At 34.8% G+C, this 120,257-nt stretch overlaps 3 protein-coding genes across 3 annotated transcripts; 2 read left to right on the forward strand and 1 right to left on the reverse strand.

Annotated features, from left to right (window-relative positions):
• Positions 1-6,137: 6,137 nt before the first annotated feature.
• LOC132554071 (UPF0669 protein C6orf120 homolog) lies at positions 6,138-11,578 on the forward strand. Its single transcript, XM_060218368.1, has 2 exons — positions 6,138-6,177; positions 7,034-11,578. The coding sequence occupies exon 2, from the start codon at positions 7,066-7,068 to the stop codon at positions 7,654-7,656; it is 591 nt and encodes a 196-aa protein (XP_060074351.1). The 5' UTR covers positions 6,138-6,177; positions 7,034-7,065; the 3' UTR covers positions 7,657-11,578.
• A 1,005-nt stretch (positions 11,579-12,583) lies between these two features.
• LOC132554064 (uncharacterized) lies at positions 12,584-18,117 on the reverse strand. Its single transcript, XM_060218361.1, has 7 exons — positions 17,820-18,117; positions 17,201-17,394; positions 16,673-16,852; positions 15,896-15,959; positions 15,486-15,589; positions 15,012-15,106; positions 12,584-14,626 (listed from the first exon to the last, which is right to left on the reverse strand). Exons 1-7 carry the CDS (start codon positions 17,874-17,876, stop codon positions 14,550-14,552), a joined length of 771 nt encoding a protein of 256 aa, XP_060074344.1. The 5' UTR covers positions 17,877-18,117; the 3' UTR covers positions 12,584-14,549.
• Positions 18,118-21,146: 3,029 nt separating this feature from the next.
• Positions 21,147-110,897, forward strand: LOC132554072 (gephyrin-like). The gene is made up of 18 exons (XM_060218370.1): positions 21,147-21,192; positions 22,183-22,261; positions 22,491-22,548; positions 23,254-23,346; positions 23,595-23,689; positions 24,104-24,170; positions 24,406-24,528; positions 30,284-30,497; positions 40,387-40,515; positions 59,107-59,199; positions 61,113-61,168; positions 72,283-72,461; positions 75,594-75,747; positions 76,107-76,228; positions 82,133-82,220; positions 82,938-83,011; positions 106,456-106,624; positions 110,269-110,897. Exons 1-18 carry the CDS (start codon positions 21,147-21,149, stop codon positions 110,497-110,499), a joined length of 2,070 nt encoding a protein of 689 aa, XP_060074353.1. The 3' UTR covers positions 110,500-110,897.
• The last annotated feature ends 9,360 nt before the right edge of the window (positions 110,898-120,257 follow it).

The raw sequence follows: 120,257 nt of genomic DNA on the forward strand, positions 1-120,257 counted from the left end.
TGTCAGTATGATACAATGTTACAGGGATGTCAGTATGATACAATGTTACAGGAATGTCAGTATGATAGTGTTACAGGAATGTCAGTATGCTACAATGTAACAGGGATGTCAGTATGATACAATGTTACAGGGATGTCAGTATGATACAATGTTACAGGAATGTCAGCATGATAGTGTTACAGGAATGTCAGTATGATACAATGTAACAGGGATGTCAGTATGATAGTGTTACAGGAATGTCAATATGATAGTGTTACAGGAATGTCAGTATGATACAATGTTACAGGAATGTCAGTATGATACAATGTAACAGGGATGTCAGTATGATAGTGTTACAGGAATGTCAATATGATACAATGTTACAGGGATGTCAGTATGATAGTGTTACAGGGATGTCAGTATGATACAATGTTACAGGAATGTCAGTATGATAGTGTTACAGGAATGTAATATGATACAATGTTACAGGGATGTCAGTATGATAGTGTTACAGGGATGTCAGTATGATACAAAGTTACAGGAATGTCAGTATGATAGTGTTACAGGAATGTCAATATGATACAATGTTACAGGGGTGTATATGTGATATAATGTTACACTAGCTGTCGATTTTTGTAACTAGTAAATCACCTGATACAATTTTGAGGTCCAGAAAGTCGTTTATTTTTGATAGAGTTATAAATGAATTAGTTACAATAATCTGAAAGTATGCTTCAAACGAAAAACAAATCCTGTGTCAAATTCAGATCAGTGTGCGAAACCAATAACATATCAATACATTTACTACTATGTCGGTCACGTGACTTTTTCACATGGCACGTGCCTTCTGGACAAGATAAACTGTCTGGACCCCAAAGAATGATGTCCTGACTGTAGGAAGAATTCATTGTTCACAGTGTTTCTATCATGTTGAATTACCATCGACCTGTTTTCTCTACTTAAACTCCACACGACAATTTACATCGGTAGCATACGCACGTGTTCCCGTTTATCTTTCCGATCGAAAAATACAGTCCTTCGCCGAAGAGCCTACTAGACACCGTACCGCGTAAGGCCGTCGATAGGCCATGCACGTGCGGTGTGTATATCTGTAGGTCAACCGATGCCAACAACGTTTGTTTTATTCAGGTATGCGGGTCATCCAAAGCCAGCAGAGTTTGTAATACTACAAAGATTGGTTAACGTTGTCTTTAGGAGCTGCATACAGAGATCCATGGGAATTCCACGTAAATCATCTTAAAGACGTGCGCGTGCATGGAAAGCAAAACATTTGCTCGTATATACAGACGTCTCTGAAGTTACACCCGTCTAAAAGTTCAATCGTGTATATTATATACCTGTCTTTAATGGCCACTGGTTCCGCGAAATATAAAAGGTCGATTGTCTATGATCCTTCGAGTGGCCTTTAAAGACAGGTTTGATTGTTGAGGTTTTGTTAAAACTTTTTTCAGTTCACCTAGTTACATCTTTAATATTTCCGGTGTAGTTGTATCCATGTATTTACTTAATTATAGTGATGTGCTGGATTTAACGTTGATTTAAAATGATTTTTACTTGACAGAGAAAAGTTTTAAATACAGTTTGATATGCTGTCTTTTGAAATTGTATATAAACATAATTTTGAAATATTGAAAAATATCGATATTTGTATGATCCCAGCAATGTTGTTGGGTGTACGAAAACTAACATCCAGTGCTGTGACAGATCTAGGGTTTCATGGTGACCTGTATAATTTACAGAAGTAGAAATCCGATCTCATTTATATCATTTCTTGCCTAATTGTTTGTAATTATGGAACATAACTCATTATTCTAATTGATACAAATACCGAATTGATATTCTTCCACGCTGCCTTTACTTACATATCACAAAAAGTATCCGCCAGGGGCCGAGATCGTCAACTTTTGACGGGTTGAAATTAATCCTTCCCAATGGTGTAATTAGTGATATCTATCATGTAATGACCTACTAACTCTATTTCCAAATCCGTTTGAATCAGTTGTAGCAATGAAACAAGATTATTTGATTACCTGGCTTAAATATTCATCTATTCCTTATATCGAGAACAATATACAGTGTACGAAAGATGAAAATAGTTCGGATTGCCTTTGTCTATTTGACACTCACGGCTATGTACTCAAGGCAGTACAGTCGTGTGTAAGAAATATGTATCATTTGAAAAAGTCATTTTAGTCTAAGAAAGGAAACAGCTTTGCTTTCAAATAAGTATACATGATAATGTACATGACAATGGTCAATGGCTGCCGTTGTCGTAAAGACTGTTGCTGCTACCATGTCTAGAAACGACAATACCCACCCCTCATCCCCCCCCACTAAAAAAATAATAAAAAAAGGACTGTCCTATCTCCGGCGTCATTCTATGTAAAGCTGTGGCAAAAAGCGTTTTTATTGCTAAAGAATATAGAATAAAGATGAATAATAATGCAAATGTCAGGAATTTATTTTTTCCCATTTTCACCGCCTGAACATTGGGTTATTTGTTCGTGAAATTTGTCCAGAAACGCAATCGTAATTTGTTAAAAATTCCGAAACAGGAATATAATTTATTATTATATTTTATAAGTGGTCACTATTCCTGTTGTTTTCTTGTCTGCTTTATTTCTACTTTTCTTGGCACCATGTATCAATCTCATACATAATTGTACGCGTAATGTTATTCCTGGTATACCTGACGGAAGCCAATCCCCTATTGATCTGGAAGTACCTGTATATAATGTTGAAATCGGACTGAAAGTTAACGAAAGATAGACAGTTTTTTTCATCCTCATCCTTGGACACCATCTATTTATGACTTTGTCTGTTGTGAGGATTCAAAACAACAACTAATAAAAGATTTGCATAATCAACAAACCAGACACAGAAGGAGTACCTTGCCACCTTTAAATACTTAGATGTACTCAGTATTCTAATGAATGGCAAACGTGACCCATGTTTGATAAGGTTCAAAGCTTTTGAAGATGGAAAGAGGTTTTAATAGCATCGTCTTGATAACAGGCGCCTCTCAAATTTCCCACAACTTTCACAACATGCTACGAAACTTTACCATTAAACATGTATAGTCACTTTCAATATGCAATATCGTCATGTTTGCTCTACCCAACGTACAAGCAAAAGGTACAATGGTACTCCTAGTGATAATCAAACACAGCGTTATTCCAGTACACACTCGGCACATCGTTCGTATCAAAACAAAAAAAAACATGTGGCTTGTTTTAGACTATTCAGGTTCAAAGCTATTCCTTATGGCATGGACATCTTAACGATGGGGAATCGATTAATCCCGCATTTGACGTCGCCGAATACAACCGTCTCCTCAGGGAATTGTGAATCTTGGTCTGTCAGACCTGGGGCGTTTGGTCGCTGTCAACGTGTAGCTGAAACGGCAATTTAGCTGTTGGAGTGCTGTTCAGTTTGACCTTTTGACGGAAATCTTTAAATCAACATTCTAGCAACGAAATTCATAATAGTTTGGAAAATTCATTTAAAAATGAACTCACTGTGGAGAATTCTGAGTGGGAAAGTAATTATTGAATGTGTCAACCGTATACTAAGACATTCCTGTGTAATTAAAATGATGACAACGCATAATGTAGTAATTTGAATATGGACATTACTCCGGAAAAAGATATGAATGGGCACCATCGGCAATCTATTTCAAGGAGACACTAATTAATCAAGGTTCGGACATAGAATGAACAACCAGCTGAGATGATAAGTAATGTTACATGTAAAATAAGAAGTATGGTGCCGATGTTTACTGTTGAAAGGAATGTTAGTTTGATGACTTAAACAAATTAAGCGGATTAAGCAGTAACATTTGGCTGCTATATTTGGAACTTCTCCGTCTAAACCATATTTTAGTGCGTACGGACAATGTTCTCAATCAAAGACAAAATGATCGGGTTTGTGGATCATACTATACTCAATAGCATTGACTACCTCTGAAGATAGAAGTTTTAATAAGAAAAAAGACACCGTTTTTGTATCTGGACTTCAAAATAGCCGCTAGCCGTAATCGTGAACATTAATAGAAGGGTATCGCTTCTCAGACGTCATCAGATCATTTTTGTGGCAAAACAGACAGTTCTGAAAAAGTGGAGCATTGTGCTACGTACATTTTCTGACCTGTTTCAGCATGGCACATTGGACTGATTTACTTAAATTACACTAACGAATAAAAAATGTGCTTATTTGTAAACTCAATATTAAGACAGATGTGATGCGGAATGAGATTATACATTACAAATAACCTATTTTTTCTGGGAGGTTAATGTGTAGGGGATGGAGGGGTTGGGGGGTTGGGATGGGTGTCAAACAAATGATTTGGTCAAGTTAGATCACTTAAACAATTTACATTTTTTTCTCACAACTTTTACATTTCTGTATATTGTGCACCTATAATTTGTGAATTACGATATTGGAATATGACAACCAAGGTCAACATTACGTCGGGATAACATTATACAAAAGGAAGGGAATATACATTGTGTAATACTCTCTAGCATATCCAATCCGTCTGGTCGTTTCTTGTAAGTCAGGTTAAGGAAAGACAACTGTGGACCGGTTGCCTCGGATCGTCAAAGCACGTGTCGCATTCCTAGAGGGCACATGTATACGAGTCGGGTAGAACTTCGTGATTTACGTCTATCACAGCGAGAGTAATCACCGACATGTTCATAACTGACTATCAAACAGGACCATAGTCCTATAGTCGATTGACTTTCTACAAAATAGACCTTACTGCAGTCTGACTTTCCTGAAAACGACAACATTCCCGGTTCTCGACTTTCCGGAATGTTTCGCCATAGGCCCCCTACATCATCCGCCAGTTGGATGTAATACATGTAAATCTTTCTGCTGTACGACAACTGCAAGTAAATGCACAGCTTCCGTGAAAAGTTGTCATATGCAAAATTTAAATATCTTTCCTGTTTGTTTAATTTGAAGCAGTTACCTAAGAAAAAACAACATCATTTGATGGTGTAAACAATTGTTTTTATAATTTTGACGAAATAGTGAACCTTGTTGTAAACACAGGATTCACAGCACTACATGTGTCATATCACAGGCCTTTAGGAACCTTTTGGAATTTGTTTAACGCAGTTTGCTGGGATGCCTCTCAGATTGCTATAAATAACACCCAGATAAGTTTTATCATCATCATCATCATCATCATCATCATCATCATCGTCGTTTTAATTGGTTCGTGGTTAAAATTCTATTGTTGCAGAATTGTCCTTTAGAATATCGTTTGTAAATTAGATACTGGGTAGAATACCATGAGAAAACAACACAATATTTCCGACGGTAGGGCTTACTAGGGTAAGAATACTGTCGTGTATAGTCGTCAACATCTCGGAATGTTCGCTCCGAATCACATTTACAAGTCATAACTTTAGGGATGTTTACAAAAGGTTTGGATAAAAAGTATAGATTTTCCAGTCCATATGTTTATCATCAGTTAAGGGAAAGAGAATGCTTGAAGTGCTTAACGAAAAGAATAATTTGTGATGCAAACATAATCCAGCTGGTCAGCATAATTTTGATTACTGTCCAAACAATGTTTTTGTTCATAAAATTGACTTTCCCTCACTTTATCATTTTCTTTTCAATTATGCTTGAAAGTAATAAAATCAGTTTACTACATTGTATTGTGTGTAGGATGTTTCAATGTATTTAGTCATCATTGGCAGTAAAAACCTTACAAATATATGTTCTAATAAATAAACATTCATAAGAATGTTTATGCAGGTTTTCGTGCTAAACTATCGGGCACGCGTTATGAAGATTTCATTCACAGTGACGATGAACGAGAATAGATTATTTTATAGCTTTGAAGAATTAAAAGTAATAAATGTTATGTGTGGGGCAAACGCTTTTGTATTTGAAACTATACTCTGTTTACATCAAGTCAAATATTGTTCCACCTCAGTAAACTAAAAATTTCTTAATTTTGGTTTCCAAACAAATCGACACGTTCAGAAGAAATATTATGAATTGTGATTTAGTCCGGATTCTGCCTGGTTTCTAATTTACACAATTTTCACGTGGTCAACTAAACGCTTGTCATTATGCACTGAATGCATGAAAGCGGTTTAAGCTCTCGTCAGCGTCAGTAACAAGGAAATTTCGTAAGTCTGGTCCGATAAAAAGGAGGTACGTAGTAAACAAAAATATGCATATAAATATTATTGTTTATGTCAGGACGAGCTATTAAGGAAATACACTACTTATGAAACAAACGCCTTGTTTATTACAGCACGCCATTGAAACATGCTGTCAATGCTAACTGCAAAGTAAAATGACAAGGAACAAATTGACATCATATTGTCAAATGATGATATTATCTTATCAAGTGTACAAAATGTAAGGTGCATGAGGATAGTTCAACATTGAAGTCTACCTGACGAATGTCGCTACGATACTGGTAGCAATAAAACACACCTCTTTGAGGAGTGAATTGGAAATTGAACGCAATGAAGGAATATGGGTGCTGAATGGGTTTAGTATGTAAAATGTACATGTACTTGTTATTTGCCCCCTCGTGACATTGATAAAATGGTTAATTATCAACTAATGATTATAATGTTGCTATCAGCAGTGTCACTAGTACTGTATAGACCTGATATTTTGCCGTATCATGCCCTACTTTATCTGTAAATTGTAAACACCGCATGTTTTTTCATCACTTTTGCTCATGAATTAAAAAATAATGTTTGGATTTACATTGTCAAAATAATGGTCAAACATGACATATAGCATAATATCAATACATTGTGGATAATAAGAAACCTTCTGGCTGATATTTTATATGTTTTTACATGTTCATTGTTCATAAACTGTACTAGTTAGAACCTAAAGGTCAACTGGATAAGAGCATATAGCCTGTGTTGAACCTTCAGCCCCAACAGCAGATATTTTGACTGATTCAATACATGTGTGTTCTAGGACCAACACTATCAGTCTTAATATACATTTGTACTGAATAATTTCTTTTCTGTTATACTTTTAGGTTGTGTGACGTGTGCAACCAGTCCTCTCATCATGAAACCTCATGATAGAAAATATTCTGCACAAATTTTTCTATTTCTAGTATTTTTACTGTGTCTCCTTGATAGTATTGCCTCTGAAAACCTTATACAGACAATCAATGATACCATTGGTGCTGAAAACTACACATATTACAGAGTAACAGGAGTTGGAAGGCTAAGACTGGAACTCGTTTCAATGCAAGGTGATGCTGATTTATATGCATCTCACATAACGCTAACACCGACATATAATGATTATGAACTTAAAAGCACAACATGTGGTATAGACATAGTGGATATCCCTGCATATTTACAGAGACCTATTGGAGTGGCAGTGTATGGCTATCCGGTAAAGAGCAATGAATCAATATACAGTCTTTCAGTTTATTTTGTAGACCAATATGATGATGAAGATTATTCATTTCTGGATTCAAAATATCATCTGACGGATACAGATGGTGCAAGTCGTGTTGGAGCAGGACAACGAGATCAAAAAAGTCAGCAGACCCATCAACATACAGAAGAGGAAGAAAAAACAATTTCAGACTTTGTTTGGACAATTCTCCTTACTATTCTTAAAGTTGTTTTTGAAGTTTTACTGTGAAAATACATCAAGATACTATGATCAACACCCTCCTACTATTCAAATTGTATGATACCTCAGGTTACAAAATTACTAATAGAAAATTTCAACTGTTAAGTGTTATCCAGGCCAAAATCTGTTGTTCTCTTATGGTGATATTTTAATGTTCCACTTTTTTGGTAAGGTGTAGAGATTATTTTGGTTTAAGCATTAATGACTAATCCTTCAGGTATCTTTTGTGATTTTTTTGTCTGAAGTTATGAATTTTTCATTCGTCAAATTTGCAATCACGTATTTGACATTCTGATGGGTTAAAACAATAAACATACTGGACCTAAGTTTGTGTAATAACATAAGTTGTATAATGTGTAAACATGTCTTGTAACTTAGAAAGTAAAACTCAGGAAAGATTGATTATGAAGAATTGAAAATAAAAGAAATGGAATACATGTAGAATAGATTGATTTATGAAAATAGTCCAGACACTCATACTGTCTGACCTCTTGTCAATATTAGAATATATAGAATAAATCTGCCCTAAAAAAATCCAAACAAACAAATCAAAAGAATACAAATGAAAAGAAATCCTTAATTTGTATCTAAAATGGAAGATCTGTAGATTAATGATGTAAAGACAAAAGCTATGGTCAACAAAATAACAAAACACTAAAAGTTTCAACAACCTCATCACAGACCCAATGTGATCTCAGCTTTTATTAAGGTAGATGGTTACCTAGCTAATTCAGGTGATATTTAAATATACTTACATTTTACAGACTTTAGAATTTTTAATACGATCTCTAATGTATGTGATCTTTTGATTTCAAGTGCTTCTGAACATCGATGGTGTATCTATTTGACTCAAGTGATCTCTAGCTGTGTTGAGATTGTCTGGAGATGTTTTTCGACACAGGTGATCTTTTGTTCTGTGGTGACATAGGTGATATCTTTATAGTCTAGATGATATCTGTTGAAACCGGTGATCTCATTATAGAGGATGTGTGTTGACAAAGTTAATCTCTGAGGATGATTAGACTTGATTAAAACACAAATACACATCTAGAATCTTGAGGCCTTCAAAAACAACAGAAAGATACACACAACATACCAAATTTATGATCTCTCAAATTGAATGTTGATTAATATTTAAATAAAAGCAAATCAAAACAAATCTTTAGCAGTTTGCTGTATTTCATTTGACCATGTGCCTTATATCAGTATTTCCCATTCAGTTAATACATATAGTGTTGCTCATTATTAATAGAACAGCTTATGTTTTCTCCCTGACAAGTGTATTGCAATATGAATGTTAATAATATATACATGTGTACCACAACATCTTCATTTAATGTAAACACAATAAACGAAATGAAATGATACTATAATTTTGCCTACCAAACTTGTATGCCCTGGAATTTTAGAATAAACTTTGTATCTCCAGGAATTGGTCCACATGTGCTCAGCTGTATTGCTTACTTACATCAAATACATTGTATAAATGTTTTTTTGTTAAATTTGTTTTCATTTTCAGGTATGAAAAGTATGAAATCTTCCTGTTTCACACTATATATATATTACAGCAAAGTGATCAGCTCTGTATTAAAGTCTGAAATAGATACTAGGTCTGTATTTGTTTCAGTCATGATCTACTGAGATCTACATGTGTGAGGGGAACAGAAGTGTGAACTACTGTTCAATTATATATTTTTGTGAGGTTCAGTTTTGGAGGTGTTAAAAAAAATACTCTTTTGTTGACACTAGATTTTAGATTAGTAGAAATCTCAAGTTTTTAGCAGTTAACCTGTAGACTAAGTCCCTTCACAATTAACTTTTATCAGATGTTTTTGCTTTGTTATACTAGTAAGACATGTCACAATATGCTTGACATGAAATCTTCATGTACATTTAACTGGACTAAAAAATGGTAGAGGGAAAAGATGTCATGTTTTAAGCTTAAAATATATCTTTATTTTATTCCACTTTTTTTGGACCTTATGTTGGATTTCAATAAATGGATATTGCCAATGTTATTATTAACAGAATGATCTTGAAATTGATGGAAATGTTTTTAAGTGATATTTCAATAATAATAGACCTTGTAGTGTTGTAAAAATGTTGCTTTATGCTATTTCAATAATATTTCTGCAGTTTGCAAGTACTTATATACTGGTTGAGTAGAGCAGACTCTGGTGTCTATATTTTTATATGATATCAGCACTACTAATTAACTATTGTATAACTATGTCTGTGTCTTTACCTTTATTATATTATAGTTTATATTCATTGTTATAATCCACGGATAAATTTCAAGGGAGCATATACACTGGTAATAGTTGCCTTTTGGTCATGAAACTTAGTGTATACATTGGTCATACTTTGACAATATGTAGTGTACTAAATGTAGGGGCCACAACCCCTTAATTATAGAGATACATAAATTACCCTTTGTTAAAATTTCATGTTTGGCGCATTACTTTAAATTGCTTCCATTTAAAGGAAAAAAATGAAACATGTATATATTGGTCATGCTTAGAAAATATGCAGTGTATTAAAATCAGGGTCTGTAACCCATTAATAAGAGAGTGATTGCCCTTTGCTAAAATTTGTGTCCAGAGCAGAGCTTTGCTTGCATAATGAGACTTGGTGTTTTCCTTGGTCATATTATGAAAATGTGCAGTGTACAAAAGCTAGGGCCAGCACCTTCGTAATGATAGAAGTGTTGTTCTTTGTCAAAATTTTGTTTCCAGTTTTGTTTTTGGGATATTCATCAGTTTCACTTATACCCTTGGTTGATGTGATCCTCACTCATCCTCATCTGTGACTCAATATTCTGATAGCATTGCAAAAATATTCTCTATACATGTAAATCATGCAGTGTGATTTATATCCACAATTGTTGTAGGTATTGTACCTGGATTATATTGTATTTCTTTATTGACTGAAATATGCTTCATATCTATAAATTATTAGATAGAAGTCTAAATATCGAAGTCATCCAACTTGATATTATTTGCATGTACAATAATAAATTTCCTATGCACCTGAGTTGAAGACTTGAGGTGTATCGGTTATAATTATCAGTGTTGATTTAAAAAATCATATATATATATACTCGGTAAATCATCAAAATACCCTGCTAATATTTGTACATGTAGATGTACTGCAATGAGATTGCTGTCAGCGTGAACTTACATAAACATATTGTACCAAACAATCTAGATTTTTTGAAAATTATGTTCCCTAGGTTGGTAATGTCAATAGAAGTTCTTGTTATACAACCAATCAAAAATTGGATTGTTGTTTTGATGACTACACGGTCTCCCTCATCAGACAATTGACCAGTGTGGAGCGTACAAGCACTGACGTACATGTATGTAGTGTACTTTTTTGGTTTTACTTTAATCCTATGTACACTAAGGTGGTAAATAGTGTGATGAGATAATAAACAGATTACAGAATTTTAAAAAAAGTCACAAGATGGTAACAATGTACTGAAGTCAATTCTGCTTCGCTTTTGAATTTTCTTTGTTTACTCGCAGTGCCCGTCCTAAACAATTTCGTATACAGGTCTGTTTTACGTATAAAATAAATAAATATTTATGTGTTTTACTCCATAGAGGTAGATAACACATTGGAAGGCATTAGTGATGCAACAAAAGCTTTATTTGATGAAGAATGTCTTAGACTGTGTCTGGAATTGATTGAAAGGGAGATAAAAAGTTTCCATTCCTGGTGGAGATATTGCCTTTTCTATTATGTGCTTTGTTAACAATTTTTTCGAATGTACATCTAATTTGTGTTAGTGAAGAGATTTGTCTCTTTTCCATAATACATATATGTACATACTGTATATGATTATATATGCAGTTATTAAAGGTGCATTTGATAAGTGATGGAATTACAAAATAATTTATAAGAATAAATTGTATAGTTTTGTAAACTGCTTCCGAGTTCAACTTGTCTTTTAGCAAAAGGATCATCATTTTGATCTTTGGTGTTATGAAGATGTTAAATTCTCTGCAAGTAAATACTCACTGCAGTCATCAAATCTCACAATGTGTGGGGCACAAAAATTACAGTGTATATTGGTATTGAGATCCCAGGGTTATCATAAGCTCACCTTTGTTTGGTCCTCATTTCTTCTTCTTACATGTGAGTTTTCCCTTTTTTTTCTCTTTATTACATGAAATTCAAGAATTCCTTTAAAGAAATCAATGTAATAATCTTTAACTGTGCAATTAGATATGGTTGCTCATCAGACATCTTGATTTTTTTTCCTGAACAGCCCAGAAAGGCACAACTAGAAATTTGGGAACAAACATATTAGATTTGAGATATATCCCTCCTATGTATCTCAAGAAATAGTACATAACAAACTTCAACTATCAAATTCCAAGATAGCTATATGTCTGCCATTTTGTTTCACTGGCCAGTCTCAAAATGGAATAGATGCTAAAAAGGACAGAGGGAAACCTATTAATGCATATGAGAAATATACCTCTAATACTCTCAAGAAATAATGACAACTTCAACTGCCGAACTCAACGATGGCTGCCAGTTGGCTGTCACTTTGGTTCACTGATTGAACAACTAGAGACGGAGGAGTACCAGCATCTAGAAATAACAATATGTTTGTTTATATTGCACAGACCACAGACAAAGGGCAATTTGAACTGGCTACAATCTGACGATAGTGTGAATAAAAATTGTTGGTAGTACTGCAAGTTCAGTTACCTAGGTCTGTAGCTCTAAATTAAAATAAACACTCCATTCTTCTTTTGTGGTACTGGCAGGCCAATATTGCAGATAATACCCTTGTCAAATTATTTTAAAATGGGCATTCTTACAAGAAATTATGTATCACTGGATGATTGTACATACTGATAGTGCAATACCAAGTTTAAAAAAAAGTTAGATTATTTACCTTTTATATAAAAAGTAACAAATATTTAGTATTTTAACATTATTTATTCAATATCTGATACACATGATCCTCTCAGCACTCTGTTTATCCAACAATACACACATTTCTTTTCAAAGAGTACTAAATTAATTGATTCCTTAAAATGGATTCAAGGAAAGTTTTGTGTTTTCACATAAAATATACAATATCTACACACAGCACAAAGCCCAATATTGAGATAAGGAAATGGTTTGTAGATCAGTAATTACTGAAGGTAAAAAAACTGTTTTCTGTCTCCTAGAATTCCAACCTAATCATATTAAAATTCTGGTGAGGACAATAGTTTAAGAGATGACAGAGTGACCAATATTCATTCTAAATAACTTTTTAAAAGAAAGTTATGCATATCAGTATCAATTACATACCATTCAATGCTAGTTATCCTGAATGGAAAAAAATATAACAATTACACAATATCATTTCTGAAAAAGTGCTGTACATTACACAGCAAGTTGAAAAAAATGCAACTGAAAACAATAAGAAGAAAATAGTAAGTGGGTGTCTTCTAATTGAGCTCATATTTCTACATCGTACGTACATAATGGTCACCCGTTTGGTTTGATTTCTTTCTGGACAATAGAATACACATAATTTTATACCATACCCATTGCAGTAATTATCAAAATCATTTGTGTGTTTTTGTAACTTTACCTGTATACTGTATACATGTATCTGACAAAAACCTTATACATAATTGTAAGCACAGGAACTTAACATTAATTCACAACCCACTGTGCTTGTGTACATATATATATATATACAATATACTGACTGTTTGGTTGGAAATTCATGCCAAGTCCAACTGCTTAAACACTTTTATGGTATTTTATACATGAGAACATTAAGAGAAAGTCATCTGTTAAAGAAAACTTTATTGAAAAATAAATAACTACAATTAACGATGGGGAATCCCCTTTACCAACATCATCAAATAATTTAAATCACTTGATACCCTCCATAAGTTCTTCTGTACTGTACTTTCTAAATTTTATCATCAGTTTGTGTGTCTTAATAATAAATTGTTGTCATCAATCTAGTCTGGGTCTTTGTCAGTGACTTTTAGTCAATTTGGTGTCTTTATAAGAAACATCAGAGTTATCAGTTCAAAACAACCATAAATATGAATTTGGCAGGTTTCTTTGGAAATAAGATACACAATGTAATTGTTTTAGCCTTAGGTTAACAGGAATCACTTGGGGAACATTTAAGAATTTGTAAACATGCATACCAACCAACACACTCTTCAGAAACACAACATATTTTGGTCAAATAAAACGTTCTTAGGCTGACACACCTACCAATCTTTGGTAATAACATACAGAACTTCTCATCACACCATTCTGTTCTGAAATTTTGCACATCAATTCTTCATCCGAATAAAATACCTCTCACATTCCAATGTTTGTAACCAAATATTTCAAATTTAACATACGTATCATATCTCACACTCACCTGCATAATTACTTGCAAAAGGCACCATGATCATCATATTCTGTCACTCATCAAATACTGATACATTATCTTTCTAAAGTGTGTTTGCAAATAATCATGAATAAAATCTCAATTCAATAATATAAAGTCCATGAAATATCTCATACCCAAGTTTAATGTGCTGACAACTGTAAACCCCTACAGCACTACCAGCCATTAACACAGTAGCCTGAACAATTTTGATTGATATATAAAAAAAACCAAAAGAGAATGACTGAACAATTCAGACTATGTTGACCATATAATTTCATCATCAATGACATCAATCCCATCTTTTTAGTAAATGTCTTTTTCTTCCAGATCTAAATCCTGATGTCTTTATCATAAAATTTCAGCTAACATAATAAATGGCAAAACAGTTTATCAAGTCATGGCATCTTGTCCGTACAAACTAGTACACTTATGATGAAATGATAATGATCCTTGATATGTACATAATAACAGGGACTGGTATGCACTACTATTGCTTCTTAAAACCCTTTAATATAGGGTAGATGTTGTCAAATGCTTCATAGATCTCCTCTCTCACTTTGGCACCTGAAAAAACGAATTCAAAACAATTAAACTCTGTTAACATGATTTTCAAATACAAAATTTACTATTTTTTTTCTCATGAATACACACATATAATTTACTATTCAACAATTCGGAGTTATATGTTGCTTTTATAGTCCTGTGTAAAGTATATCTAAAACTTATATATGTACTTAAAACTTTGTCAAAGCATGACTTCTGATCGAGTATCCAATGAAGACATTTTGACCAAGTTTTACTTTCACTGGAGTTTTTTTTACAATTTTTGTTTTGTTTTGACTTTTATTTTGAGTTTATTACAAGTGTTTTATGGCCTATCTATAGATAGATCAAGGAACCTATTGATGAGATCTTGCAAGTTTTTAGACTAATTGATTTAATGACTTACCTGTCAACACAACTTTTCCCGAGACAAATATCAACAATACAATTCTAGGCTTCACCATTCTGTAAATAAGACCTGGGAATAACTCAGGTTCATAGCTGAAAATAAAAGAAAAGTACAAATTTCAACATATATCAAGCATTTTTTTCATGCCATCAACACTACTTACATCAGTTGTGTTGGTATGACACTTTGAATGGTTGACAAAGTAAGCAATTAAAATACCCCGAAAAAGAAAAACAAATTCAGTTTTCAATCTCAGACTCTGGCAAATCATAAAAGCACAACTGAACAAAGGGCAATAACACTGTGTCCGGTATCTTAATAAACATAAACACACAACTGATAGTAAAAATGCCATTGTAAGATGTACTTGCATAAACTAATATTGGTAGTCATTTTGTCTTTTTCTCCATTATTTATTTAAAACATAACCTACAACTGACTTGTAAGACAACTAATTTCCTCTAAACTTACGTAGAGAACTGGCCGTGACTGAGCACTAAACCCTCTAACCGGATTGGAAATTTCACATCACAGCTTCCGACCATATTTTGGATTTTGAAATCCAGAAATTTTGCCTGAAAGGAGACAAAAGAAAGAAAATGTGAACAGCAATAACGTTCTGGAACATTTCTTGAAGGCTAAATTTTTAAAAAATGAGACAGGTTCAAAGACACCTATACTGAATTTTGAACTTTTAATTAACAGCTTAATTTCAAAACATTATGAGACAGGTTCAACGACACCTATACTGAATTTTGACCTTTTAATTAACAATTTATTGCCTTTACCACCAACACTGTATTATATATTGCTCACACATTAAGTATTGCATCCCCACTGAGGGAGCAGATACCGTTTTATGAAAGTGAGTAGACACTTACTGGAAAACCAAGCTTTTGTACAATTCTTGCATATTTCCTTGCTGCCAGCTTAGCTTGTTCCTCACTGTTATTACGAAAAAAACCCACATGATACAGAATTCAGAAGTTAACAGCAAACATTTGAACTTCAATATTTCAAAATTCAATTATTATACAAGAACTTTATGCAGCTTGCAGAGCCATGACCTCAAAAAATATGTCAATTTCTATTTATAGTAACATTGACCTAGTTTTTCACTGCAGAAGGTTGAAATGCAAACTTGCACAAGACGTGATGCCTTGGAAAATGTAAGTGAAGTATATATTGAGACAGTCTGGTAAGAAATGCAAACTGTAGATTGGTGACATCATTTTCAATTCATGGTAGCTAGTTTTTGACTGCAGATGGTTGAAAAGTGAACTCACACAAAAGCTGATGCTTTTAAACAAATATGTGAAGTATCATGACAACTGGATAACAAATGCAGCCTGTAGAGCAACAATGTTTTTTTCTATTCATAGAAACATAAACATTGCTTTTGATTGCAGAAGGTCTAAACACCAACTTGCACAAGATGCTGGTGAACACCTGTGAAGTATCTTGACAGTTGAATATGAACTGCAAACTGTAGTGCGGTGATGTCAATGGGGACACATATGGACGTATGTACACATGGAAGGATCCCTATATACCCACGACAATTCTGTTGAGATCAAGATATAACAATGACCATAATTGTCATGAGTGTCAATGATTTAAGTTTTAATAATTTAACACCAAACATTCAGCATTGATACCTTTTTGCCCCAGTGCACACCATTTTTCCAGAACTGAAAATAAGAGCTGTCGTGCGAGGATCTCGGATTCTCATAATAACAGCAGCGAAACGTTTTGGATTGTACTCAGCATTTCTTGCATGAAGTGCAATTTTCTTCAGATCTAACTTGCATCCCAAATTTACAGTACACACAATATTTCTGCAATGGAATTTATCACAAATATTACTGGTTTGCTAATTTTCATCATATCCATAAATAAATTTATGATATACAACAAAAAAAGTATAAGTTTTTAGCATATAACTCAGTCATAAGTTCAATTACATGTATTTAAGTTGGGCTTTACAGAGATTGCTGAAACCCTTAAATAATAAAAAGAAACTTGTATATGATACATCTACAGATTGTGTATATTCTCCTGCTTTAACCTTGCATTAATTCTTAAGGATTCAAATAAAGTTAATTGAGAAATTGGAAATCAAATACATTGTGTAGATAGAGTGTCTTTATATAAATGTGTAAGTTCCATTTTGAAAATAAACCTACTGTAATTGTGGTCTTAGAGGCATGAGGCTTGCTGCTTCTGATGCTGGTGTAGCAGGTGATATGGGTGTCATCGGGGGTGTCATCGGCCCACCTGGTGTAGGGGTTGGTGGATACAGACTTGGAGCATTGGAAGGAGGCATAACTGGTTTTGGGGTAAGTCCAAAACCCCCTAGAGCTGGTGACATCATTGGACTCTATGCGAGAAAAAAATAATACATGATGTATAGATTATAACTCATAACACAAATCAAACCAAAACAAAAAAGGACAAAAATGCACACAACTAGATTTATTTCAACTGGAAAACCAGACAGAAATATAGATCACAATCTATAATCTTGTCAGTACTTTAATGCTAGGTAGCAAAAGACCAAAACATGGCCAATCTACACTGTTTAACAAGAAAGTTAAAATTTTATTTAAAAGTCGCGGCACCTATTTTGTTATGTTGAGAACTACATGTGTAGAATGAAATAATTAACAGATAAGTTGATATCGCATCTCTAGAACGTGTCGTCGACCCAACCAGAGAGCGAGTATTTCCAACAATATTGCCGACATTGCATCATTAACATTGAATTAAAATACGGGAATATTTTGACAACGAAAGCATTCTTACCTGCTGGTGCTGTGGTGTCAGGCCAGTGCCGTATGACTGGTACATGTTGCCGTCCATTTTTACTGATTTTTAATCGGAATTGAAGTCAACACCGACAAAAACAGCGCCAATCAAGACGGAGTTTAAAGCATGCGTTTCCCTCAAAGCATTTGCATATAGGCAAATATTCGTGAGCAGTATACTTAAAAGCAACTTAATAATGGTAAAATTAAGGCATGGCTGTAGTAAATTTGTAAATATGATCAGAAACGACTCCTAGTCAAATGGTCAATATGAGATCGACCAGACAAACGGCTCCGTTCTGTACCGGAAGTGGTTAAATATATGTCGCTTAAGTCATTAGCAGATTCCTTACCACATTGAAAATAACAAGCCGTTCTTACTTCTTTTCTCTTCTTTCTTTCTTTTGGTTTGAATAACACTGCCTTCGTTTATAGTAATAATTCATAATATTGCTTAGCTGATAAAAGAAATACAATACACGTCAACGTTCTTCATATTTCACATTACACATTATACAGTCAAAAAGGCTAAAAGCGAGCGCAATTTAACGGTCAGTTACAGAGGTTCACCCAAGTTGTTTATAATCACTTCAAATGAAATCTCACAAACATTCTAGTGGAATCAAATTCAACCGAAAATTCCAAACTCTGAAAGACAAATATTTTTGTTTTTGTAGAACATTGGTTAATGCCGGAACAAATAGGATTTTTATTTATTTATTCATTTATTTTTAGATACAACGAAAAGATTCTTTAGAACCTGAAACTAGAAACTGTAAGGGTTTTGGAGCAGTTACAATTCTGTGGGTACAAATTTCCCCGTTACTGTATGATGGCAATGGTAGAATTATCGGTGTTCATATCCATACTTACGTTTTTATGCCCTCTCCAAGCCTGCCGACAACAGAATATCGTGAATTTATGGAAATGTTATCCAACAAGTAAGACTGTTACTCGGAGAAGGAACTGTTATTGTTATTGGGATCTTTAACGCTCAAACATCACAAGAGTGTAAGGAATCATCCTCAAGCCAACATTGAAGTAAAATACATGTATTCTAAAAGTAAAGGATAGAGAAACGTCTTACTTCCATTAACTCACCAGCATGGTCCTCTGGTGGGAATTATACTTACCATTCTGGTGATGGTATTAACGCTGCATGATAGATTACATTCTTCTCTCCGAAACAAAACTGAATTTAGATGTCTTGTACAATTCGTGATGATAACTTTCTAAACGTTTCTGATCATCTACCCATTACAATGAGTATTAATACAGGATGCTTAAGAAGTGATCTTCACGAGCCAAAGTGAGCGGTTAATTGGAAGGCAGTACATAGCGAACAGTTAAGAAATTACCAAGATGTTGCAGAATCACTATTAGGAAGCATAGGAGTCAGCAACGCCACGGATACTTAAAACTATGTTTAAGCTATAGTGTCATCGATACAGACAGCAGCGGAGTTCACACTTCAACGCAAAGTCTATGGGGATTTTGTCAAACCGTATTGGAATTCGGGTAATGCAAAGGCGTTCCATGCTGAAATGATATATTTGCGGTCCGAATGGATAGAAACGGGACAACTACGTGGTAATGCGTTCCCGTCACACAAGCAATATAAGGCCACGAAAAGTAACTTCCGGAACGAAGTATACCGAGCAAGGAAGGAATATGAAAAAGAACAGTTCAGTAAATTGGAAATATGCGCTGAAGTAAACACTTGGAAGTTCTATAGAGCTGTTCGTGTGAGGAGAAAAAAAGACTCGAACACCGCCAAAGAGCTACGTATAGGTATAATATTTGAGCGATAATGACAGGATTAGAAATGCTTGGATATATCATTTTAGCAAACTTTCTCAACCATCATGTCCGCCGCATTTCGATGAAAAACATCGACGACATATCAATCATTATTTAGGGAATTATTTGATAAAGGTTACCAGAATATCGATGGTATATGCGAAAATATAATCTTGAAAGAGAAAGTGAAGCACGCGTTCTCTGACATAAAAAATGGCAAAGCGGGAGGTCATGGCGGGATCGTTGTTGTGGATATCAAATCACTTTGAGACTTGATGTTAACAACTATAGGGACACAACGTTAACATCTGTTCCCCAGAAGCTGATTGAGAAAGTGTTATATCTTCGGATATGTTCCATGATGCCTAGTAGGTCTTTTCCACATTCTCTGCAGAAAAGGATATCGTCCAAAGTGGAGAAATATCAACGCCGCGTCCACTGTACAAGAATCAATAGCTCACTACATTGAACGAGGAACTGAAGATTTTGCCGCATTTTTGGACAATCAGAAAGTATTCAACAGTGTTTGGATCGAAGGGCTTATGTATAAGTTGTACAATTTGGGAATTAATGGCAAATTTTGGCGGTTAATTGTTATTTGACTTCTGTAAGGATGTGTTATTTTGTGTGTTAATCGATGGAAAAAAGAGCGAGCCGTACGCGATATTGCAAGACGTCGGTCGAGGCAGAACATTATCTGCATTGTGTTTACTGGTTATCATTAATGGCCTTATCGTTAATCTTGATGAGCTTAACCAAGGACTAGAAGTTGGCAGTCTTATAATCACATAAAAAGCTTTATGATTAATTTTTTAACCAGCCAAAGCAAATCAAATGCTCGTCAGTGTTTAATGCATTGCAAGCCTAGGAACAACTGGGTTATTCCGCTAAAGTCAACAACTTTACATGTATTTATTTTAATATTTTTGAGTCCTAGACAAAAAATTATCTCAAACCGAGAGTTATGGAATAAGGGGAAAATGTTGAAATGAAATAAATATGCTTGTCAACTGCATTTATACCTCATATAATCACATATGATGTTTCTTAATTGTCCGTATTCAAATGGCGTGATGTTTAATTGTTAAAACATTCTATTCAAATCTACTTCAAGAAATATATATGTGGTTCATATCAAGTCAAGTCTGACAGTAAATCTACTAACAGAATGATCCTCAGAAACATATGAAGGCAGACTGATGTGTAAATATTAACCATGTGATGTTGGATTCACTACCTTCAAATTAGCATCTGATAAAGTATACAAAATGGTGAAGTATGATGAAAACTACATTGACAAAAAAAACATCTACACATCGTTTACACAATTCACACAAACTATTACACGGGTCATGGTAGTTAGAAAAATAATGTCGAAGCATATCAACATACTTTGATGAAATGATAGATAAACTTCGATCTATATCTAAGTTCATGATAAAGATAACGAAATAATATTTAACACTCGAAAAACTTTCAAAAGTTTTTGTGTATCGAACGCACCCTGAAGTTGAAGGTGTCCAAGATGGCGGATAAATCAGACAGACGAATCAAAGTTGGAGTTCTTACAGGTGTTTACATGTTGATTATAAGTTTAGTTTGTTTGTCATTTGTTAATGTGGTTGTCTGAGTAAACAAAGTAAGTTTATTTTAACAGAAAGGACGTTTCTGTTGCGGCACAGCCCTTTTCGAATTCTTAAGTTCTTATCTGTTGGCCAATTCTGGCTACTGGATACCTGCGGCCGATTCAGACCAATATAGATAGTTTCTGATATGCAATGCGGAATGATTAAAGATGAGGTATTTTATTGAAATTATGTTCAGGTATTTCATTTTTATCGTAGCCTCTTTTTATTCACGTTTTCACATAAATCGAAGTGAAAGTGTGAAGGGAGATAATTCTTACTATGTTCCAATCTGAACTTCGTGATTTAACTGTGTGTTCAGATCACCTTAAAGCTAGCCTCGGCTTGTGGGTGTCCGGCTAGAGACCGAATGATCGCTAGTCCGATATCTAATGTTAGAAGGGTATTTTCTATTGCCCAGGTGTCATAGGTTTTTGACCCTGGCAAAGCAAAATAAATTTTTACATAAAATTTCGAACATTTTATTCAAAGTCTTATTGGTAAAATTAAATACATTATTGTTACGTTTTTGTAAAATATGTGACTACAAGCCATCAGAATTTTATGGACATGACAATTTTCTTCGGTACGCATTTGAGTAAAACAATAAAGGACATGTAGGAGAGATGTCTCAAGGAGAGAGAGAGAGAGAGAGAAAGGTTATTTTTTTGAGAAAATTACTTCCTGCACCTGATTATTCTGATATTTGTATAAAGCTCTAAGTGAAACTAGCAGTGACATTTATCATATTGTCCCTGCAATATACTGTTGTCTAGAGAACTTCTCTTTCAAGCTGATTGGTTGAGCTTGAGACTAGCACAAGTAAGTCAGAGGTCCTGGGTTCAAATCTATGTGTAGGCATTGAAATAAATAATAACCACTGTTTCAATAATTATTAATTGAACGATTGTGAAAATATTTGTGTTATATTTTCAGTAAGTGATTCTTGCTTCAATGGAAAAGCAGATGACCGAAGTGGATCAAACTTGTGTCATCTTATAGATGAAGATCACTTGTAAGTATGATACTTATTTTGATATTTATTTGATATTATCCCGATGTTTAAATCATACATACTCTTTGCTGATAGCTAACACATAAACTGTTAGTTTCTCCTTAAATCAACTTTCTATAACTAAGTAGCAAACTTATAGAAATCAATATCAAAGGCAATATCTTTCTAAATAATAGCAGAACATAAAAACATTTCCTATTCTGATTTAAATGTTCCTGTGTTCTTTCAGAATCAATGGAAACATTTGTGTTAAAGATATTGTACCGGATGACATTGAAAAAATCAAGGTTTGTAGTATACTGAATGCAATAAAGATTATGTGCATGTTTTATACAAAATCATGATATCAATATACCAGATATATCTTATATAAACTGCCCTTTTATCACATCAGAAGTAAAACATGCACATCATGTGATGCTTTTTTTCTCCCAAGTTGCTCTTATTCTACTTTTTTCCAGTACTCTGTTTTTTCCCTGTTGGACACAATAGGGTTTGCCTTGTTTTACACCCAAAATATGGAAACAGATGTATTTAAATTTGTTATGAATTGTAAGTGTTTTTAAGTAAACACTTACATGTTTTAGGTTTACTACCAGTTGATGATAAAAAGAATTAAGGAAACATGATTGAATGACCATAGCTAGATTGAAGCTCTAGCTGTCATAATAAGTTATATAGCTCTATACCGAGATGTTTATAAGTTTCAAATGCTTAATACAACATGAAAGGTAATTTCTTCACTATGCTATTGTTGATTTTATACAAACATTGTAAATATGATTTTCATTGATATATATTTCAATCATTTGAAATCTATATATACACATAATTGAATATTTCATACATTATGACACACTGGATACTAGTTGCTGTGGAAAATATGTAAAAAAAATGTATCTTTATCATCAGGAGAGACACTGAACAAGTTAAAGTCTTTTGGTGTCAGTACATTGTATTTATTCCCTGACAATTTGCTTTATTGACATTAGAAAACATTGAAGGAGTGGTGTGATGTGAAAAAGCTGGACCTTGTTCTAACCACTGGTGGCACTGGGTTTGCTCCAAGGGATGTAACTCCAGAGGTAATTGTTTATTAATTTATTAGCATGTTTCAGAAAGCAGGTCACTACAATTTATATATATCATCCAGATTAAATATTTCATTGAAATACTTTCAAGACAAAATGGAAACATTTGCTGAGTTTTCAAGTTCTGCAAGGAATTGTAGTAATCTCCTTCAGAAGTCATGTCCCTGCAATGATAAAGTTTCATTTGTGTAATTTTGTTCAGACTCTTTACATTAGCAAAAAATCACGTTTGTGATTTACAGGCGACAAAATCTGTATTGGAGAAAGAGGCTCCTGGGATGACTATAGCCATGTTGAAGAAATCTTTAGAGGTCACTGACCTTGCCATGTTATCAAGGTCAGTAAGGAGAATACATGTACATACATAACATATTTCAATCTTACAGAGTATTTGTAGACCCTACTTAAATAATCAGGAGATGAAAGGCTATTCCAGTAATATTTTCTCATGATCAACTGACTTCAAAATAAAGCACTATTACTGAAAATCATCATTGGGTTGACCGCCAAATATGTCTATGCCAATTTTTACTTAAATTCTATGAAAACAGAGGTGGTGGGATGTTTTTGCTTATCTATGCTGATGATCGATGAAACAAGTTAAGACTAAACTGACATTTGTAGTGGTACATGCACGTCATATTAGCTGAGAATAAAAAGTCACTTTGATGTATTAATAAGAGGAAAATTGACTTGTAATACATAAACTATAACAATTTATAAATTTATGTCAATTTAAACATTGCTTTAGGTTGACTTGTGGCACAAGGGGGCACACATTAGTTATCAACCTTCCTGGAAGCACAAAGGGCTCAGAGGTAAAATTATAGCTATGTACTATTATTAGCATAAGTCAACTTGATAGTATGTTACTTTGCTTTCTTTCAAACATTTCCTATTATATAACACATCCTCATGAACGAATTCAAAACATGTGTCATCATTATCTTAAGTTGGCATGAATGACATTGATTGAAGTAAAATGACTTTTAAATTCTGTGAAGGTAATAAACTTCCATGACTTGCAAATCAACAATTGTTTTAAACTTTAAGGAATGCTTCCGGTTTGCTTTGCCTGGGATTCCACATGCTGTTGACCTCCTCAGGGGAAGTGACCAGTCTGTGAAAGACACTCATTCCAAGCTTCAGGCAGAGGGGGTTGTTGAGCCATCTAAGGTTAGTAACAGATAAGGAGAACATTCTGTTAGCATGGATTTTGTTGTTCAATATAAACTCTGTGCATCCCTTTATATGATAGACTATCCCCATCATTCACCTGCAGAAAGGTTGACCTTAGTATATGGTATTACATGCACAGTATGACTGACTTCATGATGTCATTAGTCAGAGGAAGCTATGATGTAAAACGAAATTCGTTAGAGTGTTACAAAAGAAGCAACAAATTTCTTTGAAAATGAAGCATGTTTTTTCTGAGGAAACATTGAAGAGAGGACATATTAAATACCTTTGTAATACAGCCTTGGTATCAGAATAAAGGCTTAAATACTTATCAGGTTTACACCAAAGTCGCCCAACTAAGATGATTAAATGACACATCTTTTATCATAAATACAAGAATGCTCTTCATTTGTATATATAACTTTCAGTATGTACTGGTAGTGTTTACTTGAGTGGATTAAGTACTGGTGTAACGTATCATTTTGAAGTATTGTAGTTTTTTGCGTGTATTTTTTGATGATTGAGAATACTAAGGAAGGCATTGTTTGTGGTATTGTATTTACATGCTCTGGCTTAAGAACACTCTTTCCTTTTTTTGCTCTAACTTAAAGAGCATCTCAATCTGAAAGCTGATGAACATGATGTTTAAATTGTCTACAAAGAGTTAGCTTCTATTGTCACAGTTCTCTTGATACATGTACAGCTAATCATGGTGGTTCCCTGCAATTAATAATTTTTGTGTGTTTCAAAATCTGTATCTCTTTCTTCAGGACATGTTCATGGAAATAATGTAAATGGCTTAGAAACTGAAAATAATAAAAGCATTTCCCTTTAAGAAAATGTTTGTTTTTATTTTGTCCAACTCTTGACTACCATAGATAAATATTGATATCAGATATACTTTTCATGTATGTCCAGTGTTAACAGTGTCCTTGATATATTGTAGGTAAAATGCAGGAGAAGAAAGACTATTGCTGTAAACTTTCTATATTGTGTAATCAAAATTTTAAAGAAAGAAAAACAAAAAAGATAAAGAAAATGTAGAATTGCATTTGTACATCTATACTGTTGGAAGTATGTATGTCAGTTATATAATTAAAAGATAAATGTATGGGCATTGCATTCATAAATAAATATGTTTTTAATAAGCTCTTATATTTGTATTAAACCATTCAAGATTTTTTAACATTTTGAATTAAAATCATGTGAAAGCTGCACTGATAATCTTTTATATTAAAAGGGCAAATGGTTTTGAATAGATTTTACCCAGCAGTAGATATATATGATGTGTTTCAGGTGTATTCATGCCCTTGTCATAAAGGGCAAACATACTAAAAAGGTACTAAGTAACAACGACTGTTTCTGATTTGACTAGGCGCTCAAGGAGAAGATGATACAGAGCTGTGTATCTGAAGTCCTTGTCAGCAAGACCAAGAGTAGACAACTCAGGAAATACATTACCAAGCCAAAGCGTCTGACAGGTGTCCGGAGAGTTGCTAGAATAGGGACCACAGTGAGAGATAACTTGTCCAGCAAGTCAAAAAGCACTGCTGTAAAAGACTTGAGTAAGTCTAAATTTTCAGCATGTGATATCAGGATTGAGTCTCAGCTACAGGCCTCAGAAGAGTCATTTAATAGGCTACAAGAAGGAGGTGTCGGGCTAGAGATTGCGGAAGGAAATATACAAAGTAAAAAAGTGACCATTCCATCAAATGCCAACAGACCAAATAAAAATTCTGTTCCTTCAGACAAAGCTTTTCCTGTAATAGAAAAGACTTGCCACTCTAATGATAGTGACTGTGAGACTGATCAGGATGTGGTGCAGTTGCAAGAGTCTGACACTTTAGGCGAGGACAGTGTGAGTCCTACCTGTGGTGATTTACCTGATACTACCAAGTATTGTCATCTGTCTGTTGGGGAAGACTCCCAATGTTATGAGGAAACTGCGGCAAAGATTGAAGTAATGCAGCAAGTAACTACACAGAGTCTTAGAGCACAGATGGAACGGTTAAATAAAGGACAAAATGATAATACAGGGAGTACAGGAAGATTGACAGAACAGCTGACCTCTAATGGTGCTGAGGTCACCAGACATGTGCTGAGAGTGTTAGAGGACAGACAGACGCTGTTCACTCCGACATCTGATGGAGGGGGTGGTTCTTATGATAACTTTGATTGTAGTTCTGAAATTGATCATTCACAGAGTTCCATGGATGCATCTTTAGCGAACTCTCTATTAGATAAAACAAGCACAGAGACTTATGATAATCCATCTTATGTTGCAAAGACTACTTCAAATAGTGTTAATATTTTTGACTTTACCACTGAACATCTTTCAGATGTATTACAACCAAAGAGAAAAAGGTTGTCCAGTAAGAAGGATAAAGATCCCCGTCCATTCATTCCTGCTAAAATACACAAAAAGTCAAGCAAAGGTGACATTTGCTGTGTTGAAGTAGGTGAAAAATTGAGAGAATTTTTAGACAATCACCAAATGATTAAAGGCATTTATCTAAACAAAGGGAAACGACACATCAAAAAAAGCCTTGTGCAACTGCGACGACAAGACAATGCTGTAGACAAAAGGAGTTGGCAAAGAGGAAACAACATCCATGAAAGGAATCGTTTGGATGATTACTTTGAATTAACTGAAGCTGGGAGGAAGAAAAAGGATCTTGTGGACAAGAAGAAAGCTAGAGACGAGTTTGCTGTCAACTGGTACATGTGGTGTCCGGGAAGGGGGAACTGTCAGCGGAAGTGTGGGGGAATTGGTGGATGTGCAGAAGGTAAGTATAACTCAAAATGGCTTGATGTCATATTTAGCTAAGTAATGAAATCAAAACAATCATTTTCATGTCAGTCTGCAGAATGAAATCAACAGTTTTGTTTTTCATTACTTAATATCACATAGTCTTGCCATCGTAGAGCTGTGTGGTGATTACTCTTACACAACCAGAAGAATTCTAAATGCTGTTTCTGATATAACCAATGTACCGATGTTTCCATAATCTTTCTGGCAAAATACAAAAATGTTCAGTATCATTTTATCAGTCCAATTCAAGGATTTCTTTAATATGAAATTTCAACAGAGTTGACTAAAAAGATTTTTTTTTTTCAGATATGGTTTTCTATCAGTAACATTATTCATGACTTGAATATTCTGAGATATCTTAATTGCCAAAAATGGCTTTGATCATAAGAAAGAAAGGAAAACCATTAGGCTTTTATAAATAATAGTAAAAGTTTTAATATACTTGCAGGTTGTGAAGGAATGACTCACAAGCAGGACAGACACAACTGCTCATTGATGGTGAACATGAAGCTTTTTCTAAGTGACCTTACAAAATGGCGAGTGAACATTACCGGGAGTCACGTTCCCTCAGACTCTTTAATCACGTGGCAGCCTCCACCCCGGGAAGGCGAAAGGCTTGGGGAGGTCATCAGGGATGAGATCATATTGAAATCTAATAAACCGATTAGCACATCTTCCTCAGACATTCAGGATGTTCTTGTTGAGAAAAAACTGCTTCCAAGGTCATCTAAGGTCAAAAGAAGGATCAACCGATTTGTTTCAGGGATGAAGAAACGCCATGCATGTCAAGAACAAGATATTTCTAGTCTAAATGTGCCAGCTCAGATGGACTTAGTGAAGGAAATGAGTGTCCACTCCAGAACAGCAATTCAAAAACGGCAGGACAGTTGTCATCAGAACTTGAATGGTCAGAATGTTGTGACTGTGTACCAGGTCATTAACAAAGTAACCAGTCATCCAATTGGACCGTCCAAGGCAGTGATGCACAGGACCAAATTACCGGCATCATTTGGTCAGCAGAATTTACCTCCAATAACAATAGGTTCAAATTCCAGTCAAACTGGACAGTACAGCTACCAGACAGGTTTAGCGTCTACTGTAGCCATGGGTGTTGGTATGGCTAACCAGTCACCTGTCTTTGTTACGCAACCATCACAACCTGTTTGTGATTCAGTGCCTTTGTTTATCACCCCTATGCAATAAACATGAAGAATGTGATATATACTCTGGAGCAATACTCAGTCATGCATACTTTTGGTCACACTGCAGGAATCTTTTCAAATCTACTCCACAGCACTTTAGTGTCTACTATAGTCATAGGTGTTACTTTGGGCAACGTAGGAAATACGAAGAGTTCTTAAACATGGAACAAGTGATAAATATTAATTGATGTGTGGTTTATTGTTTATTAACTGATGGGAAGTCAAAAACATTATCAAAGGTGAAAAGTTATCGAAGATAACAGAAAAGTTCATCAAAACCATGATACAGTTACAGTTTTGGAATTTTGATTGAACATTAAACAAAATGATACGTGAACATGTATGTCTACATGCTAAGCTTAACCCAAGAAAAAAAGATAATTGTTATGGTCGTTTATTGAACATATCAAATTTACATTTCTGTAATTTCTGCTGATAATTTTCCATGTCAACTGGTGCTGATGTGTATTCAATGCCATTGAAAGGCCACTGTAAGGCCATATTATGCTCAGGTATGTTGACAAATACACATTTTGTTTTGTGTGATACCGTTGTTAACCAAGTCTTTTAGGTTTGTTTCTCAATATTCTATACTTAAATTTTATATGGTGAGAAAAATTGGTTGTTCACATTATAACCTTGTATCACAATATGTTAAATTTTACATTAAAAAAAGAATTTCAAGTTGTTGCATCATAAATGTTTTTTGTAAAGAGTTTGGGAGTGATAAGATTTAGCACTTCAACTACGTAGTTATTAATTGTTTCCGTCATAAGTGTACAGTTGATTTCGTGCAAAATATAATTTTGAAAAGGTACATTAAGGAATATAAAGTATTGCAATTTTGACATGAAAAAAGTTTTGATTGTCTAGAATCTCAAAATAAAATCATTTCTGTACAGCACTTATATACAAAATGTAGTTACAAAGATATATTGATGGTAATATCTTGGTTGGATTTTGAAAAATAAGCCTGTCTGTCAATCTTAATGTTAAAGAGTTACCTCTCTTGGTTCACATTGTGTTAGTACTAACCTATAGTGTAATAGTTTTCAACACAGAGACTTGGTAACAATTGACAAACTAAAGAACTTGTAAATACAGTGTATGTATGATAAGTATGGAAGTTTTGACCATGTCCTTGTGCATGTAAAGAAAACTGAAGTGTTTTGAAGTATACAATGTGAATTTTTTGTTTCTAGTTTTCAAACAGAATTCTACACTGTAAAAGTAAATGCTCTGTTTTTGTATCACTGAGAACTGTGACACTATGTTCTGACCTTTTATTGATTTTTGTTGAAATAAAACTGTTACTAAGACCATGTTGTTATCTCACGAAAATAGTTTTGTGTGAACTCATGATATTATAAACTTGAAAAAATGAAAATTTTAAAATCTAAAGATGATGATAGATGATGATGAATTAGTCATTGCTCAGTTTAATTTTGCCATCCATACTGTTTCTATACACTTTATATACAAATGGCAATCATGTGGACAGATCTTTGGCTGTCACATGGTATTTGTATATGCATTTAGCTGTATGTTATTGTTCAGCATTTTGTACTGATGACCATTTCATTCATCTTGATGAAACCTCGCTGTATTGTCTTATTCGCCCCCTTCAGCACTCCCATATGTAGAATTACCAGTAAGAATCTGAAATGATGTGAGCTGATGGGGTTAAGATAGATGGTTTATTCACCTCGTAAATTTAATTGCGTTTATGTTGGTTAAGGATCACCATCATGGAAATCATCAATCTGTCCAGGAACATGTCCACCCGAAAGGTCACCACCACCACCACCATGGAGAACGTGGACATCATCATGCCAGTCATCACCATGGAGGAGGAGGTCATAACCATGGCCAAAAGTCAGAGCATGGACATCACCACCATAGTCACACTCATAGTCATCACCATGGTCACAATCATGGACATCATGACAGCAGTAAGTTTATGCCTTCATTAATGTTGATCTAGAGCTGTGGTTTATACTATCTGTGCATAAACAAAATTTATGTGCATAATATTGTCTGTTAAGTACAAAACAGTACCGACTAACGACGGGATGATATTCTGACATATTACAGTTAAGTTGATCTATGCGGTTGGTACAGACTAAAATGCATTTTTTTCTGGTAGAAGTGCAGCCAATCCGATAAATCTTGAGTCAAACTTTTACTGACAATTCAATGGAATGGAACATATTGTAAGATTTGTCCCTCAGAAAGGTGACATTATAAAGTAATCAGATTCAGACTTAAGTAACTGGAATTATAATACCTAGAATTGAATGCGAGGTCTTTGGCGGAAAAGCTTACCCATTGACCTAAAATCCGAGGTCCTTGGTGGAAAAGCTTACCAATTGACGTAAAAGAAGCCGAGGTCTTTGGTGGAAAAGCCTACTTATTGACGTAAAAGATTTTGAGGTCTTCGGTGGAAAAGCTTACCCATTGATGTAAAAGAATCCAAGGTCTTTGGTGGAAAAGCTTACCAACTGAAGTAAGATAACCGAGGTCTTCGATAGAAAAGCTTACTCATTCACGAAAAAGAAGCCGAGGTCTTTGGTGGAATAGCTTACCCATTGATGTAAAAGAATCTGAGGTCTTTGGTGGAAAGGCTTAACCATTGATATAGAAGAATCTGGGGTCATTGGTTCAAAAGGTTACCAACTGGCGTAAACTTTTCTGAGGTCTTTGGTGGAAAAGCTTACCCATTGACGTAAAAGAATTCGAGGTCCTTGGTGGAAAAGCTTACCCATTGATGTAAAAGAAGCTGAGGTTTTTGGTGGAAAAGCTTATTCATTGACATAAAAGAATTCAAGGTCTTTGGTGGAAAGGCATACCCATTCCATTCACGTAAAAGAATCCGATGTCTTTGGTGGAAAAGCATACACATTCACAATAAAGTTTACCCATTGAAGTAAGATAACCGAGGTCTTTGGTGGAAAAGCTTACTCATTGACGTAAATGAATTCGAGGTCTTTGGTGGAAAAGCTTACTCATTGACATAGAAGAATCCGGGGTCATTGGTTCAAAAGCTTACCAACTGACGTAAACTTATTCGAGGTTTTCGTTGGAAAAGCTTACCCATTGGCGTAAAATAATTTGAGGTCTTTGGTGGATAGACTTACCACTGGCGCAAAAAGATCCAAAGGGTTTTGGTGGTAGGCTTACCATTTGACGTTAAAGTTTCTTTTACATCTGTGTTTATATCACATTCGGCTATAAATCAAATACAAATATCCATATATATAATGACGTCTGCGTTTGGTTGTTCTTTTGTCAACAACCTCTGTATTACTTATTATCGTAAATACCCAAAATAAAACAACATTTGTTTCAGTTCACCTGAATAAGCCGAGGAAGACAGAAAGCCATATCGGCCAGTCTTGTGTTTAAATTTCTTATTAGACATAATTGTTTTTTACTTATCATGGAATATATGTATACATGCTTATATCTTTTCTTGTCTGCTTTGTATGGAATTCGTGTTATGTGTCTCCCCTGAAATCAAACTGAAATATAATTATTTTTCTGTAGAATTTAGAAAGAATACAAAACTACTGATCGTTGATTTGTTAAGTGGAACGAATGTTACAGCTTTGATAATATTGAAGTTATTCAAATCATTGACATTGAATATGCCTTCATGAAAACAGAAAGTAAATACCGACATGTTAACAGAACCATGATCAAAACACAAATTCGGTGAAACCAGGGCAAAATATGAACAAAAGATTTACATCACGTTTCCTGAAAAAGAACTAGGAGAATAATACCAGATGTTCAGAAAGGGTAGGCGTCTTCGCTGTCAGTCTAAGGAAGTAGTTTCAGGGACCACCAGATATACTTCCGAGCATTAAACACACCCAGTTTCATATTGCACAAAGAAAACACAATATCTCAATACGATCACCACATCATAAAATGCAATAGACATAATATCCACTCCATCAACATAATTCATTTACGCTCTTAATTTCTTAATGATACGAAGCAACGTTTGTATTATAAAAGCCAAATGTACATACATCAGAACCTCAATAATAGGGATGTGGTCTCAACTGTTACATATATGGTCCATTTTTATAAAAGTGTTTCCAACGATTTTTATCGTTGAGCAAATTGAAATATAAATCCTAGACATTCAAAGATATTAATGATGTCCAGTTGTATTAAAATAGTATCTCGTACAAAAAATGTTCTAGTTAAACTGCAACTCCTAACCGCAACGACTTTAATTGTTTACACAAAAGCAACAGTCAGTGACATGCACAATTCGCTTTCAAATACTAAATTTTCATTTCGTTTTCAACGTCTATGGCTACACTGTAATTATTGCTTTGAAAATGTTCTGATTATGAAGTGAGCCCATCTCAGAAATTCAGAAATACACATAAGAAGTTTAGCATCAACCCATTTTCTAACGGACATCTTGTCTTAACTGAAATTACAAATAGTTTTTGTAATGTATTTGATTATAGTGTACATGACGAAAACAAAAAAATATAGATGTCATTCGTGATTACAGAGGATCAAGTTATTAACAAAATTTAAAAAAAATAGAGCAAGTCTCCGCATAGCAATAATTAAAAACTATGCAGAATTGTCTGTAAGGATGATTAAGGAGTTATTACCGGTTGCCCTCCATCTCTGGTCACGGGTTCTAGGCCTACGTGGGCAGTGAGCAATCACTGGTCGCAGGTCGGTGGTTTTTCTCCTGGAACTTCGGTTTACCCCATCACCCAAACCTGACACGTCTTTAAATGACCATGGCTGTTAAAAGGATGTGAAGTAACAATTAACTAAACTAAACTTATATAAATGTATCGATATCGATGGTTCTGTTTCGTTAGTTAAATAGCGACGATGGAACACGTTTTGAACTAAGGTCCTGCTTGTATTGGTTTATTTTCTAGAGGTTCTGTTCTTAGCTATTGTCTAGGAATAATAAAACTAACAAAAAAAGAAAAAAATCCATTGAATATAGCATTGATAGAGAAAACTAAACTACAGCAATGTACATATATCTATTGAATATAACATTAATAGAGAAACTAAAATACAACAATGTACATATATCTATTGAATATAACATTGATAGAGAAAACTAAATTACAACAATGTACATATATCTATTGAATATAACATTGATAGAGAAACTAAAATACAGCAATGTACATATATCTATTGAATATAACATTGATAGAGAAACTAAAATACAACAATGTACATATATCTATTGAATATAACATTGATAGAGAAAACTAAACTACAGCAATGTACATATATCTATTGAATATAACATTGATAGAGAAAACTAAATTACAACAATGTACATATATCTATTGAATATAACATTGATAGAGAAACTAAAATACAACAATGTACATATATCTATTGAATATAACATTGATAGAGAAAACTAAATTACAACAATGTACATATATCTGTTGAATATTACATTGATAGAGAAAACTAAATTACAACAATGTACATATATCTATTGAATATAACATTGATAGAGAAAACTGAACTACAACAATGTGCCTACTGATTGATTATTTCATATGATTAGTAAAGCTGCAAAAATATGAGCTTCAACAATGATAAAGCAAGTGCAGTTACCTATCAAGATTTTGAATTTTGATTTGATCTGTAAAAAAAATTCCTTTGTCGCCCCGTATGCTTCAGTATTTAGGCACTGAGCATCACTGAAGATTCCTAGAAGAATGCTACAAATGTTTGATGCGGACTTTTTCATTTTGTCTTATGTCTCTAATTCTTTTGGATTGAAATGCTTAAATAACGTTTGTGTCTCTTGCATAATCATTTAGATGAAACAACAATTCATTTATTTGTTCTGATTTAGAGGTACGTTTTACAGATGTTTAATAGCAGTAATCTCGATATTAATTGAACAAAAAGTTATGATTTGTCTGGTGAAATTCTGTTGAAATATACCATTGTTTGAGTATTAAGCATAAAAGTTTCAAATTTCACAAAATGAATTTCAATGGCTGTTGTGATGGCCATGCCGTTTTAAAGTTATGAGAGAAACTGCTTTGTTTCAGCATCTGTGAGTAGACATCCTCGTAAACAACAGGTGAATAAATGCTTATGTAGGTGCCATAGGGGTGCGGTATTTGAATTTATATGATTTCAATAAGAACATTGCATTTTCATACAGTACATACTTTTGTGTGTGAGTTTTTAGATGTGCTAGTATGATTCAGACATTTTTTAGTACAAAAGACAAAAAATCAGAGCTAAATACAGTAAAACCAAATAATTATTTCAACTGCATCATTCTCCTGACGTTTAGTATAAATGATGACTCATGAAGGACGAAATAATGTTTCAATATTTGAATAAATTCCCTGACATTGTCTTTTACAGTAATGTAATTTATATCCGTCATGTTGTTTTTTTCCTGACATTATGTAACTTAGAGACAGAATGATAAACAGTTATAAGTATTAAGTCTGAAACATGCATGTAACGTAATTACAAAAGCCAGTGAAGTACTAATGATATATTGGGATTCAACAAAGGCACTTTCACCGTTCTGTGAATATTTCAACACTTATTGTATTGAAATGGGGTAATGACCCCGTCGAGATCTTCAGAACTATCACCATCTATTGTGATATCTACGTTATTTATAATAGACTTCACAGAACACCAACAGTTAAGAGGTGTGGTAAACCTACGTAAAGTACATGTGGCCTAGTACACCGTATTTCAAAAGTAACTCTGTAACTAGCAGTCGAAGTCTTTGGTTGTATCTACTGAAGATAATTCCTGATAGATGATGATTTTGTTGCTCAATTACACCAAAATTACACGTTATCTCTGTCATCGATCTCTGTAACATGTTTCTTAAAGTACTGCACAAATGCAATCGCATTAAAACTCAGCATAAACGTGTTTAGGTATGCGAAATGGCGGTTTTTATTGAATTATCTTCATTAAGAGTTCTGTCCCTTTAGGCATTAATGCAATTGCGTGATATTCTGATACTTTTCAGTGCATCTCCAACTTGTGATGTCGCAGTTGATGCGATATTCAAGGGTCTGTTCCCAATATCACAAATTTGGTGCTAGATTTCAGTAACTACAGACAAGATTATAAGATACGGTTTCGAAAGATGTAGGTTAACGAAAATTATGGAGAAAATCTACGGTCGTCATAGTATTCTCACTGGGAAATTTTCTACTTGATTTAGCGATATAAAGGTGGGCTGTTTTGTTTGTGGCTTTCGAAGCTTTATATTTTGATTTATATTTTTATATTTGAGAATGGAGCATTATTTATTTAGGATGACCAAGATTTTCAAGGCAGGTATCGTCTATGAAGTATAAGACGCTTACTCTTCCGGAACACCTTTTCTTTTTCTCCTTGTACCTTTTCGTGAATCTCCGTGTACATCTTTCTTTCTTTTTTTTTATCCCTGTTTGATTGAATTTGAGTTTGGATAACGATTCAGTTCACATGTAGGTATTTTCCTGCTGTTCATTCAAATAAGCCACATTCCTATTTATTTGAATTGGAAGGTTTTGAATTATTTCTCTCTTTCCTTATGAATTCATGGGAAGATACGATTGTAGACAATTTATTTTTCAACTGTAAACAGAAGTACTCGTTGAAAGCACGATGATTTTGCGACGGGACTTCAGACTTACATCGTTAAAAATTATATTAAGACTTAATTGGTCTGTGTATAAAACTTTTTATTATTCGGATTGCGAATCATTTCACTTAATTATCCGGATTGTGAGTCATTGAGGAGATTAACATTCAATCGTTGTTTGTTATGACCTAGACAACAATAAAACCTTTTCATGCATTCCCAAGAGCTGCTGATCCTTCTGACATAAAGAACAACAGAGGCAAACATATTACGAAGACTACTCTGTTCTGACTCACTTAATGTTCATGTTATAATGTCTGCCGTTACTACGTCCTCATATTAATCGAATGCAATGACGTATAAAGCTGTAATTGTCATCTCACATTGTGATTTCTTTACGACTCTTTAGATGTGTTTGGAAAAGCTCACTTGTGCCAAGCCTTGTATAGGATATATGTATTGACATTTTATTAATCACCGTATTTGCAAGATTTTTTGGTTTAATTTCCTGACATATTATCCGAAAATAATACAAATGTGAAGACTTTACAGGTTTTTTGGTTTGCCTGAAATAATAAAATGTTAAAATGACATTATCATGCGGGGAAAATTTTGAACCAGTCAATAACGCTTTAAATGTGTTGTTTTTTCCGAATGGCTTTAATTTTCGTTTTTTTTCAAGGTTAGGATGAAATTGCGAAAGAAGATACGTTGAGGATGAAAATCAATAGGGAACCTAAAGTCCGTTTCATTTGGTCTTTTGTTTTCGGGATGTTGAAATTTAAAGGTCAACCTTATACATGTTATGGAAATCATAAGAATTACCATAATGAGTGTAAAAGATCTGATGTTAAGTTGCAGATATTATATGCTGTCATTGTATCATATGATGGGCAGTCATCATTACAGTAGCTTATATCATGAAGGTAGCTCCATCATGACGGAGTTTTCATGGATATGATGAGACAAAAGTTTTGAAAAATTTACAGAGGTACAAATATTTCTGTAAATAATGTTATTTTTGAATACTTTTTATTTCTTATCATTTTGGAGGATGGAGTATAACGTTGAAAAATCGATACATTGAGAAAAAAAATGATAGAGCAAACAAGCCATTGCATGTCTTTTGCATGAAGTAAATCCAGTTTGCTTCAAGCTCTTATTAAACCGTGGAAAATTTGAACCTTCGAAAGCATAAGAATTACTGTGTATAAATCAACAGTTATAGAAAAACCCAAACAATGATAGTTGTAATTTAAGTACGACCAAGTAGTTCTATGTAAACAATAGACTAAGCATTACTTTCATGTGCTGTCCATTTTTATGGTAGTCACACAAGCTTGAAATTTATAACATTTACGTTGATAAGTTACCAACATAAGTGAACTTTCACTTTATATTTAAAATGTAGCATTCAATCAATTTAGTACATTCTTGTCAAATCTTCATACAAGACAACTTGTAGTAGACATAGTCATCAGAATTCAGTGTTTGCACTGTTAACACAAGTATTTAGCATTGTGCCTACATAAATACTACCTATCACTAGTTTTGAGAAATGTATAGATATTGCATTGTTATGTGGTGCACTTCAAATATATTTTTCGCGTATTTATGTATTAATTTGTAATGGTTTGTAAACAAGTATGTGCCAAGTGCCCCAGTCTTTAATAACGATATAAAAATGACCACACTATCACGTTATCCTGAATTTCCACGCTTCACTGTCATAAAATTGAGACGGACAAGATCAAAATCAATGAAGATGTTCATCATCTGTAGCTACGTCCTTTGCGTATCAAGCAGTAAGGAAGGGATCTAAATTTGTTAGAACCATATCTCTTGAATGTTATAATAGGAATGACGTGTCCCTCTGGCAGTGTCGCTGATATCCACTACACTTTATTCCGGTAGTACCATATCAAGTGTCTCTGTTCAAACATGCTTCTCGGTTGGAATAACACGCCGCAAAATGACACAATTTCCCTAGGATCTTGTCAAACAAATCTTTTCTTGTTCTTCGTGTTGATATTTAAGTCTGGTGTAAATTGTCATGTCATTATCCGAGAGCTGGAGGGTATAATCCAGACTTCAATTACAGACCAATTCAATCATGTAACACTGGGGCCGGGAACAAGGGAACAATGCTATGGACTTGAGATTCACTCTTCTTGTGGTGAAAAATAAATGTCTAATAGCAAATTTGTGATTGCGATAATATTTCTATGTATTTGTATGGCGATAGTGCGAAAAAGTATTTGCTTTGACGAGGATTATTTTGAAGTCAACATTGTTAAGAGTAATTGCTTTTGCTTTAAGTTGATTAAATTTGATAAAATAGAAAAAATAATTACATTCCCCTATTTGCCTGGTTTTATTGTGATTCTTGCTTACCTTGGACACTGCGTTTCCTAAAGATAACTTGGTGATCCGAATCTCCTGCTCTCTGGATACACGGATACAGTTCTTAACTATCGGGTATTTATATCGCCAAAAATCAGATATGGAGACCTGACAATTGCGAACCTGCAATAAACCGGATTCAGATCGGTAATTTGATAACTCTTTTTAAGACTTGTTGGTTTTGTTTAACTTGACAACTCTTTCACTGATTTATGTAATACCAGAAATTTCCATCAAACAGATGATAGTTTATATGTATTTCATGTCTTTTTCAATCACAGAATGTTTGAGTACAATCATACAATTTTATCCCACTGGAGCCTCTTATGCGGGGGAGTGACATATTCTTCGTGAACTTCTTTGGAAGATGTCTCTGGATAATCAAACATTCTATTACTAGCAAGCAATATAAGAGCAACGCTACTAATTACCCAGATTCGTCACTCGATATTACGTAAATGTCCCGTCTTTTCAGGTTTTTAACGATACTGTGATTGTCACTGACGTCACAATATTAGCCACGGACGTTGCCAACACTTAATTGAATATATTGGCATTCAGGAGGAACTTTGTAGTATACAAAGACATTTGGGGTTCTCCAATATTACTTATTAAGATCATTTGTTATGAGGTGATGGGTTTTGACTTTAATACAAGCATATGTTTGCATATCTATTGCATAGACAAATATCAACACATAGATTTTTATTTAAGAATTTTCATGTAAAATGTTACCTTATCTGGATTGAATTGTGCCTATTACAAAGAATTCGTAATTCATGATAATTGCTGGCATTGCCTTTATGGGCATTCAGAAGGACTTTGTAGTGTATAATGACATTTTGGTGGAGGTTTCTCAAATTTCAATGTAAAAGGTACGATCGTCATGATATGATGAGTTTTAACTTTAATATGATTATGCATTTGAATATCTTTTGCTTAAACGGATATCAATACATGTAGATTGAGTTTTATGACCGATGACTTTCAATGTACACACGGTAGTAAGTCTCAGTGTGGGTGGATTGTGTAAGGTAAATTGAAGCGTGCATATTGAAATTATTTTGCCTAATGCAAAGAATCAATAGTTTAGAATTACTTTCGTTTGCAAGGTGTTGTTATCATCAGTATTATGATTGGTTGGAAAGAAAGTGAAGGGCCTTGATATATTGCTATTGGCTCCACTGATAGTTCATTTCAATAACATTATGATATGTGAATCAGGAATTATATTAAATTAATCGTGCAATATATATAATCAGTGATATAATCAGTTAAACTGACCATCACCTCTGCTAAATCGTCAGATGAAACATGGGGAAAATCTGATGACTAGCTGTGTGAGTTTCAGTCTCTGAAAGATGGCATGAGAATGTACAAGCAGCATTACGTATGAAATATTAAATCAAATAGAAACGTACAGATATACCACAAACGAAGCACTCTCTCAAGAGGAATAAGAAGGTGTATTATGATTGTTACAAATATTAAGGTGTGTGTAAAATAAATATACCATAGGAGCACAGACCCTGAATTCAGTGTCAAACGACAGTCTGTATGATTCTTGGTGATTTATATAACCTTCGTCTTTCTAACACATACAAATTGAACATGCTTGAATAATTACTGGTATATATCTACATTTAATTGGTTGATTAAATATAATTACAATGTTTCCTTACTAAATAGAAAGTATATACTTTGAAACACGTGAATATTTTTGCGAGGATCAATAAGTCGAATTCGGCCTTTTTTCTCAAACAATTGATAAACTAGTTACACATGTTTGTATGTTTTAGGTAAAGTTGACATAAAAGTGGCGTATCGCCCTCGCGAGTCTCCCTATCCTCTCATCAGCGTGGATGAAGCCGTACAGACCGTGCTGAATACTACTCCTCAACTTGACATAGAAACAGTTCATTTTAAAGGTAAGTACCATTAGATATTTGTCTTTTTGTCACCTGGTTCTTCTCGTTGTCCAACAAAGAGCAATTTAAAAATTCAATGGCATGAACGTCTCTTATATTCTCGTCCTTCTTTTAAGGCTTTCACCTACTTTTTAAAGTCTAAGTTCAGTCCTTTAGACTCCGTAAACGTAAACTGTCAAAATTTTTATTGTACTTTTTGACCATGTGCATTTAATGATTGTTTATATGATATCATACATTTATGCACAAGCGATACTAAAAAACGGAACAAAAGTTGCCTCATCAATAGCTTAACCTTAACCTTAACCTAGATACTTAATCTTTTCAACGCACGGAAAAAACGCAGCCTTGGGAATATAATATCAAATATGGATACATAAAAATCGGTATAATTAATACTCATGATTTAATTTATTTAGTTTTTGTTCTCAAAAATGTACAATGTACTTCTTCTGACTGAGTTTGTACCTTGTTGACTTCTTCCAGCCTTGAACAAACAAAGTCAGTCTGGACTTGAATACCTAACTGTGGTTGTTAAGTGTGCTGATATTACATCACGCGTTTCCCCGCCCTTCCTTATTCTACAACAAACAATTTGACGTGAAAATGAGCCATTATTATATATCTCTCCAAACCCACTTCCTCAATATTGCATCTGGTGGCCTTGAGCTCGTCAGTAATCCCGACCTTTTAATAACCGCCAGTCCTTCCGACCACTGGGTGCGCACCTCGAATCTCGCTCAAGAAATGTAGTTCTGCTATATTAGCAGGTTATTGATTAAGCTTTCTACCTTAGATCAGCAATCGAAAGAACGGACAGGTAAAGAATGTGTGTCATAATGCACTGTATGGATGAATTCCGTTCTAAAGACTCATAATACCCTTTGTTAGTGCGTATAAACATACGTAAACTGAAGCATATGAATGGAGTTCGTATCAAAGGCCCAAAACAGACAACGGAATGTGTAAAAATGTACTGTAAGTTTTTCAATATCGTTAATTACAATACAAATGTTATGCACTGCACTTGTTAGCCAGATGAGTTAGGTGGGCACAGATCCACCAGTAAGGGAAGCTGGCATAGAACCAGGATGGTTGGAGTCGGGATATGGAGTTTCTGTTGAGCAGCCCAACTCTGACCCATTCACAGGTAGACGTAATGTCGCCTGAATTTGTACGCTTCACGAGAAAATTGACATGTTGATGTAACACATTTTACCATTGTTTTTACTGCCCAAGAGACTTCAAAAGAACGACAATGAATCATTTTAAGCATACGAACAATTGCTTTATATTGTTTCACATGTCATAAAATGATAATAGCCTTTTATATCGAAATGGGTGCACTGTTAGAGGAAAGTTCTTTGTTATCTAGGAAATAAAACGGAGTTACGTGGGCTGTAAGTGTAGAATAAGCAAAATACATTCACGAAAAAAACGTTTGATGACGTAAAGATATGGATATTTTGTGTGATATATGCTGTCATTTCTGTGAGAAGAATATTCGCAATTCGCGGTTATCAAATTCTTGGCATTGAGCTGTTTTTTGCGTATATTTATCTTTTCCATTTTGTTTTGTTTGTTTGCCAAATCTGATGGAGCGCTACAAATTTGTCCGAGCAAATTTATTATAAGCCACGATTTGTAAGTATTTATATGTGCAGATGCGAATGAGCGAAGTCAGGTGAAATTGCCATGCTAAAGTATATTTAGATTCAGTTTGAGCAGTTGTGGTCATGCAAGTCCAGACATGCATGTAGGTTAAAACACTTTCTAAAGGACTAAAAGGAGAAGAAAGGTTATTTGTATTTAAGATATCACAAGGAGGCTGTATGAAGGCAGATGCAAAACTATTCCAATAGAATTTCGCTTTTAAATCTCCGAAGCCTTAGTCAGTGGTATTTTCTCATCACTCAAAATGTCTAGACATCATATTTTGGGCTGGAATATTGAAGGTCGTAATGTGGTTATGGTTGTTATTAGATCCAGATTTCATACAGTGTGTATCCTTCATTAACCTTGCCGATTTAAGATCAACATCTGACTGTAATTGAACGAATTCAACATGGTATCGGCAATTTATTATTTTATGTTCATTGCAGCCAAATCGTATCTGTATCCCCTGGTAATGTCATACCGTACCATGCTTAAAAGTTTAAGGAATCTAATTCAAGACCGTGTGTCTTTAACAAGCTTTGCAGATAGACTGTAGTTTAAATATATTGCAGTGCTTAAAGAACCAGACCTTACATTCAGTATACAAAACAGGTGCACATATATATTGTAATCTTGCACACCACACAACAGCAGTAATGACAATTGCAAATTAGGGACCGTCATAAACCAACTGATGCAAAGGTGCACCATGATATGTACATGGAATGCAGCCACCCACAGAAGCTATATCACAGGTTTGTTTTCCGTATTGGATATAACTCGTCAGTGAACCTTAATTCCAGAGAGATAAAGGATCTGCTGTCAAGCGGAACAAGGATGCCATAAAAAGGGGTATGTGTACCGAGGTGTTCCACCGCCCGCAGTTGTGGTGACAGGCAACGTGATGCGAATTATTTCATTATAAACGCGTTAGCCGCCCTGCTCCTCCTTAAAGAACCACCACACATCTCCTGTGTTTTGCATTATGTTTGTGGTATGGTATAAAGATATGAGTTATTTTTTACAAGTGTAAATTAAAGACTGATGATTTGAAAAAAAGTTTTAATATGTTTGGCATTAGCAATCATCTCACTTTGGAATCACATTTCATTAGTACATTCTTAAGGGAAAAGGTTTCTCAAATGTCATCTGTCAATAACTACTTACCAAATGCCAAATGAAGTATTTAACTTTAACAAAAACAACGGGCATTGATGCTGTTATTGGTGTGATGCTGTTCGACAATATTCGTAGTTTTATTATAAGTAAACTACAGCTGTCTCATACCATAAATGATATATTATGAAAAGTGTGTAAAAATTCCAAGTGCACACGTACAATCATGCATCTTTCGATCACAAGAACCATCGTGAATATTAATTCATTGACCACTGAATGTTAGAAGTTAAATGCCATTTCTTTTTATTTTTTCTGTGTTTTCAATGTTCCACTGACAATACATTTCATATTCTATTTGCAATAATTATACCTGACCTAGGTATAAGATTTTTGTATATCACACTTTATGTATTAACCATTTAATTAAAAAAAATATCCAACTTTATGTAAATTAACATCGGGGTAAATAGGTGGTCTACACTTCTTATTGCCAAATGTTAAGTACACAATTATCATACCTCTCAGTAACTACTCTTTTAGACATGAAAAGGATTCTTGCCGTTCAAGTGCATTAATTCTTTATATAGTGGAACAGTGACAGTGATATTTCATGTTTTTGTCAGTTCTAAAATACCGGTCTTACATTAAGTTGTGCCTTTGTTATATGCATTAATTGTCAATATAACTCTACAAGTGGATCATAAACGTGCACTGTTACATGTAGTACGTTGAGTGTTATTTTCGCTACGTGTTTTCGTCAGGTGTTCGCCACGCGTTTGCGGAGGAGCCGGGACAGATCCGGAGGAACATTTACTGGTTAATATGCCGCTCTAATTGGTAGACTACCATGTGGTATTAGCTAGATCACTTATTATTTGTGTTTTTGTTCAGATATAATGTTGATCTCTCTGTATATAATATATAGATAACAACTGTTTACAGAGTACATCTGTTTAGTAGAGAAGCGTCACCCAGTATCAGAAGTTGTTTGTCAGGTCGTGACGTGTCGCACACTCGTGTGTCAACGCATGTTGATAACAACACTTATGTATTAGTGCAATTAGCTTGTTGTGACTTGACGTCACATGGCAGTACACGTGATTTTTATATGTATGACAACACAAGGGACTTGACGTAGCTGGTAGCAACACAAAGTCTACTAATCTAGTTAGTTAATAACAAGACAAGAAAACCTCTTCAATGTATACAAACATCTTGGCGTAGCGTTGTAGGATATGGTCTATCCTATCACTTCCTGTTTACGGCTTTAATTTGTACGGCAAGACAAATACTCATTTTTTTCCTTGTAATGTATTATGCAATGACGTATTGTAAAGTCTATATTGCGTGTGAATAGGTATTTAGCAGACAGGGATGCAAATACGTGATACCTGCTAGTGACATAAAGCATCAGACAAAGCACGAAATATGTCTTCATCGTGGAATAGGCGGAGGTTTGTGAGGGTTTCTTATGGAAACTTGGGTTCTCAGTACATAAAATTATAACTTTATTACATGCTTCTTGTACATGTGTGTAAAATGTGGAGTTTTTCATTTTAATACTTTGATCATACTAGTATTACGTGAAAGAGGAATTCCTGTATTTTTCATGATCGCTACGATCGAAGGAAAACATGGTTATGTGCTACCATAAGAGTGACATGGTTTTTGCATCTTAAAAATCGTTTGGAAATAAGGGTTTATTTTATGACTGAGTATTCTACGGCTATCATTTTTGTTTGCGTTCTCCTCGCAATTCTTTCGTTTTCTTCTATCATCTTGTAGATTTTGCGGACAAAGTCATGAGTGCTTAGCTAGTGTCTTCTGCAGTGAATTATTTATGAACATGAAGCTAATTGTACTGTCATCTGTATTAAACGAAACCCACATGCTTTGAATAGGCATTGATGTTTTCTTTAGTCGAGCTAAAACGTCATAACTTTGCATTTGAAGAAAATCCTCTTCGATTTTGTGCATATAAAAGAAATTGTTGATTTTTCACATTTAAAGGCGAACGTGTGGATAAACTTTCTGTTGTACATGCATATAACTCTAGTGTCGAATGATTTGCAAGGCTAAAATATTGATATATTCTTTGTCAATTACTTTGAACCTCTTTCATCAATATTTTCCCCCAAAATATTGATATAATGTCGGTAACAAAAGATTGTGCATGTAAGACTTAAAAGAATATGATTTGTTTCTGATTCAAAAACATTCTACCTTATTTCATTTATTTTGAGTTTTTATCAATATTTTGTTGACATGAACATATGCTTTTAGTCCACTTGTTCACATTAGACTATGCTTTGTTTGACAATGAACCATCTACTATAGGTGGTGGTGTCTTTAGATCTCCTGGTCCGTGTGACCGATGATGCGATAGGTCTCCGTCGTGCATTCGACACGTGATGGCTAGCAATTAGATAGGAAAATGCCAACATGTAAACACAATCTTAATTTAACCCCATATGCAATTAATCAACGGAAAAATATAAACAAAGGAAAATAAAAAGTACAGAGAAAATAAGACCAGTTGTTCTAGAAGAGTGCGACACCTGCCATGTAAAACTTGTAAGTAATGTCACGTTCTTAAATAAGAACAAGGTGTATAACAATGGAAAGAACAGGTACCAAACACTTCCAGCTTCATATCACAGAAAGGAATAGAATATTTCTCAATGGCATCTACAGCTGTAGTAAAACTTTTCCATAATTTTCATCAAACTGCTTCTCATGAGTTGTGTTTCAGTTTACGGCATTTTGCATGACGATTTTTAAAGGAGATTTTTGAGTATTACTATAAAAAACTTTTTTCTGAAACCTGAATTTGCTACATTTGATCAGAGTATCTTGGGAAAAGATTAACCTACTTTATTAAATGGTGGTTCTCGTCCCCTACGTGACCGTAGGTGAAAGGGACACAATGATGTATAAACTCCGGAGTGCTGATAGGCGTGACCCAATAGGACAGGTAAATGTAGTCTTTGAAATCCATAATCTTCTTTTGCATTTAAAATATTTTTACCATATTGTTTTCATTCCAATATCCTTGGATACAGAGGAATACATATTGCGCAAATCAAGGATCTGCAGAGGGGCGGGGATCAATATTTCAAATAGAGGTACATTAGTAGTAAGGGTTTAAAATTATTATCTTTTTTCTTGGGTAGAGATATTTTGCCAAAATTTATTTTCTCATATTTTAAGGAAATGTAACAATATTATCATGAATGTGATAGCTAAAATATCAAGGTGAACGATACACGCCCAATGGGCATCTTGTTTACAGATTTTATACCGCAATATACTATCCAAATCTTGAAACGATTCAAAATTGAAATATATAGATGTGACTTTGAGATGATTATGAAACCCAATTGGTTATAACACTATTTTAAGAAACATCAAATAAATTCACATTTGAATGATAAATGTTTTCAACGAAGGTATCCAACATAATGGTTTTGATCATAGATAATATGGTTGTGTGCAATAACCAAAATCCATTGTATCCTCTGTGTTAAAGTGTGAAAACACGTGAAAGTATAATAATCATTACGTTCATAACATTTCATAAATAGTTTTTTTTTTATCTTACCCCATGGTTAAGTTCAACATTCACGAGGACTGATGTCATATAACCAATTAAAATAATGTTGGACCAAGATTGTTTGATTAACTATCATAAAGGAATAAAATCCTATGGCTGTTTCTTGGATATAGACCTGACAGCAACCAGACTTTTAATTGTTTTCGATTTTTCTGAAATTTTCACCGTTGGTTTCCTACCTAATGCACCAATCATATTAAAATTTTAGATGTACTTAGAGTAGGTCCATGGATTTTGTTGTCATACTTAACAATGTTCCTGAAAGTTTGACATTTTTCAAAATTTATATTACTTTTCTCTTTATTTTGCAACATTTGATACGTGTTCGAGATCATGAGTTGCAGCTGTTTGTACTTATCAAAACTAATATAGTTTGATGGTGTAAGCTGTTGTTTTGATGTGTGTGTGTGTGTGTTTGTTTGTGTATGTGTGTGAGGGTGCATGTATGTGCGTTTGTGTGTGTGTGTGTGTGAGAGTGTGTGTGTGTGTGTGTGTGTGTGTGTGTGTGTGTGTGTGTGTGTGTAAGGGTGTGTGTTTGTTTGTGTAGGGTAATATGGGGTGGGTTGGTTGTTTGTGGGTTAGTGTGGGTGTGAGTATCTTTTAAACGAAATAGTGAACCCTGTCGTAAACAAGCATCAAATGTCATATCACACGCCCGAGGGACATTTTTGTCTCTAAAATTGTCTTTTGTATGCCCTTTTTTGCAACTCACAGAGTATATTGCTTATTTCCACCAGTCAAATAACGTTTATGTTGTAACTTTTTTGGTCTCTGAGATATTATAAAAATAATTTGACGCGAAAATTGCCTTTTGCTGTTACATTTCAAATATTGATGGTGGGAGGTTATCATCAAGACTCTTTTAAGCAGTATAGATTTGGATCGTTGCGTGGTAGATAGTATTCCACATTATATGTCAAGTAGGAAAAATATACATGATTTACTGACCCCATGCCTAATTATTTGGCACACCTGTTTGTTGGTGCCACCTTCTACGTGAAATGTAATCCATGCTATACCGTTTTCTTCCTTTTTTCCCAGCCACGCCTATCGGAAAAAAATCAAACTTTTAATGAGTACAGCATTTAAACTATCATTATAAAACACCCTCCTACTTCTTTACATCAAACTTATCACACCGAGTGTATGAATAGCACAAGTTATGCCATCGTATTGGGTTTTTGATTCTTTGCGAATAACTCAGTCTTACATATTCTTATGTTCATAAACTATAAAAGTCATCAATAAGAAATGGAAACATTTACACTATAATTCTACTAAGTATCGCATATGGTGTATAGGTTATGGTTTAATTACTATTTAAAAAGAACACATTTACTTCCATTACTCCTTTAACCTCCTCTGTCCAAATAGTTTTAAGTTAAAAGGTTACGATCCTTATTTCCTTGAAGTCGACCTATCTATACTAACATGAAAGTACTTGATAATGCTTAGAATCTCATGATAGTGTTATATTTTGTAGTTTTGAACTATATGATTTATATTTAGCATGAAATATGAAATCACGTCAACTCAAAGATCGTGTGAATGCTTGCGTTATCGGAATGACAACAAAGTATTGTTGTACTTATACTAAATTACTCTGTAATAGATTTTGCCCGTCTTACAGACATGAATCACAGCAGGAAGTCTTTAAAAGAAAGACGGGTGCTGTATCATTTCCGCACAATTTGTTATGGACACAATATATTGACCTATGTAGTATATAACTATACTTTTTTGAGCTGCCTCTAAGTAATAATTTGGCAAGTAAGTATACATGATTGTAATTTTGGCAGTGACCCTTGTGAACTTTACGATGTAAGCATTCCTATACCTACGCTAGTACCTTTTTATGTTCCTTCCCACTTGGTTCCTCCTCTGATCACTGCGCGCTAGAGTAAAGTAGTCCACATGACGCAAAGCTGGAAATACCAATCACAATTACCGGGGACGCTCATATGGTTTACGATTGTACGGAAATAGAAGCACGATTGATAATTACTGATTGACACACTTGGTATAATACGTCACTGGATTCAACTAACGACTCAGCAAAGGCGAGCATGCGTACAGTACCATATAATTCAATAGTTTCGACTGGGGGTCTGTAGCTACATTCGCACGTATAGTACTAAACTGTTTTTTCTTGATGGGATGTCTTGGCAGTAGTTGGGGTACTTGGGGGTTACTCACGACGACAAGCTACCAATAACGTTTTTCTTAGATGAGTTCCAGAGAGCAACGCTATGACGAAAATCATAATTTTACAGTTAGATATACACAGTGACCTTAGGCCAAACTGAAGGTCAATGTATACCATGGCAATAAGATAGGTGTTAAATTGTACTTCTCGACTTTTCATCCTAACAACAATGTGGCATAGCTGTGATGTGATCAGTGTACCGGTTGATATTCTTGTTAGATAAGAAATACTTAACTACGAACATATGATTGAACGCAGATATACCTGACATGTCGTTAATGGTAATGTCACACATATATCACAACATAGTTTCACTTAGCAACATATCAATGATGAAACATTTTAATTGTGATCAACCAATTAACACAATGCCGTATAGCTGGTGATTTTCACGGGTCAAATTTTCGGGACTTTCTTTTAAAGGGAATTTTTAAGAATTACAATTTTAGGATCTGAGCGTAAAAGAAAACTTGTCTCATTATTTCGCGGATAAAGTTTTCTGGAAATAGTACTGCAAAATAGCGAAAATATCCCGCGAAAACAGGCAATACGGTATATGCTTTCCGAAGTAAACCCTGATCATTTGCATATCAACCTCCCTTATCAGCTAGTAGTAATCGTGAAACATAATTTGTTTGACACCTGATCTCTGTAAATGACATAGATTGTGTATGGATCATCTCTTAAATCATTCTGAGGTACCTGAATGGAAATATTGATACATTGTTTGATACGAAAGTGGACATTCGTATGTTGGTGACTTCTTATTCTTCTTGAAATTTTTTCCTGGTATTTTCTTTAATAATCTCAGTGTAAATACGTCTTTCATGTATATTTTGCCATAGTTTTACACAATTTAATTTGAAATTCTATTGACATGTCGGTATATTATGTTGACATGGAACTGATGTTTGTTAGAGGCAGTCAAACCAACATTGATAATTATTAAACTTTATTTACGTCGTTAATTATTTCGGCAATAGTTCTATGGGAAAATAGTCAGAAGTTCACGCTTCATTGCACATATCATGACCATCATGCCTTGTGCGCTTTAGAAGCGATCACGGATACCGGTGTACCCAAACATAAGATAATATTTATTTATTCTTATATACCAATTTTTATTTAAATTTTTTGAAAATAGAGTTTTAGTCATTTGTGCTACAAATTATAAATAATTGAACACTTACACAAATAAGATTAGTTCAAGTCTCTTGTAGGGAGCATGGGATGTAAAGAAAAAAAGTGACAACAACTATGAGAAAGGAATTTGATTTGCAAAATGCATTTCAGTTTTCGTTTAAATTTCATTCGATTAGGACAAAATATGCATTTAAGATGAACAAACATAAACTGAGCATGGGTTCATATTGATATACCCCAATTCCCCAATTATTCCATTATGTTTAACCATTCTCGACCATTCTTTAATTGCAATTTAAATAATACAAAAAGACAGAAAGTATGCAAAATAAAGGTGACAAATAAGAATTCTTTGCTGTATTATTGATAATATGAAACAGACTTAGTCCCAGAATAGGAAAATATATATTTACAATCAAATGTCAAAATCAACCTAGAACAGCGCGATAAATGTCTTTTCTCTTTTGTAACTCATATCTAATTGTTTCTCTTGACGTGGAATGCCCTTTTACTTTTTGTAGTTATATTCTGAATGTTCAAGTTTAATGATATTTTTATTATCATTTATTGCAACATTTCAACTTGATATTCCCGTAGGAGGAAGGCATACTACCATGGCATTTTTTTTATTAGTGTGTCATGAATAACATATGACTTAACAGAACAGAACTGCCATTGAGAAATGAGACAGGTTTGAATTGATGAAATTTCCTTCCGTACTTTTATATCTTCGAATCGCGAACCTTTTAAACCATCATTTGTAAAGAGCAATATTGCAAATGTAATCATATAACGTTTCCATCTTCATATATAACGCAATGAGAAGTATTTAAAATGATGTTTGGTCAGTCATACAAAACTGTGTACGTTTTATTGGTACATGTGCGTGCATGGGGATGGGGTGGTTTAAAAAGGTTATGGATAGCACATTCGTTTTACCAGTACGACATGGAATCACTAACCATTTTTTAACAAAAAATGTTAAGTATGATCCTGTCTCTTGGTAGCTTTAATTCCTCGATATTAAGAAAGAAATCCTTGACAAATAGGTAGTAACAGAAACAATTCATTACATTACTTTATTGAATCCAAATTCTTTGTGTTAATTGTTTTCAGTTAGTACGTACAATATCAATTGTATTCTTTTTTATAAAGCATGATGGTATACAAGAAGTTGTCCACTGATGGACAAACTCGTAGCTCAGGGTTTCAAAAGATGCAGGTTGATGATAATTTTGGCAAATTTTACGATCGTCATAGCGATCTCATTAAGAAATAGTCTATTTCTTTGTATGAAGCTGGATGTATTTGATGCTAGTTAGTTTGCCTGCCTTTTTCGTTATTGTATACCCTGTTCTCATCTGAGAACGTGCCATAAACTGCTTGGAACGACTAAGGTTAACATGGCAGATGTTGACGATTAAGCAGAGGATGCTTACTCTTACGGAATACCTTGTCTTATTCTCCTTGAACTTTTGCAAAAGTCTCCATGTAAATCTTCTTTGTCCCATATTTTTGCCTTCTTTTATTGAATTTTAGTTTGGATTATGATTATGTTGACACGTTGGTTTTTTCTTGTTTCTTTTTTATTGCCATTAAATCCGGAACATTAAATAGTAGTAAAATGGTAAACTTATATATTCAATGCGTTATCATTCTTATAATGATCTATGTATGGTGAAAATTCCCCAAAGGAAATTATTCTAATGGTATAATTATATATGTGCAGACTATAAGAAATATTGTGCAAACTTAAGCAGATAAAGGTGGAGAAGTGAAGGAAGTCAAAAGGTACATTGAATTGGGTATTAATGAGGTTTGAAGTTGAAAAGATCTTAAATACATTTTTTAGAAACAGTGATTAAATGCTTTATGTCTTGGTTTCTTTCGGTGAATGACTTATTAGTGTAAGTAATAAACATGAAATGTTGTGGCGTCCTAAGAGTTCATAGCGGTGAGCTGGTATTGTGACGTCATGTCATGATTGAATGTACTTTTAAAACATGTTTTGCATTCTAAGAAAAGCCATAAGTAAGGTCGTTAGGCGTATTTACTTTGTTACAAACATCTGGTTCTGTTCCCTTAGGTCTAAAGATGCAGTGGTTCAGTTACGCAGAGTATTGGCATAAAATAGTGGCAGACTATGCTGATTTCTTTTGGTATAACGTTATGCATGTTATGAATGCTATATAATTTTATCTGTTAATAAGATCAAGGTTTTACTTGGAATGATGTCTTTGTGTCATAGTTGAAATTTCTTCTTTCCTAAAATTATGCTATTGATCATATGACGTATGTATATATGACAACCTGCAGTAAGTCAGCTGTTTTATAGCGTGACACACACTTAATTTGTGAAGGTTTCGCATTGTCATTCGGGACCAGGAATGTTTGTATTTGTATAATAAGTTTATCTTTTAAGTTCCTTACATATCCAAATGGCCATTAACATGAACTAGACAATTTGGTATCTTTTATTCCCGTAGTGTCATAGTATGACGGTGACACCGATATCAGTTGTTGCCCTCGAGACGGACCGTGTCCCACCCCCTATCATATACCTCGTAACCACAAACGAGGACTAATTAGATTAAGCAGGAATGTTTGAGGAATGCAAATACTGCTGTCCCGATAGTCACGTCGTTACCGCATCGCACATATGCATTGACACAATCTCACACGAACGCGACAAATGTCCAGAGTCTGCTTAATGCTCCTTATTTTATCTGCCCGTTCGTCGTACAATGTCATTTATATGTTGTGTATAGGGGATTCCGCTAATTGCGAATGCTTTACATAGATTAAGCGTCTCTGACGAACTTAGTGATCATTTGTGACTCGTATCTTTTTACTCTACAAAGTTCCTGTTTGAGTTGTAGATCGTGAACGATAAAATGAGATTACTTCTATTATTGTCACCGTTATCGTCATATAAAATATTTGTGGCCTTTTGTAAATAGTGACAATGTTTAATGGTATGCCCACTTGCTTAAGTTTTATTTCAAATTATTCATTGTAGGAAATATGTGAATGATTGAATGGGATTAATAAACTTCTAATTTTGGCTTTTATTACTTTTGCTGAAATGAATTAATTCTGAGTTTGTACTCCAGTTTTTATTCTCTTATCTTTGTTTTCTTCTTTTTTCTGTTACTTCCTGCTTGATATGATTTTTGATTTCTTAACTTCCTCTCAGATTCTACACTTAACTATATACTATTCCACACTTGACTTGATCATATACTATGTCTGTTTCTTAATTTATTTTCATAGATGTTGCAATGTTATATTCTAGCTGCGGTCTTTTATATAGTCAATTACTCTGTTCCTCCCCCCTCCCCCTCCAATCTGATCAAGGGAAACACTGCTTTGTATTTCGTAATGAAAGATTAAAAGAGAAAATAACTCATAAATGTGTTAGATAATGCACATTTCGTACGGTATTATACATACATATGTATTTACGAACCAATAACCTCTGAGTACGTTTTGTAAAAACTAGTTCAGAGTAGTGATATTCTCTGGAAAGACCGATACGAGGTTAATATATTACTTACCATCCGGGTTGTTTCAACATCCACAAGCAATGTCAGTAAGGTGAAGGTAATTGTAACTGTAAACGCCCTCGGTATGGAACATCAAGTTTCAATCAGCCCAAGGTCGTCTTGGCGATCAGGATGCTGATAAACAGGCAAATGTCATAAATAAAATGCACGCGATGGCATCATAGACGTTGTAAGACACACGTGTATCCTGAAACTGACCATTGCTGTTAATTTCAAATTGATTTCAATTAAAAAGCGATAAATATAAATGTATAAATATAATACTAATTTAATTAAACCGAAGTTTGTAACATTCACAACATAACAGGCATAAAGGTTCTATGATAATGAACTCGCTTTTTACAAATGCATTAAAAGCTAAAGGGAAATGGAAAACATTTATTAAAAGAATTTTCCGAAGTGTTTTTAAGGAATTTATATATATTGTTGTTACATAATATTTCATTTAGTGTTACATTCACATGGTATGTAAGAACGATTTTAGTAATTAAAAGATGTTTCGCAGAGGAATTCCATTTTAACATACTTTTCGTTTGAAAACACCTGCCAAAATACATTTACATTACAAAAAGGGAATCTAATATAGAGACATAGTTATATATCCTCTTGGACTTTGTTCATATTCATTTTCACCTCCATCATTAATACATCCTTCTAGCAGACAGTGAACAATTTAACAATTGTAATCTGATTTTATTGGAACTGTTGTATGCCATTCCGCCCTCAATCCTTCCGGCATCTGCGCACTGTATATGCTTCATAGAATGGTTAAGCTTAGTCACCAATCGATCACATGTCTTACATCAACTTATCTCGTTTTCTTATGCCAACTGCGAGGACCAAGTTGTAAATAAAACAGATAGTACTGTTATGATGTAGTCTAAGATGCATAGTGCCATCACATCATTAAAAAAAGAATAAAGACAACATGTTGGCGTAAAGGGTAAGTCTCATCCCTAATTGATGTATTATGTCTTGTTTTCTTTAGAAGCGTTGCCTTTTTGAGGATGCAGGCACCTTTAGGTTATTAATTGTAATATCTCCCCATGACTCTCCAGTTATTTCATAAAACCTTCTTCATTTCCGTCAGGATTTCTTCTGTTGTCATCAACTAATCAAATTATGCTTAAAATGATACTCAATCAGACTTGATATTGCTAGGATTTGTCTCTAATTACACGTACTTGATATTTATAAAGTCTTCCTTTCCAGATCGGACGGGTTCTCAAGAGTTATTGATTGTATCAAAAGCTTCAAGTAACGGATACTCGCAACAAAACTTGAACTCATAATGGGCTCACTGTTTTAATTGTCAACCCATGTGCCAAAACTGAATCTAATTCATACTTGTACTTGGAATTGAAGATAACTCCCAAACTTAATTGGTTCTTTGTTTACAATAAATTCATAGTTTGACTGATTTGCGTTTTCTGTTTTAAGTTGTCAAATCAGTTTTATTGTTTTGGTCCGAAAATACGGCGCCGATAGCATGTGTTGTTTGAATATTATATTTTCAGATATAACTTCTCTTGGTGATTATATAATATAGATAAAAAATGGCTCTATATCATAATATAGAGTCGTATTGTGTTATATCGAAAGGTCTTTTCGATATCAACAAATGATTGAAGTAAGTTCTACAGCGTACCTACAACAGTTTCCGCCAATGTGCCACTTTTAAATCAATGTTTTGGTTACATTTTCCCCATTTTCTTAGGTTGCATTAACTTCGCATTTTTTTCGATATGGATTTTCTAATTTTGAACAACAGGTGGTATTTAAGAAGAATGTGTTCATAAATGATTCCGTAAACGTTTGCTAAAGAATTTGCAGCACATAATGTATGTTTGGCACCAAACTACATTAGTAGGTGTTCTTGGATAATGAAATTATAATATTGATGGTATACGGGGCTGCATACCTGGATTAAGTGGTTTAAAACTATACTTACACTGGCGTTAAATGTGCAAGATGACGTGAATGGTAGTTGGGTAATCACTTACTAGTGCCGCTAAAGTATCATGTTAGAGACCTATATAATAATGATGCTTCATATTTACATTGTGAAGTGCGCTTTATATCTTGTTACAGTGATAAAGCTGCGTCTTGTTCTGAATAAAAGCACAATGTTATTTATAGATGGAAGTATATTATTCTACCTACATGATCGATCGCTAATTTTTTTTGTTTTTGTTTTGGTTTAAAACTAGTCGGGACTGGTGTTTTGACATCGACATGCGTTATTCCCAAATATGGGATTATAGCTAAGTAAAGAATGCATTAAGGCGTGGTTTGGCGCCCGCGTTATATCCAATGTCAACGTTTTCTTTAAATAATTCCTTTTCATTAACAAAGAAGTATTGTCCATATTTGGCTGGTGGCTTTTGCCGATATGCTGATTGAAAAAGAGGTGACTTTGACTTATCTTCATGGTCACGGGGGTAGAATTTCTTAAAACACTCAAATGACTTTTTATGAATATTGACAAGTAGGGTTTTCCATCATAGCGTGTTTAACCATAAAATATGTAACAAAATACATGTAGTACTGTTATTTTGTAAAGGACAGTATATAAAGTGGTTTGATATCAGTTCGGTTTATTTAATCTTTTTAGTGATGATACAAGTAATGTATATGCTTAATATTTGTAACAAGTATTAAATGTGTTGTTCAAAGACAGCGACCAAGATATGTTTGTATCGCTCTACATTTGGTAACGAGGTTGAATTCCCTTATCAACTACATCTTAAGTTTTATATTAAAAAATTAGAAAGGAGAGCCATCATAAGGTTTTTCGAGGAAAAGACTGTTCTAGCACATTAAACGAAACGTATTTTGTCTTAGAATGCACACTTTAAGCAGGGTATGATAAACACGTAATATGAACATGATAAAGGATATCGTCTTTATGAAGGAACATAAGTAAACTGTTACTAGTTTCGGAAGCTGATATGTGAATTTGAGAAACATTTGCGATAATTTGTTCGCCTGGTAGTAGAAACATTTCGACGCTTTGCTTTATTTTTTTAAATATTTATTTAGATTCAAATAGACGTTGGATTTCAATGTTTACGTTTGTATTCCAGAAATACAGATAATTGTCATGTATCACTTTAATGTGTGTGAATAATCATCTCTGAATGAAACCAACTACTTTGATGTTGGTTTTAATGCGTATGTGCACGATCAGTTTCGTAAGTGAAATGGATACTTTAGATACTATTAATAGAAATTCAATAGTTTTTCGATAATGGTTTGAAAGTGCCAGTGTTTTGACTTGTCATGTGGAAAGATTGTTCCAGTAAAATGCTCCTGGTAAAATGCTCCAAGAAATTATTCCTCTTTTTCTCGGCACATGTCAAACGAAAGGTGTATTTTATGGGTAGAAATATTGGTCCCACTGAAGTGTCCAGGGAGTGGCATTGCATTTTAGCAATATGAAACGTACATTTCATGAAATGAAATGGAATAAAAAATCAAATTGTACAATCTAATGTCTTTATTCAGCTGTAATATAGACAGACATTTAAGATATATTATTAAGCATTACGGGGTATGAGCATATTGAACAGACAAACATAGATACATTTATGAATAATTATTGGCATATGTGTAATCAAGATAAAATTTTACATTATATTTACACATGATTTTTCACTTGTCATTATTAAATTTTCAACTCAATGTAAGAGTCTGATTTGATTGAAATAATGCTGAGCTAACCAGGAAAATTGTATATGTTTCATTTATCGAAGATTTCCTTACAAGCATTCATGAAAATAGTGTTCATTGGATATGTATGCAATATGGCAGCATCTTAACTCAACATTGTCTTTCTTGACGTCACAATACATGTGATGCATTGAAGTTGTGACATAATTAACCCCAGAATTGGAAATCAAATTAAATTAGCATTAGCACCTCGATCTTTTCCTTCAACGAAACCTACAAGATCAGTTTTCTAACCTCTAACCAGCTGTATGATAAACGTTATCATTTCAATTTCAATATTGTTGTGAATTTTTTCTTTCTGGAAAGCAGCACATTTGCATCCTAAACATATTGTGTTTACATGTCGTATGTGATTCGATTTTCAAGGGCCTGACGGACAAACTTGTAACGCATGACTTCAAAAGATGCAGATTGATGAAAATTATGGAGAAATCTTACGTTCATCAAAGTGATCTCAACGAGAATATTCTTTTTCTTTGTGAGCTATGAAGCTGGGCATGTTTGATGTTCATTAGTTTGCCTGTTGGTTCCGTTGTTGTGTATCTTGATGTCATTTGAGAACGTAATGTTAATGTCTTGGATTGCGCAAGGTTTACATGGCGGGTGTCGTCGATGAAGGAGAAGACGGTTGCTCTTCCGGAATACCTGGTCTTATTCTCCTTGTATTTTTTTCTGGGGTCTCTTTGTAAATCTTTCTGTTGTCCAAATTTTGCCCCAGTGTTATTTAATTTGAGTTTGGATTATGATTATATTGACATGTAAGTATTTTCCTGATTTTTTATTGAACTTAAGATAATCCAGAATTATAACGTATATTCGTTCTAATATTTAAGGAATGAATCGTTCTTTGTTTTTTATGGGGTGATGAATAACATGATGAAAATAACTTCTATGCTGTGTTATACGGCTTTCTCCTACTTTGCCTCGACCTGGGCGGCAGGCATTCGTCGCGGAGTGTACTGTGACCCTTTTGATGTATTTATAGCATCAAGAACTTAGAGTCAAGAAACAGTTAGACATCAGCATCGCCCAATAGATGTTCTTCGTCTTGTTCGTGATATTCATTTTCAGGCAGTGGAAGGTTTAAAAATAATCGCTAACCATTTTGTAGTAGACGGCAACATTTGCAAGGTCTCAAAACGTGGAAAACAATATTGTTCTGCTAAAAACTACTACAATGTCATATTTTGATTTATTGAATATTTATTATATGTATTATCTATCTTGATCAGTTTATATTACGCAAAGTTGGGGCCCAATTTATTACTTTTATAAGTTTAGTATAAAACATGTGTAAAGGCTCTCTTCACTTACATAATCTTACGGGATCCATCCATACGCCTAGATCAATGCAAATCTGGTTAAATTTATGGACGAATGAAATAGGCTTAATTTGATAGGTTCATCGAGTCCAACTTGAAAAGAAATTGACGAAAACTGAGAATATCAATATATGATAGGAAAGTATTATGATGAAATTGTCTAATTCTAAGTTTAATGAACAAATTCGGATCATCGTAAAAGCAAATGATCATTTCAATTATGATTTGTTTCAGCGTGTATGGGACGATTCCTGGCTGAAGACGTTTTTGCCAAAGATGCTTTGCCTCCATTCCCTGCCTCTATCAAGGACGGATATGCAGTTATAGGTAAGTCATCGGCCAATACAATTAACCTTGAACAGAGGCTCCAACACACATCATACTATTGTTGTCTGTAAACACAGTGGATGCTTATGATTATTTGGAGATGTAAGACGCTACAGTCAAATGGCTTTCAGTGTTCTTCACACGGCTTCTACTAACAACCTGTGTCATATTCCTTTGGATTGTGTTCGTGGACGTGATTATTATCCCGACTGTCTGTCATAAGGCACAGAAAGGTCAGAGACTGTAGCTGCTCTTAATACTATAACATTTGCTTTTCTGCATTTGTCGGCTTCTTAGACCTACCAAACATAAATGCATTCCTCTACTGTTTCAGGTGTAGCGTAATGGCCTGCTTATTTGTACCTCCAAGTACAAACATCTCAAACTCTTTCAGTGTTACACGTTTTGATGATAATTACCGCGATTTTGCAGTGTGAAAGTCTCTTAACTCTTAAGACAAGATTACGGTGAACAAAGCATCATCGTTTCGTTTAAATGCAAATAATCGGTAGAGCCTGTCGTTTGTTTGACATTTCCTTGTATGGAAATGCATACACAGTAACTGTATGCAGTAACTGTATCAGGTGGCGCAGTGGTAATGACCTCGCCATTCACTTAGCCGTCCGGGGTTCGATTCCCGGAACGGACGTGAAAAGGTAACGGGTCACTTGCCCGGCCACGTGGGGTTTCCCCGGATATTCCGGTTTCCTCCCACAATAAGTCCCCTCGGGCGCTTACATCCGGGCCAACAATAGTGATTAGTATAAGTTGAAAGAACTTGTTTCTCAATTGTTGCAAAATACATAACGTTTATACACAGTAACTACGATTGAATCAAACAAAACAGTCATGTATTTTTTTTTCATTTTTGCTTTTCGTTTTATTTTCGTGAGTTATTACCACAGTAAAATACCCCATTAGCCTCCGTATTCCTGATATGGTTCAATGTTCAGGCTGTCAAATCCACGATGCACCCTAGAAGTGCCGTGTTGGCTATGTTTTATCTGCTGAATATACAGACATCCAACGAAATTCCTCTGTCCATCTAAAGATATGTTTTTTGTAGTAGGTATTTTCATTACAATGCAATGTTAGGATATTGATATATTATTTTTCTGACATTTCCGTTTTCATTGACGAATCAATTTTTGTTGACGTTTTCTCATTTGGAAACGTGCCTTTACTTACTTGAATTGAAATTGGGCAACAGAGAACGCTTACATTACCGGAACGCCTGGTCCTATTCTACATGCATATTGTTCACTCATAGTTTGCCCGCGTTTTGTATTAAGATTTTGTTGACATGTTGGCATTAATTTTTTGTTGTTTTTGTTGCATGAATTTGATAGAAAATTTATGTCAAAGATGATAATAAATCACATTTAAGTTCAAACTGATTGGTCAAAAGTGGTTCGAACCATTGACCGAAATCCAAAAATAAAGTTGTGCATGAGGTAGTAACTGAATAGGTTATATCATCATAGCAGGTTCCAGCATTTTGACAGTGTCATCAAAGAGTGTGAGTGACTGTGTTAGAAAATAGCAGTGAGATGTGGTAAAGCATGGGCCACTATTTGGCACCATGGTGATACTAACATCTGTTGGGTTCTGACTTTGATGTGTTCTCTGGTAAGACGTTAAACATATACTGGTCCGTTTTCGCTGTACACGACCATTCACTTTAATTCTCATTTTATTTCTAGCTATCCACTTTAATTAAGCAGTGATGTCTTTGATACTGAAAGTCTGGTTATATTACCGTTTTATCTAGCACAATACTCAGCATCGGGTTACTAGTGAATATCAGCTTCTGGTAGAAGTCAAGGCCCACCTGCGGTTTTCAATGATGTTTCATTATTTATTATGCCTGGAATTTATTTTATATTTGCGTATTGTCTTTATTTGAATTTCAGCGGCTGACGGAGATGGAAAGAGGCTTGTTTCTGGTGACTCTACCGCCGGAGCTGTGGTAAGGCCAACCTCTATTATCATCTATGATTGTCTCCTTAAACTGAAAGGAGTAAAGTCAAAGTCATTTGTCCGGAGTTCCTGCCATGTGGCCAATCAAATGTTTCTCGGCATGACATCATACGCGCCATGCACCAAACGCTGCTGCGTTCAGTAATATCACTTCAAAGAACACAGTCCCCATTTCGCTTTTACTACAATTTACTGGAATTTCTAGCACGTGCATTTTATAGATGCTCGGTATAGTTGTGGTTGGGTGTTTGGAAACTAAATACTAAATTATTGGTTTGTAAGAAAAACAAGCAGTTTGTTTACCATGCACCAAGGCGGCATGCTTTAAAAAGCGACCTAGTTACAAGAACACAGACCTTTAGTATATCTAAATCTTAACTTATGTGGATACTTTTATATGATCCGAAATATTCCATTCCGAATCTACTTCAAGGACAAAGTTTTGTCACTGTCAAGATACTGTACCAATGGTTAGTATCACAGGTAGAAAATTAATTTACTCAAATGTTAATTAGAATTATAAATGCGTGATATTGCCATCTGGTTTAAAATTGGTAATTGAATTAAACGTTTCCACAGATGCTGTCTAGAATATTTACGTCACAATATGTATTTTTGTTCGCATTGTCTTTATAACTTTGTTTCGTATATTTTAAATTTAAATATCTTCCACACCCGCCTCATTTCTTTAATATTTGCTTTAAAGTACTCTACCTCGTCCCAATAGCACAGACATTATTCGAAATTGCGAACGTGCCACTAACAAGACAGTCCGACATTGTGTTAGCGCACGCCTTGTCGTGGTGTACTACAGTATGTAGAGGTTTTATTTAAATACCTGAGTCATCCTAGGTTCATGTCTAACAAATTAACAACACTGGTAACGGTTTACCCTCTGTAAGCACTTGTGTTTATTCATTCAGAATTAAGCTGATGTTTACACAGGCACGTTACTACCAGAATCCCAATGCCAGTGTTGCCCTCCAATCTGACACGACAAGTACATTTATTCCAATACAACATATTTTCATGAATGTGCTTACCAGATTTACGTGTTTCCATTTTTGTTGATGAAACGGTTTTACAATGTAACTTTTCTGCATAATATCTGGTTGCACAGGGCTATCTGCTAATTAGGATTCGAGGCTTAGAATGGAGTGTCAGTGTCAATCCATCAGTTGGTATACATATTCATTCCTTTTCCGTGGCTGAATAACAAGGCAAAATTTTTTATTTAATTTTGTTTCCGAGACAAATATTTCGGACTTGACATTTTCAAGAAACAATAATGGCGAAACTTTATGAGTTCTTAAACTTCAGTCTGTATTTCCAATTGTATGTCATGCAACTGACGTATAATGCTCATGTTTTGGTCATGAAATAAAATCTGTTTTAACGGTCCTCCACGTGTCTGCTTAACACGTGAGTATGGTCTCTACAACATACCATTGTGTGACTTTTCAAAGCAGCCTGAATGCATTTTGCAGTAATGTTAATATCAGTAATGACTTAACATTATGTTTCGGATTGATATGCGTGGGAAATCAATTTAATATTGTCTTTATGTATCTTTATAATACGCTAAAACACATACATGCCGTTAGTTAGCAAGACACTTCTTGAATGCTTCTATATTTAATTAGATATAATGGATTTCGCGTATTTGATATGACGTATATATTGTGGACGTTCTTATGATGTAGTATTTGATAGCACAGCTGTATGTTAGCATGTTTTAAAGAGTTTATAAAGTATCTTTAATTTGATTTAAAATTTATTACATTCTTTCTTAATTACCCATTCTGTAGAGACAGAAATAAAAACCATTTTATAAGTCTTCGTTATATTACACATATATACACAGCAAGGATGTATAATTATACAACGATATCTTCTTGTTGATATCATGACGATATTGTCTGTATAATGATCTCCCCTATTTCCCTATACGGTATGAAGTTGGACCTTTTCGATGCTCGGCGATGTACCTCTCTGTTTCATTGTTGTTTACCGTGTTCCCATTTATATACGCGACATTACTCACCGGGATCAACAAATATTCCCATGGCGAGTGTATTCGATGAAAAAAGTGACGCTAACTCTGCCGGAACACCTGGTCGTATTATTCTGGTACTTTTTCAGAAGTCTCTGTGTAAGTCTTTTGCTCATATTTTGACTAGTTTTATTGAATTATAGTGTGGACAATTTTTTTCTGTTGACTTTATGGTATTTACTTTGTTGTTGTTCTTGTTGTTGTTGTATTTTCACTGCACTTTCCCTTTGTTTTCATTTCATAAAAATTTTAAAAAATCCCTATGCGAGGCACCTAAATACCTTCTGTTTTGCGTGATGAAGATGAAGGATGGTTTGTTCACTTTCAGGATTTCTTCTAAATATATGTATTTTTATTTCAGCGCTTTCTGAATTTTCATCTATTATACTCGTTAGTCTGACTTATGGTTGGCTCTAATTAGGAAGACGTGACTTTACGTGGACTCGAATGAAATAAAAGATTATAATCCTGTCTATTTTGTTAAACTTTACCAAGGACGTCGATGTTTATATTCTTCTAGATGTAACTTTTCATTAATTGTGACTTGACATTATTGTTTTGTCTTCATATTTATTCTGTTGTGTTTTTGTGTTTTGCACAGGATTTTGCAGGGCAGTCGTATTTTAGGGAGTTTCATTATATTAGTTTAAAAAAACTAAGCGTTTGCCGATTGGTCATACACAGGACATCAGAATATGAAAAAAGCATTGCCAATTAAGCTTCTGATACTTAATCTGTTAATGCAAGCATTCTAGATTGGGAACGAAATGTGTACCTTTAACAAATAGATGATGTTATCGGGAGCACCTGTCACTGTTCACTGTGATGGACACCAAAACCCAGCCGACAGATGTCCCTTACGTCTTCATGTTTACAAAAGGCGCTGCAGCAGGGATTACATATTCCTGTGTCAGCTTGGTGGAAAGAAATGCAACGCACGTGCATGATTAATGAAGTTTTGTGTTGAATAATGTAGTTGTATGTTTGAAGCGTCCTTTCTCGCCGTCATGATGCTGTTATATATTGCTCCGTGTAGTCTACATCGGTCGGGCCTGGGTCACACAGCCCTCGATTTTACTGAAAATAGCAAACTTGTAATGTTAGACACAACCAATTGGAGCGGGTTACCTAGTGACTAAAGATAAAACAAAGACTTGTTCTAAAGTATTTGACATTCCTAAACAGCAGGCTCTATTCTGATCAGCAATTGTTGACCACTTGTTGAATTTTCATTGATTTCTTAATTTTTTGTTTTTCTTTTGACAAAGTATGTTGTTATCCGCTACTTGTTTTTTTATGAATAATTCTTCTTACCACGGATGTGATAAGTGGAAGTCGTAAATGTCACTTTTGGTCCTGACTTCTTTACAAATACACGTTAGTTTGTATGATATGAGTGGTGTAAGAAGAATAATGCGTCGAGGGAAAAAAATCATCACTGTCAGACCTTATCTCTTCCTGGATTGACGTTACATATAATCAGGCCTCAATGTTAGTCGTGGGAAGACCGAAATCGGTTACATGATTGGAGTTTATATCCTTAAGACCTTTTCTAGTGAAAGGAGACTAGTTATGATTATTTTCCTTTCTGACCCTGGTATATTTAAGTACATTTCGCAACTAATGACGATCAAATGATTCTGGCATTCCGGTGGTTCCAAGTACAGTCGTCTGATAATGGTGGAAGATTAGACACGGAGAGACCTGTTCCTGTAAACGGTTGATTTGTCTTGAGTTAATTCGTCCAAGTTGCCTACATTATGTTCTAAATATATAATTTCAGTAAATATATCACTTAAATAACCACTGAGTTGTGTCCCCTTCTTTTGCCAGTTGAGCTGAACCTAAACCTAGAAGGGTTGATCATACGCAGCGTTTATGCTCTCGGAACATGTTATTAAATAATGTGTTAATCTACCTCCCCATATAGATTTTGAATTTCTTTCGATCTCATTGCATTTTCTTCAGTCGCCTCCTTGGTATAACATTTAGGCCTTGAGCATCATTGACGATGCTGTTTAATTCGTTGTTCGGCTCTAATGTAGTGATCTAAATTTGTACGAAAAGGTGCTATTTACTATTTTGATATTGACGAGCAAATCATTTTATCATAATTTTCGCTCTAAACTTTCTCACGAAGCTTGAGCGTTCTTTTCATTTAATTGTCCGTCTAATGACCCCACTATTTCCAATTTGAGGCAGACGATGCTTACATTGTCTGAGCACCTTTTCAATACTATTCATTTAAATATACCTTAAACTATTCCAAAATCATTTTCTTTCGTCATATATTTTCAATTTGTTCCAATTATTCCCTTCTTCCATCGTATTTGAAGAATACTTGCAATTTAGATTTACATCGATGCTATATATTTCAAATATTTTTATGCAATGAATAGGTCCGTATCACAAATGTTTTAAAACAAATTTTGCTGTCTGTCGGAAGGAGAACGTAGGCGTTGAAGATATTATGAAATCTATGATAACAAGCGTTGGATATGTGTTTGTGTTGACATTTTACATAAGGGGTATTTCTTTAATCTAGATGGTATTTACAGTGTAGATGCATTCTTGATCTCGATACCAAAATATACGTATACAATATACTTTGTAGTTTTACGAAGGTCGTTCAAGTTTTTTTTTTTTTTTTTTTTTGTTATTCAAATTCAGATAGATTTTCGTAGGCTGTTCGAGTAAATAAACTTACTTAAAACTACTTGCTGTATTTAACAATGACGGTAAATACCTGCATTTCAGCACGTACATTAATTCTACATAGCTGTGGAACTATATTTCAAAGTAACTATCTTGAGGCGCGTAATCAGGCACAATTCAGCGTAACGACAACTTGAGGTAAAGTCTTAAAAGACCTTAGAAACTTCGATAGTCTTCATTGTTGCAGGATAGATAGAATAAATGATCATGATCATGAAATATATATTCAGTGTTATAAAACATAATCTGCATCTTAGCTCACCACTATTGGCTTTCTTCACCCTCTCCAAAATACTGCTTATTTTTTAACCACTGACCATGCATTCTGTATGTGTTTGAAGTGAGATCTGATATAAAAATATAACTGCTGAACGGTCATCAAATAGGATACATTTATTGTCAATATGAATGCAATTTGAATGACAGGTAAGTAATTTTGAGGTTCTCTTGGACGTCATTTTATTTATCTGCCAATGATATTGCATTCATAGTGGCAATAAGTACAATTATACGATCGTTAAATTGTTAGGTTTGAAGACGATATGTCAGATAATACGTGAACAGTTCATATGTATGTAAATTAAATTATTCAAAATTGTGTTCTCTTAGACATATATCTATATAGTTATTGTCATCTGTTATAATTTAATCTACTACACATTGTCGGTGTTGTTAATACATTACCTGATTACACAAGGTATGACCTAAACTCAATCTAGGCAGTTCGCATGAAGCTCAGGTTATACTGATCTTGTGTAAAACCCTGTTGATTTATTGTGTAAAATTACTTAATCAACAGTTTCATTTTATTTTGGTATAAATGCACCACTCTTGGTCTACTAGAGGAGATAAGAAGAGAAGAGCGGAGGCCAGATTGGAGAGAAGGTGTTTTGCGTTGGCGGAACACCCGCTCGCTCGGGTTTTTGCCCGAGAAAGTACAACATCTACATATGATATTTTACAAGTTTTTATTATATTCGTATCCATTTGAACAATAGGGTATTCATCAAATGTCATATATATATATATATATATATATATATATTTCATATATGAAATGTTCCCATATATATATATATTTTCATCAAGAAATAATTAATAATATTCTGTAACGTACACCACAGTGGTAATACAATTACCAGCTGTGATATTTTCACCACAGATACTACTACATGGTTGGTGAAATGTGCGTGAAAATATCAAAAACTTTTCACCGTAAAAATAATAAATATCCGAGAATAATTTATATTTGATTACTGCATACGTGCTGTCATTTCTGGGTTGGTTTACGAGGGAGGCCGTGTGAAGACAGACATTAGCCTTTAAATTCATCTTGTTTGGGTTGCGCAGACAAAATCATTGATGTTCTTTGACAGGCTTCTGGGAAGTAGCCTTTATACATTGGATCAAAGACAGAGTGACACTTTGATAAACGCAGTCCGTTCACACCAGTGGTTTTGAAACTGATGGCTTGGAATACATACTTTATATTTTTTTATGATTTCAAAAGCGTTAGTATAGCATCCTCTTTTATATATGCATCTTAACACACAGGTAATTAGTATACTCTTCTATCAAAAGCTATTACATAAATGCAGCAGATGAAACTGTTTAGTTCTTTTCGGAGGGGCTATAAACACATTACCCATATAATCAAGGCTAATTTTGATATGACAGTTGCATTTTCAAGCACATACTTTTTTCTTGGAGTTCTCAGAAACATTTCTTTGTGTAAAGCAGTGATTGAAACGTTTGGTGTCCGGAGCATAGCTTTGTTTGCATTCATACGAAGACGATGTACAATGTACCAAAATAATGGCCCGTAACCACTTAATTACAAAGTTATTGCCCTTTGATAAAATTTCGTGGCTGGAGCACAGCTGTGATTTAAAATGGTGCCTATGAAAAACACAGCTTATTTTAGTAGGTACAATAAAAAAAGTTTCAAGGCTTATACTCTTTGAACCCTTCAAAATATTCATAAACACACATACCATTACAATCAGTGCTTTTAGCTGACATGAACATCAAGTCTGCGACTGGGTGAAATATTCCATTTCTTTCATAGTAGAATTGATATACGCTCTTCTTTCCTCTTCCAACGTTTACGTACTAGCATTTGTTTTAAAGATATGTGTTATTATTATAACCAAATGCAATACTCAAAAACAGGAAAGGTATCAAGTAAAGTTATAAGTGAGAACCAATCAGCAGTTCTACTAATACTTCTATCATTATTTAGCTGTGATTTGTGTAGTTCTAAAATAGATGTTATTCTTTGGCGTGTCTTCTGTACAGCCTTCAGAATTGAATATAGTAGACTCTGTTAGTTTGTATTTAGTCATCAAAGTTTGCTGTAAACTGAGGGACGTTTTAATACAATCAAATACATAACATATGTTTTTTGTGTTATTTTGAAATCATTCAATATGTAGACCCATGAAGCATCACTGATAAGTCATACAATGACTACTTTATTTATCTTTCAATTGGTGTTTATACGCACTATTTACTTGTGTGTCTTTTGTACAATCTTAGCCTTTGCTAGTTGTTGATTAGTAATTCGGTAAGTAAATGAAGGTAAATTAAGAAGAAAGAATGCTTAAAGCAGTGATGTTTAACCGTTAAGTTTGTTGAATTATAGCAGTGTATGTGTACGTATTTGCTACGTCCCATAGAAATGTATTCTTTATCGCCTACTATCAGGCATAACATTAGAAATAGCATTTACGTTCAGTACGAAACAAACATGACACATTAGTGTCATTGCAACCATTTGCATTTTTTTCTGTCTCATTTTATCGAATTGCATTTTAATATTTTATTGACATTGATGAATTTGTTTGACTCGAATAGCACGAAATTGCCATTTCTCTTGAACTTCATGTTGCTGAACATAGATAGTAATGAGTATACTTATTAATGATATTGTCTGACGTATAATTTACTTTATATTTAGATAATGATTGATGTGTAAATGACTTGTACTCTTGTCGTATGCCTGTTTAATTTTCGAAGTTCCATTATGTGTTAATATTAATGCTAAAACCCCAGAAAGACTACATCACGTCAGTAACGTTAATATATTGTGCTTGGGTGACTTTGTGTGTGATTTACTAGAAATTTTTCGCGTGTTTATACCGCTTAAAATAGCGTGATTCAATAATGTACCCCATAACTGTTGCATTCTTAATGAAATACCGGTTTGTATCGATTTAAGTAATGAATTACGATGTGTGTCATTAAGGAGACGTTTTAAATTTAAAACTAATACCATCATCAACAGATCAGTAATGATATATTTAATACTAGCGTCAATTTAAGGTGCTGACGATTGATATCTGTAGGTTCTAGACGCAGAAGTGGCGGAATGAAAACGTAACGCTGGAAATAATCGATTAGTATATTTCTATATATTTTTGGTTTTCATCAGTAACCTGTCACTTTACCGAGACCGTCATTCATCTTATATACCAATATAACAATACTTGTCAGTTTTAGTAATTGAAATCTTAACATCAAATTTTTCTTTCGTTATGTATCCGGTGCTCCATCGTGCCCATTACCCGCCGTGAAGTCATATGTTTTTCCTTCTAAATTTTCTGACAATGGTTGTGTATCCTGTTTGATAGCGTCTATCACTATGACAGTATATGAAATTCCGCATTAAGTTTAATATCTCAAGAACTTCAAAAAATGGTATTTACTTGTGCAAAATGTACTCATTGAAAAGTTTGTTTTTTTGGTATTAATACAGGCCTGGTTTGTTGATAAATACGAATTTAATTAATCAATATCACTGATAACTACAGTTCATTTTAAAATATAACAGCTAAAGGTCGTGTACGTGACCAATTTGGAGTCATTTTACACATTCTGAATGTGATTGCGTTTCCCATCTGTGCTGCCAGTTACGAGCCCACTCTTGGTATCCCTTAATGCCATATACCTATAGAACACACTCCTATTTGCCCCAGAATGTCAGGGAAAACGATAGGTGATACTCTCTTAAAATGGATTACAATTAAGTGTTTCATTGTTATGACTCCAATTTATACAGGGTAGTCTAAATAGTGCGTGAGTTTCCACGTACAGCAACAAGACCTAGCACAAATTTATTATGACGTTACGTGATGGTAACATTCTTTGCAGTGATGGAGGTTATCTGACTTAAACAACATAGTATTACTACAGGCCTGGTTTGTTGATGCATTAGAAATGTTTAACAACATATGGGAGACAGGTGCTGCTCCATACAGTTTACTTTAAATTCGCAACATTGATTTCTGCCCGCCGAACTGTAATGTAGTTTATAAAAGGTATTTTAAGGTGAATGAAATAACAAAAAATGTCTATTTAGCAATGGAGCAGAGAATAATTACCCTGGAAAGATAGACCTTTATGCTTTTTTAATGTACTTTCAATCATTAGGGAGTGTCGATTTGCGTTACAAGTTGTTAATAGTATTGGTCGTAAGTTTGCTTCACAATGCGGCTTTTGCCTTGCCATAGGTGTTCGAGTATATTTTATATCTAGTATAAAACATATAGCCCCTGGGATATCGACTTCAAAAGAGTTAACGAAACAAATATCATGACTGTAACTGTATAAATCACTGAAAAAGAGTGATAGTGTCTGTAGTATGCCGGTGACCATTAATTCTGATTGTCTGGTACTCTTTTTGAAAATAATAATGAATAATTAATGAAAATGCACGTAACGGATTTCAATCCGTGTTCACTTGAAGATGATTGCACTTTTCCATCTCGTTTTATGTTGATGTTTTCTAATGTGTGCGTTATTTGTAGGTTTTAAGCAGTAGCTATTATTGTAGTGCAATATATCGGTATTTGTACTTTTCGATTTAAAACAGTCTCGCTTTAGTCAGAACTGATGATGAAAGGTTATTCGAAGTTTGCAGCCGTTCGTTGACTTCGCACGTAACAGCTAACCGTTTTTATTTGCAAATTGTTCTTCAATTCAATTTATTCTTTTTTTTATGAAAAAAAATATAATCTCTTACCAACGCGAGCATTGACAAATTATCACTTGTGATGTGAGCGGTACATTGATTTCTAGAAAAAGTTTTGCTATATTGAAAACAGTTTTCCTTCCCTGGTATAACAATATTATCAACATATTTGAGATCAGTAAGAAAGCTTTTGTTCCATGAAATGTTTTTTTTCGAATTTATATTACAGTATTGATCCAGTATAAGTGTACTGAAAAAATAATCCCTTTTTCAGTGAAATTGGGTCGTTGTGTTTCTTATTCAATTAGAATCTCAATCTTCCTAAAGCAAGTATGTATTATTTTTCTTCAACGTCCTTAAAGATATTATGATAATAGGAAGTAGAAAGTTCGAAAGTGTAGGTTATGCTCAGCTTAGCTCTTTTGTTTCCTGGTCCCTTCGAAAGATTTTTTTCATGGACCGATAACGTGTTCGGTGCTATGGCGAACCTTAGTTTGGAAAGGCGAAACTTTGAAAATTATTTTCAAAAAATCATGCGAAATACGAGAGTATACATGTACTAAAGATTACATTTCGCACGTATTTTGATGAGCATTGGTAGGCTAAGGCAATCATTGAAAGGCAAAGGTTAGCCCTATTTTGATGAAATGGCAATTAAAGCCATATTTCTGTAGGGAATAAGTTTAACGCTGCGGGGTATTGATATCATTATGTTATAATTCATGTGTTAAGAAATTAAAATACATCATGTGCATACAATATAATTATATAATGTCATTATGCTTTCTATTTCTGGTCATAAACAGACCGTTTTAGATTTATTGCATTTTTACAATTTTCGTTTGGATTTAAATTTGTCTGAAGAGTTCTACTACATTAAGTACAACTGTTGCCTTTCTTGAAGCGAAATGCTGTCGTTCGTTCTATGATGCTATGATACTTAATATATCCAGGGGAAACAATAAAACCACATCAACAAAACAAAATTTCTAACTTTAAATGTAATTAAGGAATTATAGATGCTCTTCTGGTAACATGTAGACAAAATTTGTTTACGACTATTTTTTTGCGGGGGTGGGGGATGATGTCTTGGCATGAAGTTCTGCATCCATCGTGTTGCATCCTATTGAGTAGCATCGCTTTCTATCGCGACCTTTAGTTTTATTGTATTAAATATAAACAATTTTTCACGTCAGCCAAGTATTTCACTGAAAATATATTTTGTTCTTGAAAACTTTAACTCTGAAGTTGGGTTGTAGAGATGATGCAGATAAATTTATATCGCACTAGTCGTTCACTTGGACGATTTCTGCCTAATTAAGATCCTTTAGTATTTATTTCGGTGTTTCAATATGATTTACAGCCTGAGGGCACTGTCACGTCGGGATACTGTGTGCGAATCAACACCGGTGCCCCTCTTCCCGTGGGGGCAGATGCTGTGATACAGGTCGAGGATACTCTGTTGGAACGATATACGGACGACGGACGTACAGAGCTTGAAATTAAGATTATGAAACCTCCTTCAGTAGGGCAAGATATCAGGTGAGTCGCCAACAACAATTGTGATATATCATAAACATAAATTTGGAGTTAAAGTTATTTAGTTTACCAACAGTTCGTCTATCAATGTACATATTTTGAATAGAAAACCGATTTTGATTTGCCTATTAGGTTTTAGAATTTAGGCCCTTATCATCCCTGACAAGCATGTATAATGCAGTTTAATTCATCATTTGGATCTTCTGTTCCTAAATTTAAATTCGTATTGAATTGTGTTGTGATTTAAGATTTAAAGTGGCGGACACTGGTGTTTTTAAGACCTATTGCCATCATGATTTGTCCGTCATAGTGCGTCGTTAACATTTCACATATTCGACTTCTTCTCAAGAACCACTGAATGGATTTTGACCAAACTTGGCACAAAGCATCCCCATGAGAAGCCGCTTCAAGTTTACGAAGAAAAAGGGCATGGCCTCAATAGGGGCCCCAGGAGGGGGGACAAAGGGGTAAAATTAGGTAAATCTTTAAAAATCTTCTTCGCATGAACCAACAGTCAGATTAAGTTCATATTTGTTATGGCAAGGTCTACAAAGTTTGCCAGTGGATAGATTTTGACCAAACTTGGCACAAAGCCGCTTCAAGTTTGCGAAGATAAAGGACGTGGACCCAATAGGGGCCCCAGGAGGGGGAAAATTGGGGTAAAATTAGGTAAATCTTTAAAAATCTTCTTCGCATGAACCAACAGTCAGATTAACCACTGGGTTGATCATCTCTAAACTTGAAACGAATGTTCTTCACAAGGTCCTGGCAAGTGTTTTAACTTTTTGGGGCGATTCAAAATCCAAGATGGCCATCCTGGCCTCTGTTTGGCTAAGACATTTTGGACTTCCTCTCAAGAACCACTGGGTGGATCATGTTCAAACTTGGTACAGATGTTTTACATACGGTCCTGCACAAGTGTTGTTACATTTTTGCAACATTTTAAAATCCCCAGATTATTGAAATATATTCCTCAGGTGACCGTTAAGGCCCCTTGGGCCTCTTGTTGTTTATCTTCCCGGGGTTTGCGGTAACCGTCATTCCATATTTTGATCTCCACATTCGACGCATGTACTTGAAGTTCATTCGAAATATCAGATACATGAACATTTCGGAATTTATTGAAAAATTGAAAAATATTTTCCGTCGCGAGTCCAAGAAAAATAAAACAGTTGTATAATGCAGATTTATTCATAATATTGCTCTACTGTATCAAATTATAAATTTGTAATTGAAGGTTCTATTTGCTTGTGTGTCTTTTGTACAATTTTGGGATCACACACCTTCGACCAGCACAGTGTATGGATTGTTCATCGTTTGCTGTTCGTCTTTTAACATTTAAAAATGATACAAAATCATTTTATATTTTGCCAATATCTAGCATTGGTAACTCATTGCGCCGAAGTAGAAACAAGGAGTACTTTCTAAAGAGTTTGTTTGCAACGTTTACTGAAACTTTGACATTCGCGGCAAAATTCAAATATTTGATGCCATGATATCGAACTTCAAAGTTTTGATATATCTTCAGAGACAGGACCTTCACTTGTGATATTTTCATATTACAACCGTCTTGAAGGCAATCACGATGATATTATAATGATTTAACTACTTAATTAGTATCTTCAATACTGACTTGGGCTGCGTCCGCAATTTCTCCTTCACGAGACATTCGGAAAAATCGGACATTCAAGACGATGACCTTGAAGTCATCCTGATCATTATGTTGTCACTTCTTAAAAATTGGAATATGTATCCAGACGTGATGAGTATGCTTTAAGGATGATCTTAACTCAACTTTCAGTGTTCCTATCACATTGTCTTCCAGGATAGTTCTCTCAGACGCTTCGACTGCACAGAACTACACAGAAAATACCTGCATGTCAATAGAATCATAACCAAACTCAAATTCAATAACATTGGTGCAAAATAGAAACAAACGAAAGACTAACACAGATGCTTCATATGTTCCCAAATCAGACAATAGTGAACAGGAACGTAACAAACAGGTATACTATAGGTCAAACAACTTCATGTCGCATAAGGAAATTACATTATAACGACCGGAATACGAAACAGCTAACAGCGTATTCTCATTAACTTTGGAAGTTTTTCACTTTTCAAAAAAAAAAAAAAAAAAAAGCCAATGCTTTTCAATTTCAAACTGTAGTTTATTTTGTCCAATGTTGTGTACAAACCTTTGAGTTTTAGTAGGATTTACTGATTGATTGTTTATCAATGCTTCCTTTGATCTTATTTGTTGCCCTTTGGTACTAATTTTTAGAGTAGTTGGAAGATGCGTTTGGCCAATTTACGTGGAACCCTAAAGTTTAGACTAGATGACTTTTATATTTGGTTTCAGTTTGATACAACAAAGATCAAACTAGAAACCTGAATGACTCGTTTTGATTAAATAACATTTGGATGGTTGTCGGAAGTGACACAAATGACTGCCATCATGTGACGCTGGTTGTCAGGGAAAAAAGAATAGAAAAGAACAAAATGATTATTGAGTATTCAATTATTTGGAAAAAGATTGCGACTTTCGTAATCACAGACCCCTGTTTTGTATCTGTTGTTTGGATAATTGATTCCTCAACCAAGGCGAAAATGTGATTTATTAATACTAAAAGGATTTTTGAAAAGATCACTGCTATCTGTTTTTCCAACCTCGTAAGGATGGTTCACAGCAAAATCAATATGGGCACCAGTAACCATTATTTAGTCCAATATTTAGTAAATTGGTGGTGTCATGTTCAGTATCAATGAGTTAGGTATAGACCTTCCTAGTTGTCCTTTGTAGCGTACTTCAATGAAATATATTTGACTTTTAGAGGCCGCGTTGGCGGAGTGGTTAAGGCGTCTGACCGTCATTATCACTAGCCCTCCACCTCAGGGTCACGGGTTAGAGGCCAACGTGGGACAGTCACCAAATACTTGCCGCAGGTCGGTGGCTTTCCTCCACTGCCCAAACCTGCCACGTCCTTAAATGACAGTGGTTGTTAATAGAACATGATGGAACATTAAACTTAATCAAATAAATTTGATTTTTTTTTGCAATTGCTACCGTTAGGATAATAAACTGAAATAAAATTCAACTCTTCCGCATATTAATATAAAACTTTCAATGATTTGTAGACCAATGGGATCGGATATTGCTAAGGGTGAAAAGGTGCTTTGTAAGGGACAAAAATTAAGCCCCTCGGAGTTAGGCCTACTAGCAACTGTAGGCGTTACCCACGTGCCATGCTTCAAGCAGCCTGTTGTCGGGGTCATGTCAACTGGGAATGAGGTAAGTAAATACTTCATTTACTTATACTTACATATTAAGAAATAAATGTAACTGATTTTTAGCAGTAAAATCAAGGATATCATAATAGGCAAAATAAATATTTTGAAATAGACTTGTTGCAAATGTGTGTTTGATTTATTTTTGAACCTACTGTATCTAACTTTGAAATAAACGTTATTATTCACTTGTGTGTCTTTCTATGCAATGTTACATAATGTATAGATATTTTCAATGTTGTCACACAATGTTAAAGGGTAGTCTATGTGATGCTCTCGTTATACCAAATGAACAAAATATTTACGTATAAACAGTTTAATATAATCATTATGTATTTGTGATGAAAATTTGTAACTGACCAGCTACTGGAACCGGACGAGGCGTTGAGGGAGGGGAAGATTCGAGACAGCAATAGGACCACCCTCATAGCTCAGCTGCAGGAACATAATTTTCCCGTCCTTGACCTTGGCGTTGCCAAAGACAGGTACATTGTAACCTTTAAAAAGTTAGGCATGAATAATGTAATCGAGACGGAATATTTCATTACGAATTGTTAGTAATAAAATTGTTTTACCACATCATGATACTCGACCTGTCCGTCTGTCCGACAACTGGTCAGCAGTCAAGGGGCTACTTGGTATTCTAAATACATTTCAGCTATAAAGTTAATAGGCTGTATGGGTGTGTTCTAAACAATATTTGAACATAGATTTACCGATTAGTTATGTAAGTATAGAATAGACTATTAATTATCATATATAAGAATACTACGTATCTACTGTTACCACGCACTGGTAATTAAAAGAATTAAATACGTAAATGATATGTTTATTTTCATTGTATTTTCCTTTGCTGGTAACGTGCTAAAGCATGTCGGAAAATTGTGAAAGAAATTATTGGGTAACATTTGTTTTGTCAACTTACAAACAAAAATCGCTTAATATGTACAAATTATTGTTATATTTTCAACTAGTTGTCGGGTTTGAAAACCGAATGATGATATATGTACTGCAATGTATATATGCAACAACTTTAATTCAAGAGGGTAATTACTGAACAAGCACACAGTTGAACAAGCACACAGTTGAGTTGATTAATTTAAATGACATATCCGTACAATGACATTTTCCTTGTTAATTGCTGTTTATAGTGCCTTACTGAATGTTGACCAGGTGAAATGTATAAACAGAAACATTTGCGTCAATATTATCATTTTGTGTTAATTTGTCATGCAGGAATTTGTCAACGCTTGCTTGCTGACTTAGTTTATTAACCAGGTGTTGATCACACCAGTTTTAGCTCGCCTTAGTAGGATCACTAATGGTGTCACCCCGGCTTCGGCATAGCTTGTAAACTTATATCTCTGTGTTAGATATATGTGAAGAATTTGACGCAAGTGTTAAAAGACATCGGGCTATGCTTATCTTGTGTGTCGTTTGTACAATCTTTAAGATAGCAGGTGGTAGACAAGTCCCCGAGGTATGCCGTAATCTGCTTGCCACATTTTAATTTACTCGAATAGTGGCACGGTTCAGAATATACGCTGTTCTAAAATCATGATATATGAAAATTACGAAATGTATCTGATTATTTAGCTGCTGCACCTCCTCATCTAGATTTTGACTATCCTTTCGATCGCTTGGATTTCCTTAGTCGCCTATTTGGCTTCAAAATTTAGGCCCTTATCATCACTGGCAAGACTTATAAGGACGAAACAGATATATGATGCAGTTGAATTCATTGTTTGCCTCTACTGAATCAAACTCTAAATTATTAAAAGTTGCTATTCACTTGTGTATCTTTTGTACAATTTGCATCCGGTCTTGGTAAACGTTATCATGGATTCAAACAGCTAACACACATATACTTGGCATTTATTGTGCATGTAAGGTGTTCACCTCATTCAACAGGTCATGCACTCTTGTTTCATATTGTATCATGTGCCTTTGTATGCAGATGGCAATGAGGACATATGGTAGTTGTATGAACTGAATATCTGGCTTTGCATGATATGAGATCATCCGACTGGCCAATTGAGCTATAGGGATACCGTGGTGTCTGTCGTTTGTCGTCTGCAACTTTTGCTTCAGAACGCTACTATTCATGACTAAGAGTACTTTGACCAAATTTAGTCAGAAGCATCATTAGGGGATTGGGAACATTTTTATATAAATGGCGTGTCCCGGCCTTCCAGGACCTGAGGGACAGGATTCAAAAGGTAAATAAGCTCTTTAAAATCATTAAAAAGGGGCGTTAAATAAAAGAAATAAAGCAAATGCTTTAAAATCCTACTCCTCCTGTAGGAATGATTGAATTTTGCCTAAATTTGATCTGAAGCATGTTTGGATGAATGGGAATCAATTTTTTTTATAAACGGTGGATCTCGACCCCCTGGGGCGGTGTCCATTAGGAGAAATTGAGCAAATTTTAAAAATTGCTACTCCTCTTGTAAGAATGACTGGATTTTGCCAAATTTGGTCTGAAGCATCTTTACGTGAAGAAAATCCATTTTGTTAAAATATTGGATTTCCGCCCCCTTGGGTGTGAAGGGCGGCGTTAAGTAAAAAGAATAGAGCAAATGATTTAGAATCCTATTCCTCCCGTCGGAATTATAGGGTTTTGTCCAAATTTGGTCTGAATTGTTTTTGTTAAGGGGAATCAATTTTGTATAAATTGAGCAAATTCTATAAAAGCCTACTCCTCCTGTAGGAATGATTTACTTTTTTATCAATTTTTTTGCCTTAAACATGTTTGGGTTAAGGGAAATCATTAATATAAAGGATTGATCTCGATCCTCTGGGGCGGTATTGGTAGGGCCCAATAGGGAAAATAGAGCAACTTACTTAAAATCCTACTACTCCTGTAGGAATGAATGGATTTTTGCCCAACTCAGGTTTTGGTGAAGGGAAATCAAATTTACATAAAATGTGGATCTTGGCCTCAAAGGGCAGGAAGGGGGGAGCTATGTAATTGTAGGAATTAACCCTTGGGTGTTGCACACCTCAATGGCCATTATTTCTGGTGCATATTTTTGATACAGTTGAGATAACAACCTGATAACCATATAAACTCTTACTGGGAATCAAAACAGAAAGATAGCAATAATATACAAATTTACCTGGTCTTGCCCAAATCAAAGAGGTTAAGTGATTGAGCTGTAATTTGGAAATATTTGAAATACCAACCTATAGGCATGTTTAACATTGCTGGACTTTTAAGTTCCAGGTAAGCCATACAGGTCCTATGGACCTCTTGTTTTCTTATATACATTGCAGCACTTGTCTTTATATTCCAAATCTTCTCCTTTTCAATAGCTTAGCGTACCCGTTTTTTATGTCCTTTATGTTTTTAACTTCACGTTACCTAATCAGCTAGATCATAATTATGCAGAAGCACACACATCATCCCCCTTCCCGCTTATGCCAGTAAGAAAAATACTGTCTTTCAGAAAATTAAGGAAATGTTCGCCTTGAATGGTTGTTGTCTAGTATTCATCTAAAGTAATATTATTAACTGTGTTGTAACAGAATTAATTTTATTTGGTGATCGGAATCAGTAGATCGTATCTTAAGTGTGTGAGACAGCGGTCTATCTGGGAGATGTCTCATACATACAAACACCACCAGTGAGTCATGAGAACAAATATAAAAGGATTTGATAATTATTACAGTCATCGCTTTTTGTGTATTTTAATCGACAAGTCTGTCTAATCACATATTACATGCGGTATTATCATTTAAAGTGATGACTATATGTACCAGATTAGAATTAATCATCGGTTCTATATTAGGATAGCATTACAGTTCTGAAATGGGTTTAGTAGTGAACATTTTAACATTACGTAAGTTTATGTTATGTAGTAGTGTCTCATTACCGTCTGTATCAGTCACTTGTGAACGCCTTCTATGTTAGTCATCGAGCGAACCGGCTTGTTAGGCGTGAAAGAGTAATTATCATCAAATATTGACCATTTTACAATGATGTTTCGACAAATAGAAGTTTTCGATAGAATGTGCAAAGTAATCGAATTGCTATCTTTATGGAAGTCAATCCCTTCGTTGTTAGAGATTGAGAAAATGTAATCGGATACCAGTCTTTTGAGAGTTGTCTGTAATTATTAATATGTAAAGAGTTTATGTCGCCATCGAGAAGGTGACAAATTAAACATGGAGAGAAAACTACAGAAACTTATTATTTCAGATACGTTATTGGTTCGGTTTTCCTCTTAACAATTTACAACGGACAATGGATTTCCGCAAATTTGGATTCAATCAGTTTAAGTAACAAACATCTTGAAATTATATCCCACCCACAACAACCACACATCCGCATGTTGTTGTCTGATATGGGCAAGCGATAGTGTAAACGAAGTCAGAATATTTTTTAATAATCATCTTGCGATGGTTACAAAAAGATAGACTGATTTAATGCATGTGATACAGGCACTGTATATAATATACATTTTGTGCTTTGAACAGGATGGTGATATAACGTTTCTCGTTTGAAAATATAAACAAGATTAGGACCTGGGATTTAGTACATTACACATCGCCTAAGTATAAGCAATGTATACACCAAGTTTCCTAATCCTTGTTTATCTGTGGACAAAATTATGTTCTGAAAACGAAAGGACGGACGGACATGGCGGCGATTATATACCCGAAATTTTTCGGAGAGCATGGAAATATATCTAAATGCTCTCATTTGAGAACGTGATATGACTTGCTTGTATTTAGTAGATTTACCTGGCGGATTATGTCGATGAAGCAGTTGGAGTAGAAAATGTTTTGCTCTTCCGGAACACCTGGTCTTATTTTCCTTGTACTTTTTAAGAGGTTCTCCCTATAGACATTTTAATTTTTATTCATGTTTGTCCTCGTGTTATTGATTTTGAGTTTGGATAATGATCATCTTGACATGTTGATATTTCGTTTTTTTTTTTTGTTGGTTTTTTCTGACCCTGTATGCAGAAGAACCATTATTGAAATCTAACTGAGTCATCTAACTCTCTCGTGTGCACCTTTCATTATAACCATTTGCGCAATTGCAGGTGAGTTGATATCTTTATGGGGAGTGAAGATATACTCATCTCTCTTTACACTGAATGATGAGGTGGTGGTCATACCTTAGAATGAGATTACTCGCCACAATTAGGTATAACTGGCAAAGTTCAACGCAACAGGTCATGTGATTGACATCTCCAGTCTGTAATGATAACGAGGTCGACATGTTAGTTTACAGATTACAACTCACTGAAATCCGTAAATGAAATTCATAGAAAAATATTCTACGAGTACCCGTACGTATCTGTCCATAATTAAGGCCAGGAACGATAACTGTTGTTTTATTAGAGGATGCAAGAGAGAAGACAGTGTTTAGTATAAAAACAACAAAGGAATGACTGACATGTGTAACAAAATCTTAATTAAAACTCAGAGGCGATTACAGAGGAAGATATAAACAAAGGAAAGATATTTACACTAGTACTCATGAAAACGTACAAGGAGATTAAGATAAGGTGTTCTGAAAGGTTGGGCGTCTTTTAGTTCATTTAAAAATATAAACTTTGAGCTTGATGCGCACTTGTCAAAAAATAAATACTTATAATTATTTAGATAATGAAATAAAAAAAAAACTAGAAAATAAAAACTGGTTTAATAAGACATTAATATTCTGTTCTGCGAGTTGAGCACATATGTGAGTTTCAAATATTAGCATCACATTTATATAAGGATAACTATCCGATTGAACTTAACCATATCAAAAGAATGATTAATCTTAATTTTCCATTTTGTTTACTCTCTAGTAAATCGTACCTTGAACATAAAGCATGCACCTTCGTTTTAACCTAAGGCATGGCCATGATAGCAAAAGCAGTACTTATACGTGGTGATAATAGGTTTGCATAATGTTTTTGAAACGTGATTTCGCGGGAAGGTTTTTTTTTAGATTTATAGATAGATTAAAAGATGCATTTTGTAATCTGAAGTTTGATCAATAAGCTTAATCATGTAAATATAGAGTAATTGTCAGATCTTAGATTACAACTTGTGAAAACCTCACTCATCCGCTAGTGACTTCGAGAGTATGGGATTTAGGATGCTCATTCAAAACAGAGACAATTCTTGGGAAGGGTGAGGCCATTCCACTTAGAAGTGTAGACACTTTGACAACTTCTGCATAGCCACTTCAACCCAACACACTAACGCACCCTTCAGACTCTTCAGACACACCGTGGAAGAATATTAAACAGCCTGGCAGACGACAACTGTTGACAGCTGTATCGTGAACAATTCGGTCACTGAGAGATAGAAGATTGTGTGAAGATTAAATAAGATGGTTGTTCCGTTGATGGGATGTCTTATATTAATATGCTTTTCTGTTGTAGTCCCGATAGCCTCCTGAAGTTAATGAAATCCTCTCTTGAGAAGGTCGATGTCATCGTGACCTCGGGTGGAGTGTCAATGGGCGAAAAGGTATTATGTCAACTATTGAATGTATACATTCAGGATTTTTGCAATGCCTGAATATTACATGTTTTAATCCAGTCGATCTATTATATATGTTTAAAGTGATATACCTTTGAATGGAGTTAACCAATGTTCCATATGCTATTATGATAAAGAGATATGGAAAATATTTACTTGCATCGCAATCTATACTGACACACTTAGACGCCTCTGTTTGGAAGATAGGTTTACAGAATAAAACAAATACTAGACTGCGATCACCATGCCCATTACTTACGAAAAAGCATAGGCCATAAGGGCACATGATCCGAAGTCATTCTTATACATACAATTGTACAAGAGGTATGGCACAATGGAAATATGTATAAATGATAACTACATAGTAATACTTTTGTGATGAGGAATCATTTTACTGATGATTAAGTCCTAACAGGGTGTATATATCTCTAGCAACCTGATTTATGCACAGTATTAATATGCGTGAATACATATTTCATGTGTGTCTCTCCCGGTCAATATAGACCATATTTCGGTTGGATTCCAGTCTGTTCGGAAATGTCCTCACGGATAGATTCAAGAAATATTTCAACCGATGTTATCCGATGATTTCACTAAACTTTGAACTTTATCTGATTTCGATCAATTCAAAAGTAGCTTTGTCATGAAATAATATATTTTAAAGTAACGGGTTTTAACATTTTTTTTTTGTAAATTTCATTTCAGGATCTATTGCGACACGTATTACAGACGGACCTTAAGGCGAAAATACATTTTGGACGAGTTTTTATGAAGCCAGGGTAAGGTCGTGTTGTTTTATAACGGCTACATAGTCAAAAGGAAATCTACATGAATGTTTTTATAGGTTTTTACCCACGTGTCTCGCGTGTTTCGTTTCACATTTGCTGTAGTATATGCATCATAATCATATTTCGTTACAAAGTACAGAATGTCTTAATACATACGATATTATTGTCAACTTGAACATATCAGAGACCTACAGAAAGATTATCAGAAACTAATCACGGCGTGATTGCACTTTAAAGTTGCCAACACTAAAAATTACAAACATTTCACAACATCGTAATTCAGATTCAAAGCCGGTGTAGCGAGGAAGGATAGAATTAACTGAACGAATACTCAGTAAAGAGAAACGATAATAAAAACCACTGCGTCCTTGACGATAGCTTCATATACAGTATTTGCAAAGAAAAGCTGCTGTTTTAGTTTATTTAAAAGTCATTATGGACGAATAGTGTTACCGGATGATAAAAAGTAAAAGTCTTAATTTGTTTTATATTCCACTATTTTACTTTTATAGGGAGTCAGAGGGTAGGGGGTATGGAAGTGTTACATATGTCCGTCCATCTCTTCTCGTTACTAGTCATTGTCAATTCTTCAATAGCTCTTCACAGATTTAGCTCATATTATCAATTTCCACACATTGAAGTGGTCATTGTTTGAATGGTCATTGGTCAATGTTAATGAGTCAAAGGTCAACACATGTAATTTCAGATATGATCTCCGACTGCTTATGACACTAATTTCGGCTCCTATCTTACGATGTACTGCGCCTAGTAAAACAACGCTTATTGTAAGCAACGCGTTGGGTATCTTTCTGTAAGCTGAAAAAAGTTAGCATGTGAAGTTTTATACGGAGAAACATTACTATCTAGTGCAGCCAATCGAATTATCGCTTTCATATAAAACTGTCAATAGTTTGAAATCATAACATGGATTTGAATTAGGTACAAATGTTTACCGGCACCACGAGACGTCGAGGATTACTTTGAAACATTAGTGTATTTCTAACATGTGTTAATCAAAACTAAATGCATAACAACATTTATGTTTGTGATCAATTGATATTTTCACAAGAATCGGTGAATATACCAATATACAATGCACCCATGTTTTTTCAAGAAAGTGCTTCCAGTTCTTAACGTCGCTTTCGGTGGCTGTACAGCTTGCTTCGTAAACACTTTATCATAATATGTCGGCTGATCTAATCTGATCTATCTGTCACTTTAGTTAAAAATAAGAAATAAGAAAACATGCGTTCTTGGAAATTTGTGTTTCAATTCGTGCATAAAGATTGAATTTGTTGCTTAGGCTGGTCACAATAACTAAGTAGTAAAATAACAATTATAATACTTGGTACTCATTTTTTCTCACTCTGTGCTAGAATCGTCTTATCAACACTACTGATTCGGACTGTCATTTAGTGTTCAGATATTTTTTTAAAAAATCCTCCAAATGTTAGAAAAGGATATCACAGCTTGTAAGATACCGTAAAACATCCTTTGTTAACTCATAGATGACATGTGTCGAGCACTGGACACTAATAGCTACTTCTAAATCCTGAAACCACAAAACCAGCTGGACCGTGACATGCCAAAGCACAGTTACCTTAACTTAGCGGATCTACTTCATTTTTTCAATGATTTAATAACCATTCTTGTGCTATTGTCCTTTTTCAACTCAACAAACAAGTCAAATTTAAACAGATGGTAGATTTTGTCGAATTCATTTGACTGTCCTATATCTGAAACTTTCAATATTGACCGTAATTATGACGATCTGATAGGCAACTAGGACTCAAGAGCATGGCCTCGTATGGTTTATTGTAATTTGAGGGATGCTGGAGGTGGTCCAAGGATATCTAGGCCAGTAGAGATGGATACAAGGATGATGAGTGATAAAGAAGTAATGGCCCTTATTGTTTGTAAACTCTCACATGAAAGAACCACCTATCAACCGCCTGTATAACATATTACACCCACTTGTTTGATCACTGGGAGGAAATTCATGCAAAATAACACCGTGTGTAACGGCACATACCTAAATTTTCCTTCCGGATAGAGCACAAACCACACACTAATTTTTACCATTTATCGCTGTGTAAATGAAGTAAATAGCTCGTGTTTACTGATCCAAAATACATATTCTTTTGTATGTGATATGATTAGCCATTCTCCGTTATACAATATATAAAAATATATATATCACAGATGAAAATTGGTAAATAGGTTAGGAGAAGTTTTGAGATACTTAATTTGTTTTCGGGAAGAAGAATCGCCTCTCTTTATACTGGATATTTGATGTTACCAATATATACTTCGGGATCATGATTTTTACTCCTCCTAGCTCTTTCACTTACCGTATCGATAGGACAGCAGGGTCTTAACTTAGAATCAAATATGATGAAACTTGGGCAGAATATGAGTAAAAGAAATATTTACCCGCAGATCCCTGAATATGTTTAAGAAAAATAGACCGGGTGGTCAGGAGGAGTAAGCGTCTTCTGTTTCGTTGACGACACTTGCCTTGCAAATTTAAGTCAATGCAAGTACATAATGGGTATTTCCTATGTGAAAACTAAGTAAACAACAACGGAACCACTGGGTATACTAAGAAGAATTAAATGTGTCCAGCTTCATATCGTACATCATTACATCGTATGTTATATTTCTCTTATACCCTTTTCTGGTTTTACCAGATCATTAACTTTCTTACATATGTTTCATATTGTAGTATAAAATAAAACAGAAATTTAGTGTATGAATTGTTTCTGGAGATAGGGAAAAAGATGAATATTTACTACGTTGAAAACTACATTTTTTAAAAATTTCTCTTAATTCAAATGAGACAATTACAAAATCTACACTTAATTGAATTTTACAATGAAGATATAGCTTGACTTTTTCTTCAAAAGGACATTATCCGGAATGATTTAACGGCAAAATTAAATCGTAGTAAGGATAAATTTGAGGTAGGATTTTCTAGGAATGACTCTTCATTCCTTGTAAAGTAATTGCGGGATGTCATTGTATTGTATTCGAGTCGTTGGTGTTTAGATACCACGGGTCATTAATATATTTGAATAGCTTTGACGGGAAACAACATCTTCTGAAGTCAAGCAAGTGCAGCTTAGGCTTGTCTGACGAAGAATGCAGGCTGTTTAAATGTGTATTCCTTAACACAGAAAGTTTCTCCTACCAAAGTCTCTATGCATTGTCATATCAGCAAATATTATCGTATCTTTAAGAGGAACTGAAGATCACATCGGCTACTCCGCACAGTTCACGAAAGTAACAATGCATGACCAAGAATTACTCTCTCCATTTCATTTCCGGATTGAGATCGCAGTAAGATAGATCAGGCTATATATGATAAGGCAGTGTTATAACCAGGCACACGCTACCAACCACAAAGATTTTTTTTTTTTTAACTTCCCGAATCAAAGATGAATTGTGTAGGTTTATTTACGGTGTAATTCATATTTATTACTACTCATTTCTGTCTTTTGTTTATGTATGATGATACATGTACACATGAAACACTAATGTAACAAAACATGTACGAAAAGTGCAAAATTTATTCCATCTATAATTATACAACATTCATTCTACTTGTGATTATATAGTGTTTGGTTTTGGATACTCACAGCGGTAATTTTGGTTTCTCTTTTGAAAAAACGAAAGTGTTTTTTCTGCACTTCCTACTTGAATTATGGACTATTCATGGAATCGTACCTGAATACCGCTAATGTCTGTAGGTAGCAACATAAAGATACTAACTTAGTTCCATTTTACCTCAGTCAGACTATTTGTGACGATTCTGTTTTCATGAAAACAAAATGGATAATATCTTAAATGTTACAACTTTCTCGTAATATTTATTTGGATGTTTAATAACAAACAGTTTTAAGCTATAACCCCTGCATCAGTATGGCATTTGAAAGATAAAGGTGAATTGCGAGGAAATATGAACGTAGGTGGTTGTTTTGTAGAAATTTGAAATGTTAAAGTAATGATATCGGCCTTGGGGGATACTTTACGTAATTTTATTGAAATTTCTCTTACTATAAGCAGATTTTTATGGTTTTGGAGTTTTCACCTTAAGGGTTATGTGAAATATTTAATGTCAGTTTAATACAATCATTGATTTCAATTTTAAAGGTTTCCACTGATGCAATGTGTTCTGTGATGGTAAAATGCGGGTAATTTTCTTCAATTTACCTTGTTTCAACAGGATGAGATAAAGACCGTCTGCTGATTTAGGGTTAGATTTACTTTTATTTAGTGGAATGGACCTGACGAAGAGATGGTGCTAATGATGTTACTGTAAAAGTGTTATTTCTTAACAGGTAGACACCATTTGGGTGTGTTATTGCCGGTTAAAGGTACAGGTCTGCACCCTTTCCATCGGTCATTCAGCCTTTGTGCGTCACTTGATTGGAGACGTTGTTCATATAGTCTTTCACTCTTAGTACTGCCAATTTTTGTTGTGGGTACCTTTGATCTTTGCATTGCCGACTGAAGTGTACTAAAATCGGCATTCATATTTCATTATACACAGAGTAATGTCCTGTTTCCCCCGTCAGTAGGTTAGTCAGGAGTTCATCTCGGATTACTACACCGTCTTATGATATCTTTTCTGCTAGCTAGTCCCTATCGCGTACTTAACCTTGTAGCATTTCTCTTATGGTGCAAACAAGTGTACAAGAAACTCCTGTGAAAAAAGTATCCTTTCAAACAATTCAAATTTAGACATAGTCTATGCCAGAAAATGAAAGAAAATCACATATACAGCCGTTTCTACCTTCGGTAATCTGCATACAATGCTTGAATTTATTCGAATAGTAGCAAGGTTCAGAATATACTTTGCGTTCTTCTGGATTATTAGATATATGAAAATTATACGAAGTGTTTTTTTTTTGCATTTGTTTCGATTTTTATTTCCTCTGTCGCCTCCGAGGTTTCAAGCCAATCAAATAACAGGATTTATAGCCATGACCTGTTGTTGTATTTGTGACGCGATGTCTAGCGGAAAGTAGGAAAACTATGGCGTGTAATCCAGTCTTACTGGTTTATAACAATCCCCGTACAGTGTTAGACTCGCAGAACATTATTACCTGAAAAGATGACAAATTAAATCTTAGTTTTCGTGGACGTTTTTACTTGATAATTTTATGCAGCGCATCCTTAACACCAATGCGTACACAATCAATTGAATTGCCACAATGTCAAATTTGCAATTCATTTATGATTGTGGGAGGGGGTAAATTTACAGTGGTGAAGTTTTCTTTACCCTCCTTCATTATAATATCAAGGAAAATTGTATACGCTGCACAAGATGTTTTTACTTTGGAAGGGGAATGACACGCGAGTTACGTGATCAATACGAAAGATCAGTTACCAATCTAAAGCTGCCCTGACACTCCCTCTCTAACAATGGTTTGATAATTAGAAACTACAATCAGTCATTTGTGTCTAGAGAGTAGAAATCAAACGAAGAGGAAACATTCATGGGGATGTGTATTTATATATGTGTGTGTGTATATGAGGATTTGCGTCCAATCAAATGAAAGGATACATGCTGTGAATATGTTTTATCGTACATTACAGTACGGGTTGGTTAACCATGTTTCATTTAGATTTGATTGCTACAATATGGGATGGTAGACAAAATATAGTACAATAATAAAGAATACAGAATTAAGAAATACCTGATTTATGAAAGGAAGAACTGTGCAATAGTTGTAATCATCATCATCATCATCATCATCATCATCATCATCATCATCATCATCATCATCATCATCATCATCATCATCATCATCATCATCATCATCAACAACAACAACAACAACAACAACAACAACAACAACAACAACAACAACAACAACAACAACAACAACAACAACAATGATAACAACAACATCTAATACTACTTCTACAACAACTACTACTACTACTTTTACCACCACTAATATACTACTACTACATATAGATAGTTAGTAGCTGAAACTTTATAAGGAAGTAGGTTTTAACAATATTCATTCAACATTAAGATCACTGTATGGATACTTTCTTTCTTTTCACGTGTGCTAACAATACTGTTTTTTTTTTTTTTGTGAACTGAGTAGCTACAATACAACACTAACAATGTTGTTCAGTAAAAGCAGTATTTACATGAATTCCTAGGATGACTCATGCTTGACTGACTTTATCACCACCTGAAGCTTTTTTTTTACGTTTTAAATGAAATATGATAAACAAATGATTTATTTTGGAAAGTTTATGCTGTGTGGTAGATATTTATAAAATGCAAGTAAAAGATGCATGTTTTTACACGTGTAGGATGAACCTGTCTAATTGCACTCCCTGGGGAACTACATGTCTAAAACTGGTTGCCAAATTAGTCACACGTGTTTTCCCGCTGTTGGCTGTACTTTAGTTTCTTGGAGGATTACAGAATTTTAAAACATATATAAATACCTTCCAAGATATTTGAAAGGATGCTCAAATTACTATCTTTTGTTTTACACAGAATATACATTATGTATATACCTTACGTAACGTTTGTAACCGTTACTATACAGAACAGTGCAATCTCGGAGACACCAGGTGGTATCAAATCCGGAAGCTGGAACGTCAAAAGCAATGCCGATTGATGACTGTTTGGATTTGAAATTGCGTTTTGGCATTGCGTTTTACAGTAGTAGTTGCCCTTTTTCAGCATCCATATCACTATAGACCGTCAATTATCGGTACGAATGTTTTGCGCTGGTGTTTCACGTTTAAAAGGTATTTCTAAAAGAAGAGGACTCGTGAAAGAAATGCATTACGCGGATGTCATGCGTTGTAGTTATTGATATGGAATCGAAAACATTGCTTTTTGCTTGTGTGTATTCCTTCCGTTTTTGTGTGTTTATGTTTTAAGTATGTGTTGCGGAAATTTGTTGAAGTCATAGATAATCAGAAAAGATGTTTTAGTGGAAAGTAGTTCGCTCATTTTGTATCAACATTTAATTACATATATATGTATATTCTAAATCTGTTAACGATTAATGTTTGACTGGATTATATAAAACAAGCAGAAAAATAGCATTGCTTTCATTAATGGGCTGGCGTGCATCTCTACTTAACTTGATTGAATAAATATCTTGTTGATCTAAACATAATATTGAAACTCATTAACCGGTTCACGATGAAAGCATAATACTCACTTCAATACAATTATAGTCAACTCTGTATTAGCAATTTCCTGTAGGCAGGATAATTAACAACCACCTCCGCTACAGGCACAGTATAAATAAACATATATACACTGACGAGATGAAAACGTAATTCATTATAAACATTTGAGAGGAAATACTGCATGTAATTCATTACCAGGAAAGCCTAAATGGCAACATAATTTGGAACATTTTTGTGGCAATATATACCAATATTTATGTTGTGCAGTTTATGTCGAGGAAAAGAAAAGAAATTGTAAACCCAGTGCGGTATGGTTAATTCTAAGTCAAATCTCGCCCGTAGGTTTGTGTTCACGCTGAAATATCATGGTTTGACGACCGCGCGCTAATGTTACGTATGATTCCTCCTCGCCATAATTAATGATTCAACATCCGAAACAATTTGGGACAGTGATGGGTGTGTTTTATTAATAAAATGGATCGCTTCCTCCTTTGTTGGTGTACCAGGTGCAAATTGTACTAGTTAGCAATATTTTCCTCAGAGAGAAAGTATAAGTAAAAGTCATTGGTCGACCACGCCTACCTTAGGTTAATACTTCATCTTCTATTTCTCAGTACATACAAGTCAGATCGTCTCTCAAAGGAGATGTTACCCAACACTGTATTTCACATCGTCTCCATTTAGACGCTGACATCACCGCTGTGCACTTCACAGCGTCTCCATTCAGATATTGACATTACCACTGTATACTTTACAGCGTCTCCATTCAAACATTGGTATCACTGCTGTATACTTCACATTTACACCACCGCTGTACACTTCACATTTACACCACCGCTGTATACTTCATATTTACATCACCGCTGTACACTTCACATTTATACCACCGCTGTATACTTCACATTTACACCACCGCTGTACACTTCACATTTATACCACCGCTGTATACTTCACATTTACACCACCGCTGTACACTTCACATTTATACCACCGCTGTATACTTCACATTGACACCACCGCTGTACACTTCACATTGACTCCACCGCTGTACACTTCACATTTACACCACCGCTGTACACTTCACATTTATACCACCGCTGTATACTTCACATTTACACCACCGCTGTATACTTCACATTTACACCACCGCTGTACACTTCACATTTACACCACCGCTGTACACTTCACATTTACACCACCGCTGTACACTTCACATTTACACCACCGCTGTACACTTCACATTTACACCACCGCTGTACACTTCACATTTACACCACCGCTGTACTTCACATTTACACCACCGCTGTACACTTCACATTTACACCACCGCTGTACACTTCACCGCTGTATAATTCACATTTACACCGCTGTACACTTCACTGTACACTTCACATTTACACCACCGCTGTACACTTCACATTTACACCACCGCTGTACACTTCACATTTACACCACTGTACACTTCACATTTACACCACCGCTGTACACTTCACATTTACACCACCGCTGTACACTTCACATTTACACCACCGCCGCTGTACACTTCACATTTACACCACCGCTGTACACTTCACATTTACACCACCGCTGTACACTTCACATTTACACCACCTTCACATTTACACCACCGCTGTACACTTCACATTTACACCACCGCTGTACACTTCACATTTACACCACCGCTGTACACTTCACATTTACACCACCGCTGTACACTTCACATTTACACCACTTCACATTTACACCACCGCTGTACACTTCACATTTACACCACCGCTGTACACTTCACATTTACACCACCGCTGTACACTTCACATTTGCACCACCGCTGTACACTTCACATTTACACCACCGCTGTATAATTTTACACTTCACATTTACACCACCGCTGTACACTTCACATTTACACCACCGTATAATTCACATTTGTACACTTCACATTTACACCACCGCTGTACACTTCACATTTACACCACCGCTGTACACTTCACATTTACACCACCGCTGTACACTTCACATTTACACCACCGCTGTACACTTCACATTTACACCACCGCTGTACACTTCACATTTACACCACCGCTGTACACTTCACATTTACACCACCGCTGTACACTTCACATTTACACCACCGCTGTACACTTCACATTTACACCACCGCTGCACACTTCACATTTACACCACCGCTGTACACTTCACATTTACACCACACTTCACATTTACACCACCGCTGTACACTTCACATTTACACCACCGCTGTACACTTCACATTTACACCACCGCTGTACACTTCACATTTACACCACCGCTGTACACTTCACATTTACACCACCGCTGTACACTTCACATTTACACCACCGCTGTATAATTCACCACCACCGCTGTACACTTCACATTTTTCACATTTACACCACCGCTGTACACTTCACATTTACACCACCGCTGTACACTTCACATTTACACCACCGCTGTACACTAAATCACAGTTACACCACCGCTGTACACTTCACATTTACACCACCGCTGTACACTTCACATTTACACCACCGCTGTACACTTCACATTTACACCACCGCTGTACACTTCACATTTACACCACCGCTGTACACTTCACATTTACACCACCGCTGTACACTTCACATTTACACCACCGCTGTATACTTCACATTTACACCACCGCTGTACACTTCACATTTACACCACCGCTGTACACTTCACATTTACACCACCGCTGTATAATTCACATTTACACCACCGCTGTACACTTCACATTTACACCACCGCTGCACACTTCACATTTACACCACCGCTGTACACTTCACATTTACACCACCGCTGTACACTTCACATTTACACCACCGCTGTATAATTCACATTTACACCACCGCTGTACACTTCACATTTACACCACCGCTGTACACTTCACATTTACACCACCGCTGTATACTTCACATTTACACCACCGCTGTACACTTCACATTTACACCACCGCTGTACACTTCACATTGACTCCACCGCTGTACACTTCACATTTACACCACCGCTGTACACTTCACATTTACACCACCGCTGTACACTACAAATCGTCTCCATTCAGACATTGAAATCATCGCTGTACACTTCACATCGTCTTCTTTCAGACATGGACGTCACAGCTGTACACTTCACATCGTCTCCATTCAGACATTGACATCACCGCTGTATACTTCACATCGTCTCCATTCAGACATTTACGTCACCGCTGTACACATCACATCGTCTTCTTTCAGACATTGACGTCATCGCTGTACACTTCACAACGTCTCCATTCAGACATTTTTTTCAAATGTATTCGCATAATCATTTCCTACAGTTTATATATTTCCCGTGTTTCATTTCTTGTCAGTATTTTGTCGGCATCTCTCAACACTCATTTTTATCAGGATACTTCTCGCCTAATTTACTAACAATCAATAACAGTATTATACTCGTCGCTGTTTTTTCATGAACACTTTTCTAATGTCATTATGTTATGGAGATGGTAATCTTCTTTATCTCATTTGGAATATTCTGTTTCCTTGTCCGATATGAAGCTAGACATGTTTGATGCTCATTTGTTTGCCAGGTTGTTCTGTTGATGCTCACCTTGTTCTCATTTGGGAACATGACACTGCTTACTTAGACTGACCAAGATTTACATGGCGGGTATAGCGAGGAAGCCACAGACGCATATCCTTTCGAAACGTCCCTTTCCCCTTTTGCGTTTTCGGAATCTTCTTGTAAATACGTCTTTTCCTCTTTTTTGTGCCAGAACTTCATCGAATTTGTGTGAAAATTCTCTCGACATTTCTATATTTTCTTTGTTGTTTTTGAAATTGTTGGTCAAAGAAAGTTTGCTCTGGTAATGAAAGATAAGCCATGCGTCTATGTCTTTATATAAACGTAAAATGGGCCTTATCTCTTTGACATATGACGGCTTATAATCTCTTCAAACTTCAACATGGCCTTTGTAATAATTTTTGTATCAATGTTTGCTGACAGTTCCGCGGCACCTGTAATCGTCATCTTTGAACTGTAACTACTTTACTCGAACCCGCGTATACAAGTTAATTTTTATTTGATGTAATTAGTTACATTCACATTTTTCCGGACATGTTATCAGGATATCTAGTTGTAATTAAATTAATGGTGCGTATAAACATCACACATGCGGAAGTTGCTACTGTCGGCATCTCACAACAACATAAAAACATGTTTATCTGCGAAAAAAACTGACATTTGATATTTCCATGTCGTTCACATTCAACGCATGGTACACTTGATATAACCTTTTTAAGTGGATATGGAAGACTAGTACTTATTAAGTCGTTTTATGCTCAACTCACACGCTGTCAATCACTTCTCCTTGTGTTGACCTAACTCAACCCTTACTTTCATCTAGTATCACACCAATTTTCGGTCATATAGATTTAACCACATTTTGATGTAGGATAGCATGCCATTCAGTTTCTAGAGACTGTAATATCAGTGTAGACTGAGTACTAGTATAATGACGAGGAACGCAACACAAAAGGTATATGACCTCAAAATTATCATACACCAATCTTTCTATTACAATACACTTTTGAAACAAAAACCCCAGCAAACACGATGTTTTATTTGATCTTGTAGTAATTGCCAGTTTTCCCCCTCTTTCATAATGGTACCCATTTCCTTAATTAAAATGTAACTGAATTGAGTATTAAATTATATATGAATTACTTATGGTGCTTGCTAACGTCCGGTTCAGTCGACAGCGATATTGTAAGTGTAGAATCAAATCCGGAACAAAGAACGTGGATCATCCGATAAAGAACAGTAATCATTGCTAGTGCATGGCTTTTTTAATCACACATTACCATAATACTGCAGAATGTTTCACTTCACCGTAGTGTGATAGATCATCATTTCGTTGAAACTGACTTTCTGTTGTCTATTTTGAAGACTATCAATAGTTGTATCGATTTCATTTAGGTAATACTGTCATTTAATCAATTGCATTCAGATAATACTGTCAATTAATCAATTGCATTCAGGTAATACTGTCAAATGATTTATTACGTTCGGGTAATACTGGCAATTTATCTTCAGGTAATAGAGTATGTTATTGATCACTGATCTGTGCATTTAGTTCATTTTTATGTAAATGTTTTCTCACCGGTATTATGCCAAAACCAATGTTTATGAAATTTCGCGAAGGTAAGTGTTATTCGCTTGATTACGATTTGATTTGTCTTACACAAGTATAAATAAAGTAAAATTAGGTGTCAATTCCTGACCGGTGGTACAATGTAAACAATAGATACAATAAGATACATCCGGGTTACTTGACGTCATATCTGTGATTATCTAACTTTTGATCTGACAGTCCGTGAGATATTCCTTCGTGTTTGAATTAGAGCATAAAAGTTTAAATGCACAATTTGTTATCATACGTTAGCGTCTTTAACTCGTGTTTTTACAATTACTGGAAATGCTCTAGACTTAATAGAAGTTGCCTTGTTTATGTCATGCGTCACTTGCTAAATGACGTCAATACCACTCTTAACCCTGAACAGATGCAGCAGGAAGTACTAACCCCCAAACAACCATACGTAATGTGTGAAGTACTATGTAGGGTATATACTATATACATTACTGGTGTACATACTGGACTGTTATTTACTGTTCGTGATAGCGAATACTCGGAAGAGGAAGTATGTTCATTATCGGAAAATACTGTTACCGAAGGGCCAAGTGAGCTTAGGCCGTGACTCAGTATCCTTCGTCCTTCCGTGTCGCATTTTCCATTTCAACGAGGTCTTCTCAATAACCATCCTACCAAATATCACGGTATTTGCCTGATGGATTGCTGGGATGAAGCCAGACAAAGGTTTAGAAAAGAAATGACTTTGACCTATATTCAAGGTCACAGGGTTCAATTTGTTAAAACCTTCAATCTACTTTTTCTGACCAACCAAAAGGCACAGAAGCAAGGTATTTGGCTGATGGATTCCTAGAATGAGCCTAACAATGTTTGCAAAAACAAATTACCTTGATCATTATTTAAAGTCATGTGGGAGGGGGGAATGGGGGGGGGGGGTTGGTCTGTTAAAACTTAAAATCAAACCTGACTAACCACAAAGGCACATTACTTGACGTTCTAGGATGGAACCCGACAAATTCTACAAACAACTATGACTCTGACCCATATTTAAGGCCACAGTGTTGAATTTGTTAAAAGCTTTAGACGACTGACTAACCAAATGGCACAGAAGCCTGATCTAAAGGTTAGCAGAATGAAGTCCAATGTTTGCGAGAAGAAATTACATTGATCCCTATTCACGGTCACAGAGGTCAAATTTGTTAAACCCTTAAAACAGCTTACTCAGACAAACCAAAATGTGTTGAACTATGGTATTTTGCTAACAGGCTGACAAAGTTTACGAAAAGAAATGACCTAGTACCTTACTCAAGGTCACTGAGGTCAAATTGGCTTAACCTGTTAAAGAATTCTTATGGTAAACAAAAAGTCCGGGCAGCATGATATTTGGTGTTTCTTGGTGAAGTCCTGACAAAAATAAATGGCATTTACCTATGATATAGGTCATATCTGTAATCATTTGGAGTCGAGTATAAGAAGCTGTTTGTTGTGGATGTTGATTAGAATTGAATTTGCCACTTTGAATGCCAATCGTGAACATGTTCATATATTTGTGATGAATAACGATTCTATTTTTTGATGAATATTCAATACCAGGTGGGCGTTGAAGGCCCAGTGGGCCTCTTGTATTAATCTGCTTTGGTTACAATATTAAACAACATGTGCAATGCTAGTAATAAGAATCGGACGTCTCGGATATCACAGGTAAACAGTCCCGTGTCTGTAATTCCCCTTCCCTTTTCACATTTCCATTTAATCCGCCTACATTGGAAACACTAGAATTGATTCTCAGCTTTCACTCTGTAAACATTGTATTTGCTTTCTCTGATCCGTCGTGCCCCCGTTAACGTCTATCATATAGATCCGTGAAAAGAATAGCAGAAATGATTTGCTCTGCTGTAAAGCTATACTTAATCGCTTACATTTTCCCGTTGGCTATATTGTCCACTAAAAGATAGACCAAAGCATGATAATGCGATCATTATGACTAGAAAGTGTATTAATGTGAAAATCAGTTATTTCAACGGTCCAGTTATGTGATGATTACAACGTTATTTAAACATCTTCTATAAACACAGAACACCCATCTGGTTAGCTGGTAGGGATCAATCACTTACATTGATACAGCAAGCAATCAGATGGCACACACCTTCCAGCTAACAGTGTTGAACACGTGATTCAAGCTGAAGTATCTAATAAAATGTTCCCGTATATTTCTAGGGTATATAGTTATATGTAATTGAAAAAAGGCTCTTAAATGTATTTGATTGTATATTATGATGATAAACATCGGTTTTAGAATAAGATGTTCGTACCTCAGAAGTTGTTTAATCTGTAATATCTGCTGATGGACATATAATGTCATGTCCACTGATCATGAACGGCCCCTTTAAAACTCTTTTCCCAGAACGGCTGTTTCGCTCTTGGCAAGGGATGTTGTCTAATGAAAACATGGTTGCGCTTATCAAGTATCCTCATATTCATCTTTTTTTATTCCATTGCTCAGATTTCAACATCTTGTCACGCGAATAGTTTTATTCAAATATGAAATCAACAGCGACAACGTTAATGAGGAAGCATGATGTAACTATCTATAAATTGAAAAAAATCCCCGTAGTTAAATATAAATCATCACGTTTATCATACAGCGTGTCATGGTGTTACTGGTGATTTCTTTGTTGGAAAGTATTCAGGTAAGCAGCTGATGTAGAGAGTCTGTCGTTTCGCTGATTTCCAGTTCTGTAGAGTAACTGCGATGGACATTGCCATAACATTTCTTGCTACGCAAACATGTAATATCATATATATGTGTAATTTAAAGACTTTACAAGATCTTCAAGAACTGTTTCGAAAAGCCCCTTTCGTGTGAAAACGAAAATAAGTCAGCCATGAAAGATATGCAGTTCTCTTGCTAATTACATTGTTTAGAGTTTTTCCCACCAAACTCAACGAAGAATTTCAATAACTTCATGGATTTAGACGCGCCTTTTATATTGGAAAAATGAATGGTAGTGTACAGGCTTGAAAATAAATGTTCTCTCAGGAAAAAATATTTTATGAGATGATGTTCGATATTGGGAAGCAGCGCTATAGGATGATTCGTTGAAACCTATGATATTCCACTTTAAAAATGTTTCTTCCAGCATTCAGTATTGACCTTTCAGTTCCTTAAATAGTTCTAGTTTCTGTGGCCTAAACCCATGGTGAACAGAATAATACCATTATAAACGATTGTACAGTTTGCTAAAACATGAATATTCTAGAATATTTTGGTGATGCATTTTGCCGAAATTGCTGAAACTCAAAAGAGAGAAAACAGATGATAGTCAGGTAATATGTTAAAGAAGAGGGATGCATTTAGCGCATTATTCAATCTCAAGGTAATGCTCTGATATTGAATAAAATAGGCGTGTATATAGAGAACCAGTGACGATATTCATAAGACTTTACACGTGACATGTTTATAGCATATTACTTACAATGGCTCGGAATGGTTAGGATTTCTAACTTTATCAATTTTCTAACAAAATATTTGTTTTCGGATGTAGTAAATCACTCTAATCTCAGCGATAAGTGCAAAGCTGACGCTGGAAAGTCGCCATCGCACTATAACTGACTTAGACTGTAAATATAACCATCGACGCTACCATGCTTACAAGTTATACAAGTTAGGATGGAACGAGACATTACAATGATTTCATCTAGACTGATATCGTCGTGATAAAGAGAACGATGTCCTTTCCAAAAGTGCCATTGGTATTTCTGTTTCTCGGCTCGACTGGACTCGTTTCCATATTCGATAAAAGCATCATTTGTTCCTGTTTTCTCTCGTCTTGCCGTTGGTATTTCTGTTTCTCCGTTCGAAATTTTCCGCTAATTAATCAAAAAAACTACTTTTGTTCGTGTTTTCCCTTGTATTTGAGCTTGATTTGCTTCTTATTTTAGTTTGTTTTGATATGTTATATTTAGCTAACCAGGTCCGAAGGACCCAGTAAGCTCATGTCATGGCTCGGCGTCCGTCGTCCGTGCGTTGTACATCATCTGGCGTCCCTCAACTTTTTACTACAAATACTGCTTTGTATTAATTTCACTATTTTTATTCTAGTCATTAACGACTGACCAGCATCGTTAGGGGGGGGACCAAGCTTGTATAACAATTGGTTTTCACCCCAGTGACCTCAGGGGCGGAGCCGAAAAGGGGAAATTTAACAAGCTGTTAAAATTCCTTCGTCAGTTGGTGTGTGCTTCGTTATTTGGAATAATATTTGGAATATTTAGTGTTGACTAAGCGATTTTAGCCAAGCAAAGCCAGATGAACGACACAGTCCCTGTGGGGCTCTTATTTAAACCCTTTAATTAAGATCATTTGAACTTATTTTGTATCTGAATAGCAGTAAAAGGAAGTCAAATCATTCATCAAGGATAATTACCTAACTTACAATGAAATATCCACTAGCCATATTTTTTATCTTTGATGAGTTATGCAAAGCCTCCTTCACACGACTGAATTAAACATCCGTGATCCCAAGTATGCCAAACACTAAGTGTGTCGAGGTTATCTGTGTTGAACGTCATTGCATTTGGAACCAATTATTATAACCAATTAAAACAGGGCAGACAGGATAAACTAATATGGCGATTGCAGAAAATTATTTCTCAATGAATGTAAACGCCCTTCAATGAATATAACTGACCGATAAATGATAGTGGCATTTTAAGTGTCAGCATTACTTATAGCGATATACGGTGAGAATGTTCCTCATAGATTACATGTAGGTAACGTTACATTCCTGTACGTTAGCTAGTGACCTGAGTTCTTATACAATCCTTAAATATACTTTCATTTACACTAGGTGAAATATTAACAAAGGAAAAGTTTGCAATCTCACTATATGACGCATATGATACAAGGGATGCTATTCCATCGGGGTGTACATGTACTTCATTTTGGTAGCAATTTCATGCAACAAAAATAAAAACAATACAGTACGTGTGTAGTAGGTTATGTGTGTCAGTCAGGGTTTATGTCCATGCCGATTTGTGGATTAACCCTTATATTTATTTGAACGAACGGCAACCAGATTTGTCGGAAGCCTTTCAAGTAATGGAAGCCAAGGTCGATAAAGGAGGCAAAGTCTTAAAAATCTGAGCAAACGACCAGTTTTATCACTCATTCTTTTGTACAGCCTCATTATGGTAATGTGACATTATGCAACCAAGCAAATTAACTTACGACTGGAAAGAAACTTCCATTGTTGCTACGTTTTACCTTAGATCAAAGTCATAGGTTAAAACTTGCTGACAAGAACCGCTCTCAAGATACGACAGTAGTTTTGGCTGGCTTGTCCTTTGTTTAACGTCGACTTTTATCATTACTCTGATACTATTTTCTGGTTGACTATTGAAATAGGTCATATGCATTTTTTGTTTAACTTGATTAACTCTGATACTCTTGGTTAAACCATGTGCATTTCAGATGAGCATGTTGAAGTCTTAGGAATTTGGATAGGTCATATTTACTTTTGCTGAGCCTAATATAAGAGTCATCGATGTAATTCTAACCTGTTTAATCTTACATCAAATCTTAAACAATTATGTAAATCAACTTTGCACACATTTAGTTGTTAGCATGGATTGAAATACTCAAATAACCTTGGTATGGAAGAAGAATGCAGTACCCATCGAATTAACACTTAGATGAATCGGCCACACTATATTTTTGTCATGCCTGATCGTGATGCGCAAACTTGACCACCAACAAAGATTTCATGGGATAAAAGGAAAATGTATGGTATGGCTCTCATATTGAAATAAGAAATATTGCAACATAATGAGGTTAATTAGATGCTAGTTTTAATGATTAGATATTTTCTCCGTGAAGTTACTCTTCAAATGATAAATTTGTCAGACGCCCTGCTGGTTTTATTGTGGTAATATTGCTTTCTTAACTAGTGTTATCTCAGGTATTTCATGAATGACCAAACGTGACTCCTTTTCACGGCGTAATGTTATATACATTTTAAATAGGCCACCTCCGTGATACTTTTTATCGTAGGACATTAACGTGTACTAGATGCATTATTAAAGTGGTCATCTAGATATCAGTTCTGTGATTGTCTGTTGACAGTAGAAGAATATTACACATTTTGCCGTTGCTTGAGATCTCTGATATCTGGGTTTGATATATCAATTTTGAGTCGTTACGTAACTATAAGTGCCAGTTCAAAAGAATTGTATGTTAGAATATTATAACTGATTTGAATTCATATTGTATTCGTATTGTAAAATACATATCTAGCAATATTTAAAATAGCGACGGGGACCTATTTGTTTCTAAATATTTGATTCTATATATAACACATATATAGCTGTTTGAGTGTCCTATTTATAGATACGTGAGCGTACTTTATGGTATTTACACAATTGATTTGTGAAAGCTTTGGATATGGTAGTGTTATTTCTCGTACTTGATAAGATTATAGTTGCATGCTAGAATTATTCCGAAAATGAACACATTAATTTTCACAGGCACAACCAATATGGCAAATTCCGTGTTGAATGGGTTAATATTTACCTGTGTGACAATTGTCATTAATATCAATTAATGTTGCGCGTGGCTTCTTCGTATCTCTTCATACATCTCAAATCGACTAGTCATCTCTTGAAATCTGTTTTGTATATTTCACGTTAACCTTAACTTTGTTTAAGCATGTAGCGCACATTGAGTAAATGAACGACCTTTGTAAAGTGACACTTTGAACATGTTCGTTTAAATTGAATTTTTATCTGGCAGGTTTGCCATTTGAATATGTCAGCCAAGGTCTGAGGTTGAGAAAGATTTATCTAAATTTTTTGTTTCTTGAAGTAATTACATCGTCAAACCGTTTTAAAAACAAATTAAGAACTGTCACATTTGATTTAAAGTGAATGAACATAAGTTAGTTCTGGCAGACGTGGTGGAGGTGGACAGTTATCGACTAAAAGAGATAGCAACACCTGATAGCCAATTGTACGTCAGTACTATTTCAATGCAATCAACATTTTAACACCGGTTAAGGACCAATTTCCAAATATATCGATGCAAGCCATTCCGGAGGTTTTGACTTCAGAGAAGTAGTGGGAGTGATAGAGAAATTATTCATACACCACCTTGACACGCAAAAAATAGACCAGTCAGGAGAGCAGTAATCTTTGTATACGTTATACATCCTGAAAGTAAAACAAATGACACGAGAAAATAATAAAATATTGATGGAACGCTTAAGCTTCTTTGTCTGTGCTATAGATTTACCGACGAAAGTCAATAGGGACCATGGAATCTTTTACTTGTCTTCGTAAACAATTTCCGCAATAGGCAATTTGTTGTTATATTTTAAGTACCGCTGATTTAATAACTAGTATGATACGAACAATGTGGCTAAAATGTCATGTCATTGCATCTGTCAGTTCTCGTATTGTATTTGGTGTTCATTTTTAGTATCTCATTACGCCGGTTTTAATCATTTTTAACACGTTACAGCATGCGTTGATTATGGATTTGTAAATGGTAAAACCCAAATGATAAATTTGATTATGTGCACGATAACAAGCACATATCTGACGCAACAAGAAGGACACACTTCTAATGAACGGCCTGTTGAGACTACTTTGGTGTTATAATCAGTTCAATTTACCAAAAGGTCAATAGGATGCAATAACAAGATGTATCGGTTTGTGTTAATTGGAGATGTTGACCTTTTAAGTGTTTAAGTTTTTAGGACGAAAAGAGCTGTGTATAACTTAAAACAAACTGGTGTGTCTGTCTTCTTGTAACCCCTTAACCGTCTCAGTTTTTGGGACTAGGTCAGTGGGTTAAGTAAGGGCTGTATGACCAGGAGTCATTGACGTCGGATATTTTCGTGTCGTCTCCTTCACAATTGGATATTTAGTCAGCATTTTATGAAACTTGAGAGTTAGAGCACAGCCAAGAAATGAATCATTCTGCATCCTACAGCTTTTTCGTCCTTCTAGGACTCGTCAGTGATGAAATATCAAAATATAGATGGGGAGGTGCACTAGCTGCGTAATTGAACCGCTTTCGTAATTCCAAATATCTGATAATTTAAGTACGAGTGTATATTCTGAACCGTGTAATTATTTGAATAATTTAAAACGTGTCATGTAGGTTACGGAATTTGAATGAAATATGATATTGACTTTTACATAATGCACAATTATGGATATTTACACTTGCGTTGTATAATGTCCAGATGAGTTTCCCAACCTCACTCGTCGTGTTTACATTTATTAACGCTTTACAATTAAGCAAGATAATTCGGTCATGACATTACTTATACCTTTTGTTAACGTGCGATGTTTTCTGAAAACCTGGCTTAAATGTTAGAGGACAATTAAAACATTAAGAGGAAATGATACATACAAAAATGTAAATAAAAACACCAATTTTAATTGTTAGCTCTTGTAACGGTTATGATGCTTTTCCTGTAAACGGTAACATTTCCTTTAGAAACAATTTTAGTTTTATCACGCTTGTGGGAATGCAAATCAAACCGTATTCCGGGTTCTTCCTTTATCAGTAGTTAAGTTCCGTATGAATTGTCGAAAAATCGTCTAATAAAATTTCACAATGAACACATCAGTGTTAACATTTAAAAGGTTTTCTTATTATCCTTTTAGTTGACTTTTCGTGTCGTGATTGGTCTGGTTTGCGAGTTTCGAAAAGTAATTACAGTTGTAGCTATTTCATTGTTCCGTTAGCAGCGGAAGATTATCATATTCATCAACACAGATTAACTTGTTGACAGCAACCAAGACCACATACATCGAATGCAAACTTGCTTTGGCAATGCAGTGATGATGCTAAGTTGAGTTACTTCATGAAATAGCTGAGTTCAAATATCTCAGAGGCTTCGCCTTCACAACGTTCGTCATTAATCTCAAAAGACTGATGGAGTTCGTTGGTGTTCCTAATTGAATGGCCAAACGATTGCCAGGGTTATGGTTCTTGGGTTGAAGTGCTATCGTGCGGGTGGTATAAATATGTACATCCTCTCACTACCAGATGGGCGCTAATTATGATTCAAACTTTGTCAGGATACTTTCAAAAAATAATGTTTACGTCCTACTGCATAGTCCCGAGGTTAATAAAAGATAATCCAACCCACACACATGAACAAGTTCTCTGGACCCTCGATATCATATATACGATCTGATCAGTCTTCCTGATGAAGGGCTGTCCACGTTTTATCCCTTGACTGGTTTTGACAACATAACTTCATGGCATCATATGCATTGTGACTTCACTAAAGAAAGAATTGTGTAGTGAAAATATCGCAGCCTTGGATCTTATAAAGGTCTTATTAACTAAGCACTGTTTTCACAAATGCTTGCACACGTATCTATGTAATGTGATACAAAAATGCATTTGTTTACATATATGATATGTCCATACCCTGCTTCAATTTACTGTTGTCAATATCGTATGTATAAATGAAGTATTTTTGTGCCATGATTTGTTTATTGAATAAACGTTACGTTATAACGCCTGACGTGTCATACTGTATTTTCGGTATCAAACATCTTTGAAATCCAAATCCATCCTACAAATTTCTTATTGGAAAGTTCTTCAAATTCTTAATGTTTGCAATTTTGAACTGTTGTACTAGGATAGTGCTTGCCAACACCATTAAATGATAACATTAATTTGTTGAGTTCACTTCTTAAGAAAAACATTACTTTTATCTAGGAATGTAATGACACATTTTATTAAATCTTTTCCTGTTTGTCCTGGTTTCTCCAACTTCGAAGTTGATATACCATTAATTTTGTATTAAAACAAAGTTTGAAAAGAAAGATTTGCGTAAATAAAGGGACGAGTCCACACGTTAACACTTCATTGAAGTTTTATATAGCAATATCTACGATTTACGTGTTCATTCAACTATATGTATATACATATATAAATTCTGCTAGGGATCTAATGGTGGCGTACTGACGTCGTATTTTGCGTTATGAGGTATTCTCGTCTGTAGCATTTGCTCGATATATTTGTAGATCAATCTCTATAAAAAAAGTGTTGCAACAACATGTATGGTAACAACGCATGCATGGTTTCTCTGTCTCGAGAGTATTGATGGATTTATTCATGTTTTTGTACAAATAGACGGTGAAAATAGTCCTCATCAATAGGTGAGAAAATGGGCTTTGATCTTAAAAGAAATAGCTACAAATCTTTTCGACCGTCAGATGCGTCTTTAACGAAGAAGTAAATTGGTCCCGACTATGCCTTACAAGATGTGCTTCTACTGTATAACAGCTATGGCTGACCTCCTCGATCTTTTGCCTGCTATCTGTCGTTTCAGATCAAAGGCTCTACCAAGGAGTAATTGGTCTCTTCAATGAGCACGAACGCTGGTCGGTGGTAATTGCGCCTTGCTTTTAGGCAATGTGGCGCAACTGTAGTGGGACCTACGTCGGGTGTTTTTGTTATAAATATGTTCCGTTCGGGAAGTGGATTGACGTATATATGTGTATTACCATGATATAGGAGGGAAATGAAAGAAACTGTAATGTTAACAGCTTATTTCTAATAAGCGCTTAAGTACATGGATTTCGTTTATTCCTGATTAATGACTTTCACAATGCCAAAACAAATAATTGATGATAACAATATGTCATACTTTTATTTTTCCAGCTATATCTGAATGAGACATAAAAGGAATGATTAAGGTCATGTACAAATTGAATGAAGTATTACGTTGTCCTCATGGTTTTATTGTTTATCGTATGTTTCTATTAGATTAAACCGAATCTATTCTTCGGGTAAAGTAGATTTATGTCGAGAATTAAAACCTGGTCATTGTAATTTACTATTATTATTATTATTTTCTTGTCGTCATTTTGATCGTAATCAGCTATAGAAGAGGCTCTTCCCATTGTGCGGCTTTACCAATACAATGGGTCATTGATTTCTATTAATATCTTTATTTTTAATGTATCTCTTTCACTGGTTTTCTTCCGATCACGAAAATAGCGAAAATCAGGTTCCTCGAAAAATTATCCTTAATTAATCGTTATATTTATACCTCTTCAATTGTAGAAAGCCAACAACTTTTGCTACTGTGGATGATGACAAAGGGAGGCACTTGTTTTTTGGACTCCCAGGAAATCCTGTTTCTGCTATTGTGACATGTAACTTGTATGTGATACCAGCCCTCAACAAAATGCTTGGTAATACCAACCCAGGGAGGACGGTGATAAAGGCAAAGGTGGGAGAATATTCATCCTGAGGTCATTTTGTCGACTTCCTTTATTTCTTTGTCAACAAACATAATTTGATATGTCTTAATCAAATGCTTTGCAGTGAGAGCAAATCTTGAGAATAGAAATATTTAGAATATATATGTTGCTGTTTCGTCTATAGAATTTACAACAAAACGGATAAGAAAAGTAATACATTAAATATATATATATATGTATTGAAACCATCAGAAAGTCATAAATACAGTTACCAAATAACCTGTATGCTTCCCATCTGATACCAGCGAGGCATGCGTGTCGCACCGACACAATTTTGTTTTCTTTTAATGAAATGTCTGGCCGCTGGTTTTGCTGTGCATGCGAAAGGTTAGCGACAAACTTGTAAATTATGCGACACAAAGATATAAGCTATTTTCCCGCTAATTTACTCATGACTGATCATATACCCATAACAATGCGATGGAAATGTATCTTATATCATACCTAACGATAGCAGGTCATATTCTTTATAGGTGTGTTTGTCATAATTGCTATGTCTTACCAAATATTTAACGTTAACGTAGATACAGTCAATAAAGTCGCCTTTGACTTTTTATACAGGACAAACTTTTAAAAAAAAGCTTCACCTTTTTTCTTTTATTTCTAATGTCGTTTTATTGAAATGCACTGGGTATCATTGAATGCGATGTATTCCCTCAAAATGTGTGACTGACATCAGAAATTTAACATTATACATTGTAATACTATATTTACCGAAACAGATGATAGTCAATTGATACAAGTATTGAAGAATTGTGTTGCTGCACCTTTTAACTAAACTCTTCCCATTCGTCCCTTAATTACATGATTTCATCAGAAGTCTTTCTAACCCAGTTTTTTAAATTCCATTGTTGCTACGATATATGAATGTATTGGTACCTACAACATGTTTTTTGTCAACTTACAAACCAGACTAACCATATAACGCCAATATCTTATCCATATATGATTCAGAGATGCATTTGTACCGAAAGTGCAAGCTTTTATGTAAGTTATCAAGAATGTCTCTAGTCAAAAGTTTCAAATGACAGAAAAATAATGATAATGAAATGTAAACGGTCGATAATCTTGTATTCACTAATGATCTAAATGATTGACGGCAAGCATACACAAAACATTGCCAGTGTAAGTAAATTACAAAATTGGCCCCCTGTTAAGTAATTACCTCTTAGATAATGCTATGATAGTGCCTGGTAAAAGGGTCGATATATGTGTTTTTTCTTTCTATCGTAGTAGAGTTTTGATGTTTTTTCGTGTCTATTTCACAAGAGAATCAGCCAATTTTGCTGTTTTATTAAATTTAGTTTGATTGTTAACACAAAACATCTAAGAAAGTGAAGTACTTTAATTTTCGAAATGATTAATGACTTGTCGAAACGAGGATAGGGGTGTTTTCCTCGCCTCGTTTCCTCGTCTCAAAGGCTTACATCAGCATCTTCCTAATGGGGTAAGTGGTCATGGAGTGACCTTCAAGTGAGTTACCCTCCGCGTGAGATTATTTCTTTTAAATAGACAGTAGATCATATAAAATTACGTCCATATGTTTTGCCATCATTGTGCTTTTCACGAAAAAATAATCTTTGTCGTTTAATAAGCAAAAGTTCTTGTTCCAATTTTCGTATTTCATGTCTTTGTCTGAGATCAGAAATCTCAAATACTACCGAGTCCTAATTGTCTGCAGGTGGGGGAGTGTTATAGTGATGGTTTGGCATGGGTAACAATACTGAGTTTACTGCAGAGAACATCTATGGCGAAAAAAATACTTGACCTTTTGGCAGGTTTCGATTAGTGGGAAGATTTGTCAAACATTTTAGAGCCCCGTTAAAGAGTGCAGCTTCATTACGAGGCGTCTTTGTAGTGTACAAACAGTGGGATGTGTTAAACTCCACATCATTCTTCATTTTTGAAAGTAACAAAATTTGGCTACACATGTCAATTTTTCAACTTTGGAGATCGTTTCGCGTAAGTGCGATCTTTCAACTTAGCCAGAGAACATATAACAGTGATCATAGGCTACATGTGTGCAATGACCTTGTACTGAATCCAAGTACAACATTAGTTTTGGTACTTATCCTAAAAGAATTATTGGAGAAAACCAGACGTATATCAAAACTAAACACCTTACATGTGCTTGTGAAATATCACTGATATTTTATCATGAAAATCGCACTGAATTCTTTATATGCAGTGCATTCGGATATACAAAAATGAAACAAAAATGTAAAAAAGAGCACTACATGGACCCCTTGAGACGGAGAGAAGAAATTTATGCTAAAAATGTCAGTACACTTGAGATGTTTTGAAATTATTTCCTATGCGAGTTATGCAAACAATGTTTTATAAATTAAAAAGGCATGTCTGCCACACCACAAGTTATTCGATACCGCACATAGCATTAGTAATCTCTCTATTTCAGACACGCTTAACAATCCTTGTGTCTAACTTAACAAAAACAGATGTCATATTTTTAACTCAATTTGGGGAAAATATTTTGATAACATAATAATCCTGCCTGAAAACAATGAAAAAAATTTAACAAATATGCGCACGGGTGCATGCGTGCAAATGATAGAAGTGTTTCATATAACATCTGTATATGTCAATAGTACCATTATTTTATCGACAGTTTAGTTTAAGGATTACGTCACAAGTTCTTAGAATGTAAAAAGTTGAATTTATATTTTATCATATTTGATGAGTTGGTTAAAAACTCCATATTCACTTTGTTTCATGAAACCTTGCAGGTGATATTGTAGGGACACACCTTTCCAAATAGACTGATTTTGTTCCAGGTATTTTATCCATACTGACTTCTGTCTCCTTGGCATCTTTCATCTCGTTAACTAAGAGTTGGGATTTTATCCATATTTATTATCATTGACATCATTACTTGTATTTTTCTTAGGTATTCTTTGTTTGTTTGTTTGTTTTTGTCAATAGTCAGTTCTCCTTGTGCGGAATAAATCAATCTCCTTCATATAATTTAATTATGCGTCTTTCGCATAAGAAATACTAGAAGGCATCGGTTGTTATTCTTTTTCCATGAAAAAGCATTGAACCTCTGTCGCTTTTATTTGCACTGAAATATGTTGTGGTCAGCTCTATTTACCGAAAAATATCAAAATATCTTTTCAGGATAGTGACGACGTCAAATGTCATGTGGTGTTGATATTTCAAAGAGATAGCATTATTAAGTGAACTTGTGATATTATGATATGAGTCCACCTGTAGATTTGACAGAAAGTAGAAAGCTTTATACAAGGGAATGCTGCCTTGGTCAGGTTTTCATTAGGGTTTTTCTTTTTCATATGAACACATTCATTCATATGTAATATGAAGTTTTTGCGGACGCCTAATACCTCCTTTGTGGTCAAAATCAATTGATAATTTTCTATTTCATCAAAATACTTACAAGGTTCGTGAAGAATCTTGTTTATTGAAAGAACATAATGATATAAAGAAACATATATATATATATTCGAATACACGTCCAAAAACATACGTTCAGAATATTACAGAAGTAAGTACATTTTAAAAGGTTATGACGAAGATCAAATGATGAAAGAAGATGACGAATTGTAAATTAATATGAACTATCTTTTCATTGTTTTAGGTAGAAAAAGATATTCACCTGGATCCTCGCCCAGAGTATCATCGTGTTTTGCTAAAATGGAACCCCAACGAAGACCTGCCTTATGCATATAGCACGGGAAACCAGATGAGCAGCAGGTTATTGAGCATGTCCACGGCCAATGGTTTACTTATGCTTCCGCCGCGTACAGAAGAAAGGACGGTTGTTTTGAAGGGCGAAACAGTGGACGCCATGATCATTGGACGACTTTGATACCTTACCTCAGCGGTTTCTTAGCCTCTTTACGAAAACGAAAAAAGTGCTTAGCACTAGTATATCAAGATTCTGGTACGATTTATGCAAATAAATATTAGTCAGGGAGAGGGATTAAAATCAAGTGCAGGTACAAGTATTGAATTGATTCACTGCATGTGACTATCTATGATTGCATGATGCGATATTGTATGTTAGCAAATTTCAATTAATTGTAAAGAGTTCCTTAACGTAAAGATGTGAAATTGTTTTTTTCAGAATGAATTTATTTTCAAATGAATCAATTGGCCATTTAAGCAGATACAGTAATACTATAGCTATTTGTAGATTAAATAATCAGATTGAATTTAATTGAATTGTCAGGTATTTATGTATATTTTCATACAGCAAAATTTATTTGATAGCAATGTATCTTAAGTAAATTTGAAAATTATCAATGAATCGCTTGTTGCGTATGATTTACAAAATGACACGAACCAATGTTTGCTTAATACTTGGTGTTATCTTTGTAAAATGTTCATCAGTATTCTATTCATTATTCAAACAAATATGTAGTTAAGTAATAACAGAATGTTCAAAGTATTATACGACATCAAAAACGTGAGGGAGATATCTTACATTTGAAAGCATTTAGAAAAGATCAATCTATCTCCGCTCCCGTGGATACACGCTACAAACAGCCATAGAACCTATAATTAGAACCCACAAGTGTTGGGATGGTATTCATGTCACAGCCGATAAACCGCTCGCAATCGGTTAGATTAATCTGTTCAATTTTCTGATTCCGTCACAAGAATAATTTCTTTTACAAAGTGACGTATAATATGAATGGGAACACTGAAATCCTAACAAGATCATGCCAGACGGTATCTAAATGGTTTTGGCAATGTCGATTGATTTGTTTTCCATTCAATTTCGTCGTTAATATACGTACGATATGCATGGCTTGAACATTGTATGCCTGTCTTGAAGGTTGCTCGTACAGTTTGTGTGTGATGGAGAAATATTCTAACGTACATATACAATCGCAGAGAGTCTGGCATGTTCTATCTCCTTTTACATGTAAACAATTGCATAACGTTTACTTCATGGACTAGAGTTACCTGCTGAATTCTCAAGTAACTTCCGGTTTGTTTTTAGAATGTGTTTGAATATATTTTCAAACAATATGCAACGGAATGTCAAAAACGTTTACACAACTGTGTTATATCAGAAAGGTTAACGACAGAGGTCAAGGTTAGTTGGATTTACTGCATTACATCCTATCCTCGTCGTAGTCAACCAGGTCTTCGCTGAATACATGGCTTTGATATGAAAGGTCGCTTTACCCTGCTAAGGCTTACTACACTGCTTTACATTAGTACAATACACCTGTAATGTAGCGGCATGCACGAACGAAGTGAAGACAGTTTAAGTGATAATCTAAAATTATATACCCTGCTCTAAACCATCTTAGCAGTATTTCGATAATAAGAAATATTATTTCATATCCAGTTCATAATTTGAGATTATACCTCATTAATAGTGGCTGGACCAAATGGAAAGATGTGGTGTTATGTTCAGGATAGACATGTATTAGAATTGTGTATGACATACATTAAGATTCACGTCTGTCGCTAAGAATTTGGAAGTAAAATTATCACCATAGGAATCCCTTACATCTTACGATTTTGGAAGATTTAAAATTCATAGACAAGTTTCATATCACAAGAAATATTAACTGGCGACAGACGTAAACATGAATGATGGTTTTATTGCTCCGATGAATGCGAACGTTTTCAAAGATAAGTTGAATAAGTCATAAAATGCAATATTTATATATTACATGAATTATCGGCCGTGTTATATTTATATAAGTTCTTTGATGATTTAAAGAACATACAATCTTAATTATGTTGCAGGCATAGGTTGTTGACGGAATATTACCTAACAATTATGTCCAAAATCTGTAACATTTTCAGTGGGTTGTTAGGAATCTCTCGAGGAACATAAGAATCTCCCATGAAATCTTTTTATAAAACAATATCAGCGTAAAAGTTTTTATTAGTCACTCGCTAACACATTTTGATTTACTATAAAAAGATCGATAGATTTCAACTTTATCGGGAACAATTTTCGTCAACAAAGACATGTGTCAAATCTGTGGTACATCCCGTCCTTCTTCGTCCCGGAAAGGTCTGAAATTGTTATAGTGAAAAAGGCTTACATTTGTATATGGAAAAAAAGTGATTTCGGAACATTGCCTTGTAATTGGAAATACCTGTATAATGGAAGCTCTCACAACATAATATATTTAAGTGTGACTTCTGGATGACAGCAGTGTCTTCTAAATCAGAAAAATGACCAGTTTGAATCTAAATCTTCTCCATGTTGTGTTAAAAGTTCTTTTTTTATGATATGATGTAACATTTTTGCCGATTACTTTTTGTAGTGTGGTACAGCTAAATATGTCAGCATATAGCAGCTCTGACGAGTAGGCCAATGCTGTGCATGGCAATGCCAGGTGGAATATCACTAATAGTTGCAGAGGAGGATTGAAAAAAATATTCAAACAAATGTTTATTGCATTTCCTTTGCAACGAAATTGGACAAAAATTATACAACTTATACAAAGCCCTGTCCCTTTTAAAAGAATTCAGATGGTTTTGAACACTATAAGATCCTATAATTGAGGGGTGGTAATGATCAATCTATCAGTCTTTGCTAGCTCATTTGACTGTTCCAAAAAGATCACTTCAGGGCATATTTGGGTCTACATATAATGATCAAACTTCTTCACACATGAGTGTCCGGCGGATGATACTTTAACCACGTACTAAAATGAGATGATAACTGCGCATGACAAGTACGCTTCATTTTTAAGGATCGCCAGAAGAAGGAAATAATTTTGTTTAGATATAGACTGAACATGTTTCGTTAGGGAGGGATGAAGCAGTTGGTCCAGGAATTTTGTGAAGAACTGGTCAAACAGAGACAGTACTCCTGGCGATACCATCAAATACCGATATACGTATTTTTGTGATGTTGTCATTGGTTCTTTGCCGGTAGCGCATCAGGCTTTGCAAGTTCGATTTATTCTCAGAGTGGTTTGTGTTCCTCGGGAAGGTAATACGCGGACATTTGATATTTCCTCGCTTCGAACTATCAATTTCACAGACCTGAAATGTCTAGGGCCAAAAAATAAACGAAAAAACCACGTGCCTGTCACGACCGAGCAGAGAAAACGTCGGTTTTGGATATAACTCGAAAGACAGCTATTGATGGGATAATTTATACAATTTTAGAACGAATGCCTCTATACCCTGGCTCGGATGATTCTATTATACTGACGCTCCACGGAAACTTCCATATGTTATGTTATGTTCTGACACACTTGTTCATATATTTGGATAAATAAATATATACTCTGTGGATCTGTTTAGTGTTATTTTACATTCGGCTCAGAAGGAAAATGAGAGTCAACTGACAATTAAGTTCCGAGATTCCATCAGGTCAATAAGTGGACATAATATATATCAAAACCTAGTTGTGAGATATGTATGTACAGTGAGACACAACGGTGTCGTGAACAGATAATCGTACAAATCCTGTAGTAAAATCTAGTAGAGGCATCACAAATTTGTAGTTTTATTCTAAAGGAATACAATTACATTATGATTTTCTAGCAAAAAAACAGACGAAGTGAAATACAGCCTACAACACGAATGTGTTGCTAAATATCGACTCTCCTAATTAAACCTTGTTGGTGATATTACGCTATGAGGTATCTGGAGAATGGGTCGTCGCTCTAGTGACGTCTTTGCTATAAACAAGTTATTGATATTTACATTAGGGAACGCAGTAGGCTGTAATTAGGAACTGTCCTCCACAAGATCATGTGTGATACAGATACGTCGTCATCAAACCAATGTTTTATTAATGTGGGAAATAAATCGCACGAGTCAATCAAATCTGTCTGTAGGATCGGCTTAGGCACATCCGGTTAATCAATTGGTGACAACTTGTATATTCTGATATGAATGTATATCTCTTTGTCCTTCTGCTGACGTAAAGCAGATGGACGATGACGATTTGGCTACTACATTGACCATTCGGAGTTTGTTTGTTTCATGTCTGAAATAAAATCAGCTTTTTATTCTTATTGTGTCATGATCCAAGGAAATCTCACGGGATTTGTTCTTATTGCTTCAATTCATACCTCATTGGTATTTCAGATTACGTCGAAAGTTTTATCACGGAATATCCAGTGATTATAACTATTTTCGTCTCTTCTGAATCATTGAAGGTATATTATCATCTTTATTTATGTCTTATTATTTTTATTTGTTTGTTCAAAATGTCACAATAAACCAAATCATGATGTAATGAACGATTTTACTCGCAGACCCTGGAATAGGTACTAGGAGAATAAAATAATGTGTCTTTGGGGGGGGGACTTCGTCGACTGTATTCATTACGGCATACCTGCTAATATTGGACACACCTTACTTCATTACACACAAGAAAAATGAAAAAAATCTCAAAAGATACCACAGGGAAAACCCTAAAACTTGCGTTGCAGGTGATAAACTATACAAGTAGTTGGTGGAGAAGAGCCGTTGAATACATGGATTTCAATTTAAAAAAGGTATTTCTGAAGTGTCATGTCAGCAAATGTCTTGTTATCTAAAGACAAGGGCAAATCCCTTTCCATGGACATGCTAAGGGATATCTTATCCCCAAATTCAACGACTATATTGTCATCTCGAAATCTTTCTCGTGATTTCAATCTCAACAAACAAACAAACACAAAAACAAAACAAAAACAAAAAAACGCCCTGGTCGAGTTTTCAATTATTATTTGTACATTCGTTCGCCGTTCTTTGAAAAGAAAACCTCTCATCATAGAGGCTTTCTGAATGGCATAGAGGCGTTCTGAATGGCATATAGTAGATTACGTAATCAGAACACAATTTCTCACATACAACACATCGATGTGTTCTAGTGTTTGTCCAAATTAAGTTTCTGTATCCCGATCCATGTAACCAATTTTTCGATCTTTCTGTGTCTTTCTGTAGCACTTTTACTACCAGATACATATAAAGCACAAGCGTTGGAATGACAAATACATTACCACAAGGAAAAATAATTACAACATATATATATATACAGCCGAGCACAATTTTCTTCTTAGCTTTTTCACTCTGTTTCTGCTACAGCGTACATGTTGTGGTACATGCCCTTCATCAAAGGTATATATGTGTCGGCATTACCTGCTTTCTATGTTTATAGCGACGGATGTTGTTGCCGCTGGACTACAAACTACACAGTGCCCGTTGCCGATGTCAAAAGGTGCTTTCCCATTTTCGGCCTCCGTGACGCTGAACTCATGGTAGTGCCTGGTGATGAAACGATCTCACCAGCATGAATGCCGCAGTTTCAATTGAGCAACCAAAAAGCATTTGTCAAATCACTAGAGATATATTGAGTGATGTTGCAGGCCCAAGTAGAAACCATCTGATCGAGTACTTCATGTAATGTTTGGTAATTTGAAGCACAGAACACTTTTGCCTTGTATACAAACGGCAAATGTAGTAATATGTAGCAACGAGGATGCCAAGACTGTTTCATCAATGAAGAGACATGCAAAAATAGCTCCTCGGCGAAGTGTTTGGTCTTTAGTTTCGGTGTTCATGTTAAATATTTTATGATTTTAACACTTGTATATCAACGAAATTGTTATCTATTTTTATCAATCACATCATTAAACCTATATACCAGTCAGTCCATAATATGAATTCTTAGGGTGTTTACAATGTGTTATTTGAATGGTATTTCATGTTTCACTTTTGGATATTTTGATATTCGAAAATGATCGCCCACGTCCCGTCATCATGTCGAGAAATGGGAGGTTTGTCTCATACCAGCAATCGATATTAGAAATCAGAAAGTATTACCCTCAGTTTTTTTTTTAATATGAATGATATTTTTATGGAAAACTTCTAATTGTGATTTTATTTTAATCGTGACGTCATATTGTATTATCATAAATAAATAATATATTTCATTCAAAATTTCGCCTGTGTCATCGGGGGGGGGGTAATTATTTTGCGTACTTTAGATTTAAGGCAATAACGTGTGTGTTGCATGAAACATATTCTAAAATCGTGGTATTCTATGCTGTTTTCAGAAATGTGCTTTCATTTACTTTATGTATATCTCACAGAGATATATTCCTCGTTCCGAGTCAATGGAATAATGTATCTTAGCGATTTTAAAATATAGATGAAACGAAAATTGTCAATTATCAGGACATTTTATCGAAATTGGAAATCTCGGACAGAACACACCTCTTTACATACCATCGTTATCATATAGGGGATTGACCTTACCCTGGTTCATACCGGAAATTGAGGAAAGAAACGTTATTTATTTAGAATTTGCACATTAATCCCGGAATTCAATAGCTATTTTAGAGAAGGCGTATTATATATCAGAGGATAATCTGTCAGTGAGTTTGTGGTTGTCTGGACACGAACTCTGATGTAATATGTTGGTCCAAGCTTGTGACTGGAATACTACAGAAGCTGACTCATCATAGCGCTGACCAAAGACATGTTTCTGACGCAACATGTAAGCTTAATGTATTTTTGTCTCTCCAATTTTCCGTTTTTATCATTACAGAAATTGTTTAAGTCGTGAAAAGTCATATTTCCACCATTACCTTAACTGGCATCTAAAATTAAGTATAGCTTATATATGTATTTTTCCTATATGTCCTAAAGTCGTTAATATATTTTCTTGTATATAGATTACATGCAAATGGATTTATTTGTATAAAGGTCCCCACTGCTTATTTCGTTGTTATAGAATAATTTAGAAATCATTCAGAACGGAGCAAAAGCTAAATACGAGGTCGCTGTATGATATCTCTACTCTGACAGCCGTCGTCTCCATTGATATCTTATGAAATCATGTTTTCGAAAATATGAGAAATTGACATCTTAATGCCAGTATATTACAAAATCTAATATTAGAAAGGTTTATTAGATTTTTAAGTCCTTGTTTTCTTCATTTTAGATACAACTATTTCCCCTGAAAAAAAAACCATAATGTATACTTTGTATGAAATTGACGCTAATTGTACCTTCATTTCCCTTATATTGATAACTGCCTGTTATTTGTTTCAAATCCTAAGTGCATTCTACGCATTACCTCATTGACTCCGATAGACTTTTGATCACGACATTTCCGTTTCTGTAGTTTTTACACTCATTACTTAATATGTCCTTTCCTGAGTAATAACCATTTATGTTGGTGCCATAATTGCTAGCCATTTCGGAAATTTTTTTTTTTTTTTTTCCTTTTCATTGTTTCTGCGTTAATGTCATGGTTGCCCATAGAAAAATCATGATTTTTAGAAATGAAAAAAAGAAAGAAAACCAATACTTTGATTATTTTAATGAAACACAATAACATTTTTTGACATGAACTACGATAAAAATGGTAAGAATTTTGTATTTCATAAATGTCGAAGATTCTAATGCTGTATCTATCAGTTCCTGTTTCTCTGTACCTTGCTCAGTGTGATCTGATCTTACGGGGTCGAAAAGTTGTAATAGTGGACGTAAAGCCCTATAAATAAATAAATAAATAAATAAATAAACATTATTCAATCACAACGTCTTGCTAGTTCCAGCAATCAGGAGCGTCATTATCCTTCTATACATAATACTTTAATTAGCTACAAAACATACAGAGTGACGTTACGGAAACGTTTGCGTGAATCCTCGATCACGTGGTTTTGTATAATTGGCGCTGTTCGTAGCCTATAACTATTTGTTACTGCTGTGACCCCGACAATTTCACCATAGCAACATAATACATACAGACCAACATGTTTCCTTCTTCTTCTTTTAACTTTTAACACTTCACACATTTACAGCAGGTGGAAGAAATATGAAATGGTAGAAAGAAAAAGATGATTGCGCAGGTTAACCAAGATGGATATGTGTTTCCTTTTTACAATAGCAATATATTTGTAGCAAAAAGTACGCATTATCTGTTTTTCATCTTTTGTATACAATCTCACTATAATTTATTGTTTGGTATCTACAAAGCAGTGGATGTGTAGTTCACCTGCAGTTGATTTATATTGCATTGCAATTTCGCGTATCATGAAAACATCCCGCGCTAGAAAAAATCTACAGCAATTTGTCAAAAAGTTTTATGTACAAATATATATTTCTATAAAAATGGCGAAAGAATATTGCCAGCTTGTAATCTACCGATTCTCCTTCTATGAAGGTGATTTTTATGGGTTGTATTTCTCGTAATTTGTATCTGCCTAATGAATTTGTTGATGCCGTGTGTCCCCAGGCAGATGTTGCTTAATTACGTTATCGTATTGTCTTGTTCAAAGAATATTTACTGTCTTACTGTGGACAACTAGGGTTAAATTGTGGTTACAACATCTAAAAAAGAAGACTCAATATATACTAACCGATCCGTTCATAACACCATAAATAGCAAGGTAATGACCAAGACTCTTCAGTTTGTCGGAGTGTAAGGTAGGGATATTCCTCCGAGGGCGTCACAAAATGTCGTAAAATACCGAGGATTTGCCAAGAGGTTTACCATATTTTGTGACCTCCAGGTTGAAATACTCCGTCCTTCCTCGCGACGTATAAAAAGTGTTTTTCCCCATCATTTCTTGTTTTTTTATAATGGGAAAAATAGCTTCAGACATCGACAATGTACTACAAAGGACGCCATATTACACAAAAATCGTATCTTAATTATGCAATTAATTATCAAATTGCCATAGAAAATTAAACCAAAATATAAAAAAGTCGCTGCAAATAACCCTTTGCATGCAAATGTGTAAACATTGCTGAAGGTAAAGACGTCATTTGGGAAGAAACATATCACATTTCTACGCGCGCGTGCCTGTATTTCATGAGTGGTTGTTAAATCCAAGAACAGTGAACCTAAGTGTTTTTCCCTGGATAGACCAGCAGTACACGGGTAGGTATGAGAGAAATCTATATACGGTCAATGCCTGTCATTGACCTGCCATGACGTCATAATGTTGTCGACACCTCTTCATATAGATTGTTCACATAATATGATATAATATAATATATAATATAATTATGACGTCATACCTATTGCTACAACTATGACTTAACACTTGACATAATGTCTGTTGTGTCATAACGTCATAAATGACTTACGTGCAGTTCAATATATAAGAATCTTTCGCATTTTAATCAATGTTTTACATACAGATTAAGCCTATATGTATTGATAAACTTTAGTAACCTATCATCATTTTTAATCAAGAGCTAATATCGGTCCTCTCTTTTTCTACACAAAAGTATAGCCGATAGTGAATTACCTATAATATAAAATTTGAAATGATAATTAATGAAATTCACATTGCTACATTTCCTTACGATGGGAAATTCATATTAATTATTGATTTATTGATTTTCTGTTTTATTTATACAATGATGGGATCTGCTGGTTTTGGAATATTAAAGTTAGAACTTCATCAGAGGAATATAGGTCAGTAAGTCAATGTATGATTAATATAAGTTCTACGTGTCATAAGTGATGGTATATTCCGACACATGGAAATCTTTATAAATGATATCCAACAATTTATTATATAGTGTATAATTTTAAAGAGTAAAACATGTCCTCAATTTTTCTGTATTGGAAAACATTTTTAAAATGGAAAATGAACCGCTACAATCTTTTGAGCGTATCCATGT

The sequence above is a fragment of the Ylistrum balloti genome, unplaced genomic scaffold, assembly GCF_031769215.1.
Source record: "Ylistrum balloti isolate Yb309-2 unplaced genomic scaffold, AGI_CSIRO_Ybal_v1 Utg370376, whole genome shotgun sequence".
In the NCBI taxonomy this organism is placed as follows: domain Eukaryota; kingdom Metazoa; phylum Mollusca; class Bivalvia; order Pectinida; family Pectinidae; genus Ylistrum; species Ylistrum balloti.

Bases quoted from the DNA above. Each gene is read 5' to 3' on its own strand.
- LOC132554064 (XM_060218361.1), bottom strand. From the start codon at position 17,876: ATGGACGGCAACATGTACCAGTCATACGGCACTGGCCTGACACCACAG. The intron at 17,395-17,819 runs GTAAGAATGCTT...TTTCTCGCATAG, and splicing joins TGACACCACAGCACCAGCAG to AGTCCAATGATGTCACCAGC. The intron at 15,590-15,895 runs GTAAGTGTCTAC...GTCTCCTTTCAG, and splicing joins TACAAAAGCTTGGTTTTCCA to GCAAAATTTCTGGATTTCAA.
- LOC132554072 (XM_060218370.1), top strand. From the start codon at position 21,147: ATGGCGGATAAATCAGACAGACGAATCAAAGTTGGAGTTCTTACAG. The intron at 61,169-72,282 runs GTAAGGCCAACC...TATGATTTACAG, and splicing joins ACTCTACCGCCGGAGCTGTG to CCTGAGGGCACTGTCACGTC. The intron at 75,748-76,106 runs GTAAGTAAATAC...GTAACTGACCAG, and splicing joins TCATGTCAACTGGGAATGAG to CTACTGGAACCGGACGAGGC.
- LOC132554071 (XM_060218368.1), top strand. From the start codon at position 7,066: ATGAAACCTCATGATAGAAAATATTCTGCACAAATTTTTCTATTTCTA.